Source organism: Scleropages formosus, chromosome 18 (assembly GCF_900964775.1).
Source record: "Scleropages formosus chromosome 18, fSclFor1.1, whole genome shotgun sequence".
Lineage (NCBI taxonomy): Eukaryota > Metazoa > Chordata > Actinopteri > Osteoglossiformes > Osteoglossidae > Scleropages > Scleropages formosus.
Window position 1 is genome coordinate 10,654,061 of NC_041823.1, and position 126,086 is coordinate 10,780,146.

The following is a 126,086-nucleotide window of genomic DNA, read 5'->3' on the forward strand; positions in this document are numbered from 1 at the left end:
AACTGCAATTTAAAATACACAATACAATTTACTGTAATGAACTGTTAGAACCTCTCGTCACTCAGTGAACAGAGTTGTGGTGGATGGAGGAGGCTTGGCAGTCATTCTTGCACTTCTGCTGTACAGTCTAAAGAAAGCAGACAGAAGACAGGAAACCAACAGGAAACAAACAGCTGATGGAATACTAGTGCAACTGCAACACATTAGTGCACTTCCACTTCACTTGTGTACATTTTTTTTTTTTGGACCCGCTTCAGATAACTTTCGCTATATGGATTTTTCGCTCCAGAAATCGAAAATTGGGTATGCTGAGCGTTGGGATAAAGAAAGTTTGTAAATTGAGGGCTGCCTGCACATATAATCACTCCAATGCTCACTGTAGTGCAGCTGGGTCATGCAGTCAGTGGTATGGTGTGTGCTGTTGTCCCATTCAATTAAGTTTCTGTGGAAAGCCTGGGAGAGTAGTTGCCTTTGCTTTCATGTCCCTGTTAGGGGCAACTCCTGGTTGAGAAGCTAGAGAGGAGAGTCCCATGGCACAGCGCTGCTGTAACACGAGCTACCGGGGGAGGGGCGGTCACCACGCAGCGGCCCCGGCTCCCAGTCCTCTCACAAACAAACAGTCCACAAGCAGCGAGAGCACAGGGTTCAGCAGGAGGGCTTTCAGACAAATGAAACATTAAATCCCCAGGGAGGGCAGCTTTGTATTCGTAGGAGATTTATTTGTCATGCTATTGTAAAACACTCTCCGATGGGAGCCTGTGGGCAGGCGCAGTTGGCACATAGATCCCCCTCAGAATTGCTTCCAAGTGCTTTTGGAAGCGGTTTTCACACTAGAGCAATGCTGACCCCTCTCCGAGCCCGTGCGGCTCACCCTCGCCTACACCGCCACTTATAATCCCCATTTATTAAAATCCATTTGACCAGAACATTAGCTCGGTTTTATGTTGTCATCAGCCATTATTAATACATTTGTCTAACCAGGCAAGGATATGAAGAAATGATTCAGCCTGTTCTTGCGGCAAATGGTGTCTATTTCAGAGCTGTTTACAAAGAAGTCTTTAGTGAAGGGAAGGTGGATGCATATCTACACTAATGAAGTCATGAAGCTTTCATCAAAATTTTTTTTTGGCATTGCAGAGTTTCATTACCGTCATCAAATGGGAGTACTGCAAAATTCAGCCAAGGACTCAAAGACTGGCTTCGAAGAGTTCACCATCTGACGCCTTTCTCCAAGGTGACAACGTTAGATCCGTATACCATTTGTATAGCGAGTTAACCCATTTACACAGCTGGGTAATTGTTACTGTATCAATTCAGAGAAAACGATCAAGGGTACTACAGCGGTAGGGATTGAAACCACTACTGTATGGACTGCTCCTTCCGTCCGTGAAACCCGAGCATCTTCGCCATGACCATCCCCTGCAGTCATAAGGTTGAAGTCATGACGACATAAGGGCGGAGGAATCAAACTCAGGATACGAATAGAATCCAGCAGAAAGCATCATAGAACCCCCCCTCCCCCGACATGGACTAAAGTTTGTCTCCATTTTCCTTGGACACCCCCACCCATTAGAGAAACAGTCCTCTCCTGTGGACCCCAGCCAACATGAGTCTGGAGATAAGACTCACTTCTGTCTCCTAGGAAAGGGCGGGGAACAGCCACCTTCACCTCATCTGATCCCAATTCTTGCAACACCAATTACACAGAATCCCGAGAAAATTCATAAGCCAACGTGTAAGAGGTACTTTGTGTCCAAGCATAAGGAACTCAAGCACTTACTGCCTCAGGCTGAATAAATACTACAATTTGTGCAAGTTCATGCCTCTCCAAAATAGACTTTCTGGTCCTCTTAATGGGTGTAGAAGCTGAGAAAAGACTGGTTCATGAAAGTGCATGTATATTTAGGTAAAATAATGCCTACAGGATGAAAATAACCATGTAGCAGTATCTCCCGTGAAAGAGAAATCACAATGACTGAAACTTTAGAATAATGTATGAGCCCACCTGACCAAAAAGATGACGTATGACAGCACAGAATCAAATGAGCTTCAGCCAATTCCATAAGTCACAAGGGTGTCATCCATGAGCTGTGGCTAAATAGACTCAAAGAAGGGGAGGGAGTGGTGGATTTATGAAGGAGTCAGAAGCCATGGATGCAAAAGGGTCCCAAACATTAATTTTTAAGCTATACTTGACCTGTGGGATGGCATTCAGCAGTTCTGAGGGACAGTGAGTTTGTGCCACCATGTCAGGGTCAAGACTGCCAAACGATCATCAGAGAATTCAGGCTACCTATTTACAGAAGCAGCGCACATTTTTACTGTTCCGTTGCACGATACCCTCTGCAACAAAATGCAAGCCCATAAAGTCCAGAATTTAAAACATGTACTTTATTACCTTTTATTAACAATAAACTGAAGTGGGTTACTTCCAAGGCAGGAGAAAATGTTATGGTATCCCAAGACACCCAAAGTACAGCTGCCCAAACAACTAAGTAGGACATGATTTCGGTGCACCCAGCAGTAAAACAGGTCCAGGTTGATCAACTTTTGACCCAGACCTGGTTGCATCTTCTGCACACAAAGTCTTTCAATGTTATTCAGTGTGACTGGACACCATGGGTGGGTGGGGCTAAAATATTAAACCCAGAGAACTTTATATTAGACCTTGTAGAAAATAAAACTTCATTATAAAAACAGCCCCCCACAGACAAATACACACACCTATTCCCCACTCTCCCAGATGCATGGGGTGGTTTACAGGGGGATATTCACAATGAGATAATCTATACATAAAGTTATCAAATTATACATGGCAGGTGGAAAAAAAAAATTCAACAATTTCACTTTATGTCCATATGGGTGCACACTTAAGAAGATCCACCAACCATTATGTTATGTCAACTGCAGTAGGAGTGGCTTTGATGGTCTAGGCTTGAGGTGGTCATTGAATGGACCAAAGAGCATGATTGAGGATGGACTACAAGTGGCACTGATGCTCTTGGAGTGGGGATGTCGTTGACTAGACCAAAGAACACGATGTAGGATGGAGTACAAGTGGGACTGAGGCTCTTGGATGAAAGTGGACATCAAGTCAACCAAAGATCAGGATTGAGGATGGGCTACAATGTTGCGCTGATACCCTTCTTCGACTGAGGTGTCATCGAGTAGACCAAAGAACAGGATGTAGGATGGACTATGAGTGGAACTGACACTCTTGCTTGGGTGGTACACCAAGGAACAGGAGCAACGAGGAAGGGAGGAAGATGTCAATGCTCTTGGATTGGGTTGGTCAATGACTAGACCAAAGAAAACAGGATCGAGTATGATTGGCATTGATGCTCTTGAAAGTATGAGGTCAATAAGAGGAAAGAACAGGATGATGGATGAGTTGCACTAACGGTCTTTGGGGTTAGGGAGAAGTCACCAAGTAGACAAAGAGGAGGCTGCAGTACTGACCAACGGTGTTACCGAGAGCCAAATTGTCGCTGTGGGGGCAGTGATGTGGAAACATCCAGGCGCGTACAGTGCACTTTGGTGAGGTGTGCTGCCCCAGTTGTCGACTTTTGTATGCTAAACAGCCAGCACTTGGGTTTTGTTTTTAAAAAACACAAATGAAATTCAAGAGGCATGTCTTTGACAGCCCTGAGCTGAAGATGCATCCTGGAGAAGAGCACCCTCCCCTCCCCTGTTGATAGACAAAGCACTTTGTTTCAGACTTATAGGGTTGCAGTCCAGATTGCCTGGTTGCCATTGGTTCGTTTGTCAACTTTTGTCTTCCGGCAGCAGCAGGTCATGGGGGTCACATGATGCAGCACTTGTTCTTGTGATTGTGAGGGTCCTTGAAGCGCAGTCTCTGCTTGGGCCGGTATTTCTCCAGGTAGGTCAGCTGCTTGCTGTTGATTGCACCCCTGCGCTTCCTGCAAGCGGGAGAAATGTTCAGTTCACTTGTAAAAGATCAGGGAAGGGGAATAGATATTGCCTTCAGCTGACGTTCTACAAAGATCCAGATTCATAGTAATGAAATAGTCTTGTCACCTTAGGGTAATTGTAAGGTGAAGCTGAAGACCCAACAGAAAGTGAAAGCCATCGTTGAGTGAACGTACACTTACTGTCTAATAAACTGTATGGCATCTTCATACTTCATCCCACTTTCAATGAGCGCCAAGGCCACCAGGACCGGCGCTCTGCAGGAATCGACAGTAAAAACAGCAGTCAAAGCCAGTTTCTACTCTACATTAATCCTCCGCAACATCCACCACCGGGACACAAATACAGCTCTACCTGAACTGCAGACAACGAATATGGTGAAAGCTACTGTACGTTAACCAGGCTACATTTCCAAAAAAAGAAGTCATACCTTTACTTCCGCAGCGATCGATTAATTCTCGGTTCTCACTAACCTGCTTGATTTAGTGGTAACTGTCCAAAGGGACCGAGGTTTGTACACAACGCCACAGCGACTGACGTGGTTATGCAGCTGGCCAATTTTGAGCTGCACCAATTCAGGGCAAGTACCTTGTTTCAGGGTACTACAGCAGAAGGTGGGACTCAAGCCTCATCCCCCCTTAAAAAGCATTGGCTGTAGCTGGCAACAACGTGAACATCACATCCTCTCCAGCCAAACTGGGACGTGCTTATTGCTGACGGATCACGGATTAGAGCAGCGCTCCTTGTACCATGTGCACATCTGCCTGGCTTGCTTCTTCACACAGCGGTTCCCTTTTCAAAGCTGGAGCGTCTACGTTAAAAGCTCGAGACCGACTTTCACGGTCGAGGAAGGGGGGTGGGGGGGGGGGGGTGCGAGTGTTACCCATTTAGTTCCTGAAAGCATCTTCAATGACATTTTAGCGGCTTCACAGCTCACAACAAGTCCGCGGAGGGCTGATTGATGAGGTCTTCGCAAAAGCCTTTCAGCTCAATCAATACTACATTAACACCAAACCAAGAGTGAGGAACAAAAAAAAGAAAAAAAAAGAAAGAAGGTCCAAGAAATTTGTAAAGTCCTAGCTCGTTTCGATACCTAATAAGGAATGAGAAAACGCTGCTGTCGTGATCTCTGAGCCGTTACACTGTTTGGTTTGGATGCTTTTCCTAAAAGGAAAGGGATAACCAAAACACTACCAAAAAAAAAAAACGAAACAAAAAAAAAGCAGCGCTTCGAAATGAAGAAAGATGGGCATCGTGAACCTGTCAAAAACGACGTGACACAGAGTGCGCCTTCCGGAGAGTCCTTTCCAGTCGGTCTGGGCTCCGGGCTCCTCGCGCAGCCATTTTTAAATGGCTCCGAAGAGAGGGCTACCCGATGCCACAGAATGGTTCCCATCTGAGTAATATCAAAATAAATAAGTGAAATTAAGGCAGCCTTGGAAGCCTGACAAGAACAGCGGAGAGGTCCCCGGGGAGGGGTGAACGTGCGTCAGAGATTGGGCTTTACCAGCCTGAGGAAGGGAGTGCTTTTGGCAAGGCTGGGATGGGATGGGGACAGGGAGGGCCCTCGGATGTGCCGAAGCCCAGCTGGCCCAGAACGATTAGAACCGACGGCACCGCGCAAATGGGTAATGAATCGCACCCCCCCTCTCCCCGATTACCATTCAACGGAGGGTCTCCCTTTCCAGAAATAAACGTAAATAAAATCAGCGGACGCACAATTAAAAGACCTTTACGTCCCCTGAGCCGACAGGCCTTTTAGAGGAGCAATTAAAACCAGAGCTCACAAGACCTTTCCTGCTGTTTTCTTTTACACCCCCTTTAAAAGTGCGCGCACCCTTTATGCTCCGAATGGCGATCGAGGGAAAACTGGCAAATGCCTTCTTTCGTTGCCACCCGATACTGGCTTAACTCGGCAGGAGAGCAAAGCGAAAGCGAGCGCAACCACGCGCTCACCTGCCCAGGCCTGCCACGCAGTGCACCGCCACACAGCAGCCGGGGTCCTCGCAGAACTTGCTCTTCAGCAGATCCAGCCAGTCCTCCACAATCTTGGTGGGAGGGGGGGCGCCGTCGTCAAAGGGCCAGTCCTGGAGAGGGGAGACACGGGAAAAGAAATGCAGTCGACGACGGGACGAGAGGGTCCGTGATGCTTTAACGCAGAGGTCCCGCCGCCACGATGGACCCAGGAAAGATGCGCCCGGAGCCGAGATTCAGCCCGGACGCGCGGCAAAACGCAGTCGCTTAAGGCATCGGAAACACGAGCACACGTCACAACGAGGGCTAGAGTGCGGCGCGGCCCTCTTGGATGAGCCATCGCCAAGTGCGTAGGAGACCGGAGTGACGATTCACTTTCTCAGCCGTCGGCACTCATCTCCGCAGACACGTGGAAACACATTAGTGTCCACAAACCAGTCCTGACAGCAGTCACATGTTCCAAACCCTTCTCAGAAACATGCACAGTATCAACATAACCACACCTGACTGACATGCTGAGATTTTCCTTAATTGCTAGTGTTAATATGTGTAGACAGCTGGTAGTACAGTGGTTAGAGTTACTGCCTTTGAATCCAAAGGTTGTGGGTTTGATCCCCACCTCCGGCTTGAGCGAGGTACTTCCCTTAAACTGCTCCAGTAAAGTTACCCAGCTGTATAAATGAATAAATATTTGTAATTATAAGTAGCTTTGGAGAAAAGCATCAGCCAAATGAATAAATGTGTATATTGTGCACTACAATTAATCAATATTAATTCAAAGAAATGTGGAGTAAAAGCATTGACAAAAAAAAGATAAAAGCTTCAGCTGACTCTTCTAATCTTGTGCAATGAACACAAATTACTAGAGCGCTCACTAATCCTCACCGAGTAGTGGCATCTTTAGAGCCATTAGGAGGTGGGCACGGGGCACAAACGTTGTGGCTCTCAAATGACCTCTGGGGTTTTTTTTTTTTTTGGCTAATCCTGTGTTGCAGCCATGTAGTAGTGGGGGGGGCCGGGGGTGGTACTATAAACAGCACTTCAAGAGCCCAGCTGAGGACGAGTCCTTGTCCATGTGCTGATACAGTAACGGTTGAAATTGTGAGCATACTTCCTGAAAACCAGTGTCCCCCCCCCCCCCACACAGCGAAGCCACTTGTACGGAGCGGAGTCACGGCGAGCCGGAGCCTAACCCGGCAACGCAGGGCGCAGGGCTGGAGGAGAGACACCCAGGGCGAGACGCCAATCCGCCGCAAGGCACCCCAAACAGGACTCGAACCCCAGACCCACCGGAGAGCAGGACCCGGCCAAACCCGCCGCGCCCCCGTACCCCCGCCAGCTTTTCCGACATGAGGAATTTGGTAAAGCGCGATCATCAGCCCCAGTCCTCTCAGCTCATCGACAGCAGTCCTCAGGACACCCGCACGTTACTTTGCTTTCGCTCTCCTGTCCAGTTTGACGAGGTGGACCGACACCATCCTTTGGTACAGCGTGTACGTGCCACCTCGATTTAGCACGTATGAAGGTCGCAAGTCAGAGCTAACTACGTCCAAGTGGCGCTTGCAACACGTACGACTTTAAAATACCCGCCCTCTTCTGATGTTACATGTAGTTCTGGAAGATAAACACTGCAGACAGGTAAAAACAGAGCCAAAGAAACAAAGACCAGTTTTCCAACCATCGGTTCACCACATCAGTCCGAGTAGCGTCTCTCTCTCTCACACACACACACACACACACACACACACACACACACACACACACACACACACACACACCCCTTTTGATCTCCAAAGTGCGTAAATGTGTTGGTGCACAAAACGGTGTAATTTCATTTCAAATATAATCCCGCATTTTCCTAAAACTCAAAACCGTACATGGCGTTCAAGAGGACACTTAATAAATTACAATCTAAATAAAACTAAATATAAATATCTGAGCGATCGGATTAAAGAAAAGGGTACAACGCATAACGGGCAAAACCCCAAAGAACCTTGGGAGGCTCTCTAGCGGGGACTCACGGGAATCCATGTGAGTAAAAATAACTTAAATCCTCTAAGAGGTTAACGGGCCCGGCTCGGAATGTCAACAGCAAGCTATTAATTCCACTTGGCGGCGCGGTTCGAGGTGCTCGTTGCCGGGCCCTGGGCCGAGAGCCCTGCAGCCGGTGCCAAACCGTGCCGGACGCGGCCGCCCGGATCCGGGTCCGTGCACCTGGCGCTCTTGGGAACGGAGACCGTCCTGCGAGTGACGGACACCGGTACCACCCGTCTCGCACCGATACGCAGGGTTAATATCCCCCGTCTGCAGCTCAGCCAAAGTTAAGACCCGAGCGGGGGTGTGGTGGCGCGGTGGCGCAGCGGGTTGGACCGGGTCCAGCTCTCCGGTGGGTCTGGGGTTCGAGTCCCTCTTGGGGTACCTTGCGACGGACTGGCGTCCCATCCTGGATGCGTCCCCTCCCCCTCCGGCCTTCCGCCGTGTTGCCGGGTTAGGCTCCGGCTCCCCGCGACCCCGTCTGGGACAAGCGGTTTCAGATGTCTGTGTGTTAAAACCCGAGTGATTTCATTTACAAATATTCTTTCCCTCCAAAGCAACTTGAGTCCCCAGTTTATTTACATGTTTACAGAGCCAAGTAGTTCTTACTGGAGTAATTCAGGGTAAGTACCTTGCTCAGGGGAACTACAACAGGAGGTGGGATTCAAACCTGCAACATCTGAGCCCAAGGCCAGCAGCTTTAACCACCGGACCACCTTCCGCCCCAGAGACATTTCCACACGAGCGTAGCGCGTAGGGATGACGCTCCATGAGCTCTCCCGCTGAAGGCCACCCGCCTGCGTGCGAAGCAAGAAGCTCCAGAGGTGGGGAGAGAAGCGGCTGCGATCTCGACTGCTCCATTCGCCCCGTGAGACCGATTCCCGAGCGAGCGCACATCTTTGCGGTAGTCCCCCACCGGGGAAAGGGGAGACCGCGGCGCGAGAAACGGCTCCCATGGTAACCGGGAAATGTTGACGGGACAAACCGAAAACACATGCAGCGCCTGGAAGCAAGGGGTAGTCGGATGTCTGGGTAGGAGGGAGGGAGGGCGAAGGCGAACGACGCCCCGCCGCGGGTGACGCCCTCACCTGGCCGAGCCGCGCTTCCACCGAGAACAGATGTTTTAACGACGCTACGCCCGCTGGCAACGCACATCAGCTGGAAATCGCCGCAATACGGTTCTCCGGTCCCGCCGGATGCCTTTGGGGACGGGGGCGGGGACGGCCCGAGCATGTAAGACCCCCCCCCCCCCGCCTTTCCACCCGCTCACCGTCACCAGCTCCGAAGGGCACCACGGAGGGCCAGAAGTTTCAGGTGAGCAGCTTTTCTACTGCCCAACAGGGGGTCATAACCACTTTTACTGCGATACCCATTAAAAAACCGGGAATATGAAGACACCCCATACGGTTTAAAGCGTTGGAACAGGAGTCGGCCGTTTTCCCCACTCACCATGACGGTGATCCCGTCCTTCTCCAAGGGCGTTTTATCATAGGTGACTTCGCACACTCGAACCACCGTCGTGGCACCGTACTTTTTCAGATCCTGAGAGGGAGAATGCAAGAAGTGTGTGTACGCTGGAGTGCGGTTCTCACATTTTATAGTTTACAAAAAAAAAAAAAAAAAAAAAAAAAGCGGGGGAATAACCATGCAGCTCTAAACCATTGAGTTTTGAATTGTAAAATAAATAAATAAATAAATGAGAAAAATGGCACAACCCACACATCTCTCTGTACTCTAGAATTTGCCATCATTCTCCTTACCCCATTTTTATCTTCGCAACGCGACGACGGCCCTGCAACGGTAAGCGTCCGCGGGGCAACGAGAGGCACGAGGCACAGATGATCCTATAAGACCCTGCTTGGTTTCACACACGTCCCAGCGAGTCGTGGGGTTCGTTCATTCACAGTCATCTTTTATCCACTACCTTCCTATTTATTCATTTAATCCCTCTCCCCCCCAAAAGTGACTCAATGTTAAGTTACACACAATGATTTACCCATTTATACAGCTGGGCAATTTGCACTGGAGCAATTTAGGGTAAGTTCTTTGCTCAAGGGTACTACAGGAGGAGGTCAGATTCGAACCTGCGACCGTCGAGTCCAAAGGTGACCGCTCCGACCACTACGCCATCTACAGCCCCTTATCCAACGCAAAGATCACACAACCACTGTGCTTCCTTCAGTGGGAATATTCCAGAAGTCCTTCGTACGGCGCCCCCCGGGCCTCACCTCGATGAACGTGCTGAGGGTGGCGTTGGTTGGGTTGTGCGTGATGAGGAAGCGCATGTTCTTGTAGCACACCTCCACCGGGGCGGGCCGGTTCATCCTGGCCATGGCGGTGTCGACGGCCACTCCCCGCAAAGGTCACCGGCGAAAGGGGCCAGCTCCCGAAAGGCGTCCCCCGCTTCGCGCCCAAGGGATACGGAGCCACGACACTCAACTCAACGGCGCCTGCAACAAGCGGGGGGGGGAGGGGGTATCGCGCCGTCCCCGCGGGTCTTGCGCGGCGTACAGTCCGACGTGGGGGAGAGCTGAAGAGGAGGGGGCGAGAGCGCGAGCGCCGTCAGCAGGCTTCCTGTAGCCAAAGCGGACGCGCGCTAACCCATTGGCGTCTCGGCGGGCCTCGGTCAGAAAGGCGGGCGTCAGAGCCCTTCTCTCGCTCGCATTCAGGCGACGGGGGGGCAGATCATCCTCCTCCTCCGAAGTCAGGCGGCGAGATGCTGAGTGCGGCAGCGGTCACCAGCGGGCTGGCAGAACGCCATCAACAGGGCAGCAGCCAGACAGCAGGACTGTAGAGGAGAGGGATAGTGGGGGGGGGTTAGGGGACACAGAACAGTCCACACACACACACACACACACACACACACACACACACACACACACACACACACACACGTCAAGTTCATGCACAAATACTTAGCGACAAACAGCACAAACTCATTTAAAACGCATTTTTCCATTCTGGAAATCGACCCGTCGCCGCTCTCCATCGGGGCCAAACGGAGAGTCCAGGTGAGAAGTGCCGGACAGACCGTCTATAAATGTCCTCGGTACTAAATCAGTCAACTTCAAAGCTATTAAAGGAGCTCCATGTATTGCAAGCCAAGTTATGGATATGGAAACAACCATGTCTGTTCATGATAAAAATACCGCTGTACATCTCAGGAACACTTATTACGGTTAAGACCGCTGAGTAAGACGTATGCAAGTAAAAATAGCCTCACACTTTTTTATGTTAGTCGTAGATGGAGGTAAACTCCTCTTAGTTGTAAAGACAGACACACACAAAATCCCACTACCAGCAATTAAAAAAAAAAATAAAGCGCAGACAAACGTCCCAGAACACGGCACCAATCATAAGAGAAGAGCGGGCGGTAAAAAAAGGTGCCGTTCGCCCCACGTCCTACCTGTCCTAGCGGTCGGAGGGGGGGACGTCCGAGTCTCGCTCCCCTCCGCTCATCTGAGCGGCGCGTGCGAAAGCAAACGCGTTCTTCACCCGGTGCGTGCAGAAGCGCCCGGCAAAGACGAGCGTACGGCGTCGGACAGCGTTCGCGAACTCCAGCGGGAATAAAGCTGGGGACACGCCGATCCCGTCGCGGTCCCTAACCCCCTCCCGCCTTGGCGTTACCGCACCGACAACAGTGGAACACTGTCGCAAACAAACACACCCTTAATGCTCTTACAGGCCAGGGAGCCCCCACCCCCCCCCCAACCCCCGATCCTCCCACCAACCAGCCCCAAAAATAGTCCCGCCAATAAGTGTAATAGGTAGGAAGGCCGGCGCGTTACACAACACGACACACACATTTCATTATGCCGCCGCTCGCCTTTCCCGCCGCATTAAAAATAAACGGCATTAATTCTTCCGCTCGGTTCAGACGAGCGGCTCCACCGGACCCGCGAGGAGCGCGACACGCCGGTGGCGAGCGGGCGAGCGAGCGGGAACAACACCTTACGAGTTCGCTCGCCGCTCCGCTCCAGCAACAAACGAGGCGCCATCGATGAGGAGAACATCGAACGCTCACCTTCCAGTCACTTTCAAAGACCCAAAGTGCACCCAGTACGACCTAGCTGAAGCAGACCCGTTACCGGATTTCCCGTTACAGCCCAGGCTGGGTCCCTACAGGTTCCGTAACATTTTCAGGGCCTGGGGGGGGAGAAAAAGAAATTGAACCGAGAAAAAATTCAAATTGCATATCAAAAACGTAATTCCACAGCTTCCAGGCATTTATGAAGTTCTTTCTTCAGCGTCTCCATCGGTCACGTGCTTTCGAGTTACGATAAAGTGCATCGTGTCTCAACGTAATTTAAATGGCATTTACTGCTCTCTGCACTTTTCAGACTGGAAGTGTGTAGGGCGAACAAACAGCAAAGACATCCAGTCCTGAGCAACTTTTACAAGTGTAAAAGTCCATATAGTGAGGGGCTGCACATAGAGCTGCTCATTGAAGCTCCATGCATTTTAATAAAGGCAGCAGAGCGAGGTTCAAACCCAGTCCAGTCTGCGTTCGCATAGGTTTCTACTGGGTGCTCTGGTTTCCTCCCACAGTCCAAAGACGAGCGTTAATTGTCGACTCTAAATTGCCTTAGCGTGTACATCTGTCCGCTCGTGTGCGTCTGCCCTGCAACTGACTGGCCGCCGTTGATAACGAATAAATCAACATTTTTAACTGAGGTGGAGTTTGTATTCCTCACTGAAATGTCAATTGATCAGTGACTTACTCCTTTCTTACTTACTGCGAAGATGTATGAAAATGTGCATGTTGTCACTGAATGGCAATGCAGCCTTAAGTTATCTGTTATGACAGTTATGTACAGTATTATAGTCATTTTCCATAGCCAGACATGAGCAGTTTCCTTTCTTTAAGGAAAACAGGCCTAGATGATTTCTCGAAGTCTGCAGATAGGAAACGAATGACTGAATGAGAGAATGTGACGGGGGAGAAGCGATGCACATCTGCTTGGTGAACCCCAGGGAGCAACATTGCAGAAGACCGCGAGGTCCGTGAAGAGACGGGATTACTGATTGAGCAGCGTGTAACACACACACACACACACACACACACACACACACACACACACACACACACACACCACCTTATGGGATTGTGGACCTGTACCACAGTAAGAACCAGGGAAAGCCCATATGGTTCACACCAGATAACACCACCCCACGCAGCATCAGATCCGCGAACAGCCTCGGGTTTGGGGCGTCACTGCTCCACGCTAACCAGTCTTGTTCTGCCACCCCACCCCGAAGTACATCGCTGGGAAATCAATGTGAAGGCGCGTGTCCCCCCCACCCCACCCCACCCCACCCCACCACCTGCTGGCTAAATATAACAGTGCCAGCTGCTCACCAATAAATTTAGCACGGCTGGAACTAGAAGCACCGGGAAGTTTGAGTGCGTCGGGAACACGGTAGGCCGAGCACGAGGCAGTCACGCAAACGGGGCGCGACCTCAGGACACGGGCAAACTTCATTTTGCAACCGCTGTGGAACGTGAACGCTGCTCTTAAAGCGGAACCGGTTCGTCGGGTTGCGAGAAGCTGGTAGCTGCTCGCATGCATACCGCTATGGGCCTTTTAGTGCCAGCAGTTCAGAAAACCAGTCATTACACTACTGGTCTCTGCAGATGTGCCACTACCTCGGTAACACGGTAAACCCATAGAGACGTTTTACACTCTCCAGATATTCCATCAAATTCGGCTGGAAACTTGTAGACTCAAACTTGAGATACACCTCTGGATGACGCATCCAGGCACGTGAAGTTCTCCGGAAGTCTCGGCTAACGAATAAAATGGCGATGCTGAAAACGCGGCATGTTAAATACATTGCATGCCTAACCGCTGCTTAAACAAAAGCTGTACTAAGTACTACCTCAAGCAGGACGGACGATTACCGCGCTGCAAACACAGCACTTCTGAGAGGCCCCGTAGGACATCTGGGGGTCTTACGCCAACGTGGTAAAGTCCTAGTTTGAAAACCTTCGGTCGTTTCTGTTGTACGAGCGCCGCTGCAAGCGTCATGCAATTTCCTTCGGGATCAATGAAGAACCCATCTATCATTTCCCTTTGGGATCGATAAAGTTCTCTACCGTTCTATACTAAATCTGCTTGCTGCCGCACTTACAGCAGCTGAGGTTGGTGTGAATGAGGACCCAGCTGTAAGAAAAATGGCCAAAACTGACACATGCTAGAAACCAACATTTGCAGTGTGATTTAATAACTGCTCATAAGATACATGACACAGGGTAACGGGTATATTATCAGTTCATTGCCCTTCTATGAAGAAGAGCGAGCACTTTCAAAATTAACTCAAATGAAAGGCACTGATTGAAGCTGCCTGACAATCCAACCCATCATTAATGCAAGGGTTTCGTGATTAATCTTTACTTCGCCCTGCACCTATACCCGTGTCCTCAATCATTTCTCACCATGTGAGAAGTCTAGTACTAAGATGTTTGAACTGTGCTATTCCTTCAGGTGGCAAGTGCTGGAATACAGTGTACAGAAGGGTACTCCAGGACATTTATTACAACTTCCTGGAACAAAGCGAAGCGCTGACAAGTCTTTCAGTATGTCCTGCTCCCAAGGAGCAGTGCTTTTAAAATGAGATCGATGATAAGTAAATGTTATGCGTTCTGCGACCCTTGTTCAATGTCTGGCGGAGGGGGATTCGGCAGCTCCGAGGGAAAGAGGGAACCAACTCCACCTCACCGAGAACAAAAATGAGAAGATGCACACTTTCAGTTCAGCACCTCTCATATTCATGGGACCACAAAGGTGCAGGAGTGCAGCTGTCTGGCTGTGGTGTTTATTCTAAACACAGTTAAAGTACAAAGCTCTCTAAATAAAGAAGAGCGTTTGCCTCGGGTTGACGGAACGAGCGGTGCCTCACGATGGTCGCTAAGTACCGAGCGCTTCATCACCGCATCGGTCATTTTGTGAACGCTCCCGAAAGCGTAAGGGAACGGACAGAGGGTCACTGCGCCGGTTACTCTGCGGAGAAAGACAAACGTCACCGAAACAAAGCGTACGAGGAAAGCGCATAACGTTGTAGACAGTCCTGGGAAACTGTTCCGCTGCCCTCAAGGAGTGCCGCACAACAAGCTACCACCACCATTCATTCTGAGCCCCGAACTACATAGAAAAACACCCCGTTGGTCTACACCATGACGACTCTTAGAGGAACTCAGGATTCCCCACTACGGCTGTATCACCGAACCTTGAAGAACAGTCAAGGAAACGTTTCAACCGCTGCCCGAAATGCTCGTTGCAAGTTTCGTCAGAGCGCGACCAGAACTTCAGCGGATTTCGCACAGCGCCTATTCAACTACGATTTCCTCGAGATGCATCATCCGAACACCCGGAACTGCGGGAAGGATGGTCAACAGATCTGCGATTAACGCACCCCGAGATCAGGATCCACCAACGCTGCTGGCAAAGATGACTATTCGCGCAGCAAGAGCTTTAATCAGAACCTCTGCGTAACAACAGCGCCGATGTCCTGGGTTTACTTCTCGCTAATCCGTTTCGTTTGCCTTCGCTGCCCTTCTGCAGAACCCTACTAATGGGCTTTAAGCAGAAACACCGCAACGGAGCTCCATCTCCAGGTGGGAAGCTAGAATCGCGCACACGGTTAAGTTAGAGCAATGCCTCTGGAGCATTACTCTGATGGTTGAAACAGTCAGACTTCACTCCTTCCAGAGAGAAACTCACCAAAAAGGATCCTACATGCCTCCTTGTACTGTGGGCTTGAGGAAAACACCAGAAGTGTCTTTGGATTCAGGCGTAAAAGTGCTTTTAAGGACACATCCATCTTACATCAGTCACTTCAAACGTGACTATATATCCGTCCAAAAGCTAAGTAATATAGAGACGACCGAAGAAGACACTCGATAGGAGGGTTGTGCCATTCCTGGACGGTCACATGGGGGGGTGAAAAATTGCATGTTGGTGTGTGTCCACATACACACTTCCAAGATCACCCCCCACCCCAAGACAGGGGACAATAATACCGGGTTAACAAAATGTTTCACTTTTTTTTGGTGTTAAACAGACGCGCGGTGGGTTTCGCCTGCACCTGCTCTGCGGCGGGTCTAGGGTTCGAGCCCTGCTTGGGGTGCCTTGCGACAGACGGGCATCCCATCCCGGGCGCGTCCCCTCCCCCTTCGGCCTCGCGCCCCGCGTTGCCCGGTTAGGCTCCGACTCGCCGCGACCCCGCTTGGGACAAGCGGTCGACGACATCGGTTGGTTTTTCGTTTACATAAGCAGACCGTACACAAGCACTGAAATCCCCGAACGGGACTACCGCATGCATACATACATACATACAATAATCTCGTATTAGCTGCTTTCAAAGAACATTTCATTTATCGATGCTCCCAATCCCTCGGATCATTATGGGATATCTGAGCTGAACTGAAAAACCTAGAACTCTGATAAACTGAGCTTTTAACGTGAGAAGAACCACCACGACTCTTGAGAAACGTCTACTGTAATGCTAAATTGCAAAATGAACAAATACAACAGCTGCCAAGTGAAAAAGGCAAATAATTAGGGGGTTCTGGTCATCCACTTGTATACATGCTGGACCATCTATTGGGGGGGGTGGATTTGCGACAACTGAAAAACCTGTGGGAATCAACAGCTAAAGGTAAACCTTTACACTCATTCACGCAGCAGGGTATATTTACCGTATCGATTCAGAATGAGAACCTCGATCAAGGGCACTACAGCAGAAGTGGGTTTCGAACCGGCGAGCAGAAATTGCAAGCGGCCGTTCCTAAACGCACCATCGCAATACCATCTTCTGACCACCGCGACCAAAAAGACCATCGTCGGCCGGCTTTCCAGAACCGCGCCGCGCGTACAAATGCGCGCGTTCCCCAAAGTGAGCCCGTGATAATATTGAAATATTGATACTAACGATAAGTCTCCAGAAACGCACTTCTCAAGAACCGTCGTGGAAAAGGTGCGTCGGAGGAGCTGGGATGCAGCACATCCCATAAACGGATTAACGCGCAGTTATTACACTAAAAATAGATGCGCTCGACCCCGGCTGTGCGCGGGAGACCTGTGGCTCCCAATAAAAGCGGCGCTCTTAAAAAAAAAAAAAAGGGGCCCTTCTCTCACCCGCGTGGCACGTCACCTCGACTCAGGCGACGGACGTGGAGAGAGGAGAGGAAAAAAAACTCATCTGTTTGGAGACGCCACCGATGCAGAGAAGCTCCGCTCCCATTAGAATCGCCGCGTGTTTTTGGCAGAGCCGTGTACCAACGGTAATCGAAGGAGAGCCGCCGTCACGCTGTAAACAGGGTAAATCTCGCATGTCAAACAACATAAAAACACATCGGATAAAAAGCAGACGCTTACGGGAACGTCGCAACTTTAATCCCTAATGTAAAAACAAACGCTTATACCGTAGTAAGCATTTGAAACGCGCTCTCCGCTCATCTGCATGTCGCGAATCAACCGCATGCAAACAGCGACGATGTAGGACGCTTGGGGAGGGGGGGTTACCCCGTTTTCCCCAGTTGGCCCACACTTACTCCGGCGCGAGCTCCTCGAACCCACGCTCCACAGCGCCTCAGGATCGAGTCGCTAGGCGGTCAACGGTCTCCTCGTCGCCGGCAGCCTGCTCCGTACCCTGGCAGTGCCCCGCAGCGCACACGGGATAAGCCAGAGAGTCATTTGCGATTGTCATTTACCCCTGGATTTACTGCAGGCGGCCCGGCCCGATATAAATAGAAATTTACGCGCCCTGGAGCGCTGCATCCGAAAACCTCTTAACCGTCGGGATCGGCTCGGCTTTGAGCAGCACCGCTCACACTTGCGCTTGCGCTTGCCCAAGTGGCTCCTTCGCAAACCCGTTTACAACAGGGACGGACGGACGGACACTCTGTCAAACGAGTGGAATTGCGAGATATTTACTACAGTCTTAAACCTGCAGGATTCCCCCCATGAAGTGATGATGCCCTACCACACTCTACTGATACCACATCACAGCGCTTTACATTTATTTATTTTATCTCTACAGCAACTTATAATACTGCGCTACTCACACTGATCTACCGGTTTATACAGCTGGGTAATTTTTTACTGCATCAGTTCATGGTAAATACCCTGCTCAAGGGTGCTACAGCAAGAGGTGGGATTTGAACCTGCATCCTTTAACTCCAAGTGCACCACAGTGATGGGGGGGGGGGGGGGAGCTCTGAAACTTAAGTCTGTAACCTCCTCCACCCTCTATATTGAATCTGCTTAGGTAAACGTACTGCGTTTTACACCAAACTGAGGAAGCCACACACTGCTGTAATGAAAGCCCTAGAACCATGGTAAAGTGAAGCATTTCTCCCTTTTTGAGTTTCATATGGCCAAGGAGTCCCGACAGTCACTGCAGAACTCCCAGCATCGACAAACCGCTAACAACCCGGTAACGCAGCATAAATATTCCCACTTCGCTTCATTACTCCACAAAACACACAGACCATCCCCATCCTACCCATCACACACAGTCAAAGCTGTTCAAATACGGAAAGATGGATTTCACCCTCACGCATCTGCCATTTACAGAAGCAAAGCAACGAGAACCTATTGACTGGTAAAACGGAAAGACCCCCCCCAACTCCCCACACACACACACACACACACACACACACCAGTCCTCAACTAGTTACAGTGGGACTGCTGTGGTTGGGTAATACAGTACCAGGGTCCCTGGGGGAGTTCTCTTAATCGCACCCTGGGGGGCCTTCTTGGTACGCAGTCATTTGGTCACGCAAGTTCGACAAACACCATTTCAGCTGCGGTTGTAATCGTTCGAAGACCAGGACTCCTGAACAACAGGCAGCTCTGATGGCAAAGCATCATTTGCGCAAACCGTCGAGGTTCCGCCCACAAGTACCACGTGTTTGGCCAAGAAAGGATTCCCTTCCCAATACAAGGTCTTATTTTCTGGTTTAGCCGATACTCAAACACTAAAATAGGGGAATTATTCATTATTATTATTAAAGCTACGCATGATACTTGGAGCAGTTCAAGTCATGCCCAAGACGGCTGCGACATGCATCCTGACCGGAAATCACAATATTTCAGCTGGGAGTGTAGTGGTCAGAGCTGCAGTCTTTGAACCCGGAGGTCATAGGTTCGCATCCCACCTCCAGCTGTAGTACCCTTGAGCAAGGTACTTGCCCTAAATTGTTCCAGTAAAAAAAACTTACTGAGCTGTATAAACGGGTAAATAATTGTAAATCGCTTTGGAGAAAATAGTCAGCTAAATGAATTATGTAGCTATTCTGTGCTGCCCTTGCTGACCGCACACAGTTAATGCAACAATGCATTATGGGTCAAATCATTTTTATGGAATGCCGGTTTCAGCAAGAGCAGAGAGCGCTTAACAATTGAGTGCAGATGAAGATAATAAAAACTGAAATAAAAGCGATAATGGTAAAAAACAGAGCCAGCTGGCAGCTGAGGAGAGGAAAACAAAAAAAACTCCCCAGCATAAAGAAAGGAGGAAAATAAACCTCCGCAGGTCCAAGTACAGAGCGCCCTTGGAACAACACAGGAGGAGGCGGTGTGCCATACTCCAAAAACCCGTTGTTCCTCACACTGGTGGTTTTTTTTCTGGGGCAGGGGGTGGTTAGGGATCTACCATCACGCAGTAGTTCCGTGCACAAAAAAAAACGGGCAGATGCGTGCGAACAACGGTTTCCAAAATGTTATTTAAATCTCATCGAGCTATTTCTGCCAGCATCCAATATTTGTTGTTTCAGCTGCCCTTTAGCCAAAGCATCTCTCAGAGTTTGGATTTCAAATGAGACGCATTTACACAGCTGGACAACCAACGATGCAATTAAAGATCAGCATGTTCCCCTGCATCGCCGTCCGCTCGGAGACGCCCCTCACGTCAGCCCACCTCCACGAACACTACTCGGCAGCGCTCGCCGGTAACAGACGCTGTCCAAAATACCAAACGTCCTTCGCAAAGGCGGTTAGTGCACGCATGCTTTCTTCACTAGCGCTTTGGCGCCATGAAAACAGAAAAGAAAAGAAAAAAAAAATTCAAACGCATAATAAAACGATACGAATGAATCTGGAACCAGTCCTACTGCTCACATGGCTCGGATACAATAGAGGTTTTCTAGTACATAGCACATTTAATTACTGGTTTGGGAACCGCGTTTGTCTCACGATCGTCACGGAACCGGCTCGGCCCTCGGCTCGCGGTGAGCGCCGCCAACGTTCGCCCGCGCGAAGGCGAGCCGGTAACACGCGGCCCGCGAAGCTTGCCGAGCAGGTAGAGCCTCCGAGACGCGGTCAGGCGCCAGGCGTTCGCCAGGGTTCGACAGCACCGCCGGCGAGAGCGGCAGAACCGCGCACGCCCCCTATGCAAAACGGCCGCTCATTTCCATAAACGCCTCATTTCCATGACATTTGCCTGGCAATAAAGCGGTAGGTTGTGCGAGCGGAAGCCTTCGACTAAATTTCTGAGAAGATCTCTCCCGCGGCGGCACACGACGCAGCTCAAACTCACACGCGGTTACATGTCTATAGATTTAAAGAAAGTCCCTCTAACAACCACTTTTAAAAGCTTGTATCGTTTCAGCTTGCATTGCTCTTTAAACGGCAATAAGTGTAAAATGTGCCGCGGGTGCAAGCGTTGGCTAGAGAGAAGAGCGCCGTGCTGCCAGCACTTTGGAGGAGCACATTTTCGTCTTATGGGTTTTTTTTTTTTTTTCCCTCCCCCCTTTTTCCCCTTCAAATATAGTGAAATTCCCACAACGTGCAGAAGCCAAGTCTGTGAGGATCAGATCCCCCCACAGGAAGCGTTTCCCTTCATTGTGTCTCCGGGCTGTCCTGCCTTGGGGTCGGGGGGGTCGGGAGCTCCCGGGAGCCACCGACTTTGCCGGAACACCCCGTCCGCGGGGTCTCCGTTCGATCCCGACGCACATGCGGTTAACGTGTCACTGGCGGAGCACTGCCTGCGAACTAACAGCGTGGGAAAACTTAACATGGGATGTGTGTGAAATGAGAGGGGGGTTTTAAAGTTAAAGACCACACACCAAATATGAACTGCAACACCAATGGGGATTTTTTTTTTTTTTACCCTGTTCCGACATGAAGAACCTCCTTCGGCTTGCTTCGTTCTTCACCTGCCCTCAGTTCGCACCCGGCTTCAGTCCTCATCCTCCAACGGCAACAGTCCGAGAGGAAACATTGGAAGAGGGAGGGAAACGCACTGAACGCACGCCCTTCCAGCACCAAGGAATCGTTCAGTACGACGCGCATGTATAACATTCAAGAAACAGCCATCAATAATGGAAAAACAATCAGAGCGAACGCTTTAATATACTTCACTCCAGAATGTGTCACAGAACAAGGTGGGGGGGGTTGTTCATGAATAAAAATGTGACTATATTAATATAACACCATGAATACCCCCCCACGCAACCACTGAAACGCGATATACTCTTAGCGTAAATCTTCTTCTTACCCTGTCCACAGCCCATGTGTCCTTCAACACAGGTGATCACATCAGGCAACGCGAAGGGCGCGCAAAACGTCTCATCTGCAGCGGTCGAGCCCTCGACCCGATCCCCGCCGTCACACGCGCTTCTCCAGCGGCTCGCAGCGTCGCATAAATGACCGCACAGAAACCAGCGCGGGCAAAACTGGAGCGCGGAGCGGAGACCGCAGGACCGCCGTCCAAACGGGTCAACAACCGTCCACGGACTTCCACATGGAGCCCCGCTTACAACAATACACTTCCCACCCTGTCCCTCCCCCCCGAGAGAGAGAGAGAGCGAGAGAGAGAGAGAGAGAGAGAAGCCCTGCCAGTGCTGTGATGCCTGAGTTCAATTAGGGAGCCAAAATGCCAGTTTTAAAAGAAGACGGGAGGCCGCTCCTCTGGGAATCATAACCATTTCTTTGGCCGCTGTACAACATGCGAAAGCTCCGCCAGTTCACTTTCTTGCGCTCCCTCTTTAAAGGGCCGTGGAAGCGCGCCAGGAGCAGCCGGCCTGGGGGACGCTCCCATGGAGGCCGTTTCGGGGCATACCTCTCCCCCCGCGCCGCAAGGATGCCGGCCCGCTTGCGTCGAGCGCCACCCGCCGGACAGGTCTCGAAGCGGACGCTACCTCGTACGGGTCCCTACTTTCCGAGCGGCAGCTGAGGAGAGGAAAAAAAAAAACCCCACCAGACAAGTACGTTTCAGAGCGGATGACCGTTTGTGTTTCCGCGTGCGTGAGGTTGTCCTGCGATCCATGCGGGGTGCGCCCCGCCTCCTGCCATGCACCTCTAGGATAGGCTGCGTGTTCACACCCCACGCGTACATGTACAGGAGACGGCCGTCCTGCAGCAGCGTGACGGATCCTCCTAGTCTCCCCGCGCACACGTCCCCCATAAAGCGTGGGCTTAGAGGAAGCCCAAGCCCCGGACCTCCCACGGTGCACGTTTGCATCAGCAGGCTGGATCCAGGGCCATCCTGGGTTCGGAGGCCAAACAGCGAGAAGTCCATCAGCTGCACAGGCAGGAAGAAAACCCTGCCCTCGGGGGGGGGGGGGGGGGGTCACTTTCATTTATCAAAAAATAAGAATGTAGCCACTTTTTTTTTTCCTTTTTAAAATCTGGCACTTTGCTCTAAACCGATTTTTAACATCAGGTTTGTACACCGCCCTACCGAGAGCGATGTCATCATTTATACAGCTGAATCATTCAATGGGGGCATTTCAGGGTAAGTACCTTCTTCAAGGGTGGGCTGAAATTCAAACCCGAGTCCTTTATTTGCGAGGCAACGGCTCCAACTGCCGAAAGCGGCCCGACTCTCTCCTACTTCTACTACATTTCTCACATCCCTCTACCGCTCAACTTCCGAAATTCTTCAGCTGTCAGACGTCCCCTCGTTGACCACATTCACGTCACGTTGAACACGTCAGCAAAGTAAGTCGCGCAGGTTTCCAACGGTACTAGAGGCATGACGCGGCTCATGGGCGCTTGAGCGGCAAGAGGCGCCGACCCCGGAGGGCCTCGCGTCACCGGACCCGCGGAGAGCGCAGCTGTTCGGAGCAAAACCAGCCGCAGCCCGCCTCGCTCTTCCGACTCGCCGGCCCCGTCTCCGAGGAAACGGCGACAAAGACCCGCGGCAATCTTTACTCGCGGTCCGGCGGGAAGTTGAACGAGGAGAAGCCACGTGTCCCGTTCCGTCGGACGCGCCGGAGGACGATCGCTTTCCGTAATCGTTACGAGGGTTAGCCCCTTAAACCCCTTACCGGCGGAGCCGGTGAGGTCAGCGTCACCTCGTCCTACTTCACTGGGCTGCAGCAGCACATCTCACGTGCCGGAGAGCCGGAGGCATCGACACGCCCAATCTAAAATGGTTACAAATGCAGAAATAAGCATGCAGCCAAGACAAACACCCCACCAGAACTGATCCGTGTGACCCTGTTCTCCAGGAACACCTGGAATTTTGTGCGTGCGTCACGTTTATCCATTTATCTGACACTTTCCTACAAAGCGACTTACAACGTTAACCTGCCGACAGTTACTCACCCGTTTCTACAGCTGGGTAATTTTTACTGGAGCAATTCTGGGTACCTAACAAGCGCGAGAATACAGCGGCAGCAGGTGGGATTCAAACCTGCGATATACAAGTCCACAGGCAGCAGCTGGAACCGTTATGCTACTGTGCGCCGCTAACTTTCACCGGGGTAATTTAGGGTAAGTACCGTGTTCAGGGGTACTACGGGAGGAGGTGGGATTCAAACCCGTACCCTTGAAGCGCAAGGCAACGGGAACCGCTACGGCACCTGCTGGCCCAAAATAAACCCAATGCATTTCAATCTACACAAGCAAATGGGGAATAAACAATGCACACAATCCCTAGACGAGAGAAAGCACTCGTGTATTACGTTCACTCACTCACTCTCACACACAGCTTCTTTGCTGACGTGTTTATCGCCAGGATGCTGCAGGCACACGTTTTTATACTTGTACATACACAGATTGTTCCACATAACTATTGGAGACAAGAACTGTCGAGCGGGGCAAAACAAATTCATTTTTCACAGCGTGACGCTCAGGGTGTCCGGTGTCAGCCCAGGGCTCAGCAGCGTCGCGAGGAAGCGGGAAGCCAACGTGCCGAGGGGCCGCGGGGACATCCCTCCCCGGCAGGAACCGCGGGATTCGACGCACAAAGGAAGGTCGTGCGGAAGCGCTTAGAGGGGGGGCCTCTCGGGGAGACGCCGAGTCGAGCAAGTCGGTCCCGGGACGGGTGGGAAAACCGCACTCGGCACCCACCGTATCGCATAGGGGCATCCGGTAGCGTAGCGGTGAAAGCCGCTGCCTCCGGACCCAAAGGTTGCAGGTTCAAATCTCACCTACCGCAATCGTGCCCGAGCAAAGTACTTACTTTAAAATTGCTCCAGTAAAAAATGGCCCAAAAAATGTAAGGAGCTTAACATGAGTTGCTATAGAGAAAAGCATGAGCTAAATGAAGAAGTATAAATGTATTTAAAAGCCCAGCAGTGAAACACACACTAAGAGCACTGTGCGCGTGTGCACAGCATGTATTTCACTGAAAGGGACTGCGGCACACTTTATACAACTGCATTATTCATTGCTGAGCAAACCTTCCGTATCGCAATATAGTTTCAACCACCACAAATAAAAAAAAATATATAATATACACACACACACACACACACACACACACACTTAGACCATAGAAAAATAATTGATGTAAAAAAACCAAAATCACTGCATGTAAAAAAAAAAAATTAGCGATTTTTGTTCATTTTTAAGCGCACCTATAGGTGACTTTACAATTATTGCGATCAACAGCTTGGAACCCAAGGAACACCTCACTCTTCAAACATCCGAACGATGACGCTATTAGTCGAACCCACGTGCCGCAAAGCATTTCGTAAGAACTGTTACTTAAGAAGCACAACAGTTCAATAAAGCGCTAATGCTCCCATTACTGCGGTAAAGGCCCCGCGGCGGACCACGTCAGCCCACTCGCTAATTGGAAACACGTGCAGACCTCACGGAGCGCAGCCTGGCGTGACGCAAGCAGGCGTCACGTGCGTCATTGGGGAGACCCGTGCGTCCCCCTGGACGTCAGGTGAGCGAGGAGCTGCAGAGCAGACGCACCTGGACAACACAGGTGGCACCAAGTACTTTAACGAGGAAACCCAAGCGAACACATGTAAAAACTACACACACCCGAGTGGGACTCGAACCCATAGCCTAGGAGCTGCAAGGCACTAGTACTGCCGAGAACCTGGATACATCAGTTTGCTCCCAGTGCTCTGGTTTCCACCCAGTCTAAAGACACATGCTTCAGCTTAACTGGAGACTCCAAATAGCCCCTCGGGTGTGTGCGAGAAAGAGTGCGAGAGAGAGAATATTCTATGATGAAGGTACCCTGCCTCCCACCGTATGTTTCCAGGATGGGCTCTGAGACATCGTGGCCCTGCTCTGGACACACAGGTTCTTATAACATGTGTGAACAAGAGTGGAATCGGTTAAAATGTTGGGGGGCACAGTGGCACAGCAGGTTTGGCCTGTGCCTGATCTCTGGCGGGTCTGGGGTTCGAGTCCTGCTTGGGGTGCCTTGCGATACCTTGTGACGGACTCGTGTCCCGTCCTGGGTGCGTCGCGTCCCCTCCCCTCCGGCCTCGTGTTGCCGGGTTAGGCTCCGGCTCCCCGTGACCCCGCTTTGGACAAGCGGTTTCGGCCAGCGTGCGCGCGGTTAAAGTGTATCCATTAAAGTAGAGTAGGACTGTGGCAAGAGCCAGAAGGGTCTGTGTGATGATCAGCAATGACTGAGCAACATTTGACAGATTCCACGTCCCTGTTCAAAGCACAGGAGGAAAGAGGGATCGGACCAGATGCGGGTCTTCGACAAAGAAAACCCCAGAACTGCAAACCCACGACGGACTGGCATCCCGTCCCGCGGGCACCCGGGATGGGCGCCGCACCACCCTGACCCTCGTTCGGAGGAATTCAACGCGACGACCGCGAGCGAGCCACCGTCGCACTGCAATTTCAGATTCCGTGCTTCTATAAAAGGAGAGCGCCGAAACACGCTAGGTTGCCAACAATCCTGCTGGCGGTTCGAGGCCAGTCTGAGCCTGTCTGGTGGCTCTCGTGAGCGCTGCGTGCTGCTACATTGAGAGCACGCGAAGGGCCTAATCCCCAGTATACCTGACAAATTACTGACATCCTTGCATAACAGAGCCGTGCAGTCCAGGAACACGTATATGATCTCACACACACACACACACACACACACACACACACACACACTACCTGGTAATAATTAGAGGTATGCACATTCCAAAACGCACAGAGTGCATACTTTGAATGGCGAAGGGCACCACGATCCAGCGGTTAACGTTCATAATCGCTCGCGTTGCGGGAGCCAGAACTCGGCACGAATTCATTCCTGCGGCTTTGCGAGCCGAGAAGGAAATAAGATGCGAGCATCGGACCCGGAAATCGGCTCACCGGATGGAACGCGGCACGGCGCACGAGGTCACGCGGCTCGGCTCGGCTCGCGACGGAGACCCCGAGAGCGAAACGGCCGAGGAGCTCGCCGCATGACCCCCGACCCCCGACCCCCATTCTGTCCCGACCGCAGCCTGTTCGGTAGGAGCAAACCGACCCGGTGACTCCTGGGTCAGGAGCGTGCCCTACGCTCCGGCGTACAACACCACTCACGCACCCCCACCTCTGTGGAAATTCCTTCCAGCAACACGATACAGAAAAACATTGAAAGCGTGATTACAAGTCGCGTACAGCAGACACTCCGTTTCGACTGAACGCAGGGGACAAGGACAAATAAAGCGTACTGGAGACACACACACACACACACACACACACACACACACAATATATATTTACACTTGTGTGTAAACATTTCATTGTATTGCATACAGTGACAAAGTATCTACACAGAATACCCTAATGTTATTTTCATTGGTAGCGTTAGGAAAATGAAATCAATAACCAACATTAAAATACAATGTGTCAGCTGGCTACATTTATTAAAAAATATAGCTCTCTATATATACCGCTATAATATTAAGTAAATCTTTATAGGCGTTAATACTGTTTTAAGTCCCCATGATAAAGGCACCCACTAAACAGAGAGTAATATGCTATGTCTGTTATCAAACATAAGACAAATTCCAACTACATGCTGTAATCTGTCAACCCAAATAGGATCACTGGAGACCACAAGCAGAGCTGGTTATAGAGAGAAGCCCCTTCTTGAGGGAACATCGGAGCGACACGGTGCACCGTCCATCTCGAACCCATCACTGTCCAGCCAAGGTTACTGTGTCTCAATGTTATATCCAATATATATTGGTATGGGTATCTCTAAGGGGCGGCACAGCAGCACAGCGAGTAGCGCTGCTGTCTCACAGCACCTGGATGGTACGGTAGGAGGTGGGTTCGATCCCCGCTCAGTCTGCGCAGGTGTGTATGTTCTTCCTATGTCTGTGTGGGTTTCCTCTGAGTGCTCTGGTTTCCTCCCACAGTCCAAAGACATGCTGTTCAGGTTCACCCATAGCGTGTGAGTGACAGAGAGAGTGTGTTCCACTGATGTATGGATGAGTGACCCAATGCAAATAGTGTATCTAGCAGTGTAAGTCACCCCGGCGAATAAGGCGTGTGGGCTGATAACACAACATAGTGTTCATTGGAAGTCACTTTGGAGAAAAAAGTCTGCTAAATAAATGTATGTAAATGTGACGTTAAATTGGTTTTCTAATGCCCCCGCCTTATGGCGATTTATCCAAAGCAAGCTGTAGAACTTAAGTCATTTATACAGCGGGTTACTTCTACTGTAATAACGCAGGGCAAGTGTCATGTTCAAGCGGTGGGTGTGGGCCTCGAACCTTCAGCGTAGACCTCCATATGCTTAACCTTTACACTACCACTGCTTCAACTCATTTGTTCTTACACCAACATCTGATCTTGCGTTTGCTACACGGTGTGTGCTTGAAGCAAGCGGTCAGTAGCAGAACAACAAGTGCATGAGCTGGAACACATGGAGCAAAGTCCATAACGCAACGTGACCACATTTCCTGGACAACCTGAAGAACAGTTATGAGGATGAGAAGAGAACATGTGGAGAAGACAGACATGATGGAGAACATGATCATGAGAGGTGGATAAAAAGAAATGGAGGATATGAAGATGAGGAGATGAACTGGATGCAGGAGACATGATGAATGAGAAAGGAGGATGAGATGAAAGACAGGGGACAGAAGAGGACGGGGACGTTGTGGATATAGAGAGGAGATAACTGAGAAGATGGAGAACATGAGGGGGGACTGACACGAACAAGAAGACGCACGAACTGGAGGAGATGGGGATTCATCCGATCTCGGACACACTGTCTGACTAACTGACCGCCATTCGTCCTGCAGAGCTGGACCGGTTCGGTCCTCCATCTCGAGCAGGGCAACCCGCTACAGTCCGTACTGCGAATTAACAGCCATATAATATTATAGCAGTACAATCAATCAATGTCCCGAATGTGCCGAAAGTACCGGGCGGCAATGATACTGCGCGCGCACCGAGCGCAACGGGGCAAAGACCACCCACCCCGCGTGCCATATTATAATATTTCATAAGGATTCGCAGAATTATTAGAGCGAGGCAAGCAGGAGGAGGAGGGTCCAACGGCAACAGGAGGGGGCTCGCGAAGCACAGGAGGAAGAGCACGGCGGGGCTCCGCTGACAGCAAACCAGCAGGAACAGCTTTTCCGCAACGAATTAAACTAACAAACACACAGCACTTCGGCGGCGGCGGCGGCGCAATCAGACGCGCGCACTCGGGCTGTTGTGTTGTTAGCAGCCGCCGTTAGCCGAGCAGCGCGCCGCGACACACCACACAGTGCTGCGCTGCCGCTCTCTCTATAATAGACCCCCCCCCCGAGGCCGTGTCCCCGTTCGCACTCGATTCCCCCTCCTCCCCGGTGTCACCGTGTCACACTCACCTGTTCGCCGTCCCCCTCCTAGGCGACCAACACGCCGAGAATCCCGCTCATTGTCCGCCGCTCTCCGGCGAGCCTCCGTTACACCCGCGACTCGGCGCTCAGGGAGCGAGCGCGCTCCACGTGATTCTTTAAGAGCGCGCTGACATTGTAGTCCGGCCCACCGTCGCCATGGCGACACCGCGTCATCGAGCCCCTCGGGCGCCGCGCCGCGCCGCGCGCTGTTTAAAAGTGGTGGCGGGAGCTGCGTCGCCTCGCGCCGCGCCTTCCCTTGTACGGAGGAGACGAAGACGAAGACGAAGACGAAGACGAATAAGAATAAGCCGAGTGCGAGGATAAAACGATAAGAAGAGGAAAGTGCATGGATACGAGGATAAGAAAAAGAAGAAGTCCAAATACGAAGGAACTGAAGTGGAAGAAGAAGAAGAAAGTACGTGACGTCTCAGAACAAAATTAAAAGCCAAGAAGAACATGGAAAGAAAAAAAAGAAATCTGTATTTAAAGCACAGAGTGACTGTCCTGCTCCTGGCAATTCAATCCACCAGGCTTCGCAAAGAAGCGGGCGTTAAAGTGGCTCTGCTAAATTCTCATCATCATGTGCTCATTTAAACTGTGAATTCAATTACCCGGCACACTTCAGCTAATTTATACCAATAATTTATATCATCACTGACAGGGAAAAATATGAATACACACACACACACATTTTCAGAACCGCTTGTCCCATACGGGGTCACGGAGCCTACCCGGTAACACAGGGCGTAAGGCCGGAGGGGAAGGGGACACACCCAGGACAGGACACCAGTCCACTGCAAGGCACCCCAAATGGGACTCGAACCCCAGACCCACCAGAGAGCAGGACCCGGTCCAACCCACTGCGCCACTGCACCCCCCAAAATATGAATATCAAAGATAAATAAATGCCAAAGATGAGTTTGAAATCAAATTAAGCATTAAAAACCCATAGCTGTTTTAAATATAAAAATTATACAGATATTCATTTCAAATGATAATGAGCATGGTGGTGCTTCAGGGACTAAAAAAGTCACAAGCTCTTGTACACCCTGGAGTCACAGCAATGATGCAATAATAATACACACACCCACACACACACACATTTTCAGAACCGCTCGTCCCATACGGGGTCGCGGAGCCTAACCCGGTAACACAGGGCATAAGGCCAGAGGGGGAGGGGACACACCCAGGACGGGACGCCAGTCTGTCGCAAGGCACCCCAAGGCGGGACTCGAACCCCAGACCCACCGGAAAGCAGGACTGTGGTCCAACCCAATCCGCCACCGCACCCCCCTGCAATAATAATAATAATAATAATAATAATAATAATAATAATAATTCATTGAAATTATAATGCCCCCGTTAAAGAAATAATCTGCAAAGAAACATTTACATTTATTCACTTAGCAGACGTTTTTGTCCAAAGCGACTTACAACGGATACTATGTAGGGTTACTAGTCCACACACCTTATTTATCAAGGTGACTTACACTGCTAGATACACTACTTACAAGGGGCCACTCATCCATACATCAGTGGAACACACTCACTCTGTGACACTCACACACTACAACTGTTGATACCTAGTAGATCTAGTGAAAATGAGCATCATTATTGGGCAGCTCATGCCCAATATCCCCATTATGTACAAAAAAAATTACAGAAAGTAATTTGTAGAAAAAAAATCATATTTTAATTTGACACAGGAATGCTGATTATATTTAGCAAGAGAATATACATGCTATTGAAGCAATTTCTATCCAAGGCCAGGTTGTATTAATTCTAGGTACGTATTTAATAATAGCGCCATCTGCTGGAAGAAGATTTTAAAAATTTCCAGTTGGTAGTCCTAGAACAATGCTTTGATTTTAAAATTTTTCACAATATTTCTATATAGACAACATCATAAACAAACAATCTAAACAAGGCAATATTTTCCAAAAGTGTTTTTAATGATAAAAAATGATGTAAGGAACTACGAAAATAATGTGTAAGGCAGCTTATTCTTGCTGGCTGGTCCAACGATTTGAAGTTTCATTTCATGAGCAGTTTTCTTTGGACTATAGTTTTTGAATGACTAACATTTAAGGCTTTTTATTACAAAAGTGAAATTTCAGATGTTTGTCAATGCACTTATAACCGGTGTCCCATCCTGGGTGTGTCCTCTGCCCCTCCAGCCTTACGCCCTGTGTTGCCAGGTTAGGGTCTGGCTCGCCGTGACCCCGCTCAGGATGAGCAGTTTCAGACAGTGTCTGTATTAGAAAGAGCGTATAGTAACAATGCTGCATACATTTTCAATTTAGAGATGTTTAAATTGTGGCTCATTCAGTTAAGAGTAATAAAGAGAATTTAATGAGCTCAGTCGCAACAAAAAGCAGTACACAGAGGAGTTCATTGGGACCAGGGCAAAATCATCTTGTCTTGGTGTTTTACCATTTTAATAAATTAAACTATTATAACCTGTAACATTTAAGTGCTATGGAAAACACTGGGCTGTTGAAGTACCTCTCTCAATAAATATGTGTCATTTGTACCTCTTAGTCAGGTGACCCAACATTAAATTTTTAATTATTAGACACACACTGTCTGAACTGCTTGTCCCATACAGGGTCACAGGGAGCTGGAGACTAACCCAGCAATGCAGGGCATAAGGCTGAGGACACACCCAGACGGGGACCCCAGTCCCCCACGAGGCACTCCAAGCAGGACTTGAACCCCAGACCCACCAGAGAGCAGGACTGTGGTCCAACCCACTGCGCCACCGCACCCCCCTAATAATTAGACTAGAATTTTAATTTTTTTCACTATTAAGTTGTACTGAGAGTTTTTGTGTGAAATTACTTCTAGTGGTACAACATTTATTCTAAGCTAAATTTAGGTCCCAAGCACGTCATGTGTTGGATATTGACACGGCCTACATCCACCCTCAACATCTGATGTCAGACGTCAGAGACACGCAGCCTCTCTGGCTTTAGAAGAACATACATGGCAGTCACCACAGAGCTTGATCTCCTCAACTGCAGCACAAAGCAGATGGCCTCTCCGACCAGCTTCCATCAGAACCGGAAGCTCAACAAGCATCTTAGCCTTCAAGGACATTTCAGTCTCAGCTCTCTGGTTGCTGCTCATTTCTCCTTTAAAACACCTTTTCCAAATACGAATATTAAAAAGAAATCCTGCCTAATATATTAATTGGCAAACTTTAATTCATTTTCATTTTGGGTGACATGAAATATTTAAGTGGGATAAAAATGTCAATGTGTCATCCATGCTTTTTTCACAAATCTATTTGCATAAATACATTCCAGCTGCAGTGAAAAAAATGGAAAGTAGCTCTCTGAAAATACAAAAACAATACATTTACAATCAACTTAATACATGTATGTTTGAGATGAGGGGGGCGCGGTGGCGCAGTGGGTTGGGCCGCAGTCCTGCTCTCCGGTGGGTCTGGGGTTCGAGTCCCGCTTGGGGTGCCTTGCGACGGACTGGCGTCCCGTCCTGGGTGTGTCCCCTCCCCCTCCGGCCTTACGCCCTGTGTTGCCGGGTAGGCTCCGGTTCCCCGTGACCCCCGTATGGGACAAGCGGTTCTGAAAATGTGTGTGTGTGTGTGTGTGTTTGAGATGAGAACATAATTATATTGCATAAAGTCCAAGTGAAATTCAACAGTCATCAAAAAGTGATGACAATGCAATAAAATGTTCCAATCTATTTAGACTTCTAAGAGACGGTGTTCACTCAACATGATTTTTACTGCTTGTTCAATGTACTTAATTAAAATTAGTCAATGTAACACAATTCCTTTGCATTGTGTCTCAACTTAATGTCATTGTGTACAATCCATCTACGTTTACTTAATCCAGTTGTGTCAGGACTATGTGAATAATATTTGTTGGGTCAGTGTATTGCTGAAACTGAACTGGAAAAGGGAGGATCTATAAAAAATATATATCTATTTATATAGTATATTGTATTATATATAGTTATAATTTGTTATATAGTTTAACATTCTATCACTTTATTAAATAGATATGAATGACACGTAATTAATAATAAATATAATTAATAATGTTATGCAGATGACATAGGGATAGGACCTGAGGGAACATGGTAATTCAGCAGAAGGTAAGAATTGCAATATAAATCTGATAGTATTCCGATAATGGCTGTCCACCTAACGTTAGATACAACTGTGTTTTAAGAAAACCCTACACTTTTTTTAAATCATGTCAACCTTTAACAGATTAGGCCTATATAGTTTCGCCGAGTGTCGCGATCGTCAAATCGGTGCCGTCGTGGCGGAAGTGGCCTCTCGCCGTGTGCCGGTGTTCCAATGACTGTTTTAATGTGATGACGCTTTACTTATAACGTCCCTGGAAAAAGGCTGCAATAAGTAGACTTAACCTTTAAAGCTATCAGCGGGCGTGTTTAATCAAAGACAGCTTGTTGCTTCTCGCTGAAATAAAGTTACAAAGTTGTTTCAGATCGCATTTTGTGAATACATTCCATCTGGCCAGTTTTATGTGTTTGTGGGTAATAATACGGAGAAGATGCATAAAATACAGCAAAAACCATTGTGAGCCAAACAACAGCTCCTAAAAATTGCGTCAGAAGCATTTATAAATACATAAAATAAGAACATTGATAAACATGCAACTTTTGTTAAAACACATGGGCTAAAGGTGTAATATTTTCAAATATCTACTGCACAGCTTGAGTCCGTGGCACTGCTGATGTTTCATCATGTTACCAGGACAAGTATCCGACTTGGTTTGCATCATCTTAGAGCTTAATTTTTCTGGTTTCATCCGTGAATTTGTTCCATCTTACCATACTTTAATTCATTATCGTTCGCTCGTGCGGCTCGCACAGCTGATTTGGAGCTGATCTTTTTCCCAGTGGGGTCTGAGGGCTGCCGTGACCGTGCGGAGAAATTTCTCAACAGATTGTCACCCTTCTCTACTCCGCAGCCAGACAGACTGTGCTATTTGTGTTTCGGGGACGCTGGAAACAATATTGAAGGCCGGGCCGCGTACAAGTCTGGGAGAGTCGCCCTCGGCGCGGGGACGTGCCATCTGGCGCAGGAGGTGCGCGGGCCAACGGCTCGGAAGCGGCGGCTCATCGTGTCCCGGTGAACTAGATTAGTGCAGCTGTGTTTCCGCTCAGGGAACCCTGCCCCGGGCAGACTTCTCAGCAGATCTTCCCCCACGTCATTTAGATCTCCTTTAAACCACAGCCTTGCATCTGAAGCTTGTGAAATACATTGCGCCCGTGTACATTTAAAATGCTTCATGTGCTACTTGTAGACGCTGTATGCAGCGTTCGGAGTTTGCGAACAACTGGCAAACGGGTGTTAAAATTAAGGGAAGGTCCTCCTTTTCTGTTCTTATTTAACACTTTCTTTCACCATCCCTATGGAAGTTATTTTAGGTCCATTATTCCCTTTATATATGAACATTTGTAATAATAATGTTAGATGTTTTGGATTATTTCCAGCAAAGCATTGTGTTTTAGTTTGAAGCTCCTTCAAAATAGCCGATTTTCTAATCTAATAACTAATCCTGAAATGAGGGTTGTGTATTTAAAGATTGAATCTGAGCCCATTTTTACTAGAGAGATGCATTTGTAGCAGGATGATGGAGAAAAGAATTGTTGGTATAACAATATTGTACATAGCTACTTTGTATGAGATCACAGAGAACATAGCTATGGAGATGGTGTAATTTCTACTCTGTATTTCGGTGACAGGTGAGATAAGTTCGCCCCATGGTAGGAACCAGCTCCACGATGGTGAGCTCACGGTTGGAGCAAACGTCTTCATTCCTGAGCGACGGAGACCCGACGAGGCCTGCGAGTGACCGAAAAACAGTGGACTTCCGCTAATCCAATTTGTAGATCTGTTCATCCAGAGCAGAATTAGGCTAGCCCTGTCAGGCAACTCTCCAAGCTCCCGTGAGAGTCACCGGCTTATGCAAAACAGTAAGCAGCACGAGTATAAAGGTGAGCACGACGCTGACTTTAGGCAAACACCTTCAAGAGCCAGAAAGCAGTAGGTGTGAAGGAGGCGAACTCACCAGGCCGCTGCAGCAAAATGGTCCTCGAAGGCTCTGAACTCGAAGCTGTTTTTGACGCCGACGTTGCCGTGAGTAACTGCCTCTCTTGGAATTCGTGGAAAACAGTTCCGATATTGCCGTATATACCAGAACTGTTTTGTTTTGTGCATTTGGAGTGGTATCTTCAATTAAACATAAAAAGTTGTAACATTACAGTAAATATTCCCATAATCTATTGAATTTCCAGAGCAAATGACAGAGAAACAAAAATACTAGATGAGAGAAGAGTCACATTTCTCAGTCAGACCTAAATTCCGAACAATTTCTTACACCAGCATATATACCAGTGTTTTACCAATTTGGAACCTCTCACATGTTTCATTGCTTGTGGGATTAATTCGTAAACTTGTCAATGAATCAATTAGCTCAACAAAACCAAGCGATGCATAACACCTTAAATCTGGAATATTATTTGCTCTCAATCAGTCATATGCGTATTGCAGATAAAACCACTAGTTTGTACGGTAGTGTATATCTTAGCTTGAGAAACCTCCTTTCTACAGTATTGCGCTGTGCATCCACAGGAACATGAGGTGGAGACCCCTCAAGGCAGAATTCACTGCACCATGAAGGGCGTCTCAAGGAAGAACCAACCTGCCATCTTAACCTTCCATGACATCGGGCTCAACCGTATGCGTCTCATTTTGATTTGACTCACTTTACACTGAAAAAACTTCACAACCACGACCTGTTTAACACACGCTCCACGCATGCTTTCATTGACTCGCTCGCCCTGCATTTACTTCATCACCATCAATCGAGCCCCTTTCAAAGTCATTACAAAATTAAAAAAAAAAAATCATATAACCAAGAATAAATGTCACAGAAGGTTTCTTGTGCATCTCTTGATTGGTTCTTTTTCAAAACCGGTACAGATAAAACCTGCTTCAGCAGCCTCTTCCACCACGAGGACATGCAGGAGATCACCCAGCACTTTGCCGTGTGCCACGTCGATGCCCCCGGGCAGCAAGAGGGTGCGAGGACACTCTCCACTGGGTCAGTCTCCTCACAGGAGGGCGTTAAGAGGCTGTCGCCTCGACCAACTGTCAAACTCCTGCACCTTCTTTCAGTCATACTCTATACTATATGTGTGTGTGTGTGTCAGTTTAGATAGCAAGGTATCAAAAAGGCACCAAAATCAATTCTGAGACAGTAACAGCAGTTATACTGTATGCCTATAACACACACACACACACACACACACGCACGTATATACTGTACTGCCACATCATTTTTTAAACAGTGATTTTAAACAGTTGTGTGCCTTTAAATAAGGAGTGACTAACAATGAATCAGTGAAACAGCAAGACCTGTAGGAGAGGCTAATCAATAATTTTGTTCTTAGGCCCAACCATAATATGAAATATACTGAACATTTCTATTTTTAAGTGGATATGTGTCAATTTGCTAGATGATTGAGACTCATGTGTTGCCGCAGGTACAACTACCCATCTATGGACCAGCTGTCTGATGCAATTCCTTATGTCATTAAGCATTTTGGGTAAGTCTTTCGGCTGTCAGTCACCGTAAATGGTTGCGCGTGTATACGGCACCAGTAAAAAGTGTGAGCTCACCCGACCCGTGTGGGACGAACTGGAGCCAAGAGTGAAAGCAAGGCAAACGCACAAGTGTCCTACACCTGCGGGAACCGCTGCAGAGAAGACGGGGAGATACGGAACCTCGTTTCCATTGTTAATCGAATGTCTAGTTGGAAGAAAAATGATTTTCCAGCAAGTATGCTTCACGTTTTCACTGGTACCGCATACATGAATAACAACATGTACTGTATTTGTGGATTTTTATCCTGATGATTGCTGGATCCACTTCCACTCCCTGCTATTGATGTAATATATTTGTGAAGAAGCTGCTAACCCAGAAGTGATACACTCAGTAAAAATGTATATTTGCATGAAGTCGCTTTTGATAAAAGCATCAGCGGAGCAAAACAATACATTTCTCGTAAGTTTTTTTTTTTTTTTTTGCTCGATTGAACACTTTCTTTCTCTTTTCCGACAGCTTGAGCAGCGTTATTGGAATGGGCATGGGTGCGGGCGCCTACATCCTTGCGAAGTTTGCCGTGAGTGGATTTTTTTCCATTCTCTTCTTCACTCAGGCTGAAGTCTGACACTTTGGTTAAAGCAGGATTAGACCTGAGAGGAAGGCGTTGGGCGTAGTAAAGTGTTAACAATATAAACGTAATCCTGCATAATTTTCACTGCGAGGTTAAGCACCTGGAATGTCTTTCAGGGTCCCACAGCTCATTTTTCCCCAAAGGTTATTTGTCTGCCCGAACGTGATGTTCCTTGTGGGAGCGATCATAAAAGTACAACTCCTCAAAATGTGAGGAGCGTAAAATCTTTGCTGTCATGTCATTGAGGCTTTCGGTTGAAAAATGTAAGTTAATTCACCGGTTGTAATTCATATTGTATCTATATTATATATACCATATTATATCTCGTTGAAAGAGCAGTTTGTGCAAAGCCAGAAGGCAGGGCCGTGTTAAGAGCTGCCACCTTGCATCTGAAGGACCCAGGTTTGACTCTCTGATCCCACTGTACTACCCTTCGGCAAGCTCCTTTCCTTAAGATGGAAGAGTAAAAAATGGGTAAACAGTCATAAGCGGCTCAATATAGCATATCTATCACAGTAAAGCCTTTTGTGGAAAAAAGCATAAGCTATACAAATAATCATAAATGTGCACAGCTGCACTACTGCGGCTTGTTGGAAGAGCTAAATTCCAATCGATACACCTGTGAATCCCTGTGTAAACGGACGGATGTTTTTCTTACCGTAACACGGTTTTGGTTACAGCTGAACTACCCAGAGCTGGTGGAAGGGCTTATTCTAATCAATATTAACGTCTGTGCAGAGGGATGGATGGACTGGGCCACACAAAAGGTATCTATCTATCTATCTATCTATCTATCTTTTTTGTCCCATAACTTTGAGCAATGATGTCTCTTCATATATTTAATGATGTGTTAACTCTAAGGGTTATTGAACGCTACCTTCACATAGTACAGCTGTAAACAAAGCAAATGCTGTAATGAAACAGCATGTCAACAAAAGACTAAGTATTGAAGTCAGGTTGTTGAGGTTTGTGTTACTGGGATGAAAATGAGCTCTTCATTGGCTGATGGTTAAAATGATTATGAATACATTGAAGTCTGAGTGCGAAACTGGTTGCAGATTACAGGGTGGACCAACGCTCTACCCGATATGGTCATCGATCACCTGTTTGCGAAGGTAAACTTTTTCATTACCTGAGTCACCCCTATAGTTAAGTTTTAGAGGTATTGGTGAGACGTATTTAGGTGAAGTAGTAGAGAAAAAAACAACCCTAGTTTATCCTGCTTGGGAGCCACAGCTAAGAAATATAATGACATCTAGAGTGATTTACAGTAAGGACGCAGCAATAGCTGTGTCAAGGCTCGGTCTTGTAATCCTTAGAAGAAAGAGGAAAAACAGGTGCAATTTTCCCCTAATATACAGGAGTTATAGATTTTTCCAAAATGTCTTAGTGTTATTTATTATTTGTTTGTTTATTTTTTTAGGAAGAAATTCAAAACAATCCCAACTTGGTTGAGACATACCGCCAATACATCACGAACGACATTAACCAGACCAACCTGCAGCATTTTGTCAGGTCCTATAACAGGTGAGGAGCGACATCCTGCGTATACTCATTAAATCAGCAACATAAAGGTATCCTCAGAATCCTGAATTCATCACAAAACAAATACCCAGCATTCCACAGTTTTAATATGCTAAAGTACCTGTGGCACCGGGGGTCACTTTAAGTATTAAAGTTTGCGTGTTGGAACCTGTGACAATGTTGTCCTGAATTTTTCACCTTCAAACAAAACTGAAATGTTACAGGAAAGGCAAATGCTATGCTGATCTTTCTGTAACATCTGTATAGAGTATTTACAAGTTACTAAAATACACACCTTTTCCCTGAATGTATATATAAATGCACTGTTTTGCATAAATTTATCACGGAAAGTTATCCATATTATGGGGGCGCGGTGGTGCAGTGGGTTGGACTGAGTCCTGCTTTCTGGTGGGTCTGGGGTTCAAGTCCCGCTTAAGGTGCCTTGTGATGGACTGGCGTCCCATCCTGGGTGTGTGCCCTCCCCCTCCAGCCTTATGCCGGGTTAGGCTCCAGCTCCCCGCGACCCTGTATGGGATGAGCGGTTCAGACAATGTTATCCATATTTACATATTAATAGATGCTATAAGTAGGCAGAGAACAAAATCACAAAATATTGAGCTTATTTACATTTTTTTATTGTGACCAATTTCTGATTTGTCTTGTTTTTCTATGCAGCCGGAGGGATCTGGAAATTGAGCGATCGCTTGAAGGAGAGAATATGAACGTGCGAACCCTGACGTAAGTAAAAGTCAGCACGTTCTTTAGGATTTCTTTGTTCCAGGTCTGTGGTTTAAGGAAGCTTTCTTTCAGGTGCCCCTCCCTGCTGGTGGTCGGCGACAGCTCACCTGCTGTGGAAGCTGTAGTGAGTGCAACACTCGCGCCTTGCATTTTTCACACTGACAGCCAACTCAAGTCTTCATCTAGAGATTTTTCGTCAAGTTTTCATTGTTCATCTATACCTCCCAAGCACAAAAATGAACATGTATTAATGTGCTACGCTTTAAAAAGTTGCTTTTTGGTTTTTTTTTTTTGCTTTAGGTGGACTGCAACTCTAAAATGAATCCCACAAAGACTACACTGCTCAAGGCTAGTGACTATTTCCCATTATTACTAGATCATCATCAGCAGTACGGTAAAATAAACGATGGATTGCTTACAGTGACTTAGCAACGTGTGCAAGTGATTTTAAAGGAAGTTCACAGTTTCTGAACTGAACCACATCAGGCACAGTAATTTCCACAAACATGCAAAGTACACAAAATAATTCTTAAAACAAATACTCTTACGCTGCCTTAAAGGTAGTATACAAGTAGTAGACAAAAAAATGATCAGACAAAGAGTTTTTCTAATGGGACCGTGTTTCATTCCCAAGCGCACACTTTACAGCGAGTGTTTTCTTCTTGTCTCTGTACAGATGGCAGACTGTGGAGGCCTTCCTCAGGTGGATCAGGTACAGAAATATTGCTAAACCCCATTAGACTCTTACGTTTACTCTCACCACACGTTTGTGAAAACAGATCTAACGTACTTATCATAGAGGCTCACTTTTTTATAATTTCATGTTGATTATATAATAATAATATATTTTTTTGTAAACGGTCTTACAATTTGTGCAGCGGTTGCACAGTTTAGGAATAAAATCTCAATTAATAAAATAATTATGATCAAATAAGAGTGATCTTATGTGTTCCACCCACAGCCTGGAAAACTGACAGAGGCCTTGAAGTACTTCATCCAGGGAATGGGTTACAGTAAGTACACATAAGTGTTGCTCTTTTTACTACGCAGGGAAGCCGTTTTTGTAAAAACAATTCTAACGTAAAGTTTATGTGGGCTGCACGGTACAGTAGGTATTTATCATCGTCACATTTGTGAACAAGTCTTTTGCGACTCGTGAACGTACCACACGGATGGCGGCTTACACTCGATCTCTTCCAAAAGTGCCCTGGGCCGGCATGACCCGTCTGGTTCGCAGTCGCACAGCCTCGGCCGCTAGCCTCGGCGCCGAAGACAAACGCAGCCGAAGCAACACGGGCGAGCAAGGGCCACGTGCTCGCGCCCACACCGACACCTCCATGGAGAGCGCCACCGAGCAGTCCTCACCCAAGTGATTCTCAAGCTAATGACAAACTCAGAGCATGATGGGATTGGCAATGCGTGATGTTCAGGGAGGAACGATCCGGTGTGACATTTAATTTATATGTTACTGTTTTCTTCATAACTTCTCAATGACAATTGCAAAAATTATTCCATCTTTTGCACTAAGACACACACTTCTTTTAATGAAAGCAGGTAGTTAATTAGTATTTATGAATATCACAATGTAAACCAGGACTCTTAACTGTTCAGTACTGAATGTAAAGGCTGTTTAGTACATTGGGGATTCAGTCACTTTTCTCAGCAATTATATTACATTTGTTCATTTAGCTGATGCTTTTTTCTAAAGCAACTTACAACTGTCTACCCCTTTACCCAGCTGGGTAATTTTACTAGAGCGATGTTAGATTAAGTACCTTGCTCAAGGATATTATAGCAGGTAGTGAGATTTAAACCTGTGACCTTCAGGTATGAAGGCAACAGCTCTAACCACTATGCAACCTGCTGTTCCTTGTATATTAGCTGTTTATAAAGACAATTATCTAGCATGTACATACAATTTGAGGTGGTAAAACCAGATTATGGAGCCTTCTGAAAATTAAGATTGTGCCGAAATGCTGCAAATAGAAGGAATGTTGACAAATGTTTTAAATGACTGTATAAAAGTACTGTGGGAAACTGTTTTTTAAAATGCAAAATTGAATGCTGTTTATGGATTTTATTTAAAAAAATAAATGAAATGTAAATGCAGTAATGCCTCAGCTTGTCTTTTTTACAGACAAGGATGGTGTATATATCAAATGACTGGATCAACTATATTTCTAAAGAATTTTTTCTTCATCGACGAGGAAACTTTGACTATACTGCACATTAGTAAGTTTGGGAATTCCAATTGTAATTAAATTGCCTGTAAAGAGACAGAACTTGGTCCTGAAGAGAGGAAAAAAAAAAAAAATACCGCACTTTGTTAAACTTACAGACTTAAACTGAAAATAAAGTGTGGATCAATATCCTTTGCCATATTGTACATTTATGGCTCAGATAGACTGTCAGATGTATTCATGTCAGATGTGCCACATTTTTGTCCTACGTGATCCATCTGTCTATCCAGTACCCATTCTGCCTGTGCCACTAGTTTGTCTGAGCAGATAGACAGACAGCACAGCTTCAAAGGTCATGAAAATCTGGAGCCACAACATTTTTTTTAATAGAAATATTTTACATTTATTACAATGTTGCATCACTGTGGCTTTTGACCATCAAATACTTCCAAAAATTATCACAACAGTAAAAGTCCCTTTTCAACTCGGACATCTCTGTCCACATTGCACTTGTGGCTGATATTCCGTGAATTAAGTTGTCAAGGTTTGTAAGTAACAATAGCATCTGGAAGAGCTTGCATCCTCACCATTGTCATTATCAATAAGCCGGGGACCGAATTTCGACATAGCTTTAGTTTTGGATGCCAGGAACTCCACAATCTTTCCACATTATAACCGCTCAGAAATGCAGGTAAGTTTATCAGGTAAGAATCTGGTAAAACACACACACCGTCTACAACCACAACCTGAGCGGGGGGTCACGGAAAACCAGAGCCTAACCCGGCAACACAGGGCCGAAGGGACACACCCCGGATGGAACGCCAGTCCATCGCAAGGCACCCCAAGCAGGGCTCGAACCCCAGACCCGCCAGAGAGCGGGACCCGGTTAAACCCACTGCACCACCACACCCCCCACGCTAGCAAAAATTTCTTAATTCAATATTTTTCCAATAGGAAAAAATAAGATTTTACATAAACATATTTGTTTTATGAAAAACTGCTGATATGTTATACAAAATTACACATTTTTGCAAGGATATGAATCATACATACAATATACTGGGATAACAACATGAAATATGCAAAGGCACAACAGAAAATATCTGTTAGTTGTTATTACTATATGAAATAAAGAATAGGCACATCTTGAGAGTAAAGAAAATGTAACAGACAACAACCTCTGTCTGGTCTCAGTTCACAATCTCATGGTGGTCATAATATCGTTCCAGGTCGGCAAATATGTCATTGGGGTTCTTGCAGCTGAGGTTGCAGAAGCAAGCGTTTATCCACATGACCTTCCAGGAGAACATGGCTCCATTAGGACACTGGAAATCCACCTCAATGGTCTTGGATTTGTAGGGGATGCAGCAGCGCTCATCAGTGCAGACCCCGCAGTACTTTGGCCGGTAGGGCCTCCGGCTGGCACAGCCCGAGATGGTGAGGTTCTGGCTGTGCTCTTCTCTGTAGATGTTTAGGCATTTCTTCCCTAGCTGAAAACAGCAGCGCACAAGACAGAAGGATATAAAAGACAAGCAAAGGTTAACGCTTCTGGTGGTGAAAGCTCCACATTTGAATTGTCTGAGTTTTTCAGACAGGCTACACTGAAAGTATTCTTATTATTATTTTTATTATTCGTTATTCCGTAGCTTAGCTGAGGTTTGTATCCAAAATGACATTTTTATTTTCTTATTGAACTGGATGCGGTTCAGAAAATGTGTGTGTGTGTGTGTGTGTGTGTGTATTTTACATGTGCAGTTGATGTTAAAGTACATTGCTGAACAGTAGCATAGCAGAACAGCTCCACAGACTTGAACTGCAAACCTTGTAGCTCTTAAATGCTATGCTATGATATGCTTGTGAGACATGGTCTACCTCTGATATTGCAGTGGTAAATCAGAGTAGTACCTTGATATGTTTGGTGATATCAATCTCGCACGGGCGGATATTGCAGAGACGCGCCTCTTTCTCCAGCTCACACTGCTCGTTGGCATTGGTTATGCGCACAGACAGTCCCTGGCCACAGGTCTTGGAGCAAGGACTCCAGGGAGTGGTCTGGGTTACGCAATTCTTCTGCCAGACTTCACTGGTGCTCGGTGGAGCTGTGCTCATATGCACAGAGAAGGAATACAGGATCTCAGTAGGGGACTTGGAAAATAATTAGCTGCAAACTCACTGAGACACATTTCACCCCTTCATATAGCTGGGTATTTTACGGGAATGGCTTAGGTTATGAATCACTCTCAAGGGTACAACAGCAAGGTCCAGCAGTCTCCAAGATGGACTTGAAGCAGCAACCTTCAGCTTATAAGTCAAGGTCCTTAACCATCACTTGAAACCACTAGCAACACAGCTATTGATTTGGTTAACTGTAACAGTAAGTGTACTGGGTTCTGAAAGAAGAACCTGCTCATTGAAGTTATAATGGAGAGCAGTGAGAGATGGTCCATTACCTTCAAGGGCGTGTCGTGGAGAGGTCTTCCGGACCTTCCTGGGCTCATCGCAGATCCACTGCTCACAGCAGCGGCCAGGCAGTTTGATGCGCCGTGGGACCTGGCACCAGACCCGGGGTGGCAAGGAGTCGGTGCAGAGTGACACACAGCCAATGGCGCCATTCACACACAGGCAGTGGTACTTGCAGCTGGGCTGAAAACTCTGCCCGTTGCGGTAGATGACACCGTTGTGCTCACAGCCAGTCCCCACCATATCTATGCAATGACAGACACAAAGCGGCATCTACTAGTCCAGCTCCAGGCAAAAAAAGCTCTCGTGTGGACAGATGGACAAACATATCGGCAATGCTGATGACTTATATGGCTGGGCTCCACTGTCCCTCTCTGAACAGGTCACCCATCCCATAAGTCAGTGCAGCCAACAATCCATTAGACCATAAAGTACAGGTAAATACAGTTCTACCTTACTAACCAACTGATTAACTGAAACACTCAAAGCAGAGCATAGTCAAAGATGAGTTTTCCAGCAGTAAACAATACACTGGCTCTTCACCTTATGAACATAATTTACTCTGATAACTTGTTTGTCTGTAAATCCAGAATTACCTTACCACTAAGTGACAACCAGCAACAACTTAACAATAGAGAGATTCCCCCATTTATTTATGAAATAGGTTTTCTAAAAATACCAGATAAAACTATAATAAATTAATTAATAAATTAAATGAAAAAAGTATTTACTCTGATGTATATTAAAGCAGCATGTCCATTGATAACTCTTAATTCCTGAAAATAAAATCACATTGTTTCAAAACCTCCTACCGTACACTGACTGCTGGTTGATACATCTCAAAAATACGTGCAACCTTTGTCATCTTTTTATTGATCACCAGTACTCTGTCAAACTGTCAGTGCCAGTTGAGTACAAGTGGTCACTCAGTCCTGTTCTTTTTGGGTGGATTTTACTGCCAACTGATGGCTGGGTGTGGGAATTGCTTTCACTTGGCAAAATACAATTATCAGAAAATAAGAGTGAAGACAATACTATTAAAAACAAAATTGTTGCTCAACGTTTGTATGTTGAAAAATTCATAACGCGTCCTTTAGTAAAGAAGAAGCTTTTTTATAAAGCTCTTTCAAGATCAAAAATAAATCCATAATGGTGTTCAAGGCTTATTTTATGCTTCTTCTGTTGCACGTCACTTAAATATTGTAATACTTCAACTAACACAGTCTCCAGAATAATAAGGTGTGCCCGAAGGTCACATAAGGCCACTTACATGCACACACTCCTTTTTCGTACCTAGGCTTGTCAGAGCTGTAGTCGCAGTAAAGACCCTTGTGGTGGTCACAGACGTCGGCCTCATTGCAGACCTCTCCCACCTGTTTTGCACAGGCCTTGCAGCAGTCACAGCCATCCATCATTAGGCTGACCCCCAAGGGGCATGTGGGGGGCTTTGCTGGGCACTGGCAAGGCCAGTGGCAATACCGTGTCCGGTTAAATACCTCCATTTCAGTGGTGGTGGGTGGCATGGTGGTGAAGTTCTGGGACAGGACCTGAATCGAGAAAAGCACTCTGTTCGATGGCATCCTCTTGGGTGGGCGGTCTGTTCATCCACCTTTGCCCTGTTTTTTTTTTTTTTTTTTGACAAACAAATCCATGGAGCGCTCTCCTGGATGCAAAATCATTTTTGTTTCAGAACCACGGTAAGTCTGGGAGTGTGTCAAACTACCTTGGCAACAAAGATACAATGTTTAATGCATTGCAACAATGTTTAGTTTTACTTTACACAAAACTAAGGGGATTAAGGGCTCTTAATGCAGATTAAGCTCTTGTAACAGTAAAAAAGACAGCAAAAGTTTCCATTGGGTCCATGGAAACTGGAAATGTGTATGTGACAAGGTGAACAACATGCCCAGTGGTTCTCAAAAAATTTCTTTGTCCTGTATTGGATTTTTCAGTTCAGTACAATTGTTCATTTAACTCTACATGAATGAAAACTGTCATCAAAGCCACATAAATGTAAATGATACAGAACCAGTTAAAACTGAGTTCACTCACTGGAAACTAGTTTATTTCCATAAGGCACTAGGCAAACAAGCTTGAACAGGTGATGGGATGCAGTATGTTCCCAGCTTTTTTGCAGCAGTTTCCAGAGACAGAACTGCTCGTCCCATACAATTACAGAGCAGGTTGCCCGTGTGTACTCAAACTTCTGACCGGTACAGCATGCAGTACTAATGAAGCCATGCAAAACCTCCAGCTAGAACATCTGCAGTTTGTTGACAATGCCAGTGCGTGAAGAAAGAATGATCATTCTTTTATCAGAACTGTTTCTCTTGTAAGGGGGCGCAGCAGCACAGTGGTTTTGGCCGGGTCCCGCTCTCTTGTGGGTCTGGGGTTCGAGTCCTGTTTAGGGTGCCTTGTGACGGACTGGCATCCCGTCCTGGGTGTGTTCCCTCTCCCTCCGGCCTTGCACCATGTGTTGCCGGGTTAGGCTCTGGTTTGCCACAACCTCGCACGGAACAAGCGGTTTCGGACAATACGTGCGTGTGTTGCCCTTGTAACAAGGAGAGCATATCAGTACAAACAGCTCCAACAATGACCCTCATTTCCTTGCTCCTAACCCCCAGCATTTAGCTGAAAGCTAACTGGATTTTCACTAATACATGCCCTCTCAGACCACAGTCCCCAAGGTTACTACAGGGACTTAATACCCACCCATAATAAAAGGCCTTCGGCTATCAAGCTCAGCAAATTAAGGCCCTGTTCTCAAGCTGCAGAGTTTCAATGGTACCCAGCTATCAATCAGTTATCAAGTTATCCAGACTGTACACCAAAATGAACATGTCACTACAACAGAAAGTGAACACCTTTTTAAATCACATTGATTCATCTCAATAAACTCATGCTTGTATAAGGGAAGCACGACTGGGAACCCTGGGTGTGCGTGTCATTCCGCATGTGCGCTATCAGTCGCTGGCCCGTCTCCAGGACTAACAGGGGTAATCGAATGCCATTGGTGGAGTTCCCATGCACTCGAAGGCTCCGAGCCAAACCACATCACACACCTCACCAGCTAACCCAAGATTGCTGGTGTTTACCTTCAAACAGACTGCTATATCCGCTTAAACACCCCAGCGTATAGTGTTCTCACATAGCAGCCAATGATATTTATTTCATTACTGTTTCTATTTATATGTTTTAGAGCTAGACACAGCAAAAGACATCCTTTAATATCTTGTTTCTTCCCCCTTGCAAATTAAAATGCGAACAGCAACATGTTTGAAAATGATTAGTCGCCATGTTTTGTCTGGAAATGTCTCATTGCTTCCGTCTGCAGAGCTTGTTCCTGAAGCAGCTCCAGAACTCTAAACAGTCAAACAGGTCCCACGCTTGTCCAAGGGGACGTCAGGAGAGCTCAGTCACATTTGGGAACGATAAGTAAGCAGCAACAGCCTTGGGATGCACACAAGTCCCTGGGGAGAACACTGAACCTCAAACTGGGTTATTTTACTGGATCAGGAGGAGGGAAGCCAACTCACTGAGCAACGGCTGGAAAAGCCTCAATACTTCACTGTACGCAAGCAAAATATTTTGCCACATTAGCATAAAAAAATTTTCCTTAAGTGAAATTGACTTCTTGGAAACTACAAATGTTCACCCTTACCAGGAAAATCCAACATAAAGCCTTTCAAAGGCCAAAACATACCATAGAAATGACAATCTCTCAAGTCAAATAACTGGGGAAAAAAAAGGAATTTTGAGACTTCAAGAAAAAAAGCATCTCGATCTCCATTTGCTGCAATGATTTCTGTGATTTTTGCATGGCTTACAATGCTTTAGAGATTTAGATAAAAAGCATTATGTTTGTAATTAATAAGGCTGGGATCTTTTTCCGTGTTTCGACTGCAAATACTGTTCTACTGAGAAACGAATATAGTAAGATCATTATCTTAAGCTCAGTGTAACACAGCATACTTTTCTTCCTAAGCAACTTCTTGGTACCCAATAATATCCAGAGAATTATTCTACGCTTCTTTTTTCCCCACTTACTGGAAATATATCTATTAAAAGTAATACACTAAAGGCTGGACATGTTGAGAGCAAAATACATATCTTTCATTCAACTTGATCCTTTTATTGTTTTCTAAACCCTTTCTGAATGAGTAAAGTCTGAGAGGGAAACCTGCCATTTTCAACATTCAGTCATCCAGCTAGGATTTCAGAGGGTCCAAAGTCAATTTGGGAAAGAAGGGAAAGAAGCCAACATGAGACACAGACTAAAACACATACACACACACGCGCACACACACGCATTTAATTTCCAAATGCATGGCACATTCAGTCTGTTGAAGCTGCCATAGGTTGTGTAAACAGTCCTGTACTTGTTTGTACTATACTTGAATTTAAATATGCATTTGTTCATTCCACTGGCATTTTTCTATGAAGTACAATTCACGGTAAACAAAAGTACATTTTGCAACAAAGAACTTTAGGTATACACTCACACACACACACACACAAATTATTTAGACATCTCACCTGGTACCACCATTTTTGCTGTATATTTATTCTTCAATGTATTGTTTGTTTGTTGATGAATAATGGCCACTATAATGCTGTCAATGTGAAGGTCAAATTCAGGAATTCTAGCCCCAAAGGATCTCATTTCTGTCAGAGTGCTGGAGGCATCTGGGGCCCCCACAAGAGGTCAGCATAATAACATGTACCACTAGGTTTGAAATAATGGAAAAAAGTCATCACACTATCCAGATCCATCAACTATCCTACTATTAGCCTCCCTGTTGACCCCCACCCCCACTTTTTCATCGGCTCTCACAACAACTGCACCTTGATCCTTTCAAAGCCCACTAAACTCTTCCAGACTGAGGAGAGGTTCACAGACAAACCTTCCACAGATGTCAACTACCGCAGCTGTACGTCTGTCTGAGGTCATGCAGCCATCATCGACTTAACCACTAAAATCAGAACGGAACATAACGAAGACATATCACACTGCATTGTTCAGTGTCCTTCATGTTCCATGTAAGATCCAAACAGACATCCTTCAGAAAAGGCTAACAAGGGTCACAAGGATCTGGCATTTATTCTAAGAAACAGGGCGTGTGGCCGAGAATAGCCAAGATGAGAAAGTTCATTGCAGGTCACCTACACACACACAAATCAAATACCGATGCAACCAGTTCGCCCAGAGTAGCGTGTCTTTGTAATGTTGAAGAAAACCAAAGTATTTGAAGGAGACCCACACAAATAAGAGGATAACATGCAAACTCTGCATAAATGACTTTGGATGGGATTCAGACTTACAGCCCGCTGTCACTGTGAGGCAATGATGCTGCTCGCTGAGTACTCCTTTCTGGGAGGACTGTTATTATCTGGTCACAGTTACGACAGACACACAGATATGAAGTGATCATACTCCATACTAACATCAACTCAAACGCCGTGTTACACAGTCAGCGGGTATATCCGTGTGGGGTATGGTAGGTATACATGGTGTTTCCTAAAAGTAATACTACAAGCAGAAAACACATATCTTGACATGTCTTAAAACAGAGGAATAGCTTAGTAATGCACTTAACTACGAATCAAGGTGATGAAAATTGACTTATAGAAAGTGTTTACCTGGCAGCACCTATCTGCAGAGGTCAGAATTTCCAGCCCATGATATTGCATTTTGGGTTTAACTCTCCCAATTGCTTTACTTAAATCATGATTTTTAATAAAAGGCTCTTATATGAATCAAATCCTATTTCCAACAAGGCGTCCTGGATCTGGCTGCAGGGTTGAAGTTTTGCAGCTTTTTTCGTCACTGAAGCGATATTAAATTAATACATACATAAAAAGTTCTCTCTTATGGCACCTCACTAACTTAAGAAAATGTGAGAACACAACTCAACTACTGACATTTTCGTTTGTGTCACTGCATATCATAACAAAAAAAAGCAAAGCTCTTTGAACCATACGCGGAATGTCAAATGTGTGTTTTATTTAAACTTGTTAAAAAAAAAAAAAAAGAGGCTGCAGCCCACGCCGCTAGCTGGAGCGATTTTTGCAAATTTGCTGCCACGACGACGTGTGTAAAAAAATAAGAAAATCCAATTCATACGTCAAAAACGATCGAAGAAGGTTAGTATGGACAAGTCTTATCCTGTAATTCGTCTGTAAGTTATTATTATTAATATGATTATTATTGTTGTTGTTATTCCATCGGCTGGCATGAGCTGTAGGCATGATGATAATTTGCCTCAGCCAGGAATCGTCATCGTGTCCGCTGTGTGTGAAACTTCACTCAGTCTCTGTTCTACTACTACTACAACATATACATAACACGTCAGCGTTTTCGCTCCCCTTCTATTGATTTTTTTCACACATTCCAGCGAATCCTCACGTGAAAGAGAAAGAAGACACGAAAGACAGCCGCGAGCGAGCACGAGAGAGAACAGAGGCGGTCGTCGTGCCCGCCGCACCGACTCACCTGACGAGCGCTGCAAGCGACCAGGATCCACGGCACGAGCCAAATCATCACTGTTTCCCAATTTCAAAGGCATTGAATCCGCGCTCGCACCCACGCGCCTACGAAATGTGTCGCGCCTCGCGCAGCTCGGAGCATCCTCAGGTGGACCCTCTCGTGACGGCCCGCGCGGCCCCTGACGTCACGCTGACTGCACGCGCGAGCGGCTGAGGCGCTGTTTTTTTTTTTTTTTTTTTGGCCACGGAGGTCTGGCTTTTTCCCGGCAGTCTGCGAGTCACCGACGTTTAAAGGGAAATCAGGCATAAATTGACGTTGTGACTTTTGACCCCAAGATTGTTCTACAGTAAATTGACTTCTTTATAAACATATTGTGTGAGAAACAGAGTGGTTTCTCGAGAGAAAGTGATAGCCCGGTCCGAAATAAACACTCGATGCTGCTCTGTTTTCCCTTTGCCTCAGTCGGTCTCCTCACTCCTGTTGTTGGCATTCCTTCCTCAACAAGTCCTCCACTTAAATTCTTGGGACAGAGCACATACTGTATTCATAATGAAGAGGTGGAAAAGTTCATGGTGTGGCTGCTCACCACTCCATGGCTATGGGTTCAACTGCAGTTTTGTCTGAATTTGCTCATCCAGCCATACATTATCAGCAACTGCTTGTCTGCTGCAGGGTTATGGTGGTCCAGAGAATAGCCCGGAAATGTAGGGTGGCGAGACAGGGACACCGCTACATCACAGGGCAACGAGACACGCACATTCGCTCACACATACACAGAGAGCTGATAATTTAGAATCACCAGTTAACCAGAAACGCATGTCTTTGGACTGTGGGAGGAAACCAGAGCACATGGGGGAACACCATGGAAAAAAGGAAAAAAACCAGGAAAAAACTTCACACTGATAACTGAATTCAAACCTACATCCAAAGACGAACCCAGGAGCTGTGAGGCACCAGCACGACCCACTGTAACCGTACCACATCTCCTTAAGACATGCATAGGCATGTGTACATAGCGTTCACTTGAACTGATGGCTCTGAAACTGACTCTTGTAAAGCGCAGATGTATCTTTTGAGTGTATTGCAAACTGGGGCTTAATCCAGAAAATCAGCACCACTGCAAGATCTTCCTGATCAGTGATTTTCTCGTTATTGATAGTATGGAGCACACGTAGGGTTTTAATGGCAGCGCCCTTGGTGTGTTGGTTACTGATATGGTGTAAAGTGTGATTTAATTAAGCCTGAACATGTGGATATGTTCAGCATCAGAAAGGCAAAGCACGACCGGTGCTGACGTGAATGTTCATTTATTTTTCAAAGTCTTCTTAAGAAGAAGACAGTGCTCAATACTGGACCACAAAGAAGAAAATGTTACATTAATATTAGTTTAGCCAGAATCTTTCACCAAGACAACTTACAATGTTAATCAGCTTTACTATGACTTACCCATTTACACTGCTGGGTAGTTTTTACATTTACTTATTTAGCAGATGCTTTTTGCTAAAGCAACTTCTAACAAACTCTATATAGCGTTATCAGCCCACACACCTTATTCACCGCAGTGACTTACACTGCTAGATACACTACTTACACTGGGTCACTCATCCATACACCAGTGGAACACACTCTCTCTGTGTCACTCACACACTGTGGGTGAATGTGAACAGCATGTCTTTGGACTAGGGGAGGAAACCAGAGCACCGAGAGAACATGCAAACTCCACGTAGACTGAGCGGGGACCAAACCCACATCCCCTTGCACCCCCCAAGTGTTGTGAGACAGCAGCACTAATCACTGTGCCACCGTTCCACCAATTTTTCACCGTATGAATTCTTCATCTAGGGTACTACAGTAGAAAGAGTACCCAGAGGATATAATTGACATGGAACTGAAACCAGTGTTAAAGTTTCCAAGGTTAAAGGTTTGTATTTAGCTTTGATCATTTAGTTGATTTCTTTTTTCTCCAAAGCAACTTGGAATGTTGTTTGTTACCATTATTGACCCATTCATAGAACTGGGCAATGTTTACTGGAGCAGTTTAAGGTAAATACCTTAATCAAGGGTACAACAGCACTTCTTTTCTTTCTACTTTATACTGTAAAATGTAGTGATAGCACTACTCAAGTTCTTTAAAGTAATTTTACATAAAGCTGAAAATCCTGGTAAAATCAGTTTTGAGACTAGCAAATAGAGAGGAAACTTCCAGAAGCACCTTCTTCACCATTACTGATTTGTTTCATTTCTTCATATTGTGAAAAAACAGGATGTTCATACCTGGCAGTTTGGTGTTGGCAGAGGAGAACTGCAGCTTCATCACATCAAAAAAGCCCAATGTAATGCGAATCCATGAAGACAAAGATCTAAACTAAGACTTGCCCCTCCCCAATGCAATAACAAGAACATGTAGGCTATTTTCAAGTATATTAAAAAGCACATTACCAGTTAGATATGCTCTACAGTTTGCACTAATTGTAATTTTGTAAATTTGTAACTTACACCTTGTGCTTTCTTTCTTTATGTCCTTATAATTTATAATTTATGTCTTAGGCTCCTGGGAGGATTCACAAAGTAAGAATTTCACTGTATGGCATAACAGACTGTTGATTGTACATAAGACAAACTCTTGAATCTTGAATCTTAAAAAGGAAATGGCTCAACTACAGAGAGCGGTGGGAGTTGCTTTGAGAAATGTTACAAAGACAAATTGACTTTGTGATAATCTTTCAGCAATGCAATTTATTCATGAGTTTGTAAAATTACAGTTAGTTGAAAGGTGCATGATTAGGATTTCTTAGTAATCACAAACAGGAAGAAGGCAGCTGAATTGTATTCCGTTTTCAAAAAAATGTGTGATGAGAAGACATCACACTTAAGCATAAGCATCCTTTTCAGACTTGGGTCCACTTGCTGCTGCTGAAGTGTTGACCTTGTTAAGAGTGCTTGGTCCTGCTGTTGATTCAGATTGTCCCTCGGAAAGCCCACGTAGCAGTTTGTCTGGGGGGGAAGGGGAAAAAAAATGACCATATAGAATGTTTTTTTTTTTGGACCACTCCCAAAAAGCCTGAAGCTATCGCTCCTCACTCTTTTGACCTCTGCTATTCATCTCTGACTATCAATCTCTGCTGCAGGCAAAAGACACGAGTTATGACCCAGACCAGCACTAAGCATTCCTCAGCAAACGAGCCCAGTGATGTAATGGTTCCCAGTTTCTTCCAAGCCAGAAGCCGAAGAGTGGAAAATGGACACACATTTTGACGGGAGGTCAAATCCACATACAACAGCTGCACAGTTAATATCCCGGCACAGCAGAAGGAGGTCAGGAGTCCATTTTGGACATGTACCCTATGAGCTAATGAATTTAACACAGCAGATGCCAGTGTGTGGAAGCTAACGGGCCCAAGGCCTCACAGATGGTCCAAGGTGGTCCAAAAGCCCAAGCTATCAGTACCACTGCACCCATGTACCGGAGGAGAGCGCCAGGCCTGGGATGTAGTCATGCCAGAAGGAGCACTCCACACGCCGAAGGCCCTTGCGGTTGTTGAGGGGGATTCCAAGCTCCTTGTAGTTATCCCCACTGGGGTGAGGCAGGAACCTGGGCCATGGGGGCAGCATTTCACTGAAGGACACCCATGAGGAGGGCTGTGGATTGTTGGGATTCCTAGAATGTAGAAAAAAGAGAAACATCAGTGACGATACTCAACTCGCACTGGTCCAACTGAGAAGTGCTGTAAATAAAATGATCAGTAAACACAGTAACATTACTGGATAAGGGATTTGGCATAGGACAGAAGATTGTACTGTAGTAATATACTAAGAAGGTAACTTGATCATTTGGTTAACTTTGTGTCTCACCCAGACTTTATAAAGTTAGCAACATAGTTCATCACACGTAGAGAAAGTCTTCTTTCCGCAGCAGTGAAAACATCCTTTGTCTGCAGGTGATGTGGGACTCCGAAAACAAACTGGAGGTCCAGGGGCATTGATAGATCTGCACTGATAATGGAAAAAAACCAGACAAATATGGCTCAGATCATAACAACAATGCACTCCTCAGAGCAAGACCCCACAACATCTACACGACACAACACTATTACATGGCAATATAGGTGTTTCGCTGCAATGAGGCTTAACGTGTGCACAGGGCAGGGAAAGTAAGAGAGACGGCAAATTGATAGCCTAAGGGCAGGAAAAATAACATCAGCACCTCACTGTAAATGCTACCCACTTGCGAGGAGGGAGGGATCCTGGAGAAGGGAAGTAAACAGTCACAGATAAACAGTGCACTATTGTCAGAAAGCCAGAAGCTCACATTGTGCACGTGTGTGGGACAGCTGGTGGCGTAACGGTTAGAGCTACTGCCTTGGATCCAAAAGTCTCAGGTTTGATCCCCACCTCTGGCTGTGGTACCCTTGACCAAGGTACTTACCCTAAATTGCTCCAGTAAAATTACCCCGTTGTGTAAATGGGTAAATAACTGTAACCTTAATGTAAGTCTCTTTGGAGAAAAGCATCAGCTAAGTGTGTGTGTGTGTGTGTGTGTATGTATAAGTAAAACCAGGGAAACTAATGTGACATGAACAAGTTTCAGAACAAAGTGACCAATATAGTAATGCTAGTTTAATCATAAATATGCCTTTAATAAGAGTACTTGAATATGACTTATACATAGTCCCCCATTTTCTTCTTTTCAAAGACACCTAGCATAAATAATTTTTTTACATGGTAAACAATCAGGTTTTACATGGTATCTTTGCAAGGAATTTTTTAATCTAGCCATCTAAAGCAGAAGCAACTTTGAATCCACCCATCATATTTCTGTTGGAGATTATTTTTTCAGAAAATTAAAACCTCTTTTAGTCAGAATCACAATTTTTCCTGTGTAAGGGTTAAAGCACTACACTCTGCGACTTTTTTTTTTTTTTTTATGTTTTGAGAAATAACAGTCAATGAACCACAGGAGATTTCTTGATGCCAAGACCACACTGAGAGAAAGAAAAACTGAGCACAAACTCAGCTCTGGGCTTCTAGGCATCAGACACATGAAAAATGTCAGACATTTGAGTCTCGCATAGCATAGCGGCGCAGTCTGTGCGATGGGGGTGTTCACAGCACTTGAGAAAAGGTAGAGCAGAGGCGCAGCTGAAATTCACAGCTCAGTGAGCAACGAACCATAGATGCACTCAAAAATAACTTCCAAAACACCACAGACAATCCTCTTGCACTAAGTCAATGGACATCTGAAGACAGTGACTCAAACTCAGATATGAGCAGTTTATCTTCTAAGAAAAGTTAGGCACTATGCCTAGGACTTTAAATGTCCCTTTTTGTTACACAATCACACAATCATACATCAAGATTTGGTCTTTTTAAAAGGAAGTTATGGTTTATCGCTATTATAGTCTCAGTGTTGCAAACACAGAACAAACCACAGGTCATCTCAACTTGTGGGGCTTTCATGAATGCATAATTACAGCAAACCCCAACAGTCTCTGTTGGATTCATGTCAGGTGTGATATCTTCTGGCAAAGCAAATACCTGGTCTGGGCAGTCTTCTCAGGTAAGTGGTACATGAAGACATTGGACCTTGTCTGAGCAGCCCAGAAACTGGCCATCTTCACTGCGGGGCAGATGATGAAGAGATCCCTTGGAGGAGGAGGAAATCAGTTTTTGAGCAACGACCGCTGTGGGAATTCACAGCACCCAGCTGCAGTTAAAGTCTTTAAATAGTTTATTTTAATGATAAAATCCAGCAGCAAAGATTTGTTGGGTTAAAGATGTCATAGAGCATCCAGTAAGAGACACCTTGACTTAATATCTTAATCCTCGAGCAAGGACGATGCTGAATTTGCGGTGAGCTCAAAACTCAAGAGTGCGTGCAACGATGCCAAGCTTCAGTGTCATTAAAACAGCACATCCTATCAATGGGTGCTTGCTCGCACATGCATGCGAAACATGGTTGCAGGGGACAACTGTTACTCATGCGAGCGGAATCATGCGGTGGCAGCAGCTGCAACAGCAGTGCAATTAGCACAATGACATCAACCCCGTTGCCTGCAGGAGTTGGTAATAGTTTCCATGAGGAAAACCAAGCCTGACTGCTGCACGGTGTATTTATATAGCGGCTCGTATTTGCCGGAACGCTTCCTAGCCGACGCTCTCGATGGTGTTAAAGTCTTCATCATGCAGATGACTCGGACTGACAGGATACAAGCTCATTGGTTGGTGGAAGCCCCTCCCATGGGTGGGGTTTAAGTATATTAAAGTATATTGAAGCACTTTACCAAAGCAAACATACAACTAACCAAAATGCTACTGCTATAACTGGAAAAGCACAAAGACTAAGTGGAAAGTCATTCCTGGTGTGCAGCTTAACAACAGAATCTGGGATTTTATAGTTTCGTTAATTCATTCATCAGAAGCCTTTTTCCCCAAACGTTGCTGGTTTCTGTGCATACCAATTACATAAGTTAATCAAAATGAAATAAGAAAGGTCATAAAAAGGTAAGCAGACATGGTAAGTAGGACCAATTAAACATGAATTAACCTCACAATGGACACGATATTCAAGCGAGTGCAAAAACAGGGTAACCAAGTAGCAGGGAGCTTATCCAAAGGGCCAGATGCTTTTAGACAAAGAACTACAGTGTCGTAGATGAACCACTGGAACATTTCAGGATCTTCTGCTTGTGAGTTTTGGAAGTTTTTTTTCCAAGACTTTCTGGTATTATGCTGCCAATTAGTAACACTTGCAGTGCATTAGAAAATTAAAAAACAGTGAACATAACACTTAAGTGGTATAGGCTTTGCACAGTGATTTGATTCAGTAAATAGCTTATTCTAGTATTATTCTATTATTTTATTTGAGTCAAAAGAAGATTTCCATGTCCCTTCTCCTGACCATTAGGTCAAAAGGTCTCAAGGTGAGTAAACAAGAGGCACTTAAGGTTCTCTAAACACTTCCATCGCCTGCAGCATCTGCCTGACTAAACAGAAAAGCTTTGCAAAGTACCCCTAATAGGGCACTGGCCATCCAAGCAGTGTGTGGCATTTACCTTGTGGCGTTTTCCAAGGCCCGGGAGAAGACATTATAACCTGCGGGCGAGGGGTCGTGCTGCATGGCGTAAAACCACGTGGCCGCATCCTTCACCAGCTCGTTGGCACCGTCTCCCCCCAAGGAGTTGGACAGGGCTTCGTAAAAAGCTGTCTTCCCATCCACCCGGCCCTGTAGCTCCTCAAATTTCTGATTCATAGACAGTTTAGCGTGACCTAAAGTGTAGCTTCCAGTAATAATTTTCCAGGTTCTGCACTTCAGTGTGTCAGGCTTCTTGTGTGTGCCATGTGTGGCATATAATTATGGAAACTCAATAACCTTGCAAGAGAATTAAATGTATATGAAATAATAAAGTGTACAGTATGTCTTTGTGCAATACATAATTCATTAGTGTGCATGTAAATATTGACACTTCAGCAAAAAATGAGGGCTAATCTGTCATACTAACGTCACATTTCACAAATTGTAACACTGGTTATGGTCAAAAAGATATATTGTTATAACAGCAGGTTAAGAAACAAAAACGTATACTTTTAGATGTACTTTAGAGGCACAGTTGATGTATTTAAGAACTGCGTAATATCATAACAGAGAAAAAGAACTTGTAATTCCATTGCTTGATTAACGCCATAGCACAGGTATGAAAATCCTTTTTCACCTTGATATTTTTGGCCCGACTGATCAGTCCATCCTCTGCAGAAGACCCCAGCATTAGGTCAACGTGATGAAGTCGCCCCTTCTGGAGAGCTGAAGAAGGATTCTCTTTCACAGATATCCCATCGAGCACAGGGGCCCAGGCTTGCAGAGGGCCACTGACAGAGAGCAGCTGCCAAAATACAGGTGTGTCATGAAGCAGGACATTAGGCTGTTTACCAAACTATATCTACTAAAACAAATACACTGCAAAAGACACTGATGAACTGTCAAACTGTGAAAGGTGTAGTAGAATGTGTCTTAACCTCTTCATAGTTCGAAGGAAAACATAAGAATTCATTTTAAAACATAAGACTTAGCTTGAAAAAGTCAGTAAGTCACATTCAGTAAAAAAAAAATATTGGGAATTTATCCAGGATTATTTAGGACTTCCAGCTATTTCAGATTTCCACCAGTGAGACTCTTGTGGAAAAAATAAGTAGAATTATGTGTAGAATGTGCCAGAAGAGTGAAAAATTTATAGAAAATGGAAAAGCAGTTATGATTCTTGGGGGACACATGAAGAAATGGCTGGTGTAAGGAGCGTGCTGGAGCACGGTTATGCAAGCTGCTCGAAATCCAACGCAGGTCCACATTCAGGCAGCCTGCAAGCTATTTAGGTAGGGTTGCATAACCCACACTGGTGTGCTATAGGAAATTCCTCAGTAATACAATACAAAAACTTTCCCCGGTAAGACTTTCCCTTTAGCCCCTGGCACACTGCTGGTCATGCACAAGTCCAAGGAATGATGTAAAAATAAGGTTGATTTGTTAACCGCAAACAGAAAGACTAGGATTTTTTTTATGTACCATAAAATGGAGAAAATGTTAGTTTTCTTTTTTCCTTTAATTATCAAAAAAAGAAATGTTTGTGTTAATTCTGTAAGGGCAGTAAATGTCACCCATCACAATTGTATGAGAAAACAGACTGGATAATACAGAGGTACCTTGGTTTGGGCAGCGTTGAGAGCTGGGGCTGACACCCTCCGCAGGCATGAGAGCATCTGGGTGGGACTAGGGGCGGGGCCAGGGGTGGGGCTAGGGGCGGGGCTATAGGAGGGGCATCCCACTTCTCTAGCCAGACTGTCAACCTGCTCCTGGGCCTTGGAGCTGCTCATCACAGATGCCGGGGAGAAGGCCGAGCCACCCTGACAGAGACGGCACAGGTCACAAGCACAACTTCAAAATGAAAAAAAAACCTAAAATATTGGTAACAAAACCTGCAGCTTGGATAGAATATTATCATAAATTCTTACCGTCTTAGATCATTTCTGACTGTGAAACCCACAATGGGCCACTATGTTCCTACTGAATTCGTAACCAAGTGGCCGTTCAGCCACAATAAATGGAAAGAAATCATTCTGACTGAAAATAAAACACTTGTTTGGGAACAAAAAAGCAGACACTGGCTGCTTAAAAGGAATTGGGGCCCAAAACAAAAAGAGGAAAACAAGACTTAAAAAACAGAGCACAAGTCCTAAAAATTCAGAGTTCAACTGTGTCCAGTTTTAAGGTACAAAAGCAAAAAACTATACTATGAATATGCAACATTGTTATTTTAATATTTTTATACATATAACTGTGCATTAATATTTAACCTTCTTCTGCCTTATTATTTTCATATTTTAATGGAGCGCCACTGTGCAAAACATTTACATTACATTGACATTTATTCACTTAGACGCTTTTCCATCTATGAGCTGCAATATCAGTGCACGCGGACGAACTTGTTTTCTGCCAAACTTTTCGTAGCACTCGCATTTGTTTGTTGGAACTTGCATTTAAATTATTTCACATGTTAATTTTAAGTTGCACTTCTTACGTGAATCACTTTGGGGCTGAAAATTTGTGGTCGCACACAGCTTCTGCATTTTGACAGCCCTGTCGCTACTTGTCGGAAGTTGCACAAGAGGTTTGCGCAGACAGCTCGAGGTCCGGTCAGAGCTGCACGACTCTCAATGAGAACAAAAAGTCCTGCCGCACGAGGTATGGATGGTCGCTTCTGTACGGTTCCACTTCCGTAGGCCGACGGCAGCCTGACGCCCGGGCCCGGCCCGCCATGGGGAATGCCGGGACGAGCAAAGCGGCGATGAAAGAGAGCGGCGATGGCGCTGTCTGCGCTGACCCGCTGCTGAAAGGTACGCAAACAAGCGCGGCGTCTTGCGGTCATCTGGAACAAGCAGCTGTCACGCTCACGCTTAGTAGCAGCAAACTAGCTTTAAGCCTGAATGCTGTAAGTTTAAATGCAGCAGTGAAGGGTCATGTCTGTACCTTGATCAGCTGACATACAAGTTGTGGCATTTTTCAGGTGCACAACAATTAAACATCAGTAGCGCCTGTATTTCATATTGCACGACTACGATTATTCCTTATATTATTCCTTAGCTGAACGTATGGAGTATCCAGCAAGGTGTCAGCTATTTAAATGAAAAAAACGAAACCAAACTATTTCAGTTTCTGTGTCACTTGAGAAATGATTTTCATTCTCGTTTCTCCTTGTTTTGTCTGAAATGGTAATTAATAGAAATCTTGTAGAAACGCTGAATTTTTATTTGTCTGGTCACCCTCACAGATGATTTCACCCTTGTCGTACTGCACGACTACCCCTCCTCGGACACGGGCGAGCCGATCTTCAGAGTTGGGGAAAAGCTGCAGGTTCTGTCAGAGTAAGGCTCGATTCTTCACCACTCGCGTTACCCTAAAATCACTCACTCGGGTCCTGAGTGCGTTTGCGCAATCCCCCAGACGTTGATATTACCGTTTATAGACGGCCAACGATTTAATCTGATCGACCACCCAGCAGACCGTTATAATCAGCAGCAGCCGTTCTGCTCACGTACACAGAACCGTCCCGACTTTCTCTCTCACTTCCTTTCAGAGACGAATCCTGGTGGCAGGTCTGCAGCGTCATGACAAAAAACAAAAGCTACATTCCAAAAAACCAGACCGGAAAAGTCTACCAAGGGTAAGTTTGGCACCTTTCAAAACCTGCCTGCCGAAACCCAGATCTGGCTTTGGCAAGGCTCTGACCCAACCACCGCGATGTTGTCTTTAGATGGCTCTTTGAGGGCGTGGGCAGACAAAATGCCGAGGAGCTGCTACAGCTCCCAGGACACAGGGCTGGATCCTTCTTGATACGAGAGAGCACGAGCGAACAAGGTGCTGCCAAAACCATGCCTGATTCATTTTGAAATGCAAAGCCACAATTGAAACATTTATCTCAATTTTAACATCAATCTTCATCACATTTCCTGAATGGAAACAATATTTACTGTATGTGTTGCATTCCAGATATAATTCATCAGCATGACGCATGAACGGATTTAAGAAAATATTTATGATTCTTGCTGTAGGGACGTACTCCCTGTCGGTGTTGAACAGGTGTGTGAAACATTACCGGATCTTTCACCTGCCAAACGGCCGCTACTACATCTCTCGCCAGGTGACCTTCCAGAGCCTAGAGGACTTGATCAATCACTATTCGGGTAAATAATCCCGCAAAGAAACAATCATGTTAAAAGGGGCGGCTGGAAGTGTAGGGATTAGAGTCCTCACCTTCCACTCAAGTTCGAACCTCAACTTCGACTCTAGTACCCGTGAGGAAGGTATTTAACCTGAACTGGTCCAATAAAAGTTACCCAGCTGTATAAATCATTTTAAGTAGCTTAGTGTAAGCCAATTTGTGGAAAAGCACCAGTTAAATGAATAAATCATACTAAAACAGATCAATGCTCTGAAATAGAGACTCATTTCGAGCATTTGAGGGAACTGATGAACTCTCCGTCTGAGTATGAGCCCCGCTGTGACATATGGTGCACAGATGGGTGATGAGGACTGTGAAGGTATGAGCAATATTCACTGCATGTTTAGTAACCGAATGACTGACTGTCCTTTCCTTAGACTCTGCAGATGACCTCTGTTGCACCCTCACTACTCCATGCCTAGCCTTCAACACCGGCGTCAACCTGTCGGATCAGCCACCCCCCGTCGTGATGCGTTGCAACTTTGACCGGAAAAAAGTTAAACAGTAAGGACTAAAACCAACAGACCTAAAGCTGTACCTGTCTGCTGCTGGCTTCTTCGTCACATAACTCGCTACAGATGGTCATATTTTCATACTAAGGCACTAACAATGACTTACAACTTTAATACCTCTGGGTAATTTTTACTGTGGCAGCTCAGGGTAAATACCATGATCAAGGGAAGTACAGTCATAGGTGGGATTCAAACCAGATACCTATGACTTGAAGGCAACATCTCTAACCACTACGACTCCTGCTGCTTCAAATATGGAAGGAACGATTTGTTGGAACTGAAGTAAATTTTTCACTTCGCTGTGATTATATCTCTGCATTAATGTTGTGTTTGTGTGATTACTAGGTCAGAATTAATAGACCAGAAGAGTCCAGGCAGCCCCGACAACAGCGACTCGGCTGTAAGCTTTGGAGTGAGGAACAGCATTGCCGCATACATCTCCCTCATGGAGTCGGGACCCTTAAAGCAGAAGTCCAGTTCTAAGAAGAAGTGTAAATCGTACATGTATCCTGGGGAGGTCAATGGCGTGGCAAATGAAGAAGAAAGCTTTCAGCAGCTCATTTAAAGAAATACATAGCGGTTTCACACAAGAAATAAACATTTGTTCATTTTTGTAGACAGCATGCTTATTTTGTCATGACTCATCAGTAAGATCGCTATCCCTGGTACTTTTCGTTCTGTTTGCTTATATCTAATTGTGGAATGTTTTCCACAACATTAATAACTAAAGATTTTTTTGCAATAGATATTTAAAGAATAATAATGTAAAATAAATAATTTTCACTCAAATAAATTTTCTGTGTAATCCAAAGAAAGGCAGTCAGTAAAGCCATATTTCATTTGGTGTCATTCGGTTCTATCCTCACTTTGCGCTATCCAGCATAAATCTATAATGGCCCAAGAACATCATCAAAAACATGAAGAGAAAAAGAGAAGTAAAATGTTATCTGCAGTCTGTAAAAAGCTTCATTTTTACTATTGGCCTAATGTTCAATAAATGTTACAATGCCAAGATCTGATGGACCTCAACTGAACCTTCATGTCCATAGTTTTCCGACAGCCTCCTGTAAGACGGAACAAACACAACCATCATTGTGACAGCAGTGCTTCCTTACCATGAGCAGAGCCCTTTGGAAGAGTCTCCCGGTCCCAGCAGAGACGAGGAGCAGGCTGGCAATGTCAGCACCGTTCCGCTCCGCCCCTAGCGTTACTTTCGCAGGGTCACCCCCGAAGTAAGCGATGTTCTTCTGAACCCACGTCAGGGCTGCAGCTTGGTCCTGAAGGCCGCTGTTACCAGATGAGCCTTTAAAAAAAGAAAGCACCTGAAAAGTAACTAAACATATGGATCCATGTTAGGCACATAAATGAGGTATACCTACAGTGCCAATCTAATAAGAAAGAATTATTTATTTATACAGCTCAGTAACTTTTACAAGAGCAATTTAGGGTAAGCACCTTGCTCAAGGGTACTACAACAGGAGGTGGAATTAGAACCTGGGTCTGTTGAGTTCAAGGCAGCAGTTGTAATCACTGCGCCATCTCCTGCACCTACATGTTCATTATACTTGTACAGAAAGGTATTTTCAGTGCAACTGTATGTAGTGAAGTAACTCTACCAGAGTGACTGGTCAGAATGAAACACACAATTTAGAAGTCAACATCATACGGGAAATACTGAACTTTCAAAGAGAACATACATCAGGAGAATACCTGTAGGCTGATGAGGAAATGTATGAGTAGATTATGGAAAGATTATTTCCGAACATCATAGTACCTGCACTCAGGAACCCAAAAGCTGCAACTCTAAAGCTGGCCGTCACCACAATAACATCTCCAACTGCAGCAAGATACGAGCCATCCAAGAACATTGGCCCATCACCGCTGGGACCTCTCAAGGGGTTGTGGAAGAAGACCAGAACAGAGCTGTTGCCTTTCTGTTAGAGACATGTCCAGGTTTACATCACCATGGAGAACCAGCAGGACAACTACAGTTCTATAACAAGTGTAATGGAATAATAACGCCAAGAATAAAGAAAACCGAGAAGACTTACAATGCTGTTGGGGATGAAGATGTTCAGATACAGACAGTCTTCGCTGACCAAAGCAGACTCCACATCACCTGGCTGCACGCAGCTGGGACTGCAATGGGAATTGCAAAGATGCACACATTGTATACTTACATTCATTTATATTTGAAGAACAGGTGACATGATGATTAGACTGGTCATCTTTCAACTGGAAGACCAAGATTTGAACCCCGTCTCCCGCTGTAGTAGCCTTGATCAAAGTACTAACCCTCAACTATTCCCAGAAAAATTACCCAGCTTTATAAAAGGGTATATAACTAAGTAGCTTGGTAAACAAACATAAATCAGTTCGTAAAAAGTTTATAACAAAAATGTATTCATAATTAATGAATAAATAATACTGCATAGATCATATGGATCCATAACATGATACACATTTATTTCATATACAGTAGTTAGAAAAAGTGAACTTCAGAGCAATAAATATCGGTGAGAAGAATGGGCATGTCACAAGTAAAAGTGAAATTATGAGTTGTTTTGTTACCGGGGGAAGGTGGCATTCCATGTGTCCTTCCAATCGGCGGATTGCGGGGCACTGAAGCGGAGCGGCCCAACCGGCGGACGAGCGAATGGCACCCCAAGGAAGCGCACCACCCGTTTCCATTCCTGGCCAACGGTCGCTACCTGCGAGTCTCCGAGGAGGCGCCCGTGCCCTGGGATGAGCACTGACTTTAGCTCCCGCTTTGCACCTGAGTAACAGAAGAATCACGTGTTGGGCCAGCTGCCGAATACCACGTATTTTACTCACACTGTTTAAATTTAGCGGTTGCTGCAGTTTTGAGGAGAAAACTGCATGAATCAGTTCAGAGTCATGAAGGACGGATGCAGACATCTACATATGATATCTCAGCAACCCTTTTGGTTCACAGTGCGTTCTGGTAAAATAAAAGTGACCCCCCACTCACCTTTTCTAAGGTAGAGGTACCGGGCTGGCTCTTTGACCAGGAGTCGGCAAGTAAGACCACCTGTAGCTGGGGTGCAGGCGCGAGTGTCGGGGTAAAGCGTGCAGCGCACGGCAGATTCCTTCCTGTCCACGGCCACAAGCGAGCAGGACTCATTCAGCATACAGGCTGAGGGGAAGGACCCGGGGTCACAATGACACAAACGCACTGAGTAAACTTTACCACACCTTAATCTCTGCACTGCACTGTTCTCTGCACTTCACTTTTTGGGTTTGCTTGAGACTTTCATGTCTGCAGCTATGTCTCCTTCTCTCAATGTAATGCATAAACTGTACTTTTGCTGAGATGTACGTCGCTTTGGACAAAAGCGTCTGCTAAATGAATAAATGTAAATGTAATGTAAATGTAAATGTTCTGGTTGTGTGAGCTACTTAAAGTTTATTTCAAGGTTACCATGTGCTTTGGTTTCTACGCCTCCCTTCTTTAACGACAACAGTCACCACGAGTGACATATCAGGGAGATTCATTGTTTCCAGGAAAGGATTGCTTCATATTGCCGTACTGCTCAGTGAGTAAATGGGTAACTGGGAGGCACAGTGGTAGAGCACTGCTGTTTCACAGCACCTGGGTGGTGCCAGAGGATGTGAGTTCAATCCCTGCTCAATCTGTGTGGAGTTTGCATGTTTGCCCTGTGTCTGCATGGGTTTCCTCCAGGTGCTCTGGTTGCCTCCCATAGTCCAAAGATATGCTGTTCAGGTTCACCCATAGTGTGTGAGTGACACAGAGAGAGTGTTTCACTGATGTATGGATGAGTGACCCATTGTAAGTAGTGTATCTAGCAGTGTAAGTCACCGCGGTGAATAAGGTGTGTAGGCTCATAACACTACATAGAGTTTGTTGGAAGTCGCTTTGGAGAGAAGCGTCTGCTAAATAAATAAATGTAAATGTTACCATGGAGAGTTCACGCTGCGAGATGGATCATACCTGATAAACACCAGTCTCTAACGCGGTCCAGGTCCTCAGCAATGTCCTTGCTGATGTGAATAACATCAAACGTGGAGATGGATGAATCTGTCAGGACTGAGGTGCTACCCAGGGGTTCCCAGTCACTCATATTTACTGCCAGGTTAAAAAAAAAAAAAAAGAACACACAGTTCTGAGGGAAAGTTCTGAAAGAATTCAGAAGATTACAAAACTAAGATCTTAGTTATTTAATTTTTTTCAGGAAATAGTTACATTTTGCATAATTTTTTTTATAACACTGCCTCTCTCTTTCAAGGATGGGGGTTGAGATTCTGACTGATAATGAAGGAGGGGAAAAAAGTTAAGTTTTTTTCCCCTAGATGAAAACCTATGCCTTCAGTAGGACCATTTGGACTGGAATAAGGGAATCCAAGTGTCTGACTATACTTATAAAACTTTCATTTTTGACCTTCAAATAATTCACCCAGTTCATTAAATTGACACAACACACATTCATCATATGTCTAACCTGACTTCCACAATTTGTGTCTACTAGTTACATAGTAATCTCATATATGCCTTTCATTTATTAAACATACTATACATTGAAATTAATTGAAAACACTACATCATCTAGATCTAATGTTGCACACTGACCTGGAGCCAAAGAGCTGAGGTGGTTAAACACTGCACGGTATGCTAACGTACAATAACACTGTATCTACAGTCACATTGTAAATATGTTTTGTACATTATAAATAAAACTGAATAATGCTATCAGCCAAGTAACATCAGGAATTTGCAACATAACTTTAGTCATTAGAATGAAAAATAATCATTATTATATATTATTTTGACTGATGTCTAAGCAAAAGGAGACTTACAATGTCAGGTTTATACACTAAGGCTACAAACAATGATTTATCCATTTACAGAGCTGGGAAATTTTTACTGTGGTAGTTCAGGGTAAGAACCTTGCTCAACGGTTTGACACAAAAATACTGATTCAAACCCAGGTCCCTTGATTGGAAAGTATTGACTCTAACCCTTATGTTACCCGCTGCCATTGTTCATCATGCAAATCACGCCTTGCATTCAGCTTAATACGGTTAAAATACACAGATTGCTGTAAAGTCCATTAGTGTCCACGGGGGGTGTCGGTGGCAAACAATATTCTTTCAAGGGGGTCCAGAATTCCTAGCTACACCCCTGATTACACTAACAGTGTAACAGTCCTGTAATTAATGCAGATGCAAGAAGTGTTTGTGCTATACTTTGTTCTGCTCAGACCAACACGAAGATGCCTTGCTTGGACTCTTGTGATAAACGTTTCTGCAGGGCTGTCTAAAAATGTGCTGACGAGCATCAGGATGAGACTGGCCACAGTATCTTACCGCTCTGTAAAGGACCAGTGAGTCGGAAGGCCGGGCAAAGGTGCGGACTTCTGGTCCATTGGTTCACTGAAGGAGAAATAAAACAAAGATGTTTTATTAAAACTATGCAGCTCACAGGGATGCGACTACAAGAACCGACCCAAAGTGGCCAAAAAGACCAGTAGGCAGATGGCTCGGCAGTTTTGAGCCTCCCATGCAGCCGCACACACCTGGCTTCTCGTACCAGCCGAATGGAAAGACCCTGGATTCCACTTTGGAGGGAGAGCAGTCCATGGCCCGCCAGCCGGTCCGGTCCTCTTCCCCACAGGTCTGGATCCCCAGACTGTTCAGGGTCAGACAGAGCACATCTGAGCCTAGGGAGGGGGGACAGAGCTGGGGTCAAAACCTAGTCAGACCATAACAATGATTACTGTGTAGAAAATAGAGTAAATACATGGTAATTGTGAAAAATTGAAATGGCACAGACTGGTTGAGTGCACTCACTTTAAAATGATGGCATGTCCTCCCGTTTTATTTCATTTAGACTTATTTACCCAGTTATGTGTCTTTCATTAGTTTATCATATTATATATGCTATAAGGCATGTATTTATTCGTGTCATTTTATATTTTGCTTGCTTAGCAGCGCACCACTCCACCAAGTTCCAGAAACCTGAGGACAAAGCACTGTTGTTACTTATAATTTTCTACAGAGTGTTGGTAAGAAAAAAGGCTGATAAGTCTCCGATTCGGGGTGCTAAATGCAGAGATGTGTTGCTTTTGAAATAGAAAGAAATGAAAATTTTAATTTATTTGGTTAACTGATGCAGTTCTTCAAAGCAATTCACAATGAGATATCCGTTTATACAGCTGGGTAGTTTCAACCAAAGTGTGCGCGCACACACACTGTGTAAAACTGCATGCCCTGAGCGGGGTTGCAGTAAACCAGAGCCTAACCCGGCAATACAGGGTGCAAGGCTGGAGGAGGAGGGGACACACCCAGGACGGGACGCCAGTCCATCGCAAGGCACCCCAAGCGGGACTCGAACCTCGGATCCGCCGGAGAACAGGACCCGGCCAAACCCGCTGCGCCACCGTGGCCCCCCCCTTCACTGAAGTAATTCAGGGTAAATATATGGCCATGGGTCATCAGGAGGTGGGGTTTGCTCCTGCAACCTCCTTGATCTCCACACTCAATACCTATGACCAATATTCTTGTGATCTAATTCCAGGCTGGTTTTTGAAGATACTTTATACCTCATATTATACTATCTGGAGCCTGTTCAGCTGGCAAACAAAGTATTTGTTCGTTCTAATTGTATGTGAACCAGTTCAGTAAACTGAAGGCTGCCTCATTTAGCGAGAACCAGAATACCAGGTGACTGGGTATCCCTGACGTATCCGATTCCCCTGCAGCACGGGTCCTCGTCACAGCGTCGCTCACACTCAAAAAATCTGCAGGGGCAAATGGAGACGGACAGTAGGAGTCACACAGGCGCTGCGTATGAAATCAAGTAAGATTTATGTCCAGGACAATGGCGTCCGCATTGCAGGAGGCCTCACGGTCACCTTACCCTTCCGTGATGGGCTTCGATGTTACACTGACACGACTGCGCACGGAATATGACACCATCTTCTTAAATGGTACACGGCGGTAGAAGTTCTTCACACTTCCTGCCAGTGTGACTGTAAAAGAAAATCATTTAAATTACCATAGAAAACTAATGTTTTTCTCCCATTTACATGTACTCATATCTAGGCTAGACAGGCATTTGTTAAAATAATGTAACATAAGCTTTTGCAATTATAACTACGTGGGACAGTTAGTGAAATGGAAAACTTGAAGGTTGTGGGTGCGAATCCCACACACATCAGTTACACAGTACCCTTTAACAAGGTACTTTCCCTGAAAAAACTCTAGTAAAAAGCACAGCTGTATAAGTGGTTTGAATACTGCAAGCCAGTATGGAAAAAAGCGTCATCTTACCAAAAAAACATAAGTATTTAATTCCAATCATTTCTGTACAGTCTCTATTATAGACATTAATTAAAATTAGATTAGGAAATTATTTTTAATTCCATTTTTGCAAAGAATTTTTTTTTTTTTAAAAAGCAGTTTAAAAGGTACGAAAGAAGTATCTTTAATAATAGCCATTGTAAAAGAGTCCTGTTGAATAATTATATTTCTGTGATTTTAGTTATTACAAGGCCAACTATTTTCCATTGTAACATGCGCATTCATTTGGTTTCTGTTTTTTAAACTAAAAAAAAAGATCTCTTCAGAGATCCTACAATGACTGTTTCATTAGCTCTTTAGCCCTTACAAGTATTCATTAAAAAAAAAGAACCACGGCAGACACAGTGACATCACTTCCCAGTTATTTCCTGGTGCTCAGCTCTAAAGTGATTAATTCGGAAAACCGGTTCAGGAAAATGCAGAATTTCAGTCATACTGCACTGTAAACACTGACTGTGGCTTCAATGAAAAAGAAAGAAATCGCTCGGTGTTAACTTCTGAACTTGTCCGAAGCAGGATACATGCAGGAGCTGAAATTATATGAAGACGAACTGAATGGCAGCTATGTTCTCCAGCAGAGTCCCGTGATCATTTCAATACCACATGTGCCACATGCAAGCCATAACGTTTCTTTTAAATTTTGACCAGACAAATAAAAAAAAGCTGTCCTTGGCTGGAAAAAGAATGAGTGAGAGTTCACAATGCCTTGTCCAATGTCCCTTAAAACGTAAACATGGTAACTGTTATTTAGCAAACAAATCTGCTATGTCAAGCAGCAATGCACTTGCCTTTTTTCTTCACAGACCTCTGATAAACAAGTCTGCTATACATTAACATTTTCCCTTTCAAACTCTGAGTCTCTGATTCCGCAGTCATTCATTACTGGTGTGTGTGTGACTCACTGAACCTCAGCAAACACGGCGTCTGTCCCATTACTGCTCACACTGCACGTCCTGCATCAGCTTTGACCAGCTCCTCTAGGCCTGCTCTCCGCACCCCTGTGTGATGGGGAAGTCCAAGGTGACGCCACGGCTCTCATTGTCCGCTCAGCAAAATGTGAACAGTGATAAACACACGGGGGGGCGCGGTGGGTTGGACCGGGTCCTGCTCTCCGGTGGGTCTGGGGTTCGAGTCCCGCTTGGGGTGCCTTGCGACAGACTGGCGTCCCATCCTGGGTGCGTCCCCTCCCCCTCCGGCCTTACGCCCTGTGTTGCCGGGTTAGGCTCCGGCTCCCTGCGACCCCGTGTGGGACAAGCGGTTCAGACGATGTGTGATAAACGCACCAAACAAACAGGGAAAGTCTAAAATCTATCCATCTGCCCATTATCAATAACTGTCACTCAGTTATATGCTTCCTTTTTTATATTTTGCTTCTTTAGCAGCGCACCACAATGCAGGGTCATGGTGATCCAGAGCCAATTCTGGAAACAAAGATCACTTCACCGCAGGCCAATCACACACACAGAGTCTCACTCACATTAAGTGCAACTCAGAGTGACCAGTTCAAATGAAACATGCCTTTGTGCTGTGGGAAGAAACCAGAGCACCTGGAGGAAACTCACCAGTACTCCCTACTGTGTCCCATGCCGCCAAACTGAAATACAGCTAAAACTAATTTGCATCTCTATTTCACTTTCGAACATACAACAGAACAGGCAGAAAGATTGACAGCACAGAGTTCAAGGACTCAGCTTTGATTCTTACTCCTTGCTCATTTGTACTGTATACCAGCAGAGGAACACAAAAAAACATCCCATACCGGAAACAATGCCTTCATAATTTTGCACGAATAAGAAAACTTCAGTGCACAACATGCTAAGCCTCCAGTTTTTTACTTTGTTTAGAAGACGCGTCCAGCTGGCATGAACGTTACACCCTCTTCGTGCTGCAAAGCGAGATGGCTGGTGAAACAGGGATTTCCAGGCACGTACGGGCACTGGGACTGGGTGCCACATGGCAGATGGAGGGAGTCCTTGCAGGACAGTACATACTGTTCAGTCAGATCTCCACCAGCACCGTCCATGCCGGCAGCCTCGTAGTTTCAGCCAGGGCTGAGTCACACCACAGTGTGGCCAGGAACAGCTGTGCTGCACTGACAGTGGACTTCATCAGTAAGGATTAAGATCAAGTCTGATATTTTGATCAGGTCACAGAAATTTTTTTTAAAAAAAGTATAACTCCAGGTTATGTTATGAGACCTGATCTAGCCAAGAACCTTTTTTAACAAAAAAAAAAAATAACCAAAACTATGTGCTATCATTAACCTCTCCCCCTTGTGCTTAATATACATATTGGGTCTAAGTCTTAATGTTAAGCATATCCAGTGTGTAGTTAAAGTTGTTTGGACAGATTCTTTTGACACAGGAATCTGATACAGGCATAGTTTTTACTAAACATACATTTACATTTATTCATTTAGCAGATGTTTTTCTCCAAAGCGACGTACATCTCAGAGAAAATACAATGTGTGCATTACATTAGACACACTTAGATGCAGACGTGTGATTCTTAAGTACTGTTTGTTTCTTTCCACTTTCTTTCCATAGAGTAGGACAATGGACAAACGTTTTACGCTCCGTCAACTTTCTGAATCTCTAGGTGTATTGGCCCAGAGAGACGAGCACACACCTATTGTGACGTGTGTAGCTGCTTATGGGCTCAAACAGGTAAGCACTCACCTGTCCTGGTGTAGGCTGACTGTGGGGTGAGGGGCAAGACCAGGCTGCAGGCCTGTCGCAGGGGCTTATCGTAGGCGCCACACACTCGGCTGTCGGGATACAGCACACAGGTGAAATACAGCCGGCTTTCATCCCGCACGTCGGCCAGGTGACAGAACTCCTCCTCCTCGCACTCTGGAAAGCACAAAGCCCTGGGTGAACACTGTATGCTCATTTGAAATATGTGCCATTATTTAAAGTCTAGATAGTTATAGTATATCAGCTAAATTTGATCTTCTGTCGGCTGCCCAAACAGAGGTTGTTAGAAATATTGAGAGACACATGAGATCCTATAAGCGGAGACACTGGCGCGGCAGGAGACACAGATGCGACTACAGTGGAAAGCCTGAAAAACATCAAGGTGAAGTGAAGGCAGTGGCGTAAGTGGTGCTGCTAAGGGGTGAACTATTATGAATTATGAAATGTGGTACTATAAAGTACACTATAAGATATTTTATATCAGTGTTATAAGGGATGAACAGACAGATTACATCTCTCATTCCTTTCTGTACCACTTTATTTGCAGAGTTTATATTATATAAACGTAATTGGCTGAGGGTAAGAGCTGTTGCATGCTGATTGGCCTGGAAAGCTTAGAGCGAGACATGCTGGGGGTCCTCCGAGACGGCGCGGAGCAGCCGGGCTGGCAAGATGCTAACTGAATGTAAGGCAGGGAATGAGGTGTTAGCCAAATCAATTACTAACTATGGAGGGCAAGGAGTGAGCCGAAAGGATGTCGGACAGTGTGGTCGTTAGCTGGGGGTTCACTGAACTGATATATGTGATACTGCGTGTACGTCCCACCATTGGATGACTGGAAAAATATTCACTATTAAGTATGCTGCCAGCCAAATTAGCCTGTGTGTATTAATAGCCACGGTGCCTAGGGTTATATGATCATTTTGCTGACCGAAGGAAAGGAGGAGCGGTATTACGTTTGAGACACCAGCGTTCAGCTTGCTCTGCTGAGTACATGTGCTTGAAGATGAGATACTTTAGGCTGGGAACATCCCGATTCGAATCGACGAGGATAGCCGCGCTGTCCGCCGCAGAAAAGGCTTCCTTAACTTCCTCTGTAGAAGACAAATAAAAGTCCCGAAAAGAATGCCATAAATTTAATTTGTCTGATAAACATGGGAAAAACATCACAACATTTAAACAATATCCACATCGTTCTTTCCCAAGCTCGGCAGGTCGGGCCAGGTCATGCGTAGTGTTTGTATTTTGTCAGCAAATTAAGGGTTTAACTGAATCGGTCAGTCCCCAGATTTAATTAATTTAGCCTCCACACTGCGTTCTCACGTACCCGGCCGATTCCGGAGAGTTAGGATAATATCTGACAATCAATAAATCACTTCATGTCTTTACAGAATGATAAGAGAAACATAATATAGAAAAATTTTCAGAGTGATAATAAAATATGTAAAATATCTACAAACGGAAAGTTTTTAAGCTGTATCCTGTAAAGAATCTATTAAAGCTGAGTAAATCACTTTTTCTCAAGGTTACCTGATATCAGGGCTGCCGAGGTCCCCTGAGGAGTGACACCCAAACAGGCAGCTGAAGACTTTTGGCGAGTGGCCAGGTCTGAATCTGAAAAAATGGTTAAAAGAGCATTTTTAAAAAAATCAGAGTAGAGTTTTAAGGACCAAGGAACACTTACAGTTCACTGCTGTGTACTGTAGAAAGTACTCATTCAACATACCATTCCAGAAATAAATGCGCTGGAACAAAATGATTGATGCCTGGTAATCTGTTTTGTTTTTGCTCGTTGCTGGCAAGGCTGCATCAGCTAAATTGAAGAAAAAAAACAAATTATTAGACAATGTAAATGTAGGCAGTTGCAAACACGGGAACTAAAAGGCAAACAAGAGAACTAAAATAACAAACAGGCAATTTTGCAGTGTAGTTCATATCCTTCCCATTCTTTAAGGAATAATTAGTGTGATTATGCACAAATGTTGTCATATGCTTTGGCTCCCATGAACCTCTGGCTGGACTCAGGATCAAAAAAATCCCCATGTGGAAGCTCTAATCCTTGAATAAAATGTGAAACACAGTACAATCAAGACACAAAAAATGAAGGTTTTGACCAGAACAAAGATAAGAAGCAATAGCAGAAGTTTAACAGGGGCTTTGCATATTTGATATATTGAAATCGATAGTGAATTGGATGGGTCTGGCCAGTTGCAGCCCAGCACAAAACCAGTCTGACTCGGTGACTCAAGCTTACTGATGGTGAAGTTGTGCCCTCCAAAACTGAAGAACAACTGTTTCCTCAGCTTGTTGTATTGGACTCCCGCCCCACAGGCCTGTCTGGCCCCCTGCGGACCCATGAAGTCCCAGTCTGTATCACTGCACATGAATGCATCCGGATAGCTCAGCAGCCCGCACATGATGGTGCCTGAGAACATAAACACATGGCAACCAAAAAACCAGTCAGTAGCACAGTCAACGATGTAAAGAACCTCATCCCAACAGACACAGAATCCCCAGGAAAGGATAAGTGTTAATAAACGCAAAAAAAAAAACGTAAGGGACCGAAAGCCAACCTCCGTTGAAGATGTTCTGGTTGAGGATGAACCCATCACAGCAGCTATCATTGCTACAAGCATCTAGACAGAAGCGGTGGACGTCAGTCAGTGTTGCTCCCTCAGCCGCAAACACCACGGTGCGGTAGGTGCCAGAGATGACCTTTCTGAAGGCCTGCTTCTCAAACGTCTTCTTGGCTTTCATGGTGAACTCATGACCTTCGTTGAGAGCAGGACAACAGGAGAATGAAAAGGATGGGGTATTAAGGGGCTACTCTAGAGATAACTCCATACTAATAGCACTCGAGACGCTGGGAGATAAATCCCTGCGTTAAAATGCATGCAGTCTCACTGTCCCTTCGAATAATTTCCTCACATATGAGAAAATTAATATAAAATATGATTGTGTCTATGGGACCTGAGAATTTAAGAAAGTTTACATTTTGCAACAGACTGCATCATCCGTCCATCCATCATCAACAACTATTTGTCCAATGCAGGACTGCAGTGGGCTGGAAAATATCATGGAAGCTTATGGTATGAGGTATGAGGCAAGGTACACCCCGGGCAGGACGCCAGTCCATCAGAAACAATAAGGGAAACCTAGATTCCCCCAGTTCAAACAAGTCTTGGGTTGAAGGAGATAACCCACGTGAACACGGGGAGAACACAAACTCTGAAGACTAAACCAGGTCTGAACCCACACACCCTTTAACTGGACTCCCAAAAAGTTTACTGACGTACACTATTTAGTTATTTTGACAATATCTGTATATTTTCACTTAAATATGGATAATACCAGATATACAAAAGTATGTACCTTTCTTTTTCAATACCACAAGACCTCGTCTGGTCCCTACTTGCACCTTCAGCAAACAGCTGAGACTCTGGTACATATCTGCCCCAGCATTTCCCAGAAACCCTTTGCTCTGTAATTGGAAACAGCACAAGGAAAAAAATCATGCAGAACAAAAACGAAACTGCAACAAGGACACAAAAAAATATATACAACAAGACTGTATGAGTTTAACAGTCTCTTGGCTTCAGGTCTGTGATATGCTGAAAATATAACATTTATTTTACCAAAATATCAAAAAGATATGGGTGCAGGCTGCAGTGTAAGAAAATAAGAGGTTGGAAGTTTCTGAGTTTCTCTCACTCAGAACTGCTGGATCACTCTCAATACTCAAATGTTCTTTGGACTTACTTTTCCACTGATCTCCTATGTACTCAATAATCATGTATGATGTTACGGTTTAAAAAAAAAAAAAAACTATATGCAGCTACTCATGTAATGTATACCAGTTTATATGGTGGTATGAGAGAAATTGACTGTACTCAAGAATCATGTGTCTGCATCTAGGTCTCTGTCTGCTGTATTATTTTTTGAGATGTATGTCACTGGAGAAAAGTATCTAGTAAATGAGTAAATGTAAATGTAGGTACTTTTCCAGAGGCCTCGCATCTGATGTTGGATTCATCTGCACCGTACAACTCGCAGTGAGCTCGATCTCCTTCAGCGAAAAGAGCCAGGTGATGGCAGGAATCATCCTTTGCGCAGTCTAGATGTGGAAAAACAGAATTTAGCACAAAGCTACTGTGCATATACGCATTTCCCAAAAACTTGGATTTTGACACACTGCGTAATGTTGGGCAGCAGGCGGCATGGGTGGAACCACCACCTCTGGACTCTGAGGTCATAGATTTGAATCCCATCTCCTGCTGAAACGCCCTTGATCAAGGTACTTACCCTAAACTGATAAGGCAAAAAATTATCCAGCCATAAAAATGGATAAATCACTGAAAGCTGCTTTGGAGAACAGTGTCAGCTAAATGAATGAATGAAAATAATAATACTGATGGCAAAGCTTAACTCTGCTGTACGTTAAAGAAGGAATCACAAGACATGGCGCATTCCAACAGACTGACCAGAGACACATTTCCTGGTCTGGTTTTCAATCCCTTCCTCCAAGGTCTCTGAGCGCAGAATGACAGCATCTCCTGCTTCAAGCACCCACTGAGAACTGGGCACAGTTTCAAACTTCTCCAACACTGCATTTACAGGAAAAATTGTCTGTAAGTGGCATTTAAACACATTGGTGTGAATTAAGAAATGTTAATTCAGGTTGTTTGACAACCAAACTCATTTTTTTTTTTTTTACCTGAAACTAAATAAAAATAAGCATTACATTTACAACGACATTAAATCTACATGATGTCCTGGTAGGCCTGTAATTTAAAATGACAAACACTGGAGGAAACAGGCATCCATCCATTATAAATGTTGATGGCCTTACATTTCATCTCAGAACGTTTCTGTACATTTATAATGGAGAAATTCACTAGGGAAACCAAGTATTGACGCACACAATTTTGAGTTGCAAACTTACACTGCTTATGTCAAAGTACATCATTAAATCAAAATAATAAGAATGAAAGCAGTAATTTAACATGAATTAAGTGGCAATAACGGACATCTGGATGTGGTCCCCACCTCTGCACTGCTGCTCAGTGAGGACATCCATGGATGATGTCCACAGCAATTGTTCACCGCCACGGGAGACACACACCCACTTCCCTGTCTGGGTGTCCTGCTGAGCTGCCTGGAAGTCTCCAGAGGAGGTGCACTTCAGGGCACTGCGCTGGCACTCGGTAACACCTGTGGCAGGTCCACCCACACCCACACGGTCAGACACTTGGTCACACAAGCGGGAACACGGTCACATCCGTGTGCAGACACTTGGTCAGCCATATACATAAATGCAACCCCGTTTGAGATACGTCCAGTGAGGCAGGTAAAAAAAAAAAAATAAAAAACATAAATGAACAGGATAAACAACAAATTAAGCCCAGAAAATGAATCCAAATTGCTGAAGGGTTCCTGTTTTACTAGATATTTAACCTGAATTGCTCAAGGACAATATCAGTGGTATAAAGTGGATTAGAACTGTGAACTGTTTTGGCTGAAAACATTAATTAAAAACACTTTATTAACACCGGTAACCTACAGTGTGTATCCCTGTACGTCCCGAGAGCAGCAGTCGACGTGCCAGCAGGACACTCGATGCAGAAATCCTTCCCCTCCTGGTCTTGGTAGGATCCCAGTGGACACAGAGTGCAGACCTCACCATTGAGGAATGTGCCGGATGGACATGCGACTGTCCATGGAAGGAAAAGATTATACAGTCAGAGGACAGGGGGCTACTGGACCGCAGTCTGGATTTCACATCACTGTTATTAATAATGCTCTGCTAATGTAAACTACATTGGAAAGTGCTCATGAATTAAAATGACAAACACTGGAGAAAAGAGGCATCAAGTATTAACGGCACTCCAATATACACTTCAGTTGCAAACATACCAGCAAATATTTTGTTTCCATGAATCCCATCCTGTATATGTTGTCATTAAACTAAAACTTTGACATAACTGGCATACAGGAAAATTAAAAATTTGAAGTTTTACAGAGAGGTACTGATCTCATAAGTGGACACACACACACACACAAACAGACACTGGGTGTATTGATTGCTTCATAAACAGAGTGCGAGACCTTCTGTGTGATGACAGCTGTGACAAATCTCTGCAGTTCAACTCACAGACCACCTCCTTTCAGGTATAGCAGTAAAAAAGGACTAAGATCGCTTCCAAAAATCACACATACCACATCCTGTGACTCCAGGAATGCGCCGGTACCCCCGTGAGCAGGTGAAGTTCAGGACTGGAGCAAGAACCACAGCAGAGTCAGATGAGAAGATGGATGGGTAGGAGCCGCTTCGGATCAAGTCCACCAGGCCTTCCGTCAGCCTCCCACGGCTGAAGGCTGCATCTGAAATGAGAATGTAAAGTAATACTAGATCTGTGGAAATGACAGCATCATTAAATATGTACATACACTAATTGACCAGGGGGTAGCATGGTGGTTCAGGACATATGCCTCAATATCACGAAGGTAGTTGTTTCAAGTCCCACTCTAGAGAAGCACTTGACCAGGCTTAAACATACGAAATACACAACTATACCTGGGTAGAATAGGTAAAGTTGGTTATTGGTAAATGTGTAAGTTGTCTTGCAAGACAGAACCAGCAAAAACTAATTGCAAATTAACAATGAATCAGTTGATTTAAATTTACATTGCTTATATTGTAGAGGGTGCTTTCCAAAATAACTCACATGACAAGTGCTTAGTATCCAGGCACGATAAAAAGTACACTAGGGATACAGAATTTAAGATTAAGTACTGACATGTAATTTTGATGGTCCTTACCAATGTCATGGAGGTCAGGCAAAGCCTCAACAGGAAGGTCAGAGAGCTGAGCTCTGCGTGTGATCAGCACCTCGAGTTTGTCGTCGCTCACACAGTCCAGCAACACAGACGACTCGTCGCAGATGGACACGGTGTTAATCCCTCCTGAGTAGACCGACTGAAGGGCGAGACCAGTTAAACAGGGAACCAGTGGAGTAACGGACTTCAAAAAAACTGCACTGGTACAGTAACAAGTGTATGAGTTGTGTTTCCCTTTCATCGTACGTTATGTGTTGGACAGGAATAAACACAATCAGACATTATGTAGATGGACAACTCGAAGGAAACACGCCACCATCCTGATGATGGAGAGCTGAGGTCTCTGCTGCGCTCGGGGGGAGACTCAGCTTGAATGCGGAAGAGCCGTACCTGCAGGCTACACAGGCCCTGGGCCCTAAGGTCCTGTAGAAGAGAGTGCCTGAGAGCTGGACTCTGAGAGCTGCATGGCTCCTGACCTTGGGACAGGGACAGCTGGAGCAGGATGCTGGACTTGACTGCCTGCAGGCCGCCGGGCCCTGCCGGAGACACGGGGAAAAGCAGTCAGTCCCGCAGGGCATCACCGGGCTGCAGTCAGATTTTGCTGCACATTCAGCAAGCAGCACCATCACTAAAAACTGAACTAGATCAGACTCACCTAAAGCGGCTACATTTAGGGACACCCTGGACAAAAAGAGAATTGTGGCAATCTGTTTGATGGCCTGTCATCAATTAAATGTTTGGACAGAGGGTAGCGTAAGACAAGAAAATCTCAAACAATAAACAGAAACGTATAAATAAAAAATACAAAGAAGTGATAGTCCAAAGTAAAAAATACAAATGTAATATTAATACAAGTGTGCGTGTATGTATATATATAAAGATACAAAACAGAATTCAATGAGAAGAACACACGAGCTGAGTGTGATATTGTTTTAGCAGCAAATGTAACGTTGAGTGAAGAGCTGGTGAAAGCAGCTCTGTGAGAGGTCTTTCAATATAATATCTTCATTGCAAATATTTCATATTCCCAAGATGGAAAAACAGCCCAACTGTGCACTCTGTGCGCTGCCACAGAGTTGAGGAAAAAACACCCAGTAAACTGTACAAAGTAAACATTGTCACTAACCCCCTCACGGTCTTCTACCGCCAAACCCAGGAGGCTGGAGAGTGAAAATACGCAGGGCCAGAACTCCAATTAGTTGTCTAAGAACTAAAATCATGTTTAAAAAGTAGGGGGTGGGCATGTTATTTTTAACCAGTGTACTTTAAGTATGCAGAGAGAAGTACAACAACGTGTGGGAAGAGAGCTGCTTACAGCATCTGATCCCCGTCTTCTCGCCAGCACCATTTTTTGGTGATCCTCTGACAGTTTCCAATTTCTGGACTTATTGCGGCGACAGCCTGACAGCTCATCGCTCCCTAACTGATCGCAGTCAGCATACAACGACAGAGAAGCAGCTTCACTTGTGGAGCCAAACTGGACTTCGCACCAACAAAGCCTTGATCTCTGAGCTATAACGAGCAAATGAGACAATCTGATTTTAACATAATTCTGCACACCCACCAGAAAGACATCTACATCCACATTTATTAATTTGGCTGACGCATTTCTCCAAATTGACATAGAGCTCAGTAAACGTAATAGTTACAGCTACTGCTTTTGGACCCAAAAATGGCAGGTCTCAGTCTCACCTCTAGCTGTAGTACCCTTGAGCAAGGTACTTACCCTAAATTGCTCCAGTAAAATTACCCAGCAGTACAAATGGGTAAATAACTGTAAAGAGATTAACATTATAAGTTACTCTGGAGAAAAGCATCAGCTAAATGAATAAATGTAAATAAAAGTGCAGACAGAGGGCTTAGATAATGTGCACACAATTACTGGAACACAGCTGGTTTGTAAAATGCAGCTGTTATAGCGTGCATATTCTAGACATTACCTATTGGTCACATGAAAAATGATCTCATCTTGTGTCCGGTGGTGAATGCCAGTGCTGCTGGGCTCACGCCTTCAAGAAAGAGCTGCTCGGCAAGGGGTATAGCTTTAACCACGTCACGGTGGAAATGCTCCATTAAAGTACAACAGCTCCTTGATTAAATTCACATGAGGTGTGATTTGGGAGAACAAGACGACAATTTCTAGATCAAACCAGAAACCAAACATCTGGAACCCCAAAAATGCTTCATACTTTGCATAATTTTTGAAAGTACATCACAAGAATGTGTACCATACCATTAATTATGTTCTCATCAGTGAAGTACAGTTGGTGTTAACAAGCTGCAAAGTGTTAAGCTAGCAGGTGTGTGCACTTAACATCCCAACAGTAGCATGTATTTACTCTGGCACGCGTGAGGGAGCGGAACATCTGACACCCATGTTTTGGTGGGAACATCACACAGGAATTCGCTGATAGGAAGTGCGTTGTGGTAACCCTGGTAGCACCAGAGCTGGCAGCGCTGCCTCCGCAGCTCGCCTTCTGGCAGGTCGTCGCAGAAGACGACGCCGTGGGAGAGAAGGGTGTCATCAAGTAGGTATGGACACTGCGGTTCTGAAAAAGGAACAACACAGAAAGGGGAAGCATGTTGAGGCCTGTCAAAAAATTCAAAATGCATTTGGGTGCAGAACTGTGAAGGAGGAGGCCACAAAAAAAAAAAAGACTGAACTCAGCTGTTTTTGCACTCTACTGCTACGTTAAAGACCTGAAAAGCGGTTCCTGTGAGTTCAGTCACTTCTTTACTTCAACGTGATGATGCATAACAATCTGACATTAATACACCATACAATTTTCATAATCATTAAAAATTACAGGGAACAGGTTTGGACTTCTAACAAAGTTTTCATGGAAGACAAAGTTGCATGTGAAAGCTGCATCAAGTACAGTATATGAACAAAAGCATCCAAATGCACATTGTTTGGCTCATGCCTTTGTCCAAGGGGACTACGAAGGATCAATTAAACCATGGATCACAGTAAAGTAGAAGAGGAGATTAAGAAGAGGAAAAATGTGCAATTTTTGTCATCAGTGACAAAAGGGCTCAGTTATTTACATTTATTCATTTTGCTGATGCTTTTCTCCAAAGCGACTTAAAATGTTAAATCTATCAACAACTACTAACCCATTTATACAGCTGGGTAATTTTTACTGGACCAATTTAGGGTAAGGACCATGCTCAAGGATACTACAGCCAGAGGTCAGATTTGAACCTGTCACCTTTGGGTCCAAAAGCAACAGCTCTAACCACTATGCTACCAGCTGCCCCAACAATCCCACTCGTAGCATTAACAGAGGTACCATGGCAGGCCGGGAGATTGCCATCCCTGCGGCCCAGTCTGGTCCCCGGGAGCTCCTGACCGCCCTGCGAGACACACCAGCACTCTGCCTGGTCACACTGCATTGGAGAGAAGAGTCGTCCATCCGCTTGACACTGGGGCTCATAGCCAACCCCAGCCTCCCTTGTGACAACCTGAGCCCTGAGTATCTCGCACCAGCCGGGGCCTGCGGACAGTCATCAGGAAGGGAAGATGAGGCACTCGCAGCAGAGCAAAGCTGTTAACAGAGAGTGCGTCTGATTGTTTACGTTAAATGTCATTTCCCCAGAAAGTTTTTGTTTCCTTCAAGAAGGTCAAAGGATGCACAAACTAGAATGTGTGGTAAGGGTACTTACACTGAAGGGCTCCGCTCTTTCCAGGGGAAGCAGGACGAATGGCCTTTCCAGTAACAGGACTCACACACCAAGCCAGGCCATCTGGGTCCTCAGGCTGCATCACAGAGAACTCTCCATTCTGGAAACAAGATCAGCAAACTTGATAAACAGGATCGCAGAGAGCAGACAACGGTCATGGCTAACAGCAGGCAGGAGGGCTAACAAAGACAACGAGCAAAGTGGAAACTGAGCCAGACCACAGACTCGAATAGATTTCTGCTCCAAAACAATCGACGAGAAGATAAACATACAAAAATGGATTTTCGGACGCACTTCTTGACAAGAAGGGTTATATGAAGTCACTGGCTGGAGGAAGTCAGACACAGATGGAGTCCAGCCAGAAATGAGAGCCTGGGATCGAGCTCGTTGGCATGGGGTAGCACCTGGAAGAGATGTCAGTTTGATCTTGAATTAACTTTAACATCTTAAAAAAAATAACTAAAATATTACTATGAAATTTTGAACGGGAGGAAATATTAATAACAGACCTGTCACTTTTAATTATGCCTATCATTTAGGTTTTAAAATTCAGAATAATCTGTTTAGAAAATGTAAAATATTCATACAGCAGGCACAGTCCAAGCAATACACATACAATAAACCCACAACACAGGCAATATACATGGTACTGTGACACATGCCAACTTACTGACATCCAGTGAAACACTCACACTTTGGCATCCGTGCTCCCCGGCGGGTCAGAGATCCTGCGATATACCTTCCTTCCTCATCAACGCACCAGCACTGGCCTGTTGGTGAAACACACCCACATGTTCAAATGTTAATGCATATCACATTCAAAATATTAAAGGGCGTCATGTCTGACAATTTCTAACAACAGCCATAGAATTACACATCTGCAAATTGAGTGCAACTTCTTTTGGGATTAATAAAGTTCCATCCATCCATACATCTATCGATTGATTCATCCATCCACTTAAAATTAGGGGTGTCCAGCTTGCAGACCACTATAATACAGGCTGCAAGAACATTTGTAAAATTGTGAACATACACTATACCCAGTTTAAATACGATACATTCCATTAAACAACAGAATATAGCTGTAGTTAGACACTCACAGTGCACCCAAATGAAATACAATAATTCAAATCTTTCAGTCAAGAGCTTTAACATGCAGTATGTCACTATGACACAAATGGCCCTTGGACCAGTTCACAGTAATGATCCAAAAAGGCGGATGCCCCTCCTTTAAGTGCATAACACAGCGAGATCTGGCAGGAAGCCTTCAGTGGATGCTTTTAACGGCAAGAATGCAGTGAGACTGCGGAGACCTGACCTGAGCTGTGGTAGCACTGAGCGGGGAGCCAATGGCCGCGGGCGTCGCATTGGGGGCGGTACGGCTGGTACCCCAGCAGGAGACCTTCCCTCTGTTCTCCAGTTGCAGCCCGATGATGACGCCAGTAGAACTGCAGCGCTGTGGAGGGACAGGACAGTCTTGGCAGCAGGTCTCAAATCACTGCACTGTCACTATGAAGATTCCCCAGCAGCATGTATACTGAATAAAATCACATCTATAAACTTGTACTGAATGTAGGTATGCAATAAAGTTCAGGGGGAACTGAATCAAGACTCTGGTCACATCAATTCTGCTGAGCCAGTATGGGAAGGTCCATAATTCCCAGAGTGATTTTACGTTCTTGTTTTGAGCTATGTTGGGACAAAATGCCACACAGCTGCTGATATACAGGTGTGAAGGAGTATGTTTGACTTTGGAAATGTGTCATAATTCTACAGACTAGAGTTGAACATTACTTTTTCTAATAGAAAAGTAATATTCAATGTAATGTTCAAAGTAATGTTCTGCTCTAATAGAGAGTGGAGGAGAGGGAAAAAGAAGAAAGGAGGACGCACTGGAGTGGACAGCGAGGCGCAGGGCGGAATTAGCGGGACTAAGCAAGCGCTCAGCCAAGAAGCTCCCAGGAGAAACGTCACTCTGAAGCTCCTCCCGGGTGAGGCCCAGGCCCTTGGCCAGCAGGAACCCGTAGCCCAGAGGGAAATGGGAGCTGTTGGAGATGGAGATCACCTCCTCAGCTTCTCGCAGGAACTGGTCCACCTGGCGGCTCACAAGGGAGCACGGGCCTGGACCTGGAAGAGGAGCAAGATGTCCCCTCAGAGCCAGAGAACATTAGAAAAAACACTCATTCTGCTCATTTTTTCTGCCTGGGGATTTAACAGCTGACTGCGTCAGGATAACTTGGACTTAAGAATGGCATCTTCCAGCGAACACGAGGAAACAGACGAACAGGAACTTGTTAACCCTGGGGGTTCTCACTCACAGTATGGAATTTGGTTGGCTGCTGCCTTCGTGTCTGAGATCATGTCATTGGCCTTATTGATGCACCAGCACTGGCGGAGGTTGAAGTGCGCCAGGGGTGTGCTGAAGTCCGAAAGTTTCCCCGGGTAGGTGGTGGCATTGCTGTGGAGCAGCTGCCATAGTGATAGGGGGTTCAGCAGCACCGAGGGTCCACCCACTATCTCAGGATCTCCTTCCAGAATCTCCTGGGGGATGTCACTGAAGTCAGTGTACTGGGACAGGGCAGGGAAGACTCTCTGGTGTCCCGAATCAAACAGCTCCTTGACAAACTCCTGAAAGGATGCCATAGCGGCAGGCCTGGTTGCATACTCCCTGATGGTGCCAACGAGCTCAGGGACAGGCAGTGGCCTCCCGCCGTTGTTGAGGCTGACCCATTCTTGGTAGAACTGGAAGGCCTGCTCCGGGGGTCCATCGCACTGGATGTCATGCCAGCTACCATCCATATTACAGCGGGGAAGGTAGACTTCGGAGACTCGGGACACTGCAGATGGATCTGAGAGCAAGGACTGAACCACGCTCAAGAACCGCTGTACCGCTGCCACCTGGCAGTCCGTAGGACCTGGAAAAAGTGTTTCAACACTGGTGAGTTTTCATTACTATTCAGTGCCTACAGTGTACACAATTGCAGCCTCAAATATAAGATCTAACAGACAACTTTTTCAGCTTCTACACTGTGTCAAATTTAAGAACCTTTCATATGATACAAACTGTCTCACTGACTAAAGCAGCAGCAAGAGTTTTGGACTCGATGAAAGAATTTAGTTCTCAAAGATTTGTCTTCATTGTTGTTCATGAGGGTATTTGTTACCTGTGTCCTGAGATGCCTCCAGAATACATGATGGGATCAAGAGTCACTCAACAGTTATGATAATAGCAGAAAATTACACTGAAGCTACTAGGGGAATTTCAAAATGGAATCTACTAGATGACTGAGAACTCTCCTGTAAGTAACACAGATGTTCGATGGAATCCAAAACGCTCATAAATCACCTAATTCCGTGACGTTTGAAGCATAAAACAACGTGCTGATACAAGTACAAAAATGTCTCACATTGCTTAGTTTGGCCAACAACAATGAAGCGGCGCTTCCCTCCCTTGCTGTCCAAGCAGAAGCAGTTCTTCCCTGAGCACTGCAGAGGGGCGAAGGTCCCGTCAGCCTCGCACTTCGGGATGAAGAGCTCCGACCCTGCAGACAGGCTGGCTTTCAACATCATGGCTGCCTTCCGCTCTTTCTCACACTGTGAAGGACACCTGGGCCTCTGGCCCACCAAGCGCGTTTCGGCAACCTCCAACCCCTGGGGGTCGACACACCAGCACACTGGTCCTTGACACTGTACCTCCTGGTACTGCCCAGAATCTGTGCAGCGGGGCACGTACAGAACCTCAGGGTCTCGCTTGCAGGCACCCTGCCGGGAGCTCTGGAACGCAGCCCGGAAGAGAATGCCCAGTTCTGTGCTGTCCTCTGCCTTCGAGAGGATGATGATGTCTCGCAACGTGGTAAAGAACTGCTCGTTCTCCAGTGTCGTTCCCAATAGCTTGATAAGATTCTGGTTATTCTTCAAATTGATGGGCCGGCCAAAAGAATCTTGGATTTCCTGGTCCAAGTTCACGTTCTCAGGCCTGGAGTCCATCTCTGGGGAGAAAACCTTGGCCAGCTGAGTGAGGTCACTGCCAATCTCCATGAGGCCCACTTGGTCGAATGCCTGCCTGAAACTAAAAGTACCCCTCAGTCCAACAGCACCAGTGAAGTTGAAGTTCCCAGCATTTTTCAAGAACTTCCCTCCAAAGAGGTTTTCCTGCAGCCGTTTTGGATTAGTGGTGACAGACAGGGCTTTGAGGGCCAAGGCTCCTGTAGGGAACATGCCTTGAATGACCTCAGAAAGAACATCTCCCATGTCAAACTGCTCTGTCTGGGGCACCGAGCGAAGCAGGCCAGACTTAGCCAACAGTTCCTGTACTTCTGGGCTACAGAGGCTCAAGGGAATGGGGTCTCTCTCCCTGTCCGCCTGTTTCCCCGAGAACATGTCCAGTGGGCTTAAATCATCAGATGGACCAAGGAAGATCCTGGAGAGGGCTTGTCGTCTCTCTGAGGGACAGCCTCTTCCTGCAGCTCCTGAATAAATGAAGGAACCAAAAGGTCTCATTGGTGGAAAGACTTCATCTACAAGTGAAAGAGGTCTTACTGTGTTCAGCCATGTCTCCTAAAGCCTGGATGGGCGTGTGAAACACTCACTGCAGTTGGGTGGCCCGCCACGTCGCCGGGTTCCCAGAACCTCACTCCCAGAAGAGTCTACACACCAGCACTGACCACCAGGCTGGCATTGCACGGGCTTGTAGGTTCCATCCGCATCACAAGTGGGGACAAACACGTTCCCTGCTTTCAGGCTGGACGATCTCTCACTTTCACACCTTGACGGACCTGCAGGGGATAAGCAAAATACACACACACACACACACACACACACATAGGAAAACAACAATTACACCCTAATTTTTATTCAAAATGAACCTGAGCCTATTGAGGTCATGGAATCTATACTCCATAAAATCCAAAAAAACACTTAGAGAGGTATACTTTGATTTCAGTTTTTGCGGAATACTTGATGGGAAGCCTGCAGCCAAGTTAGAAGCCAGGTAAGTCCCCAAAATTGTTATAACTCAGTCAGTGTGACTTCTCTGACTTCTGCATAGAAACACTTACATCGAAACTTGCCACTGATAGCCAGCTGCAGAGCCAGGAATCGCCTCTGCAGGACACGGTATATATTGGACTGAGAGAAGGAGAGACCGGACTGTGTGCCCGAAAAGGCTGTGTCGTATACCTCGTCCAGCAGCAGTTCCACACCTGAGCAGAGGGAAGAGCAGCATCTTGACCTTTCCAATAGTTATCCGACAATTTAGACATTAAATGAGATGTAAACACAATCTGTAAGGTCGATATGGACAGGATCAAAAACTATTTCCTCCAAGTAGTTAGACCTGCTGCCATTGAACCCAAAGTTTGCAGGTTCGAATCCCACCTCTGGCTGTAGTACCCTTGTGCAAGGAACTTACCCTAAATTGGTCTGGTAAAATTACCCAGCTGTATAAATGGGTAAATAATTGTAGGTAGATTAGCACTAAGTCGCTTTGGAGAAAGGTGTCAGCTAAATGTATATGTATTTCTTGCAGAGCTTCTATTTCCAGTCCTCCCACACCTACAGATTCTGACCTGTATTAGGCATCTCCCTGCCAAGACTATCGGCACAGAAGCAGTAGCTGGAGATTTCCGGAAACAATCGCCTGAAGCCGCTGAATGTCTGGAACAACTCTGGTGATCTAAGACAGAATGCAAAACAAGATTCAGCTTAGTAAAACAGCGCAACAATACACTGGCTTGCATAGTTTTACTAGTGTAGCACATGGTTATCGACTATGTTGTATTAAGACACATCTTAATTGAAGCTAATTATGACAGCAAGAGATTTTTCTAAAAGCCTTATATGCATTTCTGAAAAAGTGCAGAAACTTTGTTTTTCCTTTTCTCTCTTTAACATTTCACAAGTGGGAAATATTTGGCGTTTTGTGGTGTTATAAAAAGAAAAACATATATTTTTCCAACAATTCTAAGGTCTGGAAAAAAGCGTTTAATTTCACTTTGGCTTTGTCGTTCCATTTTATGACACATGGCTTGAACCACACTCCACTTTTCAGTGACCGAGACGTATACGCAGGAGCCAGAAGCAAAAAAAAAAAGTTGGGTCCTGCCAATAGGCAGTTGAGCACGGAAGACGAACGATGACAGTTTAAGAACAGGTCAGGGCCAGGGGCGTACATCGCAGGCCATTGCAGAACCCGGCCGGCCCCGCACTTCAAGCGTCAGGGGCCTGGCTATTATCCTAGAATCCTCCAGCTCCCGGCTGGGTCTGGTGCACGGAGGTCTCTCCTGAACTTTGTCATCATCCCAACACATCTTCCAGCTATCCGCGCTGCATAGTTTGGAAGTCATTCCCGCTATGTCTGGAATCTCACAAATCAAAAGGGGGATTTTATTTTCTTTCTTCACCACTCGTTGTGCTTCCCCTATAAAAAAACTGGAATGTGTCTTTTAACCATTGTTTTCAAGGTAACGCTGTCTAAAGAACAAACGATACGGTATTTCCCCAAGCACCTTGGAACTCATTTTATTCACTCGGCCACTTATATATTTCCATATCTTCTGTACGCAGTCATCCGCAGAACTCTCTCGTAAACATAATGAGGAAAACACACAAACTTCCACAAAAAGCAAGACTTCATCTCGGAGGATTTCAAAATGAGCTGCAGTGCAAGACTCCTTGTTTGTGCGTGACGGCGGCATCTCGTGGTGAGAGGTGGACTTGCTCGCCCTCACCGGTTGAAGGTGAGCAGCAGGTCGACCTCCCTCATGTCTGTGGTGTTGATGAACTTGCACTGGACAGGCAGAAAGCCCCCATCTGCTGAGCACTGGGGAGGGGAATTCTGGCCGGCTCCGTGGAGGAGACGTCGCTCCTGGATCTCGCAGCTCCCTGGACCTGGAGGGAAAGGTCACAAGAGGAAAGGCAACTTGGTGTTTATACTAGGCGATACCTCACCAAGGAACGTGGACGGTTGGACAGTTTTCGTTCCACACTCACAACGAGAGAACTCCCCGTTCTGGCGTGTTCCATAGATCTCCTCTCCATCCTGGTCCACACACCAGCACTGGCCTAGGGTGCGGTCACACTGTATGGGTCGGTACCCTCCGGAGTCGGAGCACAGGGGCACCTGCGCGGCGTCCTCACCGCTGAGCAGGACCTGCTGCCGACGGAGCTGGCATGGCGTAAGACCTGAGAGCGTAGAGCCACAAGCAGTGATTTCTCACTCATACCAGGCTTTCAGTCTTGTACCCAAACCTGGATGCTCACAGAAACTAATCCAATGGGAAAATAAACCTACAGTGTACAGCTGATCCCTTCTGCCTGCTCCCAGGAATCTCGACACCTACAGCATTCACGCACCAGCACTCGTCCCCACCGCGACTGCATTGCACATGTCTGACAAAGAAAAAAAAACAACACACGGTGTTTTCCGTTGCCGGATTCTGTCTAAAACCTCGTTTTACTTCATCAGAAAGGGTCAGACAGCTCGCTGGTTTTGGAATCCCAGCACTTCCATTGGGTTTGTCACGATCAGCCAGACCTAGTGGCGCTTTCAAAGACCGCGACTCACCAGAAAAGTTCATGATAACGATAAATATTTATAACCAACCTTTGTTCATGAGATTAGTCAGAAGATTAGGAAGCATCTACACGAGATGGTGAAAAACGTGTTGTCAGCAAACGGGAGGGGTACCTGAATCTGCCATCCTCTGCACACTGGGCCACGTGCTCTTGCTGCCCTGACGCCCCATCAACCCTGAGCAGTTCACATGCGGAAAGGGTCTCTGATTCCAGCTGGTACCCTAGAAGGTAGAGATGTTGTATGAATGTATTGTGTGCCAGCAAGCGGCGTAGCGGTTGGAGCTGCTGCCTTATACTCCATGGACCCAGATTATAATCTCACCTTCCAACCCACATCCAATCAAACAGCTCAGGCACAGTGAAATGCCAGCACTACAAACTGTACTGTTGCCAAACTGCTGTGTGTAATCTTCTAGCTCCCAAAACTTAGCAGCATGACAGTATACAAAACTGGACATACAGCTACACACATATCATGAGGGATGGTAGAACCATAGAGGGTCAGAAGGTGGTGTAGCAGTTAAGGATGTGGACTTGCAACCCCAAAGCCACTAGTTTTACTTTGCCTTCCTGGCCACTGCTGCAAGACTGTATGCCTGAATAAAATGCTTCATCTGAACTGGGGTCCACTAAAATACTACCTATATAACCTGAGTACTTAACTTTATCATTACTTACCAGCATAAATCTTTCCTGCTTTGCATAAACAAATTAAAACACATCAGTGTTTTGCTAGAAAGCAGGGATCCATTATCAAACATTAAATCTGAGAGCATGATGGTGGCCTTGTAGCTAAAGGACCCAGGATCTAATCCGTGCTGCTCTGGTATCACTGGTGAAGGATCTTATCTTATCCTGATTATTGTAAAAGTTACCCACCTGTACTAACAAACAAATTATTATAATTTCAATCCCAGCCAAAAGAGTATACCTGGACAACACCTGTAAAGGATGAACTGGACAGAAGAGGGAAACCAAAGTAACATACAAGAATCCTACATCTCTGGGAACTGCTGCAGAAGAGCTGGGAAGACATGGCACCACATTTCCTCATCAAACTTATTCACCAAATGTCTCGTGGGAAAAAAGATTAGCGCAAGCAGTCCCACGCTTTTCGCTGAAAATCTTAACACACACAACTAACATTCTGAGTCCCTTTGGAGAAAGACATAAGCTAAATAACAGCTGATCACAATGACTGTACCTGATGTCTTGCCTTCTGACAGGTGAACCCAGTAGAGGACACAGCAAGCCAAACCAATGAGACTCCTGTTAGCCATTTCTGAACACTGCTTCCCATCTGCAGCCCAGGAGGATTTATAAATCTGCCACCTGAATATGCACCGTCATCCTGCCCTAGACTGCAGGAGGTCACAAGAGCCTGCTCTGCAAACACTGACCCGTCCTGGACAAAGTCTGCGTCAACCAACACGGTGAAGCTTGACGCTTCGAGAGGGTAAAGGGAAGGCGACGGCCAATGGCAGGACAGTGTCACTTCACAAGTGGCCTTAGGAGAATGTCAAGGCCTCTTAACTTGTTTGGTGGCCTGAGGATGAGGACGTCATTTTGTGTTTTGCGTAAGAGAAAACTCTTACCTCTTCACAGAGAGCTAGGTTGAAAAAGCAGAGCGTTGCAAAACACAAGGATTAGCATCTTGGTAAAGAAAACAACTTTATTAAAATAATCTGCATTTATAATGAGTTCTCCGATGGGTCAAAGTAAACTGGTCAATTCATTAAAGTTAAAAATGAACACAGGTAACAACTGAAAATGTGTTGCAGGGGCCAAAAAATAAACAGAATAAGGTTTATTATACAGAATGCTTTAATTAACGGGTCTTACATATAGTATTTTACAGATAGGCCTGTGTTTTTTTTTTTAAATAAATTCTGAATGTACAGCTGGAACAGAAGTGAATTATCTACTTCAAATTTCACATCATACAGTTGGTAAAACACTATATACAGATATCTATCAATTTTCTTAATGTATTCATCATCATGGTTTTCTTTTTGTTATAAAAACTGTACATTGTTCAAAACTGCAAAATGTTGTCATTTTACGGTACACACACACACACACACACAACCAACAAGCACGCTGTGGCAAGACTGATCATGTCATATCAATGAACTGTGGAGCAGATGATGTGTGAACAGGATGTGCATCACCCAAACGTGGGCCTGTTGAAGGAAATCAACTGGCCACAAAGAAGACCAACATGGTCCAAGTGTCTTAAGACTTCTCCAAACGCACTAATATAATTAAGAGCACCTTGTCTCACTATAAGCTAAAGTAACCTTTGCTATTAAATATATATATATATATATTTATCACACACCTTTAAAACCTGCACTTTGAACCCAACATTCATGCTCACTGCTACATATAAGAACTTGCAGCTGTACGTCTTCTGTACTCATGTTACTTGGCACATTGAATAAAAACTTAAGTCACTATTAAAATATGTACTGATACTCCAAATGCCATTTAAAATAAATCACCTGTTTGACCATAAGGAAGGAAGGCGGGCATGAGCTAGTAATTATCTGTACGATGATAATGTTTTTTCATTCAATTACCCAGTCTAGGGCCCAAATATTTTAACATTTTTAACTATGTTAAGGAAAAGATTATTTTAATTTGTAGAAGTGACACTCACTTCAGATATCTTCCTTCTCTATCAGTATTCTTAATTGCAACTCATCTCTTTATAAGCCATGCAGAACAAGTGGATGTTTGTGAACGTGGCCCGTCATTGACGTTTGATGGACACACTATATGTGTCACTTAAAAGGGTGTATTTATAAGAAAATGATTGTTCTAGCTTTTTAATCCTGCAGGCAGTTATTTTCTTGTGACTTATACAATATAAATGAATCTATAAATATTTCACTCCAAACTGGGCAAGACTTTCGTCTCCCTTGCAGGTCTAGTCTAGACCCATAAGGGTGTACAGTAATACTGACCCCTTTGACCCCTCTTCTCTGTTGTATTCCAAACAAGGATCCAACAGGAACATGACTTTTCTTTTGTCTGTGGTCTCAACACACTCTGCCCAAGTGTGAGAAACTGAAAAACAAGTTGACACCTCTGTCCACGTGAAAGCACCTTGGGTGGACGAAGACTGCCCATGGTGCTGTCATTAAGAGTACAGCAGTCTGCAGCACCTCACTTGGGCCAACGATTAAGGGCCCAGATTCCAGAAGTCAGGTTCCAGGGCCCAAGCTCAATGGTCAAACTGAACAGAGGGCACTAATCTGCTGCACCTTCTCCAGGTCCGTTAGGAGCTGCTTGACCCTGCGCTTCAGCTGGGGCAGCCTGGCAAGAGGATCAGGAGGTTCCAGTTCTCCAGTGAAGTCTAGCCAGCTTTCGAGGACTAGGAAACATACAGACAAGGAAACATGCACCATAAGCCCATTATAGCATCAAAGTACTGCTTGAAGAAAACAGCTACTTCAATTGACTGTTTCAATTAATGATGACTGACACGTACATGTCAACTGTATATTTTCTGTACTGCTTATTGTTCTGATGGAGCTGTGGCTGCTGTAACTAAGTGATTTTACAGGTCATGTGGTGTGTAATCTCATCTTAATGTGACACAAAAGTGGCTCTCTACCATCGAGTTCCTTCTCAATGAGGTCCATTCTGCCAGCCAGTTGGCTCTGAACATCCTCAATGTGGGCCAACAGGTTGAGCTGCCACTGAAGGCAGTTTTGCACCTGACCTGTGGAGTCTTCTGAGAAGTTTTCATTCAGGAAGCCAGGGACACTAATCACTGTCAACTCCTGCAGAACCAGACCAGAGGCAAAAGGAAGGGGGGGAGTTATACTATGACAACATATCAGTTCACAACAAGAATTCATCTTACTAAAACCTGCAGATAAACAGAAGGAAAAAGGATCAGGGAAAAAAGATACAAATAAAAAAATTTAACACACACACACACACACACACACACACACACACACACAGAAGAATTTCACATTTGCTATTTCCAACAAAAAAAAAAGTTGATTTATAGAAATAGTAGAAATTCCTGTAAGCATGTAAACACCACATTCAAAGGAGGATTTGTTTATATCATGTTCTTTTTGTTCTGGGTTAGGGAGTAAGATTTACCTCTTCCTCCTTCACCACTGATTGCACTGTATGTGACACCATATGTGGTATGAGCTCGGCTGGCAACAGTGCTCCCTGGCCTGGCCACATCCCTGCATCCCTATCGCACCTCGGCCCAGGTCCTGGGGGCTTCTGATAGCTATGCTCGCTGGTGATGTAGGTGTCCATGTGGGCACTTGGGGCTTGGAGGTGGACATGGTCCTGCAGTCCATCCATCACCGAGTCCTCACCAGAGCGCACCCATGATCTTGTCCATAAGTGCAAGTTTGGATTGTGTTTGTTCCTTCAAAGGGAAAGTCACCATGTACAGTTAAACAACAGCGACAGCTGTCATCTACCTAATTCCAAAGTTTAAAAATATACTTCCAAGCACAATAATAATTTACATAATTAAATAAGCAATAAGAATAAAAATTACAGGCTCACTTACTGCAATATATCCATTTTGAGATGCAGGCCATGCAGCACCTTGCTCACACTGTACACGTCAGCCATCAGTTGATGTGTGGAAACGATCTTCTCGGCATTGCTGTGTGAGTAGTTCTCCGCGAGGAAGGACAAGCCATACATGTGACCCTTGGTCATCCAATCTTTATCATGGCGGTATTTGGCACTTAGCCGTTGACCTGTACAAGTTTTCATTCAGAAACCTTGTCAGCATTGGGAGTATGCATCTTTCTAGCAATGTGCCTCATCTATAGGATGAATGAATCAACTATTAATTTCACCTTGTTACTTCAAGTGAAAACAACATCCTGCTCACTCTTTAAAAACCTTAGTATGACTGTGGAAATTTCTAAATTGCCACACTAATTAAGACGTTAAATGCCTTCCTAGAACACTTTGTGTGTACCTTACGGACTTCACGACTCACCTGGGGGGTCCTGGCACACATAGCAGACATACTGGTCAGGGATGCAGTCCTCTAGCAATCCCATACACACACTGTGCTGCCAGCACATGCACTCCTCACACTGCAATATGAATATGGGAAAACACTTTCTAACAGTAGTCACCACCAGGCTAAAAAACAGGTGAATGTGTGACACCAATCAGCCACAACGGCAGGCACCAAGCAAACATTAACAAGAGCTTCCAACAGAATCAGTTTCTCCCTAACCTTCAAAAATTCTATTTCCAATATTTGAATTCACCATAAAAATCAAAATCACGCATAAAAACACAAGCATATATTAATACTGAACCGACATCAAAAGCAATACAAAAATAGTGAGGGGAATCTAGTTCAAACATTACAGGACACCTGGATCATGAAGCCATTCTCTTCATCCATTTCACAAATACAGCGCACAATGTCTCCAGCATATTCCTCCTCCTCTGCCATGGCGGGCTCCAGATCGGAGCTGTCTGCAGCCCTGTACTCGTCCCCGCTCAGTAGGGCACTCTCAGTGGTGGAATCAGCAAGCGAGTCCATGTCGGACAGGTCTGGATCAAAAGGGACATTGCAAAACTGCCATGTTAAACGAGCCATTACAGTAACTGTGTTGACAACTAAGATGTTCCACAAGAAAAATGAACCAAGCTTTTCTTGTCCTGTTGATCCTGAAGAACACTGGTGTATACCAAAGCTTTGAGTGGTGTCAAAAGGTCAAGGCATCACTTAATGACTAAACAGCTCCCTCAAGTTTCAAGAAGATTCTGAATTACAAAATTTAGGCATACATCAGTTCCAGCTCAAGTGTAGCACCTCTAGACTTCTGAGTTTTAAAGCTATTTTGTACAAATTGTATGCCAGGCATAATCAATGTTAGTCCACTAAAGTACATCCATTCCTCACATTATAGCATTGACTCACAAGTTCACTTCTTATGTCTTTTGCTCTGCAAAAAGCATGAGGACATTAAGTCATTAGTAACACTGCTTAGTAAATCTAAGAAATGTCTGAAGTTAGATCTTCATTTGACAACTATAGGTTTTATCCATACTAGAGTAACAGTATTTATATCATAAAACTCTGCAAATGATTTAAATTATTGACTTAACGTTTAAATGTTAATAGTGTATTTCTAGAAGTAAGCGCTGGAATTATATCAATTGCGATTATTTGCCCTAACTGATAATTGTGATTGCCTGACTGTCAATGGAACAGAGAGGAAGTAGGGTACATATAGCTGGTTTTGTTATGGAAGAAATGTAACCATCTCAATGAACTGCTTAAAGCAGTATTTTTCTCCATCTAGTGGCTGTATTAAAGAGAGGAGTCAATCCACAACCATAGTCAAACTGACACCACTACACATCTTCTAAGGCAACAAGTGTGCATCCCTGTTCCAAATTATCAAGTGTTAAAACTGTTGTGCAAAATAAAATATCTGTTGAGGAAGTAAAATTACACATCTGTACAATGCTCAAAAATGCCATTGTATGGAAAAAGCCTGTTGTATGGGGGGGTTACTTTCACAAGTTGGGTTTTTCATTATACAGAAATGCGTTACATAAGAGATGACTGTTGTTGCATTAAAATGTGAACATCAGAAAAGATACTCAAACAGCTAAAAATTCACATACATTGGCACAGGTCATACACTGACTGATCTAAGCAGATGTAGGTGGTATTCAAAGAAGACTGAACTCACTCTCCCCTGTGAGGTCCACAGAGAGGATAGCTCTAGGGTACTGAAAGGGTGTGTGCCTGGGGGTGCTGTGCAGTCGAAACGATGTGCTGCAGGAGTGATTCAGAGGTGAGGAGCATCTCCTCATGTAGGCCAGAGACACGTCCTCAAAATCTTCATAAACTGGACAGAACAAGAGCGTACATATACGTAGAGGGGATTCATATAGTTGTACAGAGGGTAGCATAGTTCGGGTCAACATCATCAATTACCCACTATGTACTTGAAAATTCATTTGTTTACAACTGATAGAGCTAAGTAATTTGAACAGGTGTACTCACTGTGCTGTTTTGATTTCTTTTTTTTCTTCTTCTTTTTCTTTTGTTTAATTCTAAAGGGGAACTTCTCCTTTTTATCTTTCCGCTCCTTATCCTTGTCTTTCCTTTTTCCTATAAAAAATAGAAAGTAATTTCAATGACTTTTACAGCAGAATATTTTATGAGCATGTAAATCTTGAGAATTATCTCACCAATAGTTTGAATTTCCTCCAGCTTGATTTTCTTTTCTGTCTTGATCAGCCCTGAAGAAGAAAAAGTAAATTATGGCAAATTTCTAGAAACAACCTTAACTAAGAGTTAAGTCTACATAAAATTGAACAGTATCAGTTCTGGAAATTATACAAGAAACCCAGGTGCATGGCACTGTCATTTTCAATAACCTCCCCGTTATCATGTCTGGTTCAGACTGTCTGGCATGACATAACTACGTGAGTAAGAAAAAAAACCAGTGTCTTACTGAATTTAGGTGGTTTTGAATAGCTCTCTGAAGAGTCAAACTGAAAGGTAGAGCCCTGAGGGGATAGAGCTAAATGTGTAGGATACACAAAAACAGGAGAAACTGCAATAAATAGATTACAGTGACCACTTAGCAGGTATACAGTACAATTGCACTTTAATAAGTAATTTTAAGACAGTTATATCATGAAAAGTAGGAGAAAGAAAAAGGCTCTAATACAGGGGGTTTCACCCGATTCCTGTAGGCCCTCTATGAATGACAGTTTTTGCTGCAGCCAAGCACTTCAATTACTTTGCCGTTACAGCTCTTTTCAAATCTCACTGAATGAAATGCACAGGAAGAGAATTCTGCATGTTTTTTCCATCAAATTAAATCCACTTTGTGTTTGGTCTAACAAAATTACTGGAGGTGTATCAACACAATGTTCTGTTCACATTGACCTATCCTTAAAGAGAATTAGGAATAATTAGAATTATTTTCTAATTAGAAAAGCAAAAATCATTTCACTGTTAAAGGTATCCCACAACAAAGTGGGCACATTTTAAAATGAGTGAGCCCTGCAGTTAATTTAGTAAGATTAATATTATTTAATCATGACTACGCATTCAATCATTTCAGTCAAATATAAATGAAATCTTCAACTGGAGAAAGAACCAGTATAAACAGTGGGATCATCATATCAGAAATTGAAAACTCCAGTCTAAGAAGTTGCTATAAACTGTATAGCTAAGCCTTTTCAGTCACTAGTTGGAAGGACCTTCATCTTGTCTAATGCATCATGGCACTTTATTACTTTAAATATTTTGACAAAGTCTCCACCACAGGTTTCAATATGGTGAAGACTTTGTCACACTGGACCACAGTAAACTTCAGAGCAAGCCTAACGAATATGAAGCTACATTATAAGAGACAGTTGGAAAGCCTGCATACAGGAAGAGCTGGAAACCGTCCTGCGCCGCTTACTGCCCACAGGATCCAGCAGACTGGAGGTGGGCATGGATGCAGAGGCAGCCCTGGCACGGCCTGCCCCCTCAGGAGAGCCCGCCTCTGACTCTGCCTCCTTATCAGCATTGTGGTAGTATTTAAGGTGATAGTCAAGGAGCTTGGCTTTGCGAAAGGCCTTGCCGCAGCCTGGAATCCTACACCTGAACTTGTTGTGGTCTAAGTCCATGAGGAGCTCTTTCGGAGATGTGGAGCCATCAGATCTCTTCATGTTTATTACTAAATGTAAAAATAAAAAAGTACCACAAAAGACAGGTAGTATTAATTAAATGTCAGCTATAGATGAAAACAAAACAAACATATTTAACTGATTTCCAGCTTATTAAATCATCATGAACAAAAGACAGCAAGGCTACATAAGGCCTGAAGGACATACTTGGCTCTCTGGTATGTTTGTTTGGCTTCAGAGTCCTGGCTGCTACCTTTAGACCAGAATCTGAAGGAAGAAGAGTTATGTCAAACTTGAAAGGACACATGACAACAGCCTTTTATGAATCTTACATGAAATGTTAGGTATTGATATATTTACCTCATGTCTCAATGAGAAATTGGAAAGACACTTTGCACCCCTTTAAAAACTGTAGGAGAAATAACATTTTAAAAAATAAAAACCTTACCTGCTGTCAGTGAGGCAGTCTGTTCTTCAGGAATAACATGGTTGGAAACATCTGCATCCGTACTTTTATCACACGTGGCAATTGGAAGCTGATGTGGGGGGAATGGCAATGCTGAGGGTGAGGAAGCTTCTGATGGCAAATGCACACCAGGGTCATGGGGGGGTGAGGTACACCGCTGCATAAAGGATGGGCCTTGGGCTGAGAAAACACAAGCAGAAGTTATTTGCACAAAAACAATTCATGTAGTTTACCTCCAGGTCCTTAAAGGGGAAACTATCACACACACATTTTCTGAACCGCTTGTCCCATACGGGGTTGCGGGGAACCGGAGCCTAACCCGGCAACACAGGGCATAAGGCCGGAGGGGGAGGGGGCACACCCAGGACGGGACACCAGTCCATCGCAAGGCACCCCAAGCGGGACTTGAACCCCAGACCCACTGAAGAGCAGGACCCGGTCCAACCCACTGCGCCACCGTGCCCCCTGGGGAAACTATCACTACATTCTTAATAACCAATTTTCTAACAAAGAGTTGCTGTGATCTGAAGCTTCTTTCGGAAGCACAACGTGTGAGGCAGGGTATATCCTGAATGAGATGCCAGTCTATCACAGTGCAATCTCTCACAAACAGACAAACATATAAACAACATACAATTTAGAGTGTGCAAGGCACCTGAATTACTCATTTGGATTGCAGAAGGAAACCAGAGCACCGGCATACCCACACATGCAGAGGGATTTGAATTCCAAAACCCAATTTAAAGAGTTGTTTATTACAAAGTACACTAGAATTTTCCTGACCATCCATAATGCAAGGGCTTTGCCTGAAAAGCTAAACTAACTTTGAGGTATGTGGAGTTGTTACTTACATTCTGACTCAGCAGAACTGGCCTGACAGTGTTTGGGCTCTTGGCATCCCTCCTCCTGGGAGGGTGGGCTTGTGCAAGTCTGTCTGAAGGAGATGCTGGGTGTAAACGGTGCAAGTCGCTGAGAGCGTCTCCTGCTCTCTGAGGTCCGACGTGCGTCAGGAACTGTGGCAACTGGACCTCCTGTGCCAGAAAAAGTGTCTTCACTCAAATATGAGTTTCAAGCATTAGATTGTTCAAGCTGTACAGTACTCTCTTCCCTTCCATGTTCTCACAGTGAGGTAATAAAAATCAGTCCTGATTTACTATAGTGCCAAGAGTAGTTTGCGTACGGCTCATGTTAATTAGCATATTTTACAGAAATCAGTATTTCTTAGCGTCTTCCTTTGAAACTGTGACATAGGTAATCAACAGAAAACCTCCATAACCTTACAATAATTTAAGACTATCAACACAGCAGAAATCCAGAAAGCTCAAATATACTTTCTTAAAATTAACAAACAACAGTAATATATACATACTTCAACTATACTTTGCATATTTTATTGCATGTAATAGCTTGCATGACCCACCCTGCTGAACCAGTGAGTCGGGGGAACCAGATACGGCTTCCCGTTCCATATATCCTGGCCCAGCAGAGAGGCTGGTCTGAGTCTGACTCCTGTCCGATTCCACAGAGTCCTGCTTCAGCTCTATTTCTCTTGACACAGGAGGACTCGGAAGGCGGGAAACATGCCCCTGGGCAGCTGGGCACTGAGCACTGCCAGCTGGTGACTTCGGTTCATGTGCTCCATCCAAGGGGCTCTGAAGCAGATTAAGAAAGAGAAATGAAACCAAACTAGGAAAGAATTACAGAATATTAGGGAATAAAGTAGAAGAAACTTCAGTTTCTTACATAGAAACCATCAGGCAATGCTGCCTGGCCTTTCTGTTCTTCTTTGCACTGTGGTGATTCTTCACTTGTTGCTTTTGAGGCTAAAATTTGCAGAGCATGTTTATTCAACTGAGATGTCTTGAACAGGCCTTATACAAAGGCTCTATGTTTTCACAGCGGTGTTACCTGTCTTTTTCCGGTGACGAGGTCTCCTTGTAAAGAATGAACTCCTCTGCCTAGTTTTTCTCCTTTTTGTTTTTGGCATTTCAAGTTTCTCCTGGGACAGACTTGAATCTTCAACAACAGCAGTCAGAGCCACTTAAAACAGACAATGAAAAACAGCAAAGTTTAAAAAAACCTGCAAAATTTCAAGTAACATGTGAGACTGATGTGGGTGAATAGTTAAAGTTATCAAGTCAAGCACACTGTGTTGAATGACATAAATTGCAATTTAAAATGTGATTTTATGCTAGACTGCAGTACCAGATTTCCCAGCATCGGGCGCTGGGTCCTCCACGATTTCCAGGTCGTCCTCAGCCTCGCTTTCACACCTCCCAGTCACGGCCCCCGTTTTCCTGGTCTCCTTGGCCTTGCTGTTGGCAGTGGTACGCGGCCTGCTACCTCCTTTGCCCTTAGCAGCGTCTGTTGCTGCTTTAACTAAGGCAATCCAATCCTGTGGGAAGGAAACAGGCATTGCTGCTTAGGACACATGAGGAATACTGTCATAACATGAGATTTAGACTCCAACTTGTATATATACACATTTACTGTAGAAAAAGTCAAGATTTGCCAACATGCATACCTGTCCTTTAGCATCTTCTGGCATAGATTTTATATGTATCCTTTTCACACACCGAATAACTCCATCATAAAATTGCACAGTATAAGTTCCTGGAAAGCATGACATGAAACAGACAGGTTGTTTGTACAAAAAAATAACATAAGAAAAATAACTGGACACTAGCTATGTGTAAATTATTCGAAATTTTTTCCTCTGACATCAATCCAAAACTTTTGTCTCTTGTGTGGAATTTATGAAAAAACGCCTGAAGTACTCAAGAACACACACCATCGTCATGTATGGTTTCTATCTTGGCAGGATAGTAACGGCAGTCTGTCCATCGAGCCAATACCTCTTCACCATCTTTGAAATTCTGCAAAATAAAACAAAAAAATGCATATATACATGAATTTCACTAGTGATCTCAAATTTCAAGTTTCAGTTAAATCTGAGTAAGATGTAAAAACCTGCAGGACCTTAAAATGAATGACATTGAGTCTATCTGTGCTTCTGCATAAACACTAGAAGTGTGATTCAGTACTGAATGGTCAAATAAATTATGTAAATTAATTTAAGACAAATTTTTAACAAAAAACTACAGGTTTAACTGAAGTAAAACAGTTTTTAACAAACCTTGACCTTAAATTTACCCCAAAAAGGTAACATCCTTGCATTTCCAAAGTTGCAAGCTCACCCATGATTTAAACATTTTCTCTGCTACAATTAGACAAAAAGAAATTACAAAAAAAGTGGGCATAAATATGTCACTGCAGTAGTATTCTGTAACACCCAGCATGTCTGACAAGTTGTACATGATTCTAACATACGGTAGCAGCCCTTTTTCATGTGTGGTTGTACAGACCACCCACACATCAATGAGACAAGCAGCTCAACACGAAGCCACCATAAAAATATCAGTGCAACTATAGCATATTACTTGTCGTTGCTGTAATTCGGTTTGGTCTTCTGTGCTCTCTGAACTCCCAGGAAGCTCATCAAAGCGAGATGCTGTTATCTCGCTGAGACTCTCCTGGATGAGACATTTATGGAATACACATACACAGTTAATTTGTTATACATTCCTCACCAAGTGAGTATTTTTTTTTTTTTTTTAATTATTAAAAACAGCATCTCAGATACTTGCTTTTCACCTTACTACAATACACACAGCACTAATAATGAAGCATGACTGAATTTTGCACCCCTTTCCCTAATAAGTTATTTCCAACATTAACTTTCCCACCTCAGATAATGGTTCAAAAAAATCATAGTGTAAGTGCAATTCTGAAAGATGTGTTAACTGGTCTGCCATATATGTGTATGGACAAAATATGAGGAGGGAACCACCTACAGATGCTTCTTCCTTGTCATTTTGTCCCACTTTATGAGACATTGGTTTCTCGAGAGGTCGCAGGCGGTCGCTGTCCCAGAAGATCCACTCATCGTATCGGTGGCTCCAGCGGTCAAAGTGGACGAGCATCTTCCCCCGCTCGTAGTCTATCTTCTCAATGCGCGAGGGATACCTGAGAATATCTCATAGTTATATACTGAGCTCATTTCAGATTGTAGAAAGGATGTGCTCAATGTCTTTCATCTGCTGACGTTTTCTTAGGTCTAAAAATTCTGAGCTGTTTTTTTTTTTTAATACCATTTTTGCAAGTAGTCCTGGGCTTCAACTCGCGCGCCAACCTCAAACGTGATTCCTGGACGAACAGGCGGCTTTTTGCTCATCTTCAAACTCTTGTTTACCTTTCAGATCCACTTTTCTGTCACGCTGTATAGAGTTAGAGGAAGAACAGAAAGGAACACAGTTATGATCGACGACACCAGACTAAATCCATTCTTTCACTGATGCTTTTTGATGTTGCCTAATTAATCAAGGTATTAGCATTGCTTGACACTGACAGCCATTGCCGAATTTATCACGGTACCAAATAAAATTGATTGATATTGCCTAATTTATGTAGACACTGACATTAATAGTGCCTAATGTGTATGAAGAGCTGCATAATTGAATTTGAAGCAGTGAATACTCAATTTCATGTATTTGTAGACATCTGTTGTTAAGCATTCATGCTCAATTTAGCAGTTTATATTATATATATTGGTTTTTTTACCTGGAGGGTTAATAAATTTCTAGTTACTGCAGTAACAACTGAGCTGGTCCATTCCAACGGTCGTTAAATATTTGTCTACTTAAACGAATAACGTCTGATTTTCACAAATCTTCCAGAACCAGTGTCTGCCTGTAGCTCAGCTGCCTTCCTTCCTAAACAATTTTGCAATTTTCTCTTCTTGCCATGACTTTTCCGTCTTCTGCAAGTTTAACAACTTAAACTAAGTACATTATTTATCATCTGACAGAAATTAAAGAAAGTAAGCATAATAATAATCCCTAACGTCGATGAGCAAAACGAATAAGTAAAGTTATTCATGATCTGGACTGGACAGGCAGCCAGCCTGGTGCTGCTGCTGCTGCTGGTTAGCCAGCAAAGCTAATGCTACACACATGACATGATCAGGGTCTCAGTTAGTGCATTTGAGCCGCCTGCAAAAGAGAGGCGAAGCACTTAAAATGCACTGAAGGTTTTAAAAAAAACAATGAAACTGAGAGGCACACAGCTGGCGAACTGTCAGCCGGGAACGAGCCTTCCCGACCTGACTTAAGCAGCTGACCATGTAGCTACTGCTACAGCTAGCCAGGGAGGTTAGCCAGCAGCTTAGCTCCCTTAGCAAAGCTAGCTGACAATGCTAGCCCGTGCATCGCGAGGAACAACTCGCGCGACTCGTCCTCGGCATCGCACAGCGCGAAACTTTACCTTTAGATACATTAAAGCATGTCGTTACGTTTGGAAACTCAGCTTTCTCCATTCTTCATATCTGTCATAGTTCTACATTCCCCCCCCCCTCCACCACTACCACCACCTCCTCCTCCTTCTCCTCCTCCCTGACCCTAAACACGGCAACGTCAGGGCGTAACGTCACGACGTAACATCAGGTCGACACCGTCTACACACGTGACTTGAAGCAGAAGCGGAAGAAGATGTTAAGGTCACATGACCAGAGCGAAAGCGCCTGTTGCGTGTGAGACGTCTGGAACGTGCAGCACCGTTCATGCAAATTAGAGACTGGCTTAGCAAAAGGGACTGAGGGCTGAAGCACCATCCAAAGTGGCTAGTGTTTTGTTAGGGCAAAGGTCACAGTCTCATGATGATATAAATCTCAGTTATAAATCATGCATTATTGCTGTCATTATGAACAAATGTTTGTTTTGGTGTTGAAAAACTGTACAGTCTGCAAGTTTCAAAACTACATATATAAAACTTGGCTCTTTTCTGGTTTCATATTTCCCAAGTACACTATCTTACACTCATACACACAGTCTATTTTTATATGAACTTTTACTTTACATTTATTCATTTAGCTGATGCTTTTCTCTATGGTGACTTACAGTCCTAAGATATAATTATTACAGTTACAATCTTGCAATTATTTACTCATTATACAACTGGGTAATATTACTGCAACAATTTTAGGGTAAATACCTTGCTCAAGGATACCATAGCAGATGGTGAGACTCAAACCAAACTCAAGGGTTCAACAGCCAAGGATTAAACATGCAACCTTTGGATCCAAAGGCAACAACTCTAAGCATTACACTACCAGCTGTTTAAAATGCAATTTCATGTTAGATTTATTGATAGACATCTTGTTCTTGAAGGTGTCATTCCAGCATTCAGCAAGTATATGATCAGGTTGAACGTGAAAATACATAAAACTCTAATTAAATCAAATTTTCTCCGAGATGTACGTTGCTTGGAGAAAAGCATCTGCTAAATGAATAAACGTTAATGCAAATGTAAATATGCATGATTTTTGCAGAAAACGTACGACCACCACCGAGAACAGTGCACTGCATTCACTACTAACAACACGCTGTGTTTCTCCTGTGAACCAGTTAAAAACTAAGTGAGGCCTCACACATGACATGTCAAGAGTTTCCTGCTATTGTATAATCCATTTTGAAATTTGGCACTGCTGAAAGTGTTTTTTCTACAACGTTACAAATTTCATAAGGTCAACTTTATATCTAATATACTTCTTCTGCAGCATAATAGGGGATAATCCCTTTTCTTGTGCTCCATAAAATACCACAGACACACACACACACACACACACACACACACACTGTCTAAACCGCTTGTCCCATATGGGGTCACGGGGAGCCGGAGCCTAACCCGGCAACACAGGGCAAAAGGCTGGAGGGGGAGGGGAAACACCCAGGACAGGACACCAGTCCATCACAAGGCACCCCAAGCAGGACTCAAACCCCAGACCCACCAGAGAGCAGGACCCGGTCCAACCCACTGCACCACTGTGCCAGTACACCCCTGCTCCCCCCTTCATAAAATACTAGTAATAGATAAAAAAATACACATTTGATGAGGAATAAAGCAAGGAATTTAACCATAATCAGTAGGCCTATTATAATAAGGGAAGCATATTGCTAGAAATAACATCAGGAAAACAAGTAGTGTAGTGGTTAGAATTACTGCCTTTGGATCCGAATGTTGAATCCCCACCTCCTGCTGTAGTACCCTTGAGCAAGGTACCCTTGAGCAAGGTACCATAAATTACTCTAATAACAGCACCCTGCTGCCTAAATGGTTAAAAAATTTAAGTACCTTAACATTGAAAGGAAATTTATAGAAAAGTATCACATAAATGTAAAATACCTTGATTTAAAGCAGGTGTGTTTGTCTTTGAGTCTCATCTCCCTTCAGATTTACATGCCAAGGTTCTTTACAAAGATTTTAAGGTGTCTTGCACTGAATGTACATAGTAATAGGCCAGGGGCAATGTACACACACCCACCATCTGCACTGCTTGTCCCATACAGGGTCACGGGGAGCCAGAGCCTAACCCAGCAACACAGGGCATAAGGCTGGAGAGGGAGGGGACACACCCAGGATGGAATGCCAGCCCATTGCAAGGCACCCCATGCGGGACTCGAACCTCAGACCCACCGGAGAGCAGGACCCGGTCCAACCCACTGCACCACCCTGCCCCTGTTCCCCACCCTTCCTTAATAGCAATTTTAAACACTGTATCTGTAACTTTTCTGGCTTTTCATTTCCTTTGCTTACACTTATTATCTTATTCATTTCCTTATGCAGGAAGTAGAGCTCAGTGGGTAAATATCCACTTTAGACGTGTATTGGTTAGAACTTTGCTCAGATACCGTATACTTCAGTAAAACCTTTTTTTTTGGGGGGGGGGGGGGGGGGGCGGGGTTTGGAACATTTAACAAGTTGAGGTCTATTTTTTAACCATTTTTATTTTTTTCAGATGACATAAAGGTCACCTGATAACACTGATAATCACTGATACCAAAAGTCTTGTAAAACTGAGTTTTCCCTGCACTCTGAAACTAAACACTCAAGAAAAACAAACAATAAATGAGACATTATTTACAGTTTTGAATGCTTTATTTTTAGTTTCTCCTTAGCATAACTCAAACTCTGGTCATAAGCTCAAAGATAAAAGTGGAACAACAGAGTGTTTTAAGACAACATAGTGTAATGTGATTAAATGTTATGAATTATTTTGACTTATCGTTATACAACAGTGACTCAAGGCTGTTTTCGGTTTCTTATTGGTCCATCATGCGGTCAGCTCCAAAATGGCAGTTGTCAAAGATAAGACTGTAATCAGTGCCTCCGGCTCTGACAAAATCAGACACTGTCTTGGTCCCTCTGAAATTTTTAGTCTCAACGACCTGTAGGAAAAGTAGTGGAAAAGAATCACCACAAAACCAGAATAAACAGCTTTTGGAATTTTTGTTTGACAATGTCTTTTATTACTCCTTTTAAATCTTCAGGTCTTTTGTAATGTTATTTGTAACGTAGATTAATATTGTACTGTTTATTAGACGTTATAGATTATAGATGAATCCAAAATTATTCTGGGCAGTTATTCCTGGAAAAGATGAATCAACACTATGGTCTGACAAGGTGCATGGGAGAGATACGGTACTGTGCAAAAGTTTTACGCACTTGGGGAGAAAAGCTGTAAAGTGAGAATGCTTCCAGAAATAATGCTCTTAATTAATAAACTTCCTACAAAGCTTAGAAACCATCCATCATCAGCAACCACTTGTCCTGAGCGGGGTCATGGCGGTTTTGGCCGGGTCCCGCTCTCTGGCGCGTCTGGGGTTTGAGTCCTGCTTGTGGCGCTTTGCAATGGACTGGCGTCCCATCCTGGGTGTGTCCTCTCCCCCTCCTGCCTTGTGCCCTGTGTTGCCAAGTTAGGCTCCGGTTTGCCGTGACCCCGCTTGGGATGAGTGGTTTCAGACTCTGTGTGTGTTTGCGTCTGTGTATATACTTTCTTTCTTTAAAGATATACAAAACCCTTACTGTAATACTGTAACTTTTTGCAAAAGGAATGCTTGTAAATCTAAAATATGCTCTTTCCTACTGACACTAATGCAGAAGGCATTAAATAATTGTTTAAAACAAATATTTTGGTGAAACATCTAAGTGCCTGAGACTTTTGCCCAGTACTGTACGTCCTTTCTAATGCTAATTTAACTCCAATTTAGTTATTAGAAGTTTATTAAAATCAATGTGAGTGGAAATTTTGGAGAAAATTACTGTTCTGCTTACACCGTTTAAGATATTTTTTTGAAAAATATTTATATAACTGTGATTTTTCTTCGTTTTATTGAGATACTTGCCTTCCAGTTACTACTCATGTGCCGGGCATCAACCACCACTGTCTGAGAGCTGATCCCAAATTCATTTCCTTTATGGACCAGCCACCTGGTTCCATCTGCCAACGTGACCCTGATGAACAAATAATATGCAAAAGTGAAGAAACTGAAGCTTCAGTACACATATAGTAATGGCGTTGCAAGGAAGATGTCTGCTATTTCTTTCCTAAAACAAAGGCATGGTGGGAGTAGCTCTACCGTCTCACGGTACCAGGGTGGTGTGAGAGGCCATCAGTTCAATCCCCCACTCAGTCTGTGTGGCTTTTGCATGGTCTCCTTGTATCTGCATGGGTTTCCTCCCACAGTCCAAAGACATGCTGTTCACCCATAGTGTGTGAGTGACAGAGAGAGCGTGTCCTACTGATGTATGGATGAGTGACCCATTGTAAGTAGCGTATCTAGCAGTGTAAGTCACCTTGGTGAATAAGGTGTGTGGCCTGATAACTCTGTTCTGTTCATTGGAAGTCGCTTTGGAGATAAGCGTCTGCTAAATGAAGTAACGTAAAAAAATTTCCATTATGGTTCACATAATGACATGAAGAGAAATATGATTTTTCGAAGCCATATACACAAACACAGAAACTCCACACCTTTATTTAAATAACGCTTGAATTAGAAAAATATGAAACAAACTGTTTTCTTACCACACCCACAAAACACATGCGACCGAAAAAAATTAAGCACTGTCATTCCCAAAATTTTGTTCAGAGACATAAAAACACATTATGCTAAAACAAATAAACAGCAACTTTTTCCACAGTTAGTTTTTTTGGGTGCAAAACTGATGCGTGTTCAGAGAATTCAGTGCACTATCTACCCCAAAAACACACTTCTCCTCTGCAAAATTCAATAAATACATAATACGTAAATGAATAATTGAAAAAAATCAGTCCAAATACCTGACAATTTGTCTTGCAATAGCCACATTCGGTTTAATTCAGATGTAGTTTTTTTTTGTCATCGTTTATTTTTGTGTTTAAAGAAGTTTAAATACTGTTATCATTTCCAGTGGCGTTTTTAATTTCTTCTTTAATGCATTTCATACCATAGCTTTGGTCACTGACAGACAGTAATGGGTTTAAAAGGCCTGCTGACTCACCTGACCCCAGAGTGGCTCAGGGGTCCGAGAATGAAGGAAGTGCCATCCAAGGGCCTCTTCATCCTATCTGCTAAGTACACCTTGGAGTTGTACAGCTTCCTCAGGTCTGACATGTTGGACAGGTCATAGCTGTAAGAGTTTCCTCCATCTGAACAAACATAATTCACCACAATCAGCCAAACATGCCCAAAAAATATAGTGGGCTTCATAACATGACATAACACACTTGCCCGATTCCGCTCGCAACTCTTGTAGGTGCCCTCCTGACCACTGGCCAGAGAACCTCAGCCACCTCACACTCCCACGGGGACATGAGCCAGGTAGGCTGCATGGTACAATGTGGAAATGTACCCACCTTGCATTGCTAAAATATGTACTTTCATAAATGGGTAAAATTTTTTGTTGCCTCTGGCAAGAGCTAAGCAACAATATGAGCGGCGAAAACATAAAATATGAAGGAAAAGGAACTCACTGCTCGAGAAAGAGGAGTTCACCAGCACGATCAGCATGGCAAGCACTGCCAGACTCGCAGACATCTTGCAGGAGATCATTTCCACGACTTGATTCTGCAGGCTAGTAATAGGAACAGCGATGTGGTGAAAGGCTGTGGAACAAGCGCTCTCCTGGCCTTTTATTTACCCCCGAGTGTGTTCCCCCTCCCTAAAATGATGTCACTCAAACAGAAAAAAAATCATATGTTATCCCGCAAAAAAAAAAACAATCGCACTGTCCAAGTATTTCACAACACTGCAAGGAAAACATCCCCTTGAACTGATTTCCAAAAAAACTGCAACGGCAGCATTAAAGTAAGATATGCAACCTCTGCAAAAAACTTTTTACTGGTCACCTGAGTCACCGGCAATGTTCATATTTCTGCATTTTATGTCGTTTTCTAGATACATTTTTTTCAGGTCTTGTATGAACAGTGTGTTCCGACCAAGAGTCTTGTTAAATAAATAAATGAGCTTGTTTTGGCAGACTTATTGCTGGGAAACTCCAGCATTGCATGATTTCTAAAATTTCCTCACATTTCCTCACAACTGATTTTTTAAACATTACAGCACCTATGTTAAACGATATTAATGATATGTATAATGATGTGTTTTTCATATTATTAAAAAAAATATGAAAATCAACTTCAATGCAGAAGTGATTTGTCTGCAAAGCTAAAATTATGAATGGAAAGTTTTAATCTGATACCAGCTTTGTCTCCTCCATCTGCATTAGTTTAAACACTATAGAATAACTAGTAATGCATTTTATTTACATTTAACTACCACTGATGCACTTAATGCTGCAAAGTATCACAATAAAGAAAAAGTACACACACTTGCTGAAACCGCTTGTCCCAAGAGGGGGTCGCGGCGAACCGGAGCCTAACCCGGCAACGTGGGGTACAAGGCTGCAAGGGGAGGGGACACACCCAGGACGGGACGCCAGTCCATCGCAAGGCACCCCAAGCGGGACCCGAACCCCAGATCCACCAGAGAGCAGAGAGCTGCGCCACCGCACCCCCTAAACAAAGAGTAATAGTTGTATAAATTGGAAAAACTGCAAAGCTGCTGTGGATAATAAGATGCTTTGGATAATAACAAAATGCAAAGTACAGTAGAAAACATATAAATTGGTCTTTACTGTTAAAAAAACCTTTTGCTCATTGTCTATATAATCCTGACATCTTTATGTGAGCTTTCATTTGTTCCCAAGTTCTGAAGTTATGTTTCAGGGGCTTTAATTCATTCATATTATAACATAGCCAGGAATTAATGTAAAGCATAGCCCTAAATATTTAATGCATTTTATGGAATGTATTGACAATGATGTAAAACACAGACTCTTAAATTCTCCTTATATTTATGCAGCACAAGCAACTATTGACCTGTTAACTTTGCATTTCAGTCACATTCAGGGTTCCTAACACACCCAGAAATTCCATTTAAACCTAAGCCCTTCCATCTGGATTGGAAGAGTGTCAAATTTATTAGATAACAAGGATGATTCCAACATTTCTTATGTCGGGAAGCAGTTAAAACCGGGTGTTACTGACCGGTAAAAAATTTCTTCATACTGGAGTTTCTGGAAGCAGGGCTGCCAAACAGCAACTTTGGATGGTTATTGCGCTGACGGCAGACTTTAACCTAGATTTCATTCAGGTCACAAAATACACAGATAGTGCGAAAACCACATGGAAGGGAAAGTGCTGCTCTAGTCACACACAGATTCTCGCAGCGACAAACCCCAGGGAATGCCTTGAGAACAGCGGTGTTCTGCAGCTCTCTTACATCCACGGCTTTGCGCAAATCTGTACAGAGCTGAACCAGCTGCGACATTCATATTATTAATGTCTTTTGTGCAATGCGTTAGTTATCACGCGTGCCCTTCTCCCCGCTCTCCGATTAGAGCTCTGGGCGAGAAGCTCGCCTCCACCAGGTGGTGTCTATGTACAGCAACAGTGATCTCGAACCCTCAGGGTTTTCTGCTTCCTTTAATCTCATTTTTGTCGCCATTCCTGTTCCTATTGCAATTTGTTTCGTAGGTAATTCACAGGTACCTGCTGATTCCCTCACTGTGGAAGACCTGGTCAAGAAGAATAATTGTCTGAGGGTCAGAACCACTTACAGCGTATCTGCCTTAGGCCCCCATATTAACCTCCAAGCTCGAGTTTCAGTGTGGGAGATGCAGAGATTGGAGCGACTGTGTTCCAGGAATGCCCAGAAAAATGACAATGATAACGTGTTTCACATTTCTGAGTGTTGTATGTAAGTAAAAGAACTTATCAGGTATTGGAGTGACTGGAAATCTTAGAAACATTCCTCAGCGGCAACACAGATAAATACTGCGGGAAGCAAAGTATGTTTGCTGAAGCATTAGAGAGGACATACCTCTCCCACGCTCCTTGTTAGACCATAGTGTTGATTGAACCTTTCCCGGAATCATTGCCCAGAATAATTTTGGATTCATCTATAAGCTGTTTTCCGGGGGTGCGGTGGTGCAGCGGGTTTGGCCCGTGCCTGCTCCCTGGTCGGTCTGGGGTTTGAGTCCTGCTTGGGGTGCCTTGTGACAGCCTGACATCCCGTCCCAGGTGTGTCCCCTCTCTCTCCAGCCTTGTGCCCCGTGTTGCCGGGTTAGGCTCCGGTTCATTGGGACAAGTGGTTTCAGTCGGTGTGTATATGATCTGTTTTAAGGAGCATAGTTTTGTTTTTAAGGCCACAACATGAAAAAATATGTGCAGCACAGTGGCGCAGTGAGTTCTTCTTGTGTCTGTGTGGGTTTCCTCCGGATACTCTGGTTTCCTCCCACAGTGTAAAGGAGCTGCAGTTCAAGTGTATTGATGACAACAAATTGCCAGTGCATGAATGGATGAGTGACTGCGTGCGCGCGCGTGTGTGTGTGTGTGTGTGTGTGTGTGTGTGTGTGTGTGTGTGTGTGAGACTACCTGCAATGGAGTGGCACATTACCCAGGCTGTACCCTCAGAGCCTTGCACCCAATGCTTCCAAGATACGCTCTGCATCACCGTGACCCTGATGAGGACTAGAAATTATTAAAAATAGATGGATGGATGAATATAAACTGCACAGTTGAATAACCTCAAAGTTACATTAATACAACCTGTCAGAGTATTTAAGGTATAAAAAATATTCAAGTATTTAGTGTATTTCACCACTAGATGTCATAATGATGCATATTTTGAATTAAATGGACCTTCTAGTAAATTGTCCGTAAACGGGCGTGTTGCACTGAAGTGGTTCATTTAACATGGAAGATTTAATATGAAATACAAATTCCACCTTAACCTGACATTTCGTTTTAATGCGGCCTAATTTTACAAGCTTCATTTAAGTACTAAGTATATTTAATCATGTCAGGGATGTCTCACAGAGCTGTCTTACACCATATATCCTTTATATACTATGTGTCCTACTTTTTACAGCACAGCAGATGTTAAAATTTATAAAACCGCAGAGACTTTTCACAGTCTTTACTTGTGACACAACCAAGAAACTCTATAGAACAGAGAAATTACACACACACAGAGGCTACAACCGCTTTTCCCGAATAGGGTGATGGTGAACCGGAGCCTAACCCGGCAACACAGGGCGCAAGGCCGGAGGGGGAAGGGACGGACCCAGGACGGGATGCCAGTCCATCACAAGGCACCCCAAGGAGGACTCGAACCCCAGACCCACCGGAGAGCAGAACCCGACCAAACCCGCTGCACCACCGTGTTCAAAATAGGAAAGTCGTATCTACAGAACCCACTCAGGTAAAGCCGGGGAGACTTCCATCCATGCGGCTTTTTGAACTGAGTGATTCTGCGAGGTTGTCAGACAACTCATGCAGTACAAAGCAAGGGATTACGGACAAATCCCAGTAATGACAGCTCAACATCCAGCCTAATCCCAGTATCCAATTCCCCACTAATTAAACTTCCTCAGGCAGGAAGGCCTGACCATTACATCTACTGAAGTCTCCTAGAAAACCCAAATAAAATCTGAAACTTTCCTGCACGTTCAGATGTGCCTTTCCTTAACCTGTTTTGATGGAAATTAATCCAGATTAATAGTACAGGGCAATTCCCACTCAAGACTTCTTTAAGTGTGTACCTTTGCGCCGTGCCCATGTGGCATCCAGAGCTCTTGTTTAACCTTTTTTGCCGTTTTCTACAGTAGAGCGAAGGTGACGTGGTTTAGGCACTGAAAGGAGGCACTCAAATGTGAGGAATGTTAATGTGCGGCCATTTCTTCTTATTAAGAATCTAAAGTGAGATAAAAGGTAAAGAGTCCCCAGGAGCGCTGTTACTCCAGAGGAAGTGGAATCTTCACAGCCCCGCCGTGCTCATAAAAGCTGCTGTTGTATCACTGCAAAGGATTCGATCAATAAATAATGAGCAATAGGAGATAAAGCCATCCTGGGCCGCGTTGAGCTCTTCGCTGATGAGATGCATGGGATTGCACTTGAGTTGGGAATACAAATACACCAAACATTTGTCTACTAATCCCAGTGCAATTTCTGCATGGGAATTTACCATCGCTGTTTGCTTCGTAGGTAATCAGAAGCCCCCAAAAGGCGAGCAAACTCAAGAGCGTTTTGCAGTAGGTGGACGCTGCCGCGGTGCTCATCTTCTTAAACAAGTTGAGCTCCATCAGCTTCATCTGAGTCATCTTTAAACCAGTTATGTTTATGCATCTCCAGGCTGGAAGGAGCAGTATTAATTTATAGAGCCTGATTTTGTTAGAAAGACACAACTCAGAGTGACAGGAGGCTGAAGTCCAGTCCCCGTATTTCGTAATCGAGATAGACTGCTCGCGTGCATAATAGTTTCCTCTTTCCGAGGAAATCTGAAATGAACAGAAAATTTCACGCCGGCTAAAGGCCTCTTTTTACCGTGAGCAGCATTCAAAGGGACGTCTCGTCAAAATCAATGCGATCTTTCACCACGTTTTGTGTAATTTTGTCGATGGATTAATGGCACCGCGTTGCACCGAGGGTTTAGCCTGACTTATGCTGTACGATTCCCGCGATGGACTACGAATCGGCGCCGCGTTGATAATCTTCTCTTCACATTCAGCACAAATTGGCTCAGTGTCATGTTCGGGAGCTCTGCCTTCCCTCGGCAGCGAATGTGGCGTAATGTTTCATACGGTGAGCTGATTATGTATAATTGTGACCAATTTTATTTGATGCACTTCTAGCGAACGGTGAGATGTTAGACAACGCAAGAGCGGCACAGCAACAGTAGTCCACAGCAACCAAATTCCAAAATGAAAAGAGGGTTGACAGTCTCCAAGGCCCGGATTTGCTCGTTAGAATTCTGTGCCGCCCGTGTAAAGTGGCTGAGGTCACCGTGTGGCAGATGCTTCCCTGGGAAAACGGTCTGACGTCAGGGTCTGGGGTGACCAGGCATGCCCCTGTCTGACGCACGGACGTCCAGGTACCCGCCCTGTCTCAGCTGACGGCTGGAAGCGCTCGAGAGCGAGCAGGACGTGAATACGGCGTGCGCTCCTCTCCACTCGTGCGGCACCCATAAGGGCACTAAATATAGGACGGCGAAGAGCCTCACGCTGAGGCTATTTCCGCAAGCCTTTCTGCCATTGAAAAAAAATCCCCGCAAACCTTGTGGTTGTACTTGATGGCTTTCTATTTTTGGCATATGCTGTACGTGTACAGTAATTTGCTGACATGCATCACAATCCTTACTGCCCGAAGGGCTGTCCGCTAACTCTTTATCGCGATATCCGGCTGGGGTGATTCGGAACCGGGTGGCCGGGTGCGGCGACAGGTAGCATTGGTGTCTCGCAGGATTTAGGTTTGAAACCGGCTCAGTCGGTTTAGAGTTTGCGTGCTCTGCGTGCGTTTGCGAGGGTTTCCTCCAGGTCCTCCGGTGTCCTCACAGAGTCTAAAGACGTGTTTCAGGTGAATTGGTAACTCTGAATTGCCCGCAGTGTGTGTGTGTGAGTGAGTGTATGAGTGTGTGATTGCCCTGCTATGGTGTTCCCTGCCTAATGCCCTATGCTTCCAGGATAGCCTCTGCACCACTGCGACCCTACACTGGATAAGCAGTTCCTGGCAATGAATGAATGATTAAAAATACATGCATGCAGTTCATTTAAGGTCATGCTAACACAGGTCATTTATTAGTCTCGGAATGGAGGTGGCACATGCAGTATATAAGTAAGGGAGTCCGTCCGTCCAGGTGTTATGATCCCAGGTTTGGGATTTCTTCAAGTGGCCGTTTAATTTCGAGCTTTATGATTCAGGGCTACTGCCTTTTCTTGTTTGTCTTCCGTGTTTGCTTTCATTCTCGTTAGCTCTACGGCTGTGTCAACCACCGCCCCCCCCCTCGGTTACAGCTTAGTTAGCGAGAAGCAGGTCAAGTCATGTTCCCAAGTTACCGTAAACTACAATGGTAGCATAGTAGTTAGAACAGGTTCGATTCCCTCCTCCAGCAGCAGTATCCTTAAGCATGGTACTTACCCTAAAAATTGCTCCAGTAAAATTACCCCGCTGTATAAATGGGCAAATAATTGTAAGCAGAATAACATTGTAAGTTGCTTTGGAGGAAAGTGTCAGCTAAATGAATAAATTTACCTGGCACTTCCAAGATTTGTTGAGGAAACATCTAGCGCTGCCCCACGTCCTGCCTAAATCACCGCTAGAATTTATTCATTAGATGCAGAGAACTTGTGCACTTCGCCAGGAAGATGGGAAAAGTAAGATAAATGGATGCTGTAATTGCTTGTTGAAATGTCTTCCGCAGCATCAGACATAATATAATGGCTTGTTTGATGAAGATCCAAAACTATTTGCACTTTACAGGCAATTTAACTTTAATCTGGGCACGAATAGCAGAAGAAATTTGCTGAGGAGCCAGCTTCTCCCTAGCACGGGTCAAGGGCATCCACTGACCTTTGGCTCCTAGGCGACCTTTCACCTGAAGCCTCTCAGCTCAGATGGGTTATGCGGGACATTATAGGCATACGAGTCCAGATGGGCGCAGAAGGATTTGAGTGAAAAACAGTAGATGAGCTGTAGTGGATTGCCTGGAGCACCCTGCACTGTGGTGGCAGGTCCCAGAGAGCAATTCGACACTTTAGGCAGAAAAAAAAGAGTCATCACCTGAGAAGGAGGGCAAAGAACTGGAAAAGAACATGATCTCCATGTTACGACAGATGGAGTGTGTTAAATCCCCTGCCGTATTCAATGGAGTTAAGAGCAATTCCGCGAGCCCAGTTTGCCTGCCTCCTTTGCCACCGTTGCTCTGTTGTCATTCAGAAACGACGGTTCTGTTGCCATCCAGTTTGAGCTGTGAATCCTTGTCATCTATAATACATCTGCGTCATCTATAATGGATTGGTTTCCATAGTGACGACCCTCCGATCAGGGGGGCACCAGACCCCTTCTCTAATTTGCGACGCTGTTTGGATGGGTGAGCCTCTGCAGTACAATGTACTTTAGGCCTCGGAGGACCCGAGCTTTCCGCGAGACTGACATCGGAGTACAGAGAACCACCAGAGACCTGTTTGTCTGCATCCCAAGGACAAAAATGGATACTCAGAAATGAATGCTCATTTTCCTGGTTCGCTTCATCCCACTGATGAAGCAGGTGACTTGAAAGAAGGCCTGCCTAAAACAGCAACTTCAGCACCACGCAAGTTTTCCCTTGCGTTTTTGGATTTCCATCTGTTTTGACGGTTATTTGTCTTTGATTTATCCATAAATCATCGTCAACAGCGTGTCCGCTGCAGGGTTGCGGTGGTCCGGCGTCAACTCTGGAGGCATAGTGCTTGAGGGAGGGATGCCCTAGGTGAAACGTCAGTCCATCACTGGGCAATCACACACACACACACACACACACACACACACACACACACATTTTCAGAACCGCTTGTCCCATACGGGGTCACGGGGAACCGGAGCCAACCCGGTAACACAGGGCGTAAGGCCGGAGGGGGAGGGGACACACCCAGGACGGGACGCCAGTCCGTCGCAGGGCACCCCAAGCGGGACTCGAACCCCAGACCCACCGGAGAGCAGGACTGTGGTCCAACCCACTGCGCCACCGCACCCCCCCACTGGGCAATCACACACATCTTATTTCTCTCTTTCTGCCTCCCTCTCACACACACACACACACACACACACACACACACACATTCACACATGTGCACATTAGAGTCACCAAGTTAATCTTGGTACTGTGGGAGGAGCCCATGTGAACATGAGAAGCACATGCAAACTCCATCCAGAATGAACTGGATTCAACCTCACATCCAAACCCACAACCCAGGAGCTGTAAGGCACCAGCACTACCCACTACTCTACCTTGCTGACTTATTTATCTTACAAACATGCAAAATAATCAATCTGATTTCCCCAGTTTCAGATGATTTAGCATATTATTATTATTATTATTATTATTATGGGGTGTACGGTGGCGCAGTGCGTTGGACCGGGTCCTGCTCTCCTGTGGGTCTGGGGTTCGAGTCTCGCTTGGGGTGCCTTGTGATGGACTGGAGTCCCGTCCTGGGTGTGTCCCCTCCCCCTCCGGCCTTACGCCCTGTGTTGCCGGGTTAGACTCTGGCTCCCCGCGACCCCATATGGACAAGTGGTTTGGGCAGTGTGTGTGTGTGTGTATCTATTATTATTCAGGAATAGTGGTATGAAATTCAGGAAATAAACAGCTCTTTCTGCCCGCATGTATTTTTGATTTAATACGTGAATAAGGCTTTTCTAAATGCCTTCTTACATTGTTATTCTACCCTGAGGTGCTGCCACGTCAACTGTATAACACCATATGAATTCTGAAAGATTTATAGCAATGGCAGGCTTCTCCTAAGTCCTGTGCTACAATCTGCATATGTCAAATGCCTTCTGATGGCATCTTTGTATTCTATATAAAGATTCTGGAATACTTATTTAGGGCTTTGAAAGGTGGTCCATTTCCAGGGATTTTTCTTTTTTATTTTGGTCCCACGGGACTAAAACGGACGCCTTTTCTACCGGAGCCGGTTGACTCATTACATTTTCACAGTTCCATCTCTCGGAATTCAGGGTCTTCTGGGCCAAGAATACAACGGGCCTTTTTTTCAGGAACAAAAATAAAGACGGAATAAACATGGGTGTGAGATAAGAGGCTCGCGCGTTATGTAGCGATCCTGCGCCGGCTTGTAAAATGCCTTCCTTTTCCTTTCTCTCCCATGTGCGGTTTGCAGATTGAGTCACCTCTCCTGCCTCGGCAGCAAACCGCAGGGCATTGGCGGCTATTAATCCTGACTGATGCGTTCCGCGATGACAGCCCCGGCGAGCGGACGGCTCGGCCGACCCATCCGCCTCTTTCGGGCACGTCGGGACCCGTCCGAGCCGGTCGCCCGAGAATGGCAAATCAAGTCTGTCACCGTTTCTGCTGCGTTTGGGAAAAAATACATGAGTTTTGTTCTCTTTTGCATTTTTCAGACTTGTTCTGTTCATAGCCGGTCTATTTGTTTTAGAAAGATTTAGCTCTGCAGTCAATTTGGACAGCTGGTCAAGAATTTGCGCTTGAAATCAGGAGTGGATTGAATAAAATATGTCGGAGTCATACTCATTTCAGACTGCAGAGTCATCGATACCGACACTCCAGAAGTCTCCCCAGTGCACTAAATTTCCCTATTTTACCCTAAATCATGCGCAGTCGTGTCACAGTCAGTTTCTCAGCGTTACCGTACACTTTGCTGCAATTATAGTAGACCCGGGAAAAGTCGAACTTTTTCATTCCATTCAAAGTTCCTATTTTAAGGGAAATAGAATGGCTACATAATGCATGAGAGACCGTTCTTCCCGTAATAAATGTGCAACACGGTGTCTGACATTTCCGGTTTATTTAATCTGTATCGAGCCATAGCCAATATTCCTTCTTGTATTCAGTTTTTCACTTTCTCTAATGAATATCGGTCAGACTCGCAGCCCGGTGCTCCTCCAGTTCAATAGTAAGCAGGATTAAAATATGACAGAATGACACCGGTAATCAGTAAATATCAAATGACAGGTTGCATCTCCGATTATAGGCAGCATTCTTTCGTGGGAATCAGCATATGCTGTTAAAATATTCTATGTACTGTATTTCACTTAATAAAATATGCGCTTGAGTTTCCAGGGCACAAAAAACGGCATTATTTCTACGCACACTAGCACACGCACTAAACTTGGCAAAGCAGATGAATGTGCTTGGGTTAGTGCTCCAAGTCACACACTTCTCCGCATCATTAAGTCTAGGGATATAAGACCGGGTTTGGTGAGTAGTCCTTCCGTTGTTCCGTCTCCGGCGCCGGCAGGGCACGGCACTCACATCCTACAATCGTCATTATGCTGTCAAAGAATAAAGGCCAATATTAGGCAAAATTGGGATGACATACTTCCGGAGAAGCCGACTGCGTTATTGCGCATGGTGGTCAAAACATTAGCTTTGTGCGGGTCTCTGACGTCCAACGTCGTTCCATCCTTTGCTCCCGCTCGGCCTCTTCTAGATGAAGCATCTCTTAACCTTTCCGGTCTGTCCGGCTTGTCTGTCAGAAACACCTCAAGGCCCATATGTAATCAAATTTCATAACTTAAAAGCAACATTACTGCATGAGATATTACTAAAATATTACACACACTGGTGCTCACTCGGTGCGCTCCTTCTCTGTAACATGGCTGGTGCTCATATTTGGCAACTCTGCTTAGACGTGCGAAAAGAAAAAAAATCCAGCGCCGCACATTCCGGCGCATTCCGGCAAATGCGAGTCAATTGACTTCCAGCTGCCAGAGTGTCTGACATCACCTCCAATTTAGGAACACTGTAGGAATGCAAACAGAAACGGAAGGGGCGCCCCTGAAGGCGTCCTTGGCGATGGCTCGTGGGAACTGTAGCGGGTGCGATTAGTAGGTGACGGAGCACGACTGCTGTCTTCTCTCACCACGCTTCAACAGTCAGCAATGACAAGACTGAAGGTCCAAAAAAAGCATTGCACTTAACACGGCTTCCCATTATGTTTTTTTTGTATCGGGCAAAAACGCTATTTACCGGATCATGGGGTGGCGTGGGCTTCGCCTAGTCTAGTGTCTCATTCCAAAAGCCGCAAGCTCGCATTCGGACAGTGGCGTAGTTAGCTCTAGTGCCTTTGGATCTAAAGGTTGCGGGTTTGAGTCCCACCTCTGGCTGTGGTACCCTTGAGCAAGGCACTTACTCTAAACTGCTCCAGTAAAATTACCCAGCTGTATAAATGGGTAAATAATTGTAACTTTAATACTGTCGACTGCTTTGGAGAAAAATGTTGGCTAAATGAATAACTGTATGTATCCCAGTTATGTGTGACACACTCCTTGCACAGCATGACTCTACCTAGTTGCCCCTTCGGAGCACAACACATGAACAATGGCATAAAAAGTGCTCTTCGGCACAAAGGCTCAGCGAGACCTTTCATCGCTGCTTTGCGGCGCTCGGCGTCGCCTCGTCGACGTGTCCCGCGTGCGGGAGCGAGTCTCTCGGGAGGCGAGGAGCGGCTTCTCGAACCCCCCCGCGACAAGGGCGGGACGGAGGGGAGTTATTAAGGCGGCTCAGACGTGAGATCGCCTTTGAGATGTGACAGCTCGTCCCGGAAGCGCTCGGGCGCAGCGGCAGGTGCGCGCTCCCCTCCGCGCAGAGCCGCTCCCTCCTAACGGGGCCCCGGGAGCGCCGTACGCGGGAACCGTGTGCGCCGCGTGTAAGAACGCACCTGGCGAGAGCACCAAAGCGCAACACGCTGGCCAAATGCTGCTTTCTGGAGGTTTTTTATTCCTCTAATCCAATTTCACAGTGGGCGTGTTCATAGGTTTATATTCAGGCTGTGTGGGAGTCGGGGAGCTGGAGCGACTGTTCCTTTGGGCTTAGGACCTACCCAGCAAGAGTGTTTTCTGCAAAAGAGGAATAATACTTCGTTCCGCCGGCCCGTTCCGCAGAACTCCGCACAGAGGCTTACGCTGCTGGACGTTCGTCTCCTGAACCGTGCGCCGGGCCTGATGGCAGCGCCTGGCCAAAGACTCATGTTCACAGGAACAGTGAAATCTCTGCATAGAAACACAGCGCATATGGACTGAAACACTCCTCTCCACGAGCTTCTCCGCTGTAAAAGCCAAAAAAAAAAAAAAACAAAAAATCCCTCCTTATCAGCAAGTTGCTAAATATGTAATTATAACTAAATATGTACCAGCTAGTAGCGTAGTAGTTACAGCCACTGCCTTTAGACCCAGAGGTTGCAGGTTCGATCTCCTCCGGGAGTAACCTTGCGTGAGGTACTTATCCTAAAATTGCTCCAGTAACATTACCCAGGTAATAAAGGGGTAAATAAATGTAAGTACCTTAACATTGTTAGCTGCTCTGAGGGGAAAAAAAGCATCAGCTAAATGAATAAATGTAATATACCAGCAACACTCATGGTCAAGATGAATAGAAGTGTCAAGAAAACAGGGCAGGTGGAAAGACCACTGCTGAGAGCAATATTGCTTAACAGACTAAACACTGAAGGATTTTTGTTTTTTGTAGAAATTAGCAGAGTACAGACCATGTCGAGGAGTTGGAGACTTATGGTTCCTTTGTAGAAAGAAAATTGGGGCTTCTGTTGCTGCTTTAATTACGTTTCCTGCACAGATACTGTATGCATTGTTCTTATTGATCACCGGTTTATGCAGATCAAAGAGAAAATTCAAGTCACCAAAGATTGCAAATTTGTTATAAATGTTTTGAATAAATTGTGGACTGAAAGTTGGTCTCTGCGATAAATGGTCATTGCAAGATTGCCTTCAAATGTAATGAAATTAAGGCATTTTATGATCATGCATATTACATGCGTTATTATTTTCACATGACATTCCATGCATCAATCCATTGTTAATAAGCGTTTGTTGAACTCAGGGTCACAGAAGACTGAACTCTATCCCAGATGCATAGGTCACAAGGCGGAGTACATCCTGGAGGGGTCACCAGTCTGTCGCAGAGTAAATTGCGTTCTTTTCTGATAAATGATTGAATTCTGCATTTGCTTTATTTGATAATAATAATAAAAAAACATTATTTCCAAGACAGAGATTGTGACAGAGGATTTTTGACAGTTTATTGTTGTTCGAAAAGGCTCTGCATTTTTTTTGCTTCTAAGCTTAAAATGAAGTAAATCAAACCTGTATGTGAAAGAAAATCCATTTATCACTGAAAAAATGTCAGGGCAGATTTTGACCTTTTGCCTTGACATAAATATTAGTTGCAGGATGACTTGAAATTTCAATTCTTGGGACCTGGACTTTTTCCAAAAAAGTAATGAAACTCCAGCAGGTTTTATTATGGGCATTGAAGCACCTATATTTCAAAAACAAATGAATGACATCAACAAAAATGTTGCCAACTCATAATACGAACGAAACACGATGCACATTTTTTAAGCAAAGAATCACAATATGTTCCCATTTATGCGTCTGGGTGATTTTTTTTAGAACAACTTAGGGCCTTCCTCAAGGGTGGTACAGCAGACACCTTTCTTGGACTCGAACTGACAATCTTCAGGTTAGAAAGTCAGGTTAAAATGTGAACTTTACTAATCCAGAAGTACTAAATTAAAAACAGGAAAAGTAGCGTTAACTGGCTCATAGTCAATATTTTTTTAATTATCCCGTCGAAAAGTGAATTGTTGTCACGATTTGGCCGCATGACCCGGGGGTTAAAGGTTAAAAGCAGCACGACAGACTGGAGGACTGATGAAATGACAGCTGTGGGGAGGGCTGGTGCGGGATTCCCTGGGATGTCTGGCTGACACAGCAGGAGCGCAGACTGAGAGGTTGCTGATGGGCGCGGTACAAGTTCTGTCTTGGATAAATCCCTCCCTGCCAAGTCAGGACCCCCCCCGAGAGCCAGGCCGTCCAATTAAAAGTCTGAAACGAGACACGTGAGTCGGTGTAATCGATTCCCGATCAATTTTTTCAATTATTATTTTTGTCAGCGGAATCGATCGCGTCGCCGTACGTTTATTTACTCCACTGTAAATTGCCCCATCGAGGGCTCCGGGCACAAGGTGTTGCCAGTAACGAAGATTTCACGAAAGGTTTCTGCTGCAAATCTCTGCGCAACACTGCACAAATAGAGCATGCCTGAATATGCTGCAGATGCGAATATAAATATTATTTTGCTGGTCGGTTAAGGGTTTTTACATGAAACAAAGTAAAATCTTCTCTATAAAACGTTTCTCAATTATATTACAGGCCGGGGACTTCTGGGGCCTGCGGCAACAAGAAACCCTCATATTACAGGTCTTTAACAACCATTACCTGCCGCTACCTGCTGCCCTACCAGCTGTCATGAGCAGCAGACGTGTCCAGACCGCGGCTGAATGCAATGAATGAACTAATGGCCATTATACTTTACAATTAAATGTTAATAATCCTTTGAGGCTTGAATAATGAACTCTGGACATTGTTCTGATCTCAGGGAGGAATATTTCATGATTTCCCACGGCACAGTGATGTCGAGCGAATAACTGTCACAAAAAAATGAGTACGTGAAAGAGAGAAATGAAACGCACTATAATGCGTATATCCAAAGACAGCACTGAAGGTGGATCGGATTAATTAATCGGTATAAATATTCAGATGTCAACTAGTGATTAAAAATGAAAAAAAAATTATAGAAACCAATGCATTAATGTTTCAGACCATTTGTAATTTAATTGATATAATAAAGCGCAGAAAGCTGAAATCTCAGAAGTCATATTCTGAGATAATTTCTGGACAAATGTAATTAGCGTAACAGATGTTAATATGGTAACACGGCGACACGCGGTCACTTTGAACGTACCGGCTGTACAACAGCCCGCCTAAAATATAATCTACTAGCAAAGACTTAATAACACACTAACAGGGACTGAATGTATCGTTTTGATGAAAATTTCTAAGAAAGTTGGCCTATGTACAGCTAGAGACACTGAAATTCAAAAATAATGAAATCTTTAATGGTGATTTTTTTTTTTTTTTGTGCACTGACTTTCATACTTTGGACAGATTGTGCAAAGAGACATAATTAGAAATAGACATCATGCTTGGCAAGGGTGAAGGTTAACGCAAAAGAGGAAGATTGGCATGGATTGATCCAAGCGATGAGTCGATGCAATAACAATAGCTATAAATGCGACTCTAGCGACGATTATCCATCTGACCGGAAACCGAACGCAGCCGAGGGCGACCGTCCGCGGGGCCGCCGCGAGCCGACATCAACCGGACCGCACGCGGAGAGAGATTTCTTTTGTGATGGAGAATCGCGCATCCTCCTGCACGCCTGCTGCTGCACTTTGCATTTACTGCGGACAACGTGATAAACGGAGACGCCGCTGTCGCCTGCAGGTCGCACTGCTTTTCGTCTTCACAGACCGCTCTTCGCCCAGCCCCCACCCCAAGAACCCCCATCCAGACAATTCAACTCGCAACAAGACAGTGTTTGTCTGACATCGTGTAATCCACAGATATGCCCCGCAGTGCCTGTCTTCCCTGCTTTCCTTCTGTCTTCCCCCCCGCCCCCCCATACCTTCCAGCACACT

General features: G+C 44.9%; 6 protein-coding genes across 10 annotated transcripts; 2 read left to right on the forward strand and 4 right to left on the reverse strand.

Moving 5' to 3' along the window:
• Positions 1–2,372: 2,372 nt before the first annotated feature.
• ptp4a3b (protein tyrosine phosphatase 4A3b) lies at positions 2,373–29,070 on the reverse strand. Of its 4 annotated transcripts, none has more exons than XM_018762950.2 (6): positions 28,958–29,070; positions 10,167–10,726; positions 9,388–9,480; positions 5,887–6,017; positions 4,113–4,187; positions 2,373–3,920 (listed from the first exon to the last, which is right to left on the reverse strand). In XM_018762950.2, the coding sequence occupies exons 2-6, from the start codon at positions 10,269–10,271 to the stop codon at positions 3,803–3,805; spliced, it is 522 nt and encodes a 173-aa protein (XP_018618466.1). In that variant the 5' UTR covers positions 10,272–10,726; positions 28,958–29,070; the 3' UTR covers positions 2,373–3,802. The 4 variants fall into 4 exon arrangements, with proteins under 4 accessions (XP_018618466.1, XP_018618467.1, XP_018618464.1 ...); XM_018762951.2 differs by lacking the exon at positions 28,958–29,070 and adding an exon at positions 17,492–17,586; XM_018762948.2 differs by lacking the exon at positions 28,958–29,070 and adding an exon at positions 11,345–11,591.
• Positions 29,071–35,057: 5,987 nt separating this feature from the next.
• Positions 35,058–40,845, forward strand: ndrg1b (N-myc downstream regulated 1b). Its single transcript, XM_018762768.1, has 14 exons — positions 35,058–35,108; positions 35,604–35,709; positions 35,955–36,075; positions 36,518–36,580; positions 37,096–37,156; positions 37,891–37,977; positions 38,269–38,325; positions 38,634–38,737; positions 39,410–39,472; positions 39,545–39,596; positions 39,773–39,820; positions 40,149–40,184; positions 40,434–40,485; positions 40,676–40,845. The coding sequence occupies exons 1-14, from the start codon at positions 35,058–35,060 to the stop codon at positions 40,843–40,845; spliced, it is 1,071 nt and encodes a 356-aa protein (XP_018618284.1).
• Positions 40,846–42,688: 1,843 nt separating this feature from the next.
• ccn4b (cellular communication network factor 4b) lies at positions 42,689–50,777 on the reverse strand. Its single transcript, XM_018762741.1, has 5 exons — positions 50,606–50,777; positions 45,383–45,659; positions 44,103–44,357; positions 43,558–43,751; positions 42,689–43,142 (listed from the first exon to the last, which is right to left on the reverse strand). Exons 1-5 carry the CDS (start codon positions 50,651–50,653, stop codon positions 42,843–42,845), a joined length of 1,074 nt encoding a protein of 357 aa, XP_018618257.1. The 5' UTR covers positions 50,654–50,777; the 3' UTR covers positions 42,689–42,842.
• Positions 50,778–53,380: 2,603 nt separating this feature from the next.
• On the reverse strand, positions 53,381–91,791 carry tg (thyroglobulin). Its single transcript, XM_018762767.2, has 48 exons — positions 91,716–91,791; positions 90,624–90,732; positions 90,228–90,325; positions 89,927–90,118; positions 89,665–89,824; positions 88,504–88,610; positions 87,994–88,137; positions 87,526–87,711; positions 86,344–87,405; positions 85,255–85,851; positions 84,830–85,063; positions 84,255–84,392; positions 83,629–83,706; positions 83,231–83,340; positions 82,919–83,036; positions 82,546–82,749; positions 81,592–81,801; positions 79,643–79,788; positions 79,235–79,391; positions 78,632–78,796; positions 77,976–78,125; positions 77,462–77,626; positions 76,897–77,019; positions 76,414–76,529; positions 75,788–75,896; positions 74,989–75,186; positions 74,670–74,840; positions 74,142–74,228; positions 73,946–74,029; positions 73,372–73,509; positions 72,398–72,571; positions 69,277–69,388; positions 69,078–69,157; positions 67,934–68,077; positions 67,725–67,790; positions 66,352–66,486; positions 65,371–65,535; positions 64,950–65,154; positions 64,430–64,517; positions 64,153–64,312; positions 63,494–63,681; positions 59,291–59,491; positions 58,309–58,476; positions 57,652–57,839; positions 56,135–56,242; positions 54,452–54,592; positions 54,064–54,257; positions 53,381–53,593 (listed from the first exon to the last, which is right to left on the reverse strand). The coding sequence occupies exons 1-48, from the start codon at positions 91,789–91,791 to the stop codon at positions 53,469–53,471; spliced, it is 8,274 nt and encodes a 2,757-aa protein (XP_018618283.2). The 3' UTR covers positions 53,381–53,468.
• LOC108940721 (src-like-adapter) lies at positions 60,275–63,383 on the forward strand. Its single transcript, XM_018763062.1, has 7 exons — positions 60,275–60,481; positions 60,916–61,009; positions 61,222–61,308; positions 61,399–61,502; positions 61,697–61,828; positions 62,244–62,370; positions 62,724–63,383. The coding sequence occupies exons 1-7, from the start codon at positions 60,403–60,405 to the stop codon at positions 62,941–62,943; spliced, it is 843 nt and encodes a 280-aa protein (XP_018618578.1). The 5' UTR covers positions 60,275–60,402; the 3' UTR covers positions 62,944–63,383.
• A 1,073-nt stretch (positions 91,792–92,864) lies between the features above and the next one.
• Positions 92,865–105,081, reverse strand: LOC108940744 (PHD finger protein 20 like 1). 2 transcript variants are annotated; one of them, XM_018763105.2, is made up of 24 exons: positions 104,964–105,081; positions 103,793–103,918; positions 103,496–103,667; positions 103,082–103,174; positions 102,433–102,517; positions 102,166–102,254; positions 101,847–102,036; positions 101,550–101,681; positions 101,385–101,464; positions 101,062–101,293; positions 100,493–100,672; positions 99,624–99,821; positions 99,383–99,442; positions 98,935–99,225; positions 98,005–98,073; positions 97,739–97,789; positions 97,551–97,658; positions 97,234–97,392; positions 95,901–96,082; positions 95,511–95,610; positions 95,067–95,262; positions 94,637–94,919; positions 94,134–94,302; positions 92,865–93,890 (listed from the first exon to the last, which is right to left on the reverse strand). In XM_018763105.2, the coding sequence occupies exons 2-24, from the start codon at positions 103,873–103,875 to the stop codon at positions 93,748–93,750; spliced, it is 3,345 nt and encodes a 1,114-aa protein (XP_018618621.1). In that variant the 5' UTR covers positions 103,876–103,918; positions 104,964–105,081; the 3' UTR covers positions 92,865–93,747. The 2 variants fall into 2 exon arrangements, with proteins under 2 accessions (XP_018618621.1, XP_018618622.1); XM_018763106.2 differs by lacking the exon at positions 104,964–105,081 and adding an exon at positions 104,262–104,470.
• Positions 105,082–126,086: the final 21,005 nt, after the last annotated feature.

What these genes read in the sequence shown, in the direction of transcription:
- ptp4a3b (XM_018762950.2), bottom strand. Translation starts at nt 10,271, where the DNA reads ATGGCCAGGATGAACCGGCCCGCCCCGGTGGAGGTGTGCTACAAGAAC. An exon ending in TGCGTGGCAGGCCTGGGCAG is followed by an intron (nt 4,188 to 5,886) that starts GTGAGCGCGTGG and finishes CGATTCCTGCAG; the next exon opens with AGCGCCGGTCCTGGTGGCCT. An exon ending in GCCATACAGTTTATTAGACA is followed by an intron (nt 3,921 to 4,112) that starts GTAAGTGTACGT and finishes TCCCGCTTGCAG; the next exon opens with GAAGCGCAGGGGTGCAATCA.
- ndrg1b (XM_018762768.1), top strand. Translation starts at nt 35,058, where the DNA reads ATGGTCCTCGAAGGCTCTGAACTCGAAGCTGTTTTTGACGCCGACGTT. An exon ending in TCGATCACCTGTTTGCGAAG is followed by an intron (nt 38,326 to 38,633) that starts GTAAACTTTTTC and finishes TTATTTTTTTAG; the next exon opens with GAAGAAATTCAAAACAATCC. An exon ending in CATCCAGGGAATGGGTTACA is followed by an intron (nt 40,486 to 40,675) that starts GTAAGTACACAT and finishes CTCTTCCAAAAG; the next exon opens with TGCCCTGGGCCGGCATGACC.
- ccn4b (XM_018762741.1), bottom strand. Translation starts at nt 50,653, where the DNA reads ATGATTTGGCTCGTGCCGTGGATCCTGGTCGCTTGCAGCGCTCGTCAG. An exon ending in CGAAAAAGGAGTGTGTGCAT is followed by an intron (nt 44,358 to 45,382) that starts GTAAGTGGCCTT and finishes GTCATTGCATAG; the next exon opens with ATATGGTGGGGACTGGCTGT. An exon ending in ATATCACCAAACATATCAAG is followed by an intron (nt 43,143 to 43,557) that starts GTACTACTCTGA and finishes TGCTGTTTTCAG; the next exon opens with CTAGGGAAGAAATGCCTAAA.
- LOC108940721 (XM_018763062.1), top strand. Translation starts at nt 60,403, where the DNA reads ATGGGGAATGCCGGGACGAGCAAAGCGGCGATGAAAGAGAGCGGCGAT. An exon ending in AAGCTGCAGGTTCTGTCAGA is followed by an intron (nt 61,010 to 61,221) that starts GTAAGGCTCGAT and finishes ACTTCCTTTCAG; the next exon opens with AGACGAATCCTGGTGGCAGG. An exon ending in ACCGGAAAAGTCTACCAAGG is followed by an intron (nt 61,309 to 61,398) that starts GTAAGTTTGGCA and finishes TGTTGTCTTTAG; the next exon opens with ATGGCTCTTTGAGGGCGTGG.
- tg (XM_018762767.2), bottom strand. Translation starts at nt 91,791, where the DNA reads ATGGCTAACAGGAGTCTCATTGGTTTGGCTTGCTGTGTCCTCTACTGG. An exon ending in CAGGGAGATGCCTAATACAG is followed by an intron (nt 88,138 to 88,503) that starts GTCAGAATCTGT and finishes CCCTCTGCTCAG; the next exon opens with GTGTGGAACTGCTGCTGGAC. An exon ending in GACCAGGAAATGTGTCTCTG is followed by an intron (nt 76,530 to 76,896) that starts GTCAGTCTGTTG and finishes TTCCACATCTAG; the next exon opens with ACTGCGCAAAGGATGATTCC.
- LOC108940744 (XM_018763105.2), bottom strand. Translation starts at nt 103,875, where the DNA reads ATGAGCAAAAAGCCGCCTGTTCGTCCAGGAATCACGTTTGAGGTTGGC. An exon ending in GACGGTTTCCAGCTCTTCCT is followed by an intron (nt 98,074 to 98,934) that starts GTATGCAGGCTT and finishes CTACACATTTAG; the next exon opens with CTCTATCCCCTCAGGGCTCT. An exon ending in AGAATGGCTTCATGATCCAG is followed by an intron (nt 95,611 to 95,900) that starts GTGTCCTGTAAT and finishes TTCATATTGCAG; the next exon opens with TGTGAGGAGTGCATGTGCTG.